Raw genomic sequence first — 120,000 nt, 5'->3', positions numbered from 1 at the left:
ATAATTATGCATCAAATGTAATGAATAAAACTATGGGAGAACTTAAGTCCATTTGAGGAAGATATAAACAATAGCATAAAGAAATTTTTTTAAAAAATCAACTATTAAAAAGCAAGTATATACAAATATATACAGGCATGTAGTATCATTTGTGACAGCCAGAAAAAATATTTTACACTTAATTGATAAAATGTTCACCCTAATCCCCATTATACTCCCTGTCTATTTTTTTGATTGGAATTATGTTAGGTATCAAGTAGATTTCATTTTTTAGAACAATGTCTACACATTCACCTAACACATATTAATATATGAAGATGTATTGAAAGAGTTATAAAGAATTGATTTTTAAAAATATATTTTGACCAACATCACAAAATTTATATCACTGGCTCAAACTGGCAGATGATGAAATAAACAATTAAATGTTCTACTTTTCTATTTGTTACCATTATGTGTCCAGTGGCAAGGAGCCTGTTAGGATAGAATAAACCAGAAGTCTCTGTCGAGACTGAAGCTCTACTGGTTTGTACTTATAGCAAAGGAAGAGAAAAGTACTTAAGCAGTTGGGAATTGAAACTTTACAACAGCAATAAATAGAATAATGATCCTTGATAAAGTCTCTTTATGTTCTTAGTGTAGTCTACGTGTGTGCCAAGTTATATTGAGATCAGACCAAAACTGTAGGAGGAGTAGCATTTTGAAACAATTTTACAGGAATTTCTATTTTAAGTAACCACGACAACACCACATCGAAATCAAAAACCGATACACAGAATTATGTATCTTAGTGTAGTCTACTTGTGTGCCAAGTTATATTGAAATCAGATCAAAACTGTATGAGGAGTAGCATTTTGAAACAATTTTACAGAAAGTTTTATTTTAAGTAACCACGGCAACACCGTTCATCGAAATCAAAAACCGATACTCAGAATTATGTATCTTAGTGTAGTCTACTTGTGTGCCAAGTTATATTGAAATCAGACCAAAACTGTAGGAGGAGTAGCATTTTGAAACAATTTTACAGAAATTTCTATTTTTAGTAACCACGGCAACACCGTTCATCGAAATCAAAAACCGATTCACAGAATTATATGGAACGCCGTCACTGCCTTATAGCAGAACACAACATTGCATTGCGTCAACCTTCCACTACATTATGTCAACACTTTATGACATTTACTCACACTACTATTGCATTGTGTCAACCTTCCATTATATAAATGGTGCCTGTTTTGGAGGGTAACATTTGAAATTGACACCCCAAGGAAAACCATTGTCAACCGACGCGTCAGCGATAGGAAAACAGGCACCATTTATTTTATTATACTGAATGTCTTAATTGATTAAGGACGTCAGCAAAAAAAAAACAAAAAAAACCGTCGATCGTTTTACGTTCATGTATAGAAAGATTTCACACTCACCGGTTCACTAATCTCCTTATTGTTTGTTTGATACTCGAATTAGAATCATTTATCATATAAAGCTTCGTTATTTCTGGCTCGCAAGCATGTTTCCTACACTCGCAAGCATGTATCGTCTGTCGTTTGTTGTTTTCAAGTAAGCTATATCGGACGCAAGCTTTTATTTACGTCAAGTTAATTCCGGTTCTTTCAAACGCGCAACTGACGATTTGAGAATTCTACTGTGAACCGTACACGCATAATTTCCACGCATGTGGCATTACCGTTGTGTTACCCGTTGTCATGTGTGTTGCTAAGGCTCAGGGTAATCGAACGGATTGTTAACTGCGTCTAAACCAATCAGATTTTAGTATTTAACATGAAAGTATAATAATACATTATGTCAACACTTTATGATATTAACCCACACTACTATTGCATTATGTCAACCTTCCATTATATTATGTCAGCTCTTTATGACATTAACCCACACTACTATTGCATTGTGTCAACCTTCCTTTACATTATATCAACTCTTTATGACATTAACCCACACTACTATTGCATTATGTCAGCCTTTCATTACATTATGTCAACTCTTTATGACATTAACCCACACTACCCTTGCATCGTGTCAACTTTCCTTAACATTACGTCAACACTTTATGAGATTTACACATACTACAATTATATTTTGTCAACTTGCATTTCGTTATGTTTACTGTTTATGACATGTAATTAAACAGCAATTACATTGTGTCAACCTTTCATTACATTATGTCAAAATTCCATACCGTGATGTGGATATATTATAACGTTATGTCAACTCTTTCTTATGTGATCTAAAAATAGCTTTATATTGTGTTAAATCTTTATCATGTTGATTCCAAAAGTGCATTACCTGATGTAAAAATACATTTACATTATCTAAAAGCTGTATATCTAGTATATAATGAATGTTTTACAGATTGTTAAGAGGGGGGGTCCTGATTGATTAGTAAGTATAACACCCCCCCCCCCCCCTTTTCCCAGACATAACTTTACTAGAGAAAAAGTAATGTTCATTGAAAGTACAGCCCTACCCCCACTTTTTGTTGAAGTATAGTCCACTGAGGGCAATGTGGTATACAGTATCTGAAAAAAAAATATGGACTGATCGAAGTTTGACCCCTCACCCCTCCCCGAAATAGGATTTTCGGGCTTGGACAATTATTTTGGGCTTGTCAAGTTTTTTCGGGCAAATTAATATTTTTTTTTCTGGCTGACCTCCCCTTTCAAAAAAGATGCTTAGACATTTTTTCATCCATGCTACGTCACTGGAGTAAGTAATTTTTTAAAATCATTCCAGGGCCAGAATTCTATTACAAAAATCTACCAGTTCTTCATCTAAATCAATTGAATATGCCTTAGTAAGCATGCATGGGCACATATCAGTGGCGGATATGGGAATCTTGAACAAGGAAGGGGGACGGTATATGGTTGGCATAGGCGTCGGAACCGGGGGGGGGGGGGGGCTTAGCCCCCATCCCCACTTTTTTTCCTCAGATAGACTTAGTATAGACATTGAACATCGCTGCGTAGGTTAAGCCCCCCTACCCCCACTTTCCACAGACACGTTGTAGTTTAGGTTAAAAATAATGTGGAAAGTGGTGTTGTTCGGAAAAAAAATTGCTGGTGAAGTTCGAACCTAACCCCCCCCCCCCTCTTCTTTTTGCTTGTCTGGTTTTTTATGACGGTCTATAAAAATAAATCCTTCCCCTTCGCCCCCCCCCCCCCCCAACACTTTCAATTAGCTTCCGATGCCAATGTTTGGAGACCAAGGAGGAAAGCAGAGAAGCTCTCAGGCTTTATATAATAGTTTTATAGAAAAAATGTTTTCAACTTAATTCAGCTAAACTTAATGTGAAATTAATGCAATGTGCTACAAAGTATAACCAATAAATTTATTAATTTTATGTATATTTTGGTCACTTAAGATGGTAGGGCGGGATTTCTGCCCCCCTCCCCCTACCCAACCCACCACTGCACTTTTAAAAATAAGGAAAGTTAAAGACTGATAAAAATCTTATGACAATGTTCTTAGTCAGATCAGAAGTTTAAGACTTTTATCAAAACAAAAACAAAAAATAAAAAGAAAAGGAAAAAAATTTCTGCACGACTATTTGTTTTCAGATTAAAGTAAACGCCATTGAATTTTGACGTGACTTTAATGCACAGTCGTAGTGTTAAGGCTTTGCACGTTTCAAGTTTGTCAATCATTTGTCGCTTAAAGTTTTTATTAAAGATGCCATTCCAAATTTGCTGAGAATTTCTTCTACGACAGTTTTCTCTCCCCAATTTTAGTTCTTTTCGGAAAATACGTTATGCTCATATAAAGGCCGAGGATACACGTGTTCGCATAATGAAATAGTGAATCGACATAATGTAGAAGAGTGCGCACAGTATGACATGAGCTTTTCACATAATATCATTAAGAATTGACGTAATATAATGAAAGGTTGACACAATGTAATTGTTGTTTAATTACATGTCATAAACAGTAAACCTAACGAAATGCAAGTTGACAAAATATAATTGTAGTATGTGTAAATCTCATAAAGTGTTGACGTAATGTAAAGGAAAGTTAACACGATGCAAGGGTAGTGTGGGTTAATGTCATAAAGAGTTGACATAATGTAATGATAGGCTGACATAATGCAATAGTAGTGTGGGTTAATGTCATAAAGAGTTGATATAATGTAAAGGAAGGTTGACACAATGCAATAGTAGTGTGAGTAATGTTGTGTTCTGCTATAAGGCAGTGACGGCGTTCCATACAAAACTGTAGGAGAAGTAACATTTTAAAAGTATTTCACAGAATTTCTATTTTTAGTAACCACGGCAACACCGTTCATCGAAATCAAAAACCGATATACAGAATTATGTATCTTAGTATAGTCTACTTGTGTACCAAGTTATATTGAAATCAGACCAAAACTGTTGGAGGAATAGCATTTTGAAAAAAATTGTTTACAGACAGACGGACAGACAGACAGACAGACGGACGGACGCCGGACGCATTACTATCGCATAAGCTCATCTGGTCTCTGACCAGTAGAGCTAAAAAGAAGCAAAAATGAATGTACAAATGTCAATAACTAATTTATCCCCCCAAAAATTGTTTTTCTTTTTATTTCCTCCTCCTATGCGACTTTTTCATTCTGATGTTCGTAAGTAAATCTATAAATAAAAAAAATAATTCTACTGGCCTTCTGCTGAAGAAAGGTACCTTTATCAAAATGGATAATTTCAAGGCCCCTGGGTCAGGGGTACCGGGGGGGGGGTTACTTTGTCTAAAAATAAATTCATGCTTTAAAATCTGCTCTTTGATAAGCAATGGTGCCTCTTTTAAAATTGTGAATTTCATGGTTTTTGGATTAAAACAAAAACCAAATTCAGTTGCTGGAAAGTTGTGTTGCATGATACTCAGGTGACCTATAAGGCCCGTAGGCCTCTTGTTTAACATGCATTTGTTTTTGTCACCTGCAGAGCAGAGCGGCACTTAGCTGCAATAATGTAGCCCCTCTCCGATTTTTTTAATCCGATGTTTTCTGGAGAGGGCTACAATTCCATCGCATCTCCGTACTGGTGCAAATATATTTTTTGAAATAAATTATTTTTACATTCAACTTACTTCTTATAAGACAGAAATTTTATTCACTGTCAGCAACATAGCCTGTTAAGCTCGAAAACCATGTAAAATAAATCTGCGTCTTGCAAGTCGCAATATTCAGCAGCCATGACGGTTCACGCGTGACGTACTGAGACTTTCGCTTGAAATTTAGAACAACTAAATAAAGCAAATGTCAATGTTTGTAAACGACTGTGCTGAAATTTATCACAAAAAACATCGATAAATAAAACCATTTCAAGAGTTAGTTTTACGCAAACAGCGATATGTATGCTTAAAATAAGGTAATTCCAAAGAAATCCGCTCCCTATAGATCCTTAATCTCATTCGCTGTGCCAAAATAAAATCTGTCAAGGTCAGTAAACATGGCGGATAAATTTAAGTTGTGAGGCTGACATACACGAAAAATACTGATATATGGATTGTTCTGTATATTTTTGGATCGATTCATGTCTGGGATAACTACATTTTTGAAGTCCAGGTAAGACATATAAATAAAATAGCCGTTTACTGACAATTTGAGCCGAAATCCGTGCGGGAGCGAATCGCTCCCGCTTTGCACAATTACGGAGATCCTAAGGAGTTGTAGCCCTCTCCCAAAAATAAAATAAAATAAAATAAAATCGGAGAGGACTACATTATTGCAGCTAAGCGGCACTTAGAGATCACTTTACTCGGCGTCTGTCTGTCAGTCTATTTCTCCTTATATCTCGAGATCTGTAAAAGATATGCTTTTGCATCAATATCTATACTGACCTGCATCAACTTTTTGTATTTTCCCCGGGTTGCCTACAATCTTACCTGAACTTTTGAAACCACCCCTGTGGTATCATACACTATGTGTATACCGCCTGTGTAATGAAGCGTTTCCTTATGAAGTTGGCAAAACTTGGACAGAGGAAAAGTGGGCGTTAATGAATAAAATGATTGAACGCAAGAAATCTGAATCTGGTAATTAAAAAATCAACAACAGTGTCAGATCTCCTTGTACAGTCTACTCTTAATCCTAAACTTTTGTGGGAAGTATTTTGACATCCTTCACTCAAGTGCCGAAAGTTTACGGGATGCTAAGGAAACGCAACCCTTGAGAAGTTCAAAGCAGAGAGAGTTCAAACCCAAATGCTGCAAGAAAGAGGAAAAGAGAAGAGTTAGCTGGCACTTCATAGCAGAAAGTATAGCAATCAGTCACTGCAAAGAAAGAGAAGTTTTCCTCTGACAAATTTAAAAATGCAAAGACTGGCCTAATCAGGTAGGCTGTCGGATCCTTTTTTACCACAGGGAGTAGATGAAAATTACATCCGACGATTAGGTTTGAAAAATACGATTAGGTAAAAATTAATTGCGTAAAATTGTCCACGAGCATTTTAAAATCGCTAAAATTACTTCTCGGACTTATAAGCTTATATTCTTAAAACACCCTCCAGAGACAGGAGTAAAAATCACAAATGTACACAATGTTACAAAAAATCAATGTATTTTAGATATAGAAAGTTTATTAGAAAAACATACCATAGAGTCTGTCCCCAGGCACAGGCATCGTCTCAAGCCACGGTCCGGAGTCCGCATGTAGCTCTCTCCTACCCGTGGCTGCTTGATCATAAAAAGCGTCGTAATCTTGAATATTTACGCCTCTCTATTGTGACGTCATCTTCAGTCAGTGGCAAGTTTTGTTTCCATCGCAACGATTGACATCAATAGTATACAAGAAATATTTCGTATACTGCGATTGGATATTGAAAGGTCGCGGTAAAGTTCATCATCCGACCATGCTTTACTCGCATTGGTCAATATTTTAATGAGCTACGAAGAATTCTCTCCTCGTTCAACCACGGCCAGAATGGGAGAGGGTCGTACATTTTGGCCGTGGTTTGCGACGATGAGGCACAGGAAGATCAAGGGTTTTACAGCACCTTTTCAGTAGTTCCAAAACGAAACAGAGAGTATCGTCTAATTCTCAGTTTAAAACCGTTAAATGTTAAACTTCAGAATCAGCATTTCAGGAGGGTTTTCTTAAGTCTTTGAATATAAGGAGATACGTTTACATATATAGACCTAAAGATTGCATATCTACATGTTTCGATTTATCCGAAGACAAAAAATACCTCATATTTTGCATAGAGAACAACCATGATCAATTCAGGTCAATGCCGTTCGGTCTAGCAACAGCTCTAAGAGTGTTCAGAAAACTAATGGAAGCTGTAGGAGCGCATCTGAAAAGTCAACAGATTTTCATTTATATGTACTTGGACGATTGGCTGCTGAAAAAATGCAGATCAAATGACATTAATGCACCAACTAAAGAGAACGTTGTTGCTGCTAATGAATTTGGGTCTGGTGATAAATCAATCAAATCAATAGTACAACCAACTCAACAGATTACTTACCTGGGAGCTCTATTTCACCTACACTGTGGTAGGGTCTACCAAAGTTTGGACCGTTTCCACAGCCTTTATGGAGTAATTTCAACCATTGTTACAGCTACCTTTATCCCAGCAATACCTTTTGCAGAGCCCTTGGGCTAATGGCAGACTGCGTAGACTTGGTTCCTTTTACCAGACTACAGATGCGCCCAATTCAATTCTGCCTATAGTCCCAGTGGCGCCCACATATGGACAACCTGGATCAAATGATTCAAATCAACGACCTCATCATTCCACGTCTACTTGGCGGACAGAGCAAGGGAACGCCCTTGCGGGGACATCTGTCATGAGTTTCAGGGTAGACCTACCATTGTGGACAGATGCCCCATCTTACGGTTGGGGAGCCCACATAGAAGATCAGAAAGTGTCAGACAAATGATCAGTAGAGGAACAACTATCACACATAAATCTTTCGGAACTCGGTGCAATGGATCATCACTTCAAAAAAAATGTCAAACACTAACAGATCCTATTGAGGATAAACAACTCAAAAGTGATGTCTTACATCAATCGCTAGGGAGGAACAAAATATCCAGTCCTGTGTATGATGACATGGAGGATTCTGTATTGGTGTCGCCTTCGGGGTGTACAACTTCGTGCAGCGTACATTCCTGGGAAAAAGAATGTGATAGCCGACCAGTTGTCCAGAGGACGACAAATTCCGAAAAATGACAGAATGGAGCCTCTATCAGGAAGTGGTTAAACATATTTTTTCACATATTGTCCACTCCAAATATAGATCTGTTTGCGACAAGGGAAAATCGGAAACTAACAGTCTTTTGTTCTCCCTTCCCGGATCCTCTAGCGTGGGGAAGCGATGCTCTAACTGTAGATTGGATAGGAATGTTTGCATATGCATTCCCATCACCAATACTAGATCCAAAAGTACTCAAAAAGTAAAACAGAAGTCTTGTGTTTTCCCTCTCATGGCCCCATATTTAGCAAGACAGTTGTGGTTTCCAGACGTGCTAAATCTACTAGTGGACTTTCCAAGGGAACCAACCACAATTAGAAACTTGTTACCGCAAAAGAGGGAACAGTTCATTCATCCATGTCCAGAAAGTCTTTATTTGGCCGTTTGGAAAATTTCAAAAGATAAAGTCTTGCGAATCAATTAGCATCTATTCACAAGGTTGGAGTAACAGTTCCGTCAGTTACAATACTGATATATCGAAATTAATTAAAGGAATCTATAATTCTGAACCAAATATACGACCATTACTTCCAAGTTTGGATCTACCATCAGTTCTATGGAAATTGTGTGATTACCCTTTTGAACTGATGAATTTCCAATATATAAAATTTCTTACTGGAAAAAAGCTTTGTCTACTTCTAGAGTGAGTGAAATTCATGCTCTAACTATCGGAGAGGCACATTTGCTTTTTAGAAAGGAACGGAATTTGGCTTTTACCAAACATACAGTTTTTGGTCAAAACTCAAAGATTAGGAAACCCATGGAAACCTATGTTCATTCCAGAGTTTAACACTTTTGCAACAGTCAAAAAAGTCTTGTTTTATGTCCTTTCAGAGCATTAAGAATATATATGGAAAGAACAAAGTCTTCTCGAGGTGATGAAAAGTGTTTGTTTTCAACTTACAAATCAAGTTTACAAAAACCAGCATCCAAACATTTATATCAAGACGGATTGTATCTCATAAATTTGTTTATGAACAGAACAGTGAAACCTTATGTAGCTTACACGCGCATGACATGAAACGACTGGGAACCTCATGGGCCCTTTTTAATGGAGTAAGTAGAAGAAATTTTACAGACTGGACACCAGAAACCACTTTACCGCATTCTACATGAGGGACGTTCCTCAAGATGATGCTTGGTTTGCCAAGTCTTTAGACCTTGATACTTCAAGATGGGCAAAGGCAAACAGAACAAGAGTACATCTGTCATGGTGAAAGCAATCTTTATTTTTTACTATTATGCAGATAGTAAATGTCATTATCCCTCCCTAATTCTGCTAAATATTCTGCAAAATGTTGATGTAGGAAAGTATAGATATTGATGTAAACTGCAGGTTTTTAAGGGTAAGACCTCTGTTTAACAATATATCTATACATACCTGCACTAAGCTCTTGTAAGTTATTTCTTTGGGTCCTAGTTCTCTAGGTCCCCACAAAAACTGAAGCGGAAATGCTTGCGCTTTATGGGTAAACACATAGTGTATAATACCTGAGGGGTGGTCTCAAAAGTTCATGCAAGATCGTAGGCGACCCGGGGAAAATGCAAAAAGTTGATGCAGGTATGTACATGTATAGATATATCGTTAACAGAGGTTTACCCTTAAAAACCTCCAATTTGATATTTTGCACAAATATAGCTTGCTACTATGTCTTTTGTATTTCTCCTTTGACCTCTGACTAGGACAGCATGGCGTTGCAGATAATACAAAACATCTCAATCCAATTTTAAATGTACATTGTATTTGCTATTAAATACAGTCATTTGGCATTTGCAATTAAAGAATAGAAATAAAAGACATATTTAAGAGAGCAAGAACCCTAAAATTATCATCCATTGATAAAAAGTACGACATTTCTGGGGAATGCGTATTGTATTGAGGTGTTCCATACGATAAATAGAAACATACGATCAACAAATTTGGATTGTGACAAACTGATCTTTAGTTTTGGGATACAAACGAGTACATGTTATTACAATATCAATCGAAGAAACGTGTATTACGTAGGTATTCTACACTACTTTCACATTTTCTTCCGTAACGAATCTTTGCAAGACATTATAAACCGTAAAAATTCCTTTCTAACTGCATGCTCTATATAAAACCATAACGCTAGAGTTCTGCAGCTATACAACTAGCAACCTTCCATTAGCAGATGGAGGCGTTATCAAAATTGAAAAAAAAATTGATGAGACGTTTAAAACAAAGAAGTCTAAACAATAAAATATGTTCAGGGGATGCTCACTCCTCTATGGCACCTGATCCCACCTCTGATGTTTTGGAGGTCTGTATTTGCTCTGCTCCTATTTTGTATTGTTTTATGGACTTTGATATTGAATACTGTTCGTTATCTCCATATCCTTCGTTTAAGTCTTTTTATCAATTTTAACCTTATGTTAGAAAACGATGGAATTAGTTTTTAACTAGCATGTTTCAAGGAACTGTTTTAGCTAATCCAGCTATTGGAATACCGATCCCGATGCATTTTCATAGGACTTTAAAATTTTCAGTTTTTCTGATTACTGTATGTCATACAGTTAAAAAGTACATTTTTATAAGCTCATTAACGTTTATAAATGCTAAATATTTAATCTCTGTCTCTCAAAATTCAAAAGACATGAGGTGAATTTTAACTGCTGCAGTATATTTGCAAAAGTCAAGTGGACTGTAACGCTGGTATATTTCAAAATGTTTTATGACAAACAGAGCACATGCTAAGTAGCCTAAGTTTACATCTTTAAATGTCAAAAAGAAGTACTGTTATAGATCGGCACTGTCAACTGTTTTTTTTTCAAAATTAGACAAAAGGTCAAGTGTAAGCATAACTAGGTCGGTAAATTTGGAAAATACAAAAATCAGACTGCCAAGCTCTATAAGTGCAAAATAATCAAATATATACCTCTTACAGTTCTCGAGATGTAAGGTGTGACAGACGAACGGACAGACGCCAGACAGAGTGATCCCTAAGTGCCGACCTGCTCTGCAGGCGACATAAAAACAAATGACTCTTTCCGAATTTTTTTCTTTCGAAACATAAGTATTTCAATGATTGACATTGTACAACATTGTAATGTTTGCTTCCTTTCTGAATTGGGTGAAACATTAGACAAGGTTAAATGTGGATAGGTGGGCAAAATTGACAACTCAAACTATCCTTTACAGGACGACCATTTGATTCTGATTGGGAAAGAGGGCAGATTTTGGAAATAATCTGTCCTCGAAGATGTTGTTAATTATTTAATTATCAATAATCTTTCCTTAACTGTACAAGAAAATAAGTAATCCGTCCATGACCAGTACTTTTTTACATCCCACCCCATGGCAAACTCCCGAAATTAGAGTTATTGACTGAAGTTTTTTCATTTTTGTCATACTTGTTTCAGTACAGATTGCAAATGAATAATCTATTCTTCACTGAATCAGGCTCGGGCAAATTTACCAGACCCCCTCCCTTTGAATCAAATGTTCGTCCTAATTAACTCTGTTACGGAATAAAATATTATTTGGTCCTCTTGTACGATATTTATATCTATAATATAATATTTGATTTTGTATGTCCCCTGAGTCACTAAGTTGACTGCTCGGTTAGCCCTCATGATACAATGTATAGAATAGGAATGAGGAAGGATCCGTCCTCAAGCATCCGCGTCAGTATAAGTAAACAATGTCTTCAATGCTTGAACAATCGTTTAGATACCGAATAATTGTTTTATCGATTGCACACAGCTAGCTTAATACCAGTCACGTTTGTCTGAGCACGCAGCTTATGACAAAGACAAATCGGAAAGCTAAGATCGTAGACACATGTATTTAGCCTGTTTATAAAATTTCAGTTTCTTTTTCCCTTTGAGAAATCTGAAAAAAAAAGTTTGCCTCGTAACATGCATGTTAGGGGAATATCTAGGACTAACGAAAAATGTACCTTTCCTTGAACATGAATTAATAATTAGTAATAACTGTTAAAAGTAGAAAAAATGTTGTATAGAGGTACTGATCGGCTTATGTATGATAAGCTCAATTTGTTTAAAGGAAAGACTAACTTATGTTAGTGTACTGATGACAATGGGTAATATCATCAATAACAGGAAGACTCAAACAGGGTTCCTTCTGTTTTGTGATTCTTAATCCAAAACTATTTGAGCCTTAGCATAAAAACCTTTTTCTAAACAACGGGTTTTCATCACTCTTTTTGTAATTTATGTTTGTAAACATCAGGAATTCATGACACTCAAGACGATTCGGCAGCAGCAATTACATACACTGCAAATAATTAAATTATCACAAAAACATTACTCCTCTTCGACTTTTTTATCAGCTGAATCACGGGTCCTGAATGAGGCCACTTTATATACTTTTCTACATCTGCTGGATTTGGATCTTCTTAGCGTTTGGAACATAGTCCAAACACAGATTGATTAACAAGACTAATTTTACATTGATTATCTAATTTGCATATAATTAACTTTATCAACAAAAAAAGCATACATGTACATCGATTGCAGCTCACTTTTCCGCGAATGGGCCTAGCATTTCCTCGACAAGTTATTATAATACTGATATTCTAAGATTATTAATTTTTATGCCCCTGTAATCGAAGATTCGGGGGTATATAGTTTATGTCCTGTTCTGTCCGCAAAAACTTTAATCTTGGCTTTAAATCTTGCCACAGAGACTAAACGTCAACCTTTATTGCAATGTTTTCCTCTTATCTTTCCAAGTTACATATACAAACCAGTCTCGACAGAGACCTCTGGTTGTTTTTGTTATGTATACAGTTTGCTATCTTCATATTTAATTATCGATATTTACACGCAGAATTGTCCACAACGTTTTCCCCGATCATGACAAGGAGCACACGGCAGGTGTGGCCGGTCGGCAGGAGATGCCCACTCCTCCATAACACCTGATCCCACCTCTGACTTTTTTCTGAGGTCCGTGTTTGCTCTGCTTCAATTTTGCATTGTTTGATGGACTTTTAATTTGAGCTTGAATATTTTTCGTTAACTCCATATATTTCATTATAATTCCATTATATGTTTGTGTTCTTTGTGTTTCAGTTAAAAAAAAAAGAAAAGCTAAAAATGCATCTGGATTGAGAAAAAGAGAAAGATTTTAATAATAAACTTTCAATTATAAAGTACTCGATTATTCAAATAGATCTTTATTGATCAAAGAATACTTATAAGTACAAGTCATTTCATCTTTGAACTTCCTATGATCTTTAAAGATATGTGTTATAAACCATCACGTTTGTATTACTTATATATACGACTTGAAGAAAGGCAGGAATTTACCCAATTTAGAAAGACATGTGCTGTGTCATAGAAATATACCCCACTTAGTGCAGATTGATATATTGTCTTGGTTTTAATAATTTTTTTTATTTATCCGTATTTTTATTCCCCCGTAAACGAAGTTTCGGGGATATATAGTTTTTGTCGTGTCCGTTTGTCTGTCTGTCTCTCTGTCTGTTTGTCCGCTAAAACTTTAACCTGCCCATAACTTTTGATTTAGTGGAGCTATGACTTTCATATTTCACATGTGTATTCCTTGTGACAAGACCTTTCTTTGGGTACCACCATATTTGGCCTTTTGACCCCGACCTTGGAGTTTGACCAACTTTTACACAAAAATTCAAAACTTTTACTTTTGCCATATCCTTTGAACAGTAGATACCAGGACATTTATACTTCACATATGTATTCTTTGTGTAAAGACCTTTCATTGGATACCAACAACCTTGACCTTTTGACTTTGACCTTGGAGATTTTCGTACTTTTAAGAAAACTTTAACCTTGGCCATAACTTTTAAACGGTAAGGGATAGGGCTTTCATACTTCACATATGTAATCCTTCATTCGATACCAAGAGCTTTGAACTTGACCTTTTAGTTTGACTTACTTTTAAAAAGCAAACCTTGACCATAACTTTTAAAGGCTCAGGGCTAGTGGTTTCATACTTTACATATTTAATTCTTGTGACAAGACCTTTCATTTGATAGCAAGACCTTTGACCTTTCGACCTTGACCTTGGAGTTTGATCTACTTTTGAATTTTTCTAACTTGGCTATAACTTCTGAATGGCTAGGCTAGGGCTTCCATACTTTAGATATGTATTTTATGTGGCAAGACCTTTCATTGGATATCAATTAACTTGACCTTTTGATCTTGACCTTGGAGATTTTTTGTACTTATGAAAAAACGTTAACCTTGGCCATCATTTTTGAACGCTAAGGGCTAGTGATCTCATACTTCACTTATGTAATCCTTGTGAGAAAACCCTTCATTGGATACCATGAACTTTGACCCTTTGACCTTGTAGTTTGACCTACATTTAAAAAGCAAATTTTAACAATTACTTTTAATGGGTTAGGGCTAGTGCTTTCATACTTTACGTATTTAATCCTTGTGACAAGACCTTTTATTTGATAGCAGGACCTTTGACCTTGACATTGGAGTTTGACCTACTATTTTTTTTAACCTTGGCCATAACTTCTGAACGGTTAGGGCTAGGGCTAGGGCTTCCATACTTTACATATTTATTTTTATGGCAAGACCTTTCATTGGATACCAATGACCTTGAAGATTTCCGTACTTATGAAAAAACTTTAACCTTGGCCTACTTTTATATTTTACAATTGTATTTTCAGTGAGAATACCCTATTTTTGGTACCAACTACCAATATATTAAATTTGCATTTAAGAAAAGTTTAATCTTTGCTATGCTGCCATAGGGGGCATCAGTGTCTCACAAACACATCTTGTTTATGGTGTTATACAACTTTGACCTCTTTCAGGCCATTTTAAAAAGAATGTTTATGTCCTTCTTATTAAAAATAAACTGAAGGATTGTTCTAATCACATATCAATTCGTCCACAGACGTCACTATCGATATTCCCATGACCATTAAATCCTACAAACCATGTCAATTATTAAGAAAAGTTCAGAGGGACAAGACTTTTTTACACGTCGAAACCAAGTTGTTTAATTAGCTTAATTACCTTAATAAACCGGAACAACCGTGCCCTTAATTAAACAGGCACCTGATATATGGACAACTCCTTGCTCACTCCCTCTCCTTTTGTAAATAGTAGAAAGTACAATCTCTTATTCAGTAGAAAGTAAAACAAAAATACTTTGAACAAAGTAAACGTTATTTTTTTGACTTTTTTGTTATATGATAGTTTCAAGAGATGGTATGAAAAATAAACTGCTCTGGTCCTTCACTTCGGAGTCAAGTCATACATGTAAAACGTAATTCGATGCAACATTATGTACATGTAGTTAAATCTAGTATATGTTAACTAATACGCCAGGGTACACTGTCGTACATGACTATACGTCATGATGGTGCTACAGTACTTCCAGTAGCAGTGTCAGCACTGGCATCATCAGAATCAAGAGAATTAGGGTCAAAGCAGCAAGCAAAGAAGATTAAAAAAACAGCATAGATTCTGTAACAAAATTAGTTGCATATTTTCTATATCGGGTTTTCATTTTCGATAAACGGTGTTGTCAATGTTTTTAATCTGAAGCCTCTCTCGAGACTCTAGCTCTACTGGTTTGTACTTATAACAAATGAAAAGTAGCATTTGTATTGGAAACAGCAATGATCCTTGGTTTCGTCTTCTGTGGTGGGACTAAAGCTTTAGGAGGAGTGGTCTTTTAAAAGAATGTTACAGAAATTTCTAAATATATAAACATGACAACACCATTCATCGAAATGAAACACCGATTCATATAAACATGTATCTTAATGTAGTCTACTTGTGTGCCAAGTTAAAATGAAATCAAACCAAGACTGAGGCAGGAGTACTCCAGCATTTTGAAAGTTTTCCTCAGAAACAAAACCATGTCAACACCATGTAACGAAATCAAAAGCCGACACACAGAAATATGTATTAATAGTGTAGTCTACGTTTCAAGTTAAATGGAATGAAAATATATTGAGATAACGAACAGTATTCAAGTTTTTTGAAATCATGTCAACACCATTCAACAAAATCAAAAGCCGACGCACAGAAATATGTATTTTACAACATAGTTTACGTTTCAAGTTAAATTGTATGAAAATATATGGAGATAACGAACAGTATTCAAGCTCTAAAGTCCATTAAATAATACAAAATTGAGCATATCAAACATGTGCACGGACCTCCAAAAATCAGGGGTGGGATCAGGTGCCATGGAGGAGTGAGCATCTACTGCCGACGGGTCACACCCGCCGTATGCTCCTTGTCATGACCGAAAAAAAAACCCAGAAAATCCTTCGACAACTCAGTGTGTAAATAATGGTCTGACAATCAGTATAAAAAAAGTCGGTCATCATTTGACTTAATTATAGATTGAAATCAAATAAAACAGTAGGAGGAATGGCGTTTTAAAATAAATTTGTAATATCTGTGCATTCTTTAAGGATTTGTACATTATTACAGGTGGCTAAAATTAAAGAGCCCCGTAAATTAAAACAAAGTTTAAGATATAAGGATATAAAATTGTACTTTCTTTTCTTTTACTTAGCTTCCACCCAAAAAGTAGGAAACGCATACTCATACATATACTGCTGATTCTGTAAACATTTTAAAGTCGTCAATATTGACGTGATATATGCAAAGAAGAGAAGATGTTTGACAATGATGTATTGCAATAGATATCAAAGTGCAAGCAGCAGAGACTATACTTATAACAAAAGAGGGTTGTATTGGATGACTATCTATTGATCAACTGTGATCAACTCTGACAAATTCCATTATTGTTGTCCACAATCAAAAATCCCCGATGACCGCGCTTCTAGGCGGCAAAACATCAGATATCGCTATATCTAAAGCAAATCGGGTCCGTGAAGAACTATTTACGTGCAAAACACCATCGGTTAAAAATGGGAAGACATATTTGATTGATGGATAAGAGATATCTATAGCGGGTTATACCTCGACTTTTACTGTCGACTGCTTGCTGGTCGTTTCCGTTTTCGTCTTTCACTGATTCAATACTTCCATCATTGGTACTGTAGTTAATTAAGATAAAATCGAGCTCAACGTGCACAAAACCTTACGATTCCTCTAATTATTGTCTTGGGGCACACAGGATAAATAGCACACCCATTTATTGAATTATACAGAAATAAGCGCCTTTGTGCTTCACTGATAAAGGGGAAATCGAGAAAAATCATTGTGAAAAAACATGCTCTTTTTCAGTCTTTGTACCAACGTGAGAGTTGGTTATTTTTTTTTCTTATGTAAATAGTCAATGAAGAAGACAGAGACATTGATTCCCTGCCGTGAATTGTGGGCACGATATGATGCCGTTGTTATCAAATGCTCATTCGTGTTGGATACATTATGCAGTCCGAATGTTCTTTGCCGTTTTAGTAACTCTTAGGAATAATGAAGTAGATGATATATTATGAAGAACGTCAAATGAACCAGAAAATTTTATTCAATTTTTAGGCACAGTGGAAATTTTTGTTGGAAGCAGAAGTCGAGAATTGAGTCCTTCTCATCTGTATAAACTCTGAACAGGTATGTTGAATTTCTACATAAACTATATATCGAGAAGTCAATACATTATGACTATTTGAATTATAGTATATATGAATTTATTATTATATATTAATATTTCTATACGAGTAACATTTATAAAATTGGTTTGTAACATATTTCTGAGCTATATTTAAAAGAATTGACAAATTCAAGCAGAAAAAAAGATTTTTATAGATTTTTTTTCCCTATTGAAAATTGTTACAGTAGGACTGGAAGCTTTGTACTGTTAAGCACAAGTCGTGCAGAATACATCATTTTGTTATATCGTCTCCATCAACAAGAAAAAGATTAGTTTGTTAACGTTTTGGGGCTTTCATATTTATTGGACCCCCCTTTCACTGAATTTTGGTTTAATGTCCGTCTGTTCTTCTGTAACACTTTCGTTTCCACGCGATGTCTCGAGAATTCTTTCAGCGTTTTCATTGAAATTTTACATAACTTCCCATGGCCTAAGGAAGACCCCTAGATGATTTTGAGGTCAAACGTCAAGGTAAAAAGTGCGAAAATTTCTGTCTGAGTTAACATTTTCGTTTTGGCGCGATAATTAGAGAAGCCTTTGAACATTTGCTGTGACATTTTATAGAATTAATCCCTTTTGCATAAGAAAAACCCCTATTAATTTTGAAATCAATAATAAGGTGAAATGTAAAGCTTGTAAATTCATACATACTGTCTGTGTGTAAAACTGTATTTCTGGTCAATATTTCAAGAAGCTTTTGTATTGAATATTTATTTAATATTTCCCTATGGGGACCCGCCCTTCTTTTAAGAAGTCTTCCCCTTTGACCCCCTATAGTTCTCTTCGCATGTTCTTTTTTCCTTAAAGGTTCGCCAAAGGTCAACTTGTCCAAAAATTTATTTGTACAATAGCTCCAAAACTATGTGGTTTATGAAGTTAAAACTTTTACATACCGGTATATAAATATATTATTGATTAAAAGATAGAAAGTATCACTTGATAATAAATACTTTTAAAAAATGCATCTATTTTTTTTTTTAGAATAATTCTAATTAATTCTGTACTTTTAGTGAAAGACATTACTGTAGAAACAATATATGTTTATCAACGAAGGGCAAGTTGGACTTCTATAGCCTCTGGAGAGTTGTTTTCCTTGTTTATTTTGATGTTAAGATATGAAACCGAAAGTACATTGCAAAATGGCGGATTTCACAGGGGTCTTGTCTTTTAAATTTCGTGCTTTCAATAACAGCCTTTTAGAGACCATTTATGTCCAACTTGCCCTTCATTGATAAACATAATTATGTTATTTCTGCCATGATAGTTTTCACTAAAAGTACAGAATTAAGCAGGTGCATTTAAAAAAAAAGTACAACATTTTTTAATATAAAAAAAAATATTTATTTAAATATTTAATTTTAAGTGATACTTTCTATCAATGATACAGTTATAAACTGTAAAAATTTTAACTTTATAAACCACATAATTCTGGAACTATTGTAAAAATAAATAACGAATAAGTTGACCTTTAGTGAAACCTTAAGCGGAGGAGACAGATTCTGTGAGATAGATTGTTGCTGTATATGTTTTCACACTGTCACCCCTCATACAAAAGATTACAAGTACCTACCCACAAATTATCATTTAGTTGTATTCTCCAAGGTAACCGGTGTCACTATTATAAATGGGGAATAAACAGGAATCGATACGATATCAAGTGAACGACTTTGAAATGGCACGATATTCACAGAAATAGTGACGTATTCAAAGATTATACAAGGCATGTAGGTTTTGAAACGAAAAGGAGTATGTCTAAATTCTTAAACATCACATCAAATTTTGGTTGCAAGGGCTATACATGTAACTACTGTAAGTTTCGATTATGTTATACTGCTACATGATTTTATTTCGTCTCTATCCTCTTATAAATGGGTTGTATTTCTTTGTTTGAGGAGAAACACATTGGAGAGTTTAATAACTTTATAGTCAGCTTCCTCATACCGTTATTGTTTCAAGGCGATTATTGATTCTGAAAGGGGAAACGATGGGGGTGGGATGGAAATAAATTATCTAATAATATTTGCAGGTATTAGAAATGTGTACACTGGTACTTACTGTACAAAGAAGAATATAAAATTCATATTTATTAAACAATTTAAAATAGCATTAAAAGTTAACCCTGTACATCTTTAAGCATTATAATTACCATCCGCCAGATAATTAACTGGATTGTGAGAACATCAACATTGTGTGCATGTAACAATGGATTATTCATGAACATTAAAGTTATTATAAGGCAATTTTTTTTCACTTATTTACGTAAACCTGACTGATACTTCTACAGGTGTAAACAAGGTTAAGTTCTCAACAGTGAATAAATAATTGCTAAAATCACCGTCCTACACTGGAGCATGCTAACTAACTTAATGCTTTTATGACCGGGATAAGGCCACTGAACTCTCAGACAGAACTCTGTTTGTCTCTCTGTACTATCATACCTTTAAGTCATTACCTTAATTTATCACCTTTATCACTAGCATGGCTAAACTGTGAGTGACAATGAATTAAAGTTAAGTGACGATTATTTATGCTTAAAACAATCGGAAACATTGGATTTTTGACTAGAAAAAATTAAAATGCTAGAATTTAAAGATAAAGTATATATTAATAAACTCAGAACTTCACCTTAACTCAAATTGAAGCCTTCCTCCAATGGGTTATTGATACTCGTATTACGACTTAATTGAAAAGAATTATAACATAGTATTCACTCGGGTAGTTTATGGTATCATAACCCCGTAATCGAAGATGCGGGGTATATACTTTTTGTCGTGTCCGTCCGTTTGTCTATCTGTCTGTCTATTTGTCCGCAAAAACTTTAATCTTGCCCATTACTTTTGATTTAGTGGAGCTATGACTTTCATATATACATGTGCATTTCTTGTGAGAAGAACTTTCTTTGGGTACCACCAAATTTGACCTTATGACTTTGACTTTAAAGTTTGACACATTTTTACACAAAAATTCCAAACTTTAAAGGTTGGCCATAACCTCTAAACGGTAGAGACTAAGACTCCCATACTTCATATATGTATTCTCTGTGACAAGACCTTCCATTGGATACCAACAACTTTGACCTTTTGACCTTGAAGATATACGTTCTTTTAAAAAAAAACTTAAACCTCTACCATAACTTTTGAACGGTAAGGTTGGGGCTTTCGTACTTCACACATGTAATCCTTATGAGAAGACCAGACCTTTCATTGGATACCAATAACTTTGACCCTGACCTAGCTGCAAAACTGTAACTCTCCGGAAAAAAATATATTGATAGCCGGAGAGCTACAGTGCCACCCATTGAAAAACTGTATATTTATTGTGCACAAAAAAGTGTGCTGTTTCTCGATTTATTTCCCCATGTTTTCAAACTGTCATCTCAAAATATTACTAACCGTGTGTTCCTTACGTATTCTCTCATTGTTTCCATTCTTTCACTGTTTCCAGGTCCTTCGGATGAGACCGTATAAACCGAGGCCCCGTGTCACAGCAGGTGGGGCACGATAAAGATCCCTCCCTGCTCAATGTCCCTGAGTGCCGAGCATAGACCTAAATTTGCAGCCCTTCACCGGCAATGGTGACGTCTCCATATCAGTGAAATATTCTGGAGAGGGACGTTAAACAGTATATAATCAATCAATCAATCACTGTTTCCACAACAAAACATTCCTTATAATTGTTGTTAATAACCTTCCTGGTCCCGAAATTGACTTAATTGAGATCATCAAAAATATCTTCTATTTACCGGCATACTACCGTTTTGGTTTGCAAGATAATTCGGTCCAACGCACTTCATGCAGGTGTCAACTACGAGAGGACTTCCTAGTGGAGTAAGGATTTTGTTTAAATCAATCTTTTTCGCGATTGAGGTAAGAATTTGGAATTAATCCAGGAGAAAGCGCAACTTTTTGTGCGCATTAAATATACAGTTTTTTCTATGGGTGGCATTGTGCTCTTTGGTCTGTCAAAAATTTTTTTTGGAGAGCTACAGTTTTGCAGCTAACCCTGACCCTTGAAGTTTGACCCACTTTTTAAAAACAAACCTTGACTATAACTTTTGAATGGTCAGGGCGAGGGCTTTCATACCTCATAATCGATCCTTGTGACAAGACCCTTCATTAGATACTAACAACTTAGACCCATTGACCTTGACCCTGGAGGTTGACCTACTTTTTAAAAATTTATCCTTGTCTTTAACTTTTGAACAGATGGTGCTAGAGCTTTCATATTTCTCAATCGTATTTCTTGTGAGAAGACCCTACTTTTGGTACCAACATACATATACTGAATATTTTAACAGTGAACCTTGCGCGCATAAATTCTGCACAGTCACTATTTTTTTGGAATGTTGACTGTTATGTTGCTACGCTGGAAGGCGTGACTTCATTATTCAGTGGGTAATAGTATACACTTATCCACTGGCTGTGAGTGGGATAGCTCTTTTATCAAATCCGCGACAGGGACTATTCCCCGAGGGCTTGCCCGAGGGGAATAGTTCCTGTCAAGAGTTTGATGAAAGAGCTATCCCACTCACTGCCAATGGATAAGCGTTTTATTATACTGATGTACTTTGTTTTGTACGGTTGAAACTCTTCAATGTTGGAGGTTTCGCCGACCAATCAAATGACACGAAATGAAAATTGGCGCTAAAATTTGCATGAAAATTTTCCGGGGGTGGATAGTATACACTTATCCACTGGTTGTGAGTGGGATAGCTCTTTTATCAAACCCGCGACAGAGAACTATTCCCCGATGGCTTGCCCGAGGGGAATAGTTCCTGTCAAGGGTTTGATAAAAGAGCTATCCCACTCACAACCAGTGGATAAGCGTTTTATTATACTGGTGTATAATATAATTTCTGAGGTTTGATTTTTTTTTTGGAGTAAGATAATTCTGCAAGAATAATCTGAAACCTGATGACGTCACAATGCTACTGAAGTCATTATGACATTATCTGTTTAAAGATTTATCGCTGGAAATCAAAATTGGCGACAACAATTGCATAAAAATATTCCGAGGGTGGATAGCAAAAACTATACCCCGGGGTATAGCTTTGCTATGCGTGGAGTATAAAGGATAGTTATTTTACCTTCTGAACTTTATATAGGAAACATTTTAACAGAAGTATAATAACAAAAACTATACCCCGGGGTATAGCTTTGTTATGCGTGGAAATTTTAGACTATAGAAAAATAGTTATTTTACCTTCTTTACTTCATATAGGAAATATTTTAACAGAACTTAAGTATAATGTTTTTTTAACAAATGTTTCTCGACGAATCAGATTCAACTAATTTACACGAAAGTATACTATACATTTGTCTTCATTATTTTTTGATTTTGATGAATGTTTTGCCACGGTAACTAAACTTTAAATTTCTGTAAAATTCTTTTATCGAACCAAAGTGTTTCTTTTTGCTCTTTATTTGAATCAAACATTCCCATCGGCGTTAAGCAACATCTCGTTTCACTGGCTGACCTGTTTAAAGCTGATTGTCCGGGAGCGGGTTCAAAGGAAAGACACATAGCACGTGCAAGTATCCTGTAAATTTTAATTTGTACTACAACACTAAAAGCTAACCCGATTCAATCATATTGGCTCCGCCTGCTACGACTTAATTGGCCGGCGATTGTTTATTCCTTTGCGTGATACATAGTAACCCGTTGTCTTGTATGTTATTTTGGATTTTAACTATTCAGCAATCAGGAAGATAGACAATGAACAATTTTTTTAAAGAATTGAGCAAAGAAGAGCTCAGATTCTCACGTTATGCGAAAAGAAATACTTTGGTGCAATGCATCATAAAAGCTACTCCTACAGTTGTAGTCTTATTGCATTCTTGCTACAAAAAGAGACTAAATCAAGGATCATTGTTCTATTTATTGCTGCTACAAATTTCAAGTTCAGTGCTACTTCTCTATTCTTTTGTTATAAGTACAAACCAGTCGAGCTACATCAAAGACTTGTGGTTTTAACTAAGGTTTAGAAATCACATTGTGTCCGTCCTTGAAATCATGGTGGGCAATGTCTTTGCAAAAATACATGGAAAGCTCAATGTTTATTATGACCGGTATTTACAACCTTGACCAAAGGTCATTTATGCATTTCATTTTGCCAAAATTTCATTGGCTAAAAAGTGTTCATGTGTGACTGTGTCTTGTCCGAAACTCGGCTAACTTAAGCAAAAATAGGCGGAAACTTCATTAAAATTGTGAATGATTTAAGGATTGTCGTGATACTAGTATTGACTTTAGGTGGTTTGGTTAAATTCAAGGTCAAAAGAAGAGAAAGTAAAAAAAAAATCACAGGTTGAACAATTTTTAAACAAAGAAATATTTGGAAGTTTATATTTCTCAGAAATATTACTTTTGCTCAGATGTTTTGACAAATTTGTAACTAGTCAAGATCACGGGCGGGAAAAATACAGATATTGGTCTTCCTTAACTAAAAAGTACATTAAATACATTTCACTATAATTATAGCCCCGCTCCGAAGTAGAGGGGGCATACTGTTTTACCCTTGTGTGTCCGTCCGTCTGTCTGTCCGTAACAAAATTTTGGTCGCAGTCTTCTAAGCAACTAATCATCGCAGATGCTTGAAATTTTACCACAATCTTCTCTGAGGCATGTCAACTTCCTGTTTATCCGTGTGTCTGTCCGTTTCATACATAACAAATTTGTCGTCCCAGTTTTCTCATCAATTACTCATCGCAGATGCTTGAAATTTTAGTACACTCCTTGTTTAGGCATACCATATAGTGGGATTCATTTTTGGTTACTTCTGATGTCAACTGCCTGAGTGTTTATCCGTGCGTCTATCCATACCATACATAACAATAATTTTTGTAGCACATACTTTGTTAAGGTTTGCCATATGGTGGGATTTACTTTCTATATGAATCTGATGTCCACTTCCTATTAACGGAACATCTTCCCGTCGCTGAAATTGTGTATATTAACATGATAGTGTATGTTCACACCAGAGCGAGGGTATTACTAGTGAGCACTGGCTCACGGACTTCTTGTTTTTTTTAGATGAACCTATTGAAAAAGGTACATTGTAATGTGTTCAGTTCTGTAGGTTAAGTCACCCGCGTGGCGCAGTGGTTAGAGCTTCACAGGATTTGATCTCGTGACCAACCAAGTTCATTTCCAGAGAACTTCTTAACTGTTTATTTCTTAATAAACATTTGAAAAAGTTCTAGAGTAAAGTTTCAAAATAAATCTAAGTACTACAGTGTTTTCCATAGTTAACCCATAGGCACTTGTTTCGATAATAAGAACTTATTACTGAAACGAGTGCCCTTGAGTTAACCATAGTAAACTATATCCAAATATTTGTTAGGGTTAATTGCAATTGCAACATTCTCATGGAAGAATTATTCAAAATTGACACTCCAAAGGATAATTGTGACCAGAGGGTATTTTTGTGTCGCCTGCAGGGCAGAGCGGCACTCAGGGATCACTTTATCCGGCATCTGCATGTCCGTCCGCCCGTCAAACCTTACATCTCGAGAACTGTAAAAGTTATGGAAATATAGGGCTTGTCACTATGGCTTCTGTATTTTACCATGGTTACCGACCTAGTTATCCTTGAACCTGAAATTTGACCTGATTTTTGAATAGTTGACAGTGTCAATATGCGACTTCTTTTTTACATTTCAGAGGTAAGTCTATGCTATTTAGCATGTGCACTGTTTGTCAAAAACAATTTTAGAATAGAAGCATTACAGTCCACTTGACCTTTGACATACTTTGCAAAATTTACTGCTGAGTGTAATATGTTTTTTGTCTCATTAATTTTGTAGTTAAGGCGCATTTCGATGGTTCGTAGCATTAGCTCTTTATATCATATACAGTAACACTCATTTTTGATGTTCTTTTCTGAATATTTAAGATAACCTTTTAACTTACCTTTCAAAAACTTACCTTTGGCTATAACTTTTGTATTTCACAATCGTATCTCTTGTGAGAAGACCTTATCTGGGTACCAATATATTTAATTTGCATTTAAGAAAAAATCAATCTTCCCTATGTTGCCATACCGGGTCATCAGTGTTTCACAAACACATCTTGCTCCTTTTAACTTTTGATTGAGAAGAGATAGGGCTTTCATATTTGACATGTGCATTACCTGTGACAAGATATTTCCGAGCATGCTATGATTTCTGACTCCTTGACCTTGACCTTTCACGAATCACCTTATTTTTTTAAAAATTCAACTTCGGTGATTATTTCTAAATGACCTATGATAGGACTTTCATGTTTGACACAATATGTCATTAAAAATGACATCTCACCCACAAAGACACCAAAAGCGAGGGACCACAATTCTTTGAATTTGCTTGTTTGATCTGATTTTTAATTAAGCAAAGTTTGTAGAAACTAAAAATATACTTGACAAAAAAAATTTAAGACTTTAAATATCAGGAGCCAACCTCGTTAAGAGACGTTAGTTACGTAGCGTCGAGAATGCCACGCCTTACTGAAAGTCCAAGGTTGGCAGAGAATTGTTATAATGGTCTAACAATCAGTATAAAAAAGTCGGTCAGCATTTGAGTTAATGGTAAATTGTATTTGGTGACAAAGTCATTGTATCGATACAATGACCTTGATGCATATACAATATATCATTTTGTCAATACACTGTAGTAATAGTTAGACCATTATTTACAAACTTTTTTTCGGTTTTTACCGATCATGCACGGAACATGCGGTTGTTTTTACCGGTCGGTAGGGTACTCTCACTTCTCCATGGCTCATGATCTCACCTCAAATGTTCAAGATGTGCAGGTCGCTCTTCTGCTGATTTTCATTGTTTGAATTGACTATGTCTATACTCATTTACTATATATAGTAACTTGAGTAATTTTTTAATTCATACATGAAAGATGAAAAGTTTCTTGTAACAATACAATGGAAAGGATGAACTTTTATCTTTTGAGGGGATCTAAACATATAGCACAACCAACAACCTATTTGTAAACCAGCCTTCGTTACGGAAAAGAATTAACTCAAACTACTGAAAATTGCCTTGGAATTAACGATGTCTTCAATCCAACTTGTCAGGATTCGTCATATAATTCAGGGTTTAACAACCAATAAAGCGAAACAAGCTCTCCTAAAGTCACCATTTCCCCTTAAACTGAAGTCATTTCTGATATGAAAAGGTTATTGCTTTGGACTTGATGGGTAATAGAACGATAGTGGCGTGTCCTTTGGATGTTTTTTCCCGATAGCTTGCATTCCCAGACCAGAAGATCGTCGTATCAAATTATTTCATGTTATAGTAAAATTTTGTTCGTTCGTACAGAGAATCAAACTAGTAAAACTTGCCTCTTGAGTAATTTTTCTTCGAAAAGACATGAATAAAAACAAACCACACCCCACTGTCCGTCCATTTGTAAGTCTGTTCGTAGGTCAAACGTCAAGGTCAAAATGAAGTGGTCAAAAATCATAGCTTGTATCTAGACAGGTCTTATCACAGGTAATATACATGTTTAATATAAACGTCCTATCTTTTCTCATCTAAAAGATATGACCAAGGTTAAGTTTTTGTGACGGACGGACAGACGAATGAGATTTAACGTCCCCTCGCTTTTGCGTGGCGCAGTGGTAAGAGCAGCAGCTCTTCAGTCGCGGAGTAAATAGTTGATCCTTAAGCTTACGTCGTGGGTTTGAACTGTTGAATCCCACTGTGGGATGGGACCGTAAGAGCTGAGGTCTCGTGTCGAGGCTGGTGCTGTAAAGAAAAAGGAGCCGAGCATAAGTAAAAATTTGCAAAATCTCAACCGGCAAATATCAGCATCTCTATGTGGGTAAAACATTCTCTAAAAGGATAATAAACAAAACATTTTTAACTTCTTCTAAAGAACCATTGGGCCCATTTTAACCAAACTTGGTACAAAGCATCACTGGCTAAAGGGGAGTTCAAATTAATAAAATGAGGGGCCAAGTCCCCTTTCAAGGGGAGATAATCAAGAAAAGAAAAAAAAATAGAGTGATGTCATTAAAATAAATCTTCTCAATAACTATAAGGCCAGAAAAGCTGAAATTTATATGGAAGCATCCCGGGATAATGTAGATTCTAAATTTTCAAATTTTGACCACGGGGGTACGGCGGGGCCACAATAGAGAACACTAGTTTTGCATTGAAATATATAAGGAAAATCTTCTACTCAAGAACTACCTAGTAAGAAAAGTTGAAACTTGAACTGAAGCATCTTGGGGTAGTGTAGATTCTAAATTATTAAATTTATGACCCAAGTTGTAGGATGTGATCACAATGCATGTAGGTATTACAAAGGGCAACATGGCCATACTCAGGTGAGCGTGTGGCCCATGTCCTCTTGTTTTTACTTAACGATTTTCTCAATATAATCTGTTTCAACATCTCTCATTTGTTCACCTGAGTCACTCAATGAACTATTGTTGCTATCCGTTTTTCATCTTCACCACTTGCACAGCTGAACCAGTTTCAACCAAATTTGACGTAAAACATGTATGAGTAAAGGGAAAAAAGAATTTTTTATTATCAAATTTAGAAAAATACAGAACTGTGCAGCTGTACCAGTCAAGGTTTAAAATGCAAATTAAATCATAACAATGCTTGTTCTAATAATTAATAATTTTAAATTAGCAAAATATTTTGCATTTTTAAGATATTTTTAATTCTTTAAATTTTGATATTTTTTATCATGATGGTCTTTTGAGCGCCGTGTTTCGTTATGTTTGCTATTGATCCGATAAACAAGAGTTCAGATAACATTGATTTCAGAATAATTATGCGCTCACAATAATAGGACGTGACATACTTATTAATAGATCTAAGGTTAAACAATATATTTTGAGCTCACCTGAGCCAAAGGCTCAAGTGAGCTTTTCTGATCAAAATTTGTCCGTTGTCTATCGTTGTCGTCGTTGTTGTTGTCGTTGGCCTCGTTGTCATTAACTTTTCACACTTTCATCTTCCTCTCAAGAACCACTTGGTCAATTTCAACCAAACTTGCCACAAAGTATCATTGGGTAAAGGGAATTCAAGTTTGTTCAAATGAAGGTCCATGTCCTCTTCGAAGGGGAGATGATTATGAATTAGTGAAATATTAATGGTATCTTTTAAAAAACTTTTTCTCAAGAATCACTGGACCAATAAAGATGAAACTCATGTGGATGCATCCTCCGGTAGTGTAGATTCAAGTTTGTTCAAGTCATGACCCCCAGGGGTAGGGCGGGGCACAATGGATAATCAAAATTTTACATAGGAATATATAGGGAAAATCTTCCCCAGAACTATTAAGCCAGGAAAGATGAAACACATGTGGAATCATCCTCAGATACTCAGGTGATGTAGATTCATTTTTTTTAAAATCGTGACCCCTGGGGGTAGGGTCGGGCCACGATGGACTTTAAAATTTTTACATAGGAATACATAGGGAATTTCTTTAAAACTCTTTTTCTCAAGACCAATAAAGTCATTTATTGTATTTATATGGAAGCATCCTTGGGTAGTGTAGATTCATGTTTGTACAACTCACGACCCTTGGGGTTGGGGTGGGGCCAAAATGGAGGTCCAAAGTTTTACATGGAAATTTATAGGAAAATATTGTTTAAAATACAGTGAAACTCGTTTAGTACGAATACGGATATTGCGAATTCAGGGATATAGCGAAGTTATCTTGGATCCCCACTTACACAATTAAAAAAAAAATCCTTATATATGGATATAACGAATTACGGATATAGCGAAGTTATTTCACAGGTCCCAGTGACTTCATTATAACCGAGTTTTACTCTATTCTTCCAAGAACGACAAAGCCATGATTGATCATATTTATATGGAAGCATCCTCAGTTGGTGTAGATTCAGGTTTGTTCACTTCATGACCCCTGGAGGTAGGGTGGGACCACAATGGACAATTAAAGTTTTACATAGGAATACATAGGGAAATTCTTTAAAAGTCTGATTTCTTAGAACAGCAAAGCTATGATTGGTCATATTTATTTGGAATCATGAGGAATCATCCTCAGGTGAAGTAAATTGACGTTTGTTCAAATCATGACAACTAGGAGTAGGGTAGGGTCACAATGGACGGTCAAAGTTTTACATAGGTAATATAGGAAAAATATTTTCAAAAATCTTCTCCAGATCAGCAAAACCATGATTGGTGATATTAATATAGAAACATCCTCGATTAGAGTTTAGTAAACTTTGTTCATATCATGACCCCTTGGGTAGGATGGGGCCATAATGGGCAATTTTACATAGAAATATATAGGAAAAATCTTTATAAATCTTCTTTTCAGGAACAGCAAAGTTACACATGTATGCTATATGGATATACATGTAGTGGCATTCTCAAGTAACAGGCACGTAGCAACAGGGGGGGGGGGCCCACTTTTTGTTCCAACATTACCTTTACTATTGTAAATGTTCATTGAAAGGTTGGTTGCCCCCCTCCCCCACTTCCTACCAGAGTAAGGTGATATCGAGGAAATGTAGTATACTCTATGCACAAAAATGTGAAGGGAAAGGAAGTTGGCATTGAAAAAAACTTGGCCACAACCAACAACCCCCCCCCACAACCCCCCCCCCCCCCCCCCCCCCCCCCCGAAACAGGTTTTTCGGGTCTGGGCATTTTCCCTTTTTTTTTTTTTTTTTTTTTTTTTTTTGCTTGTCAATTTTTACAGGTAAGTAAAAAAAATTTCTCTGTACCACCCCCCCCACTTTTAAAAACGATGCTACGTTCCTGAGTAAGAGAAAATTACCCACCCACGTAAACTTTTCAATACTGAGCTGATTTGTGATTTTACAAAGCCCATGTACTCAGGTGAGGGATGTGACCCATGGGCCTCTTGCTTGAAACCCACCTGCCATGTATTCTCTATCAAGTTAACAAAACTTATCGTGGAAACTTGTAGCTGCAGAACTGTAGCTCTCCGAAAAAAAAATATTGACAGACCGGAGAGCTCAGTGCCACCCATTGAATAAACTGTATGAAGCAAACATAATATGTACTGAAATCTGCACTTATTCGCTACATAAGTTCATGTGCATTGTATCTATTATTAAAGAACAAGCAGTGCTTCTTTATTTTACATTATATGATGAACAATGTATCACCAACATTACAGTAACTGTTGTATCTCAGTATTCTTTGTCCGATAATGTCCAACGAAACATTATTATTGACATAATTAATGTCCCAATAATGACAATGCAATATTCTGATTAACTCGCACTAGCAGGAGTCTGGGTTCACCATGGATTTTTATTAAATTGACATTAGAATTCTAAGGCAAATTCATAACGTTTTCTTCAAAGACCTACTAGAATTAAATGCAGCTTTATGGAATCGCTCAGAACATCAACAAAGAAAAGACAATTGTAGCAAAATGTCCATAGGCCACAAAGATAACCTTAGTCAATATGACCCTACTCCTGCTCTTCATTAGTAGACTTCTCTATAATTTCATAACCTGGTAGTCCGAATTTCTGTATTATATCTCGTGTATATTCCTTAAAGTTTGTAAAATTTTGGCCCTATCCTACTAAAGAATATGGTTATTTGAACGAACTTGAATCGACACTGTATCTGAAGTTTTTCCATATACATGTAAATATGACAAAGCTCGGCTTGGGAAATACTGAAAAGAAAATATTTAAAAATTACTCCTTGTATATTCTTAAGTGAAACTTTGTCCCCCGTTTTACACTACGCTACACCTGGGGGTCATAATTTGAGCAGACCTAAAATGAGGATGATCCCATGTCAATTCGACATTTCATGGTTTTGCTGTTCTTTATCAGAACTTTTTCAAAATGGTTTATTTTATTCAGTCACTTGTAAAATTTGAATTCCTCACTTGAATTCCACACGTATCCTATAGCTGGTCCTGAATCAGACTAACGCTATAAGACACGTAATATTACTAACATTGTATCATTTCCCGTGGTGTTTCACCTGATTAAATGCTTCCATTTCTCTCCAACACAAGCCCCGCCCTGAATCTACTTTGTTTTGATTACTTTTCTTGCATTCAGACAATACTTTATTAAACTGACAACCTAACATAACAAAACGTTTTCCCGTAAATATGGCTTTGTGATTTAGTTTCAATTTTCCATTGGATGACTGTAATTTAAGGAGCGTTATTATGATAATGAATTAGTACTGTAATTTAGCGTCATGTTTTTAAACGCAGGTTGTTTCCCGTACCTTATTTATTTGAAATTTGGATTGATAGAAAGCAATTTTTTTAAGTAATATAAATTAAATCATGTTATTGGTTGTTTTCGGGAAAAAGGATCAATTTTTTGTATGAAATCGACATTTTGTGACCCCCAGTCGAGCACACGTTGAAAATTGACAATTTAAATTGAAAATTCAAATCTCTATCATGTATCTACAGGACATTAATGTTCCATAAAATGAATTGACTACTGGGAAACATGTTCAAGAAGTTTAGAAAACCTGGGTTTTGTAGGAAAAAGACTTTTTGGACTCACAGTCGGTCGCTAAAAAATTTTGTTACTTTCCCATGCTTTTAAAAACTATAATGATGAACCGAATTTGCAAACATACAATCGAATACATAGTCGTCAATTTAAAAAAATAGACTTGATTATCGAGAACAATATCTTAAGAACCTTGCAAAGTTTTCCATTTCATATCATCATACAAATTGTAATAGCTTATTCAACTTCGTATAATGAAGAAGGTGAGGGTATCTTTAAATATATTCTTACACGCTGTCGTTTTCACTCATTTTTCAAAACATAGGATGACCATTGAGTACCAAGCTTTTTTACTGTTAAATGTTCCTTTAAAACAATGTGAACTATCCCCAAAAATAATGCCTATCAAATTTGCTATGTCTTTTAAAGTCAATCAAACATCATCAGTGATAATTTGTTGAATTTTGGCAAACAGTACATTGGTTGTTGCAAGTCCTTGTCGTCAAGAAGGGTATCCATTTTTGATGCACATTATATCATTTTTGTTCATTGAAATCCACCCGCTTATGTGTCTATAAAACAGACATTGATTGATGTAAATATCTCATTTTCCGTGAATATTTCTTTTGGATTCTTAAGTTTTACAATAGCTTAAATGAAGCGTATAATTTCACTCTACTGATTCTCTACCATTCATTTTTAATGCAGTATCTCGAATAGCCCTTTTTTCCATCTTCTCACAATGAAACTACGTGATGAAAAGTGGTCACATAAACCGTTAACGATTCATTAAAGAATCAGTGGTGAGAGAAAGTCAAGTTTAATGTCATATGATTTCTATGTAGTATGTCATAGAGTTAAGGACATTATTTATTGAACAGGCCTTATATATAAAACACATGGAGGTATACACATAATTATGTATATATTTTCTTAATTAACCCATACGAGTCATGCAATTACATAAAATATACATTTTAAGAATGGCTTTATAGTACAATGTTAAAACTTTTGACTGACATTGAACTTATTTTTTTGCATGAATAGCGGTAAAGATTAGGTGGTTAGCGTGTTCGTTTCAAAATAAATTCAGGATTTCTATTACTAAGGTTTGATTCTCAAGCACACCGTTTTTTAAATCATAGAATGATTTTTGCTGAAAGAATATTCCACAAGACAAGAGGCCCACGGGCCTTTTAGGTCACTTGAGTATTGTGTAACAACTTTCGAACAATCAACTTTAGTTCGTGTTTTAAACCAGAGGCCATGAAATTCACAATTCATAATTTTGACAGAGGCTCCATTGCTTATCATAATTATAAACTTAGCATGCTTACTCTATTTATTTAATACCGAGAGGTAGATCAGAGTAACAAAGAGAAAATGCACTTCCACTTTATAACCAGTTTTGCACCTCACCCAAAGGAACCACTGACCCTGGGGCCACATATTTCAAAATTTTGCAAATTTTATCATAAAATGGTTGATTAATACCAAAGAGCAGATTTCAAAGCATTAATTTATTTTCAGACCATGTACCACCCCCACCCCCCGACCCAGGGGGGGGGGGGCATAAACAATAACCATTTTGCTAGATGCATCTTTCTTCATCATAAATATATATACTTGGATCATTCGCATAAAATCCTGGAGAAAAGGAAAAGACTTTCAAAGAATTAATGTATTTTCACTATATAATCAATAGAGACCCGCCCTAATACCAGAACCCCAGACCCTGGGGCCATAAAATTCACAATTTTGGAATAGGCGCTCTTGCTCATCATAACTATGTCCTTAGTTTGTTTATTTAATACTCAGAAGCAGAGAAAAAGATTTTCAAAGAATAAATGCATTTTCACTATAAAATCAATAAAGCCCCGCCCTAACACCAGAACCCCTGACCCTGGGGCCATAAAATTCACAATTTTGGAAGAGGCACTCTTGCTCATCATAACTATATACTTAGTTTGTTTATTTAATACTCAGAAGCAGAGAAAAAGATTTTCAAAGAATAGATGCATTTTCACTATAAAATCAATAGAGCCCCGCCCTAACACCAGAACCCCTGACCCTGGGGCCATAAAATTCACAAGAATTTTAAAGCAATGTGAGCTGCAACTTTGATGTTGGAATTTTTTATTGCAAAATTGTAAATAACTATTACAATGACAGAAAAAAAGAATGTTTATAAACTTCCATTTTTCATATTTGTGATGTAAGAAGTATTTATAAGCTTTGATCGAATCAAAATTGCATTATTGTCGTCCTGTACAAAAATGGTTTCTTATATAATACTGTATATTCGATTGTATAGAAGTCTTTCTTCGAAAGCAATTAAATACTTTATCTTAGTCTCATTGATCATAAAGGTTTGAGTCACACACTAATTTATCACAATAACATATTTTAACAGCAAAATAAAATCTTCAAAAATGCAGCTCATATTGCTTTAAAGAAATAATGCATTTTCACTATATGATCAATATAGCCCCGCCCTACCACTAGAACCCCTGACCCTGGGGCTATGAATTTCACAATTTTGGTAGAGGACTCAATGCTCATTACATTCATGCCAACAGTTTGCCTGCTTGATGTCCAGTAGTAAAGAAGAAGATTATTAAAGATTGCAATAATTTTAGTGGTTTTGGCCCCACCTCTCAGGTCCCAGGGAGGGGGGGGGGCAGGGACCATGAAATTCACAATTTTTGTTCTCCTTCACCCATAGATGTTTTGTGCCAAATTTGGTTGAAATTGGTTGAGTGGTTGCAGAGAAGAAGCTGAAAATGTTCAAATGTTAACGCACGACGGACGACGACGGACGAAAACAGATAGCAATAGGTCATCTGAGTTTACTCAGGTGACCTAAAAAGCTTTTTGGGGTCATTTTTTCATACCTTTCACTGATATAATTTTTAAGTAGCCCTACTTAATCCAGAAATTGAATATTACTTATACATTTGAAGCAATAGGCATTTTGCAGGTCTTGTTTGCCCATCTCCTTTTCGGTAAATGCAATAGGCCTATCGATTTTTGGTGATGCAAAACTGCATAAAAACACACGGCAAGCCTCGTGTCTTTTGACAAATGAACTCTAGGGGGAGAGAAAAAACAGTAATCAATTCGCATAAATGGAACCTAGTTCTGAAGTAAAGTGATGGTTTTCGCCAAGCCATATGCCTTAGAGACCATGATGTTCACGAGTTTGGTACCTTAGAACGGTTACCAAAAGAAATAGCTTCAGAAAAAAACTAAAATTGTCCAGGCAGCATTACGCAACCCGAGTGTCTACCAAATTCGAGTTAATTGACTGTAGTTTTACGTGCCTCCTGCAAGATTATTTCTCTCATATATGAGACGTCATCAAATGCAGATCTTTACTCTGGCCTGCTGTCGTAACACGAGGGCTCGGATTTAGCTGTAACATAGCTGTAAATACCTAATCAAAAACTCTCAAAAGTTATGCCCGAGATGCTTTAAATAAATCGTTTATACTGTAAACCATTTTTTAGGCATGCGATAAATAACCGTGAGTTTCACAACTATCTCTAAATTGTGATTTTATTACTGTGAACCATTAATTTTGCTGTGTATTCCTTGGTTGTAAAATGTGTCATTGAAAAATCTTCTTCTCAATAACCAATAAGCCAGGAAAGATTAAACGCATGTGAAATTATTTCAGATAGTTTAGATTTAAGTTTGTTCCAATTATGACCCGAAGGGGTAAGGTGGGGCCACAATGGACGATCAAAATTTACATAGGACTACTTAGGAAATTTTTTCAAAAGAAAGCAAAGCAATGTTTGGTCATATTTATGGGAAAGCATCCACAAATGTAGATTCAAGTTTGTTTAAATCATGACTCCCGGGAGTAGAATGGGGCCATAATGGACGATCAAAGTTTAACATCGGAGTACATGTATATAGAAACATCTTCAAAAAATTTTCATCTCAAGAACAGCAAAGCTATGATTGATCATATTTATATGTAAGCATCCTCAGATGGTGTAGATTCTATTTTGCTAAAAACTTGACCCACGGTTTGTAACTTAATGTAGTCTACTTATGTGCCAAGTTATATTGAAATCAGACCAAAACTGTAGGAGGAGTAGCATTTTGAAACAATTTCACAGAAATTTCTATTTTTGTAACCACGGCAACACCGTTCATCAAAATCAAAAACCGATAAACAGCATTATGTATCTTAGCGTAGTCTACTTGAGTGCTAAGTTAAATTGAAATCAGACCAAAACTGTAGGAGGAGTAGCATTTTGAAACAATTTCACAGAAAATTTCTATTTTTAGTAACCACGGCAACACCGTTCATCAAAATCAAAAAAACGATACACAGAATATTATGTATCTTAGTGTAGTCTACTTGTGTGCCAAAACTGTAGGAGAAATAGCATTTTGAAACAATTTCACAGAAATTTCTATTTTTAGTGACCACGGCAACACCGTTCATCGAAATCAAAAACCGATATAAAAAATTATGCATCTTAGTGAAGTATATTTATGTGCCAAGTTATATTGAAATCAGACCAAAACTGTAGGAGGAATAGCATTTTGAAAAATTGTTGTAAACAGACAGACGGACGGACGCCGGACGCATTACCATCGCATAAGGTTTTCTGGTATCTGACTAGTAGAGCTAAAATTCAATAAGAGCCGGCAACCGGCAAAATTAACCGCCTGTACGAGAAATTTTGCCGGCTATGAAATTTCCGTCATTGGGATTTTACCGGGGCTGTTGCGTGGACCTTAGTTTATACCGTCTCATCCGGAGGACCTAAAAAAAACTAGAAGGTGTATATTCATTTGATTTTATTTAAATACTTGCTGATGGTAAATATCAAAAAGAGCAATTGAAGACTTTAAAACCAGCTTCAGGCAGAATAAAACATAAAATATTATCCCACCAATGACCATTCTGAACGCACATGACAACTAACTCGGGAAAGTGTCGGCTCAAGATAAGCTCACAGTACATCACGGTCAAAGAGTTGTAAGGGACAAATATAATATTCGATGATCTGATGATTATTGTCTGTAGAAGAAGTTTTTTTTGTAATTAACAAGAACTATAACCGAAATTCTTAAAATCAGTTTGAAATACAAAATAACTAATTTGGCAGATGTCTCAGCACAAAGAACCTTGAGCAGGCCATCTGATTAAGAAAATTCAAGAATCATACAACCAAATTTACATTTAATAATAACGAAAGGAACATTTGGGGAAAAATTCAGGTAAAAAAAAAAACCTTCCACATTCTTGAAAAATTTGAACTTATATGCTGTCTCTTCAATTATCATGTCTAAATCACATAATTTCCTTTGCGAGAATATTGTCATAATTTCCATTAAGGTTGAAACAGACTTGCTTGTCTTCTGCTTCCACATTTAGGACTATAATTATATCTTCAGTATCGCCCACATTCCCCTGTACATCTATATTCTCTTAACCTCCGACCTCTTATCATTTTCTTGGGGCACGTTTAATTTCCCTCACTAATTGCAGTTACTTTATGATGAATTATAAAATAGTTTATATTGATTTAACTTCGTTCATTTCAGCTCCCCAGCACAGAATAGTTCGTAAAGTCTGCTACTCTAGTACAATTCTATGACAACAGAGGAAGTTATTTGCCGGTGTAAGCGTCTGCGCTTTTAAATTCGGATTAAATAAGGTACGTAGAATATGTCATATATATATATACTTGTACACAGTGAAATGTTTTCATGCGAGTGCGGAACAATAAATTGATTATTTTTATTATAGTTTATTTCGCATTTTTATTATTCTGTCACCAGACTTATGTAAATATTACTCATAATATCAGCAACATGCTATATAACCTTTTTTGCTTGGAACGATATAGCATGTATCTCTTTTTCCCCAGAAAATCGATAATAGTAAATACCCTGAAAACAAATAATTATACAACAACTTGACTTGAATGAGTTACCTTTCTCTGTTTACAATAATACGGCCATTATGTGAAATTAGTTTTTATTCCTTAATTTAATGTTTTTAATAAAAAATTCATTTTACTTTGTAATTTGTACTTTTTTAAACACATACTTGTCCAAAAATGAAAAGAAATAGAACAGTGTCCAGTAATTAATATCAGAATTGTTTTGGAATGTAAAACGTCTGAAGAAATAATCAAAGCGCTTACGTTTTACTAACATTTTTGCCTTGTCATTTTTATTCTGATATAACAGTTACAGATCGATTTCGGTTTTGTTTTCTAAGATAAGGAAAGTCCCATGCACCCATTCTGTCTGAGTCAAGGTCCTTTTCTGACAAAATTCGATTTAAAATAGTTTTCAGGAGGTTACATGATTGTGAAATTTAAGAATGCAACACAAGGTTGTAAATTTCGTTATAATAGTTTTCCTTGAATTTCAATTTTACTTGGCGTAGCTTTCACTTATAGATACATGTATATATACATGTATGTTGCCATTGTTTCAAATAATAAACCTTCTAGTAAAATTCTTCCAAAAAAGTTCTATCACAAATTTTGTCGAATGCAATAAATCAAACTTGTCTATAAAGAGTCTAAACAGGGTCCTTTTTTATTCTTGTCGCCAAAGGATCACTTCATTATAAATAGGGATCTGACCTATAGGACCGGGCTTGGTTTTTTTCTCTACAAAAAGCTTGTCGATTTCCGTTCTGATTAATGACATTAGGCTGAATACATATAACAATTTGTTATTCCTAAATCTTTATTTCAGTGAGTAGAGATAGGAGGAACCCTTTTTATTGATTTTCTGAGTTTGTTGCCTCCAAATGTAATAATTGATAATATCTTTACTTCTCATTGTGCATAAAGGTAATTTCTACTGTCTCTGAAATTCTATTCTTTATGTCTAGGCTATTTATCCGTGGATAAAATAAAAACCTGTCATTAATGTGTGCAAATTATAAAGGCCTAAATGAAATCCAAGGGAGTGCATTCACTGAAATATGTAGCCAAAATCAATGTGATTAAATTCTAAGGAATGTATACAATTGAAACTTATCGCAGCTCAATGCTGCCAAGAATACCCGTATTGAGTAACACACAGTGAGTTATTCTTGTCCTCGGAGAAAGTGTGCTTATACTGAGGTTCGTTCCACCTGACTGACAACTGTACATTGGATTGTTACGATTTGATATCTCTTTACTCTTTAGTGTTTCTTTTATCATTAGTGTTTCTTTTATCAAGAATGGGCATGCATCAGGGACAGAAAATTGAAGGAAAAATACACAAGTCTATAAAAAAAAAAATAATTAAAATTGTCTTTGAAAAGGCGAAATTTAAAACTTTTTAAGTGTTGTACCAGGGGCAGGGGTGCCCCTAAAAAAATCTTATCTTAAATTATTCCTTACATCCTAACCTATCAAAATATCACAATTTTATTTAGGGGCAGGCCTGCCCTGATGGACTTCAAGGCCAAAATTCATGCAAAAATTAACGCTTTAAAGGACAAAATGGTGTTTCGATCAACTTTGGAGGTTTATTGTAAAGTTGTAAATAATAAATTTTAGGTAGAAAATACAAAGGATCACTTCATTATAAATAGGGACTTGACCTAAAGAACCGGGCTTGGTTTTTTCTCTACAAAAACCTTGTCGTTTTCCGTTCTGATTAATGGCATTAGGCTGAATACATATAACAATTTGTTTTTCCTAAATCTTTTTTTCTGCGAGTAGAGGTATGAGGAACCCTTCATTGATTTCCTGAGTTTGTTATCTCAAAATGTAATAATTGATATTTGTCATAACTTCTCAATAAGTATAATGGAAATGTTTACTGCCTCTGAAATTCTATTCTTTATGTTAGGCAATTTTATCCGTGAATGTAGTAAAAATTCCATTAATGTATGCAAATTATATAGGCCTAAATCAAATCCTAGGAGTACAGTTACTGATATGTATATAGCCAAAATCAATGTTATTAAATATACAATTGACATTCATCGCAGCTCAATGCTGTCAAATGTACCTGTATTAAGTAACACAGAGTGAGTTATTCTTGTCCTCGGAGAAAGTGTGCTTATACTTAGGTTTGTTCCGCCTGACTGACAACTGTACATTGGATTTTCACGATTTGATATCTCTTTCGTGTTTCTTATATCAAGAGTGGGCGTGCATAAAGGATATATAATTGAAGGAAAATACACAAGGCTATAAAAAAAATATAAAATTGGCTTTGAAAAGTCAAAAATTTAAAAGTGTGGTACCAGGTGGATTCGAACCCCCGACTTTAAAATGTTTATGTGCACACTGTAATAATCAGCGTATATATCAACTGAGCTAGTCTAATTATACCATTTATCGGTATAAATTTGAAGCAGATTATCAAAATCAGGTTTCCTTATTTTTTGTAGGTTTTTTGTGAATTTCGACCCTAGGGCAGGGGTGCCCCTAAAAAAATCCTATCTTAAATTAATCCTTACATCCAAACCTATCAAAATATCACAATTTTATTTAGGGGCAGGCCTGCCCTGAAGGACTTCTAGGCCAAAATTCATGCAAAAATCAACACTTTTTCGGACAAAATGGTGTTTAGGCCAACTTTGGAGGTGTATTGTAAAGTTATTAATAATAAATTTAAGGTATAAAATACAAATTTGAAAAATTTAGTCATATATACGGTAAAAAACAACAAATAAAGATTGATTTTTAAATGTCACTTTTTGCGGGAAATTGTTCTCTCCTATAGGTCAATTCTTTTGTAAAAGCGAATACATCCTTTTGAGTCAAAGTGCCCCATTTCTCTAACTCTATGAAGTAAAGAGCTATTCAGCTACAGTCTCGTTGAAGACATTTGGTTTATTGATACAATATTTAAAAATGCCCAGTAATGGACTTTAACAGTCGAACCATGACAACATACGGAGCCTCCTGTGTGATGTTAATATTTACATGTAACTTAAAACTTTAAAAGACATCAATGAGTCACAGCAACCACTCTACTCAACTCAATCTCTTCCCACTTTGACCAACTTTTGCAAAATTTCCCTCTGGAATGTTTTGTCTTCCTTATTTGATTTCTTCAAAGATTGAAAGAAGATTCTGTCCCTCGTATAATTTATAATTTATATAAGGTATAATTTTAATTACTGTTTCCAATTTCTCTCTTACATTATCTTTTGCATTGATTTTATACCGATAAAATCATATTTGAGATCTTAAGACCATACCTATAACTACTATTAATGTTTTCTTAACTATTATCAATGCCATACTCCATTCATCATGCAGGTTTAAATGTCATAGTAAGCCATCATCTAGCTGTAAAAGTCAGCGCTTCTCACAAAAATCCAATTTTCTGTAGAATTCACATGTATAACTTAAAGTGTATGCAGGACCTTTCAATGTTTGATTTCTCTGGAATCTCAAAATATTTATGTACATCTTTTAGTTGTTGAAAATGAATTTTAGTGCATTTGAGCAGTGCATTATTTCTAAACTTATGAAAAACTGTATATGTTGTAAAGCGGAACACTTTTTATACTGAGATCAGAAATGGTTAAATTTCCTTCCTAATGACGATGTAAGAGGATTTTTATATGGCAGGAACTTTAATACGCTTAATTAAAAAAAAATAAGTAGTTATAAAAAAAAAACCTCATATTCAAATGAGTTAAAATAGTTTTTAGGTAACCTGAGTCACTCAGGTGACCTATTGCTATCCATTTTTGTCCGTCGTCGTGCGTGAACATTTGAACATTTTGAGATTCTTCTCTGAAACCTTACCGCTTCACCAAATTCATGTTGGCATATATAGCATCTTTTGGTGACGAGGAACAAAAAGGTTGTAAATTTTAGGGTTCCTGTCCCGTTGGGCCTGAGTGGTAGGGCAAAAACCACCAAAATTGATGCAATCCTTCAAATTCGTCTTCTCCACTCCTGGACATGAGGCAGTCAAACTGCATGATTGTAATAAACAGTGAGCCCTCTACCAAATTTGTGAAATTCATGGCCCCAGGATCTGGGGTTCAGTGGTTAGGTCGGGGCTGCATTTAGTGAAAGTGCATTATTTCTTTGAAAATCTGTTCGGCTCCAGTGTGTTAAACAAACAAATTACGTACATAGTTACATGTGTATGATAGCCAATTTAGAATGTCTCTTCCAAAATTGTGAATTTGATATCCCCATGTCAGTGGTTCTGGTGTTAGGATAGGGTTGTATTAATTATGCATTAATTCTTTGAAAATCTTGTCCTCTGCTCCTGGATATACATGTACTAACTAAATAAATAGTTATAATAATGAAACTAATTAAATGCATAGTTATAATGAGCAAAAGTGCCTTTTCAAAACTTTTGAATATCTTGGCCCCTGGGTCATTGTTCTGGTGTATGGTTTTTTGTTTTTGTTTTTTTTTTTGAGAAAATACACTAATTCTTTGAAAATCTTCTTTGATCTTGGGTATTAAGCAAACTAAGTATTTGTAATGTTTTGCAATAGTGTCTCTTCCAAAATTGTGAATTTCAAGGTCCCTGGGTCAGGGGTTCTGATTTAGGGCGGGGTTCTATAAATTATGTAGTTAAAATGCATTTTTTCTGTTAAATAATCCTGTTTAATCCTTTGTCTCGAGCACATAAACCAAGTGCATAGTTATGATGAATAAGGGTACAGTGTACTTCTTACAATTTTTTAAAAACTTTTGTCCCCAGGATAAGGGGCTTTTGTTTCTCGCTTGGGGGTGGGGTCTATTTATAATATAATGAAAATGTTTTACTCAGCAATTCTCTGAAAATCTTCAACTATATATAAGTGCAGAGTTATTATGATGAGGGTGAAAATTTTTACCCTGGGTCATGGGTTTTGGTGATAGGGCAAGTTTGTGTTTAGGAGTATTTTACCCTATCTTTGGACTTTCAATAGGGCGTGACTTTCTCGGCGCTACGTAATGGAGAATACAAGTAGATTCTCATTGGTTACGAAATTAATAACATAGGAACTTAAAATTGTTGTTGATAACGATCAGACGACTTATGCCCCACCTCTGTGCCATGAGAGAACTTTTAATTGGCTATTTACTACACCAGTTGACATTCGGCCGCATTTCTATCATATGTATATTTCAACAGTGAAGGGAAGCTGTGTAAATTTCAGAAGCTAATTAGGTAACGTCGAGAATGCCACGCCTTACTGAAAGTCCAAACTAAGAGTGTAATTCTTCTAATCTGTAGTGAAAATGCATTATTTCTTTGAAAATCTTCTTTGCTCCTTGGTATATCAAAAGCAAACAAAGTGAATGTTCTAAGAAGCAAGGAGATTTTTACCAGAGTTTTAAACATCTGGACCATTTGGTCAGGTGGCCAGGGCTCTATAAATTTGTATTCTAATGAGAGAAGTTATTCGCCTTTACAATTCACTTTTGATAATTAATCACTAGCTGAAAATAATGTATTTGAAAAGTTAATAGAATAAGAGAATTATGCAAGAAATTTTATTGTATTACACAGAAACTACTTTCATAGTTTAAATGATCAGATAGGTAATATAAATAAAAATGATTCAAAAATAAACTGATTAAAATGTTCTTTAAAGACCAAGAGAGTTCATTGTGAGAGATTACATATACCTGTATTACAAAAGCATAACAGTTCTTTAATTGTCAGAATAGATATAGTGTGAAATGGGGGACAGATTAGAACTTGATTTATGATTTGTTACTTAATATTAGACTTTTTTTTTTAGTGTTGGCAAATCGGACGATTTTTAGTAACCGGTTACTCGCTCAATCTTCCGATCGAGTACCCGGTTACTCGGATGATTTATTCATATGTATCATTTATCTCATCTTTTCGGTTCTAATAAAACACAAAGGTATTGTGAATTAACTTTATTTATAAACTTAAAAAGAACACGCACGAAATATCTTGAATTTTAAATATAATTATAATCAAAAAATTAATTAAAATAGAAGAAAAATAAATATTCAATGTTTCACGCTATTTTACAGTGGCGTTCATCAGTTTTACTTTTCAACCCCTGATATATGTCACGCTCAAGGGTAATAATAATTTAGAAATTTGAAGTCACGATAACTCCAAATCATATTAATTACATTTTACAGGTATGGAATCAACTGTTCTTTTAAAATACTTCCAAGCTATACATGTCTTTGGCGGCATCTTGTTAAATTATTTAATGAGGTTATTACATGTATAACACGGGTCTTCAAATCTTGTATAACCTGATGACAATCAAAGCTATCAATTAAGTGTGAAAACCAATCAATCGTATTAGTGAAACCAGAGATCATTAAGTCTAACGGAAAGAAAATTAGAGAAAAGTTTATTTGTACGTTTATAAACAAATTAATATTTTTTAGTTATGTACCACATGAGATGCATTTTATCCGAGTAACCGAATAACAGTTTTAATAACCGATACTCGCATCGTTCGACGGTTAACCGGTTAACCGGGTACTCGTTGCCAACACTATTTTTTTTCATTGATCCTGAAGATTTTTCTCTAGCTTTTAGGTTCGGATCCACTGTTTGATTTGGAGAACGGTACCTTATAAACTGAGGCTGGATATGTCGGGGCGGGGGTAAGATCGAAATTCTTTCAGTACCAAATTTTTCTTTCAAACACTAGCACTTACCCTTGGCTTCTTCGACTACACTGCACTGTCTGTTGAAAGGGGTGGGGCAAACCTACGCCCCAATGTTTGATACCTATATGTGATGTCTATCTTTGCCTATGTGATGCAAAAATTATTATGCTTTTCCTCACCTTAACAAGACGTTTTAGTAAACACAATTTATATTATCAAAATAACTTCGCATTATGAATCGTGCCCAGCATGGCCAGAGTTTAGTTATAACATAAGGTAAACTCTTTTCTTCACAGATAATTCTAGTTATTCAGGGTACTAACACGTAAAGCTCGCATTAAAAAAATGAACAGAAGCTTTAATACACACAAATTGTGCAAAATCGTGATCCCAATACTGTTATTAAGCATTGTACAATTATGTATTCAAAAACTGTTACGTGTAATTCTTATATCCGATCGCTCGGTAGTCAGTGTCGTGTACAATAACCTTTCTATAAAGTTTTAGAACACTGTGTCTTCACGCCAGTTGATTTCAGATTCCATCGCAATAACTTGATTATCTTTTTTTTTCTTTCCACAATCGACAATAAAACCACAATATAGTGGCACGTTTATCTAATTTTCCCGGTCGACATAGACCTAGTTTTGTCGAGGAGCCTCGTTTTGTAACATTATCAACAAATTACATTCTGTGGGGTTTTCATTGCTAATTGTTGATTATTCATAGCTTTCTTCGCCTGTCTCACATAATCAATACGTATTCTAGTTATGTTACTTGCAGGTTGTTTAAAAAAGAAGATACACATCCGGGGTGTTCTATATAGTCATTACATGTGTATATATATGAATGTACTCAGTACATGTTTATTAAGTAAACGTTTATTCTTCAGAGTTACTTGAATCACTACTGTGACATGTTAACTGACCTACTGCTATTTATATATGTAGTATATTTACCTATAAAGAAGAAATTTAAAAGATGTTTTACTTTCATTGATTAAATTGGTGGGGGTGTTGTGATATGTTATGAAAACAGCAAATACAAATGAAAGAAAAGGTGAACAAGCGAACATATCCCACGCTCCCCCAAAATTTGACAATTCAACACACAGTGAATGACACGGTGCAACTGTAATTATGTACACAGTATAATACTGATAATTATGTACATGTATCTCAGTGTAGTCTACTTGCATACCAAATTATACTAAAATCAGACTAAACTATATTTGGAGTAGCATTTTGAACGTATTTCACAGAAATTTCTATTTTTAGTAACCAGGGCAACAACGTTCACCGAAATCAAAATCTGATATACAGAATTATGTATCTTAGTGTAGTCTACTTGTGTGCCAAGTTATATTGAAATCAAAACAAAACTGTAGGAGGAATAGCATTTCAAAAGTATTTCACAAAAATTACCATTTTTAGTAACCACGGCAACACCTTTCATCAAAATCAAAAACCGATACACAGAATTATGTATCGTAGTGTAGTCTACTTGCGTGCCAAGTTATATTGAAATCAGACCAAATCTGTAGGAGGAGAAGCATTTCAAAAGTATTTCACAGAAATTTCTATTTTTTGTAACCACGGCAACGTCGTTCATCGAAATCAAAAACCGATATATAGAATTATGTATCTTAGTGCAGTCTACTTGTGTGCCAAGTTATATTGAAATCAGACCAAATCTGTAGGAGGAGTAGCATTTTAAAAGTATTTCAGAAAAAATTCTATTTGTAGTAACCACGGCAACATCGTTCATCGAAATCAAAAACCGATACACAGAATTATATATCTTAGTGTAGTCTACTTGTGTGCCAAGTTATATTGAAATCAGACCAAAACGGTAGGAGGAGTAGAATTTTGAAAAATTGTGTACAGACAGACGGACAGGCAGACAAACGGACGGACGGACGCATTACTATCGCATAAGCTCTTCTGGTCTCTGACCAGTAGAGCTAAAAAGGGGCATCACTTGTAAAACATCATCACATCAAAACTTCTTCCATAAAAGAACATTCAAATCTTTGTCCTTTACAAATTTGTTTGGGCTGATATATCAATTTTTTTTGCTAAATAAGGAATAAGAATTTCTTGGTAATATACAAATCGACAAATTATATCTGGTATGCCTACAAAGTTTCAGGAAATTCGGTCCAGGAGTTATATATGCTGACAAACTGTTATGAAAATTCCTCAGTAATTTCGGAATGTACGGGGGCTGTTCAATAAATAATGTCCTGAACTGTAATACATACAATACAGATATCATATGACATTAAGCTTGACTTTCTCGCATTTTTGAATCTTTAATACATTTATAACAGTTTATGAGACCACTTTTCATCACATAGTTTCATTGTGAGAAGCTGGAAAACAAGGGCTATTCGAGACACTGCATTATAAATGAATGGTAAAGAATCGGTAAACTAGAGTGAAATTATCAGCTTCATTTAAGCTTTCTGTAAAACTTGTCAAAAAATCCCAAGAAACATTCACTGAAATATATGACATTTACAGCAACCAATGCCTGTTATATAGACAAATGAGCAGGTGGATTTAATGATAAAAAATCATATAATGGGCGTCAAAAATGGGTACCCTCCTTGCCAACAAAAAATTATAACAACTTATGTACTGTTTGCCAAATTTCAACAAATAATATTTGATGATGTATGATTGACTTTAAGACACATGGCAAATTTGATAGACATCATTTCGGGAGTATTTTACACTGTTTTTAAGAAACGTTTTACGGTAAAAAGTTTAGTACTCAAAGGTCACCCTATACTTTGAAAAATGAGTGAAAAAGACAGCAAGTACGAATGAGATTTAACAATTATTTTAAAATTTCAGTAATTGTAGTTCTACACGTTTGCTTGATATTCAAACAGATAATGGAACTTGAATCTATTGCTTAAAACCCTCAAAACAAAATTTACCATAAGATGTACTTGATAAAAACAGTGTAGGTCTTACCAAAGCAAAGAACTGCAAGAGCACAAAGACCGATTTATATGCAATTTTCTTAAATATTAGTGGTATTGTTGTTCAAATTGGTGTTCGGGGAGACGGTTTAATTTCTGGAGGAGTTTAGAAAGCAATTTTTTTGCAATAAAATCGAAAGGTTTATTAGAGGAAGAACCCAGAATCAGAAATCCACTACATTAAATTTCTTCATGACAGCGTCCAAACTCGCACGCCTTGAAGAGTAAAGGGGTTTTCGGGATAAACAAGAAGTTAATGTTTGTTCCCATTAAAAGTATTCTCCAGATCTTTGACCTTTTGACTTGTTTCTATTTCCAAACTTGAACAATACACCTTTCAGAAGGAAGAAACAAGTCCAGGAAATCATTGGATCTGCCATTCTCGTATGCTAAGGGTCATGCTCTTCTCATTCAAAAGATATGAACAAGTTTAAAGTTATTGTGACAAACGGACAGAACTACAGACTGACAGACGGAATGCGGGGGACAAAAACTGATTCCCATGAAACTAGCTGGGAAGTTTCTTGAATAATAGCCAAAACTCTAAGGGCAAAAATAATGGAATGGAATAGAATATGCGCACATACGTAATATTATGCGCCCCAAACATCTGCAAAGTTTGACGAAATTCTGTGCAGCGGTTTAAAACAGACTACTATATTCAAGCTATGGCCAAAAATCTAAGTTGAAAAGTGTTAACGTTTCTAGGAAAAAATGGACTCGAACTTTAAACGAAATTTTGAGCTGATTTTAAGAGGAGTAGCGCTAAGAACAGGGCTAACGGACTGATTGACGTTATGAACAATATAGTTACATAATTATACCTCACACAACTATTGCGTGGGGGGTATAACAAAGCAGCAAGCAGCATAAGGTTTGGATAATCAAGTTCAAGTTCAAGTTCAAGTTCAATTTATTCACTCAGACCATATCAATGGTACATGAGGTTCAACAATATGTACAATATATACAAAGAATAATATACAAGATACACGTGAAATGGCGGAAATATTCATATAAAGTAACAAAGATAACTATGGAGGACAGACTTTTTCATATACTCTATTTATGTAACAGCATAGTTTAATCAATAGTTTGGAGTCAGCAGATGACAACAATTCTGATAATTTGAAAAAATTTGGTCTATTACAATATTTACTGGGAAGATATTTTTTTCTACATTCGGAAAAATATTTGCATTCTAAAATGTAGTGATACTCATCAGCTATTTGTCCATTATTACAAAGATTATATTGTCTATCATTTTTGGGAATCCCAAACCATCTCCCAGTCTCAACTGGAAGACGATGATTTGTTGTTCTTAGTTTAATTAATATTGTTCTAAATTTTTTTGGTAGTAAGGCTAAATATTTTTCAAATCCAAATTCTGTTTTGAAGATACTATAAAAGAGACCTTTAGATGAATCGCGCATATTACTTTGCCACTTCTGTATGTACTGATCTTTAAGACGTTGATCAACTATAGCCTTTAGCCATTTAATATTTATAAAGGTCTGTTCATTCCACACATTTGAGAAGCCACAACTATCAAGTATATTCTTAATACATAAAATCCAAGGATTCTTATGACTTCCTGTACTGAACTGTTCAAATAAATGTCTATATGTAACATAAACAATCTTGTTTTCAGGGCTTACCAATAATTTTGCCCAATAGGATATCATTCTCGAATACACTGTTATATACAAAGGGAAGCGACCCGTTTCGCCATAAACCATATAACTAGGAGTACTACTTTTTAGATTAAAAATATGTTTCAAAAATTTAAGATGAACACGTTCAATTATATCAATGTTCTCAAAACCCCATATCTCACATCCATACAAAAGTACTGGAGTGACAACTTTATCGAACAAATCAAGCTGGCAATCTACTGGTAAATTAAATTGTCGAATTTTTCGTATAATTCCATACATGGCTTTTTGAGCTTGCTCACATAAATGTTTTTTAGTTTTACAGAATGAACCTGATCGAGAGAACAGTATACCTAGGTATTTAAATTCGTTCACAATTTCAATAACAGAATTATTGTAATAAAATACATTCTTAACAGATGGACCTTTCGAAAAAATCATAATTTTTGTTTTGTCTACATTGACAGTCAGTTTCCATTGTACACAATATGAATGAAACTCATTTAGAGCATGTTGTAAACCCTCTGCAGACTCAGACATTATAACTGTATCGTCAGCATAGAACAAAATAAATAATTTAAAATACATCAAAATTTCATTTTCTACAGAGTTTGAACTGATCACAATGGGTATTGCCCTTTAGCATTTAATATTTTGACAGTTTTCGCCAATCATCAGAATTTGGTCTCACTTATGGAGTTACGTAAACTTATATTAAAATTTCTGAATTTATGAATGAGAATTAAGTTGTCCAAATAAAAACATGCAGGAGAAATATTTTTCTAAAAGCTTTTTTTTATATTTATTTGTGTATTTATTTAAGCATTATTAAATTTTCTAACAGGTCGCCCGCGTGGCTCAGTGGTTAGGGCAGTCTGCTCTTTAGTCGCGAATTGAGGAGCTGATCCTACCTTTGCGGCTTCGATTTCACAGCGCGACGTTGAGACCTGTCGTCGGGACTGTATAAACAGAGGTACTGGGTCGTAGTATGTGTTAGCACGAAAAATATCCCCCTTTACTCAGTGGCCTTGAGTGTTGAGTATACATGTAGGTATGAATTTGAACGCTCCATTGTCAACTGGTAGCCTCTACATGAGAAAAAAAATATCGAAAAGTGCGTTAAACAGTGAACAAACAAAAATTTACAGTCTCTAACTTTTTCTTCACTTGACTGAACACCCTCAGTCTGTCTTTAATCCCACAATCTCATACTCTTTGATGCCTTTCTTAACCACTATCTTTCTTCTTCATGCATGCCTCTCACCCTCAACTTTTGTTCTCCCTCTTTTGCGCAAGCGAGGGAACTGTTGTAAATTTTGAATTTACCAGGTGACCTTTTCATGTTGTAAATTTTGTATTTACTGCCACCTCGCCAAGGCTCTGGGATGAAAATCACCCAACTCGTTGGATAAAAGTCATATCCAACTACAAATCATGGAAGATCCTATATTTATCAGTTTTTGATTTCACTCAACGGTGTTGCGGTGGTTACTAAAATTAGAAATTTCTAAGAAATATTTTGAAAATGCCACTCTTTCTACAGCTTTGGTCTGATTTCAAAATAAATCTGCACACAAGTGGACTACGCCAAGATACATAATATCGGTTTTTGATTTTGATGAACGGTGTTGCCGTGATTACTAAAAATAGAACTTTCTAAGAAATCTTTCAAAATGCTACTCCTCCTACAGTTTTGGCCCGATCTTAATATAACTTGACACACAAGTAGACAACCTACACTAACATACATAATTCTGAGGATAATTTTTTGTTTATTTCTATGAACGGTATTGCGGTGGTTACTTAAAATGAAAATTTCTAAGAAATACTTTCGATATGCTACTCCTCCTACAGTTTTTGGTCTGATTTCAGTATAACTTGGCACACATGTAGACTACACTAAGATGAATAATTTTGTTCATCAGTTTTTGATTTCGATGAACGGTGTTGCCAAAATGCTACTCCTCCTCCTACAATTTTTGTCTGTTTTCAATATAACTTGGCACACAAGTAGCCTTCCCTAAGATACAAATAATGTAATTCTGTATACCGGTTTTTCATTTCGATGAATGGTGTTCCAGTGGTTACTAAAAATAAAAAATGCTTTGAAATACATTTAAAATGCTTTTTTTCCTGCAGTTGTAATCTGATTTTAATATATTGCTGCTTGGAAGTAGACTACACTTAGATACATAATTGTCTTAAATTATTATGCTTTGATTTTGATGAATGATGTGCCTTGGTACATGTAACTGAAATTGATATTTCTGTAAAATTCTTTTAAAAAGGCTACTCCTACAGTTATACTCTTATTGCAATCTTTCTCTTCCTTTGTTATAAGCACAAACCAGTAGAGCTACAGTCTAGATAGAGACCTGGTTATATTTTCATATCTTAAGCCTTATTCGCGGATCAAGAGTTTCTGATCAGTCACTCTCCTGGCAAATATACTATGTGGTAAGGTTCGAGATAATAAGATTGGTAGCTCTGTATGCTAACCAAGAGTTCTTAAGGATAGGAGCGGATCAAAATTTCTTAGTTGACAAAGATGTTTTAACGCATAATACAACGTTGTAGATTTTGATTTAACAATCAAATGGAATGAGTATTGAACACATGTAATCGAAAAATAAAATTTACTGAGGGGTGTCAAAAATATTTACAAGTACAAGGGTCTTTTGTTGGGATTTATGTTTAATAAACTCTATGTAGGGAATTTTAAACCAATTTTTGCACACTTCCTATACGTCGAGTATATAGTAAGCAAGACTCGCGAGGTTGTAGATTTTCCCTCTGTAAAAGTGTCCGTCACTTTTTCTTCTCCTTTATCATGAAAAAGCAATTTTCTGAAGCCATATCTTTAATGATCTAGAATATGAAATTGCTTCTACAACCAAATGGATGAAAGTATTTGACAGAAGGGTCCATGGTCAATGATTCCTGGGTTCTCCATCTTCTACTTACGTTCACATTGATTCCTCTCGAGTGGGATAAGTGCTTTAAGCAATCTTAGAAATACACAGCCATTATACCTCACTGTCTCCCCATCTCCCTGACAATTCCACACTAATCATCCACAAAATCAAATTGAAAAGCAACTTGACCACATTCTGAGACTGAGCAATTAGAGGTTGAAGAGGTAAATGATCCTCTAAAGAAAATATATGTATCCATGCATCTGTGACAGAAATATGCCAAGTTTAAGATCTTTGGTGTTAAATCGAATATGCATGAAATATTTAAAAATTTTTCATAATAGAATTTTCTGTTCAATCGTAAATATCAAATTAACAACATGTCGCATAGCAGTTGTTTATTGTAACAGGGAATATATTATCAGATATTTTCTCTTAAACTAAATTTTAAACTGAAGAATTAAAGTTATGGCTGCATTTTTTTCTGTTGACTCTTTCCCCTATTTATGACCCATTATATAATGAACACTTGTATGTAGAGCTCACATCTTCAAATCAATTTAAAATACACGGGCATATTCTACCTTATAGCAATTTAAATTTGAGGTATGCCACTGACAAATAAGTTCGTGATACAAGAGTGTCAATAAAATGCAAAGATAACGACAAGTTTTAGGTCTTAAATTCCATTGAAGCAATACAAACTGGGAGCGGTCCCGTGTCGCACAGTAGTAAGAGCGTAGTTAGAGTCCTGGAGTAAGGAGCAGAATCATAAGTTCCGGGTTCGAATCCACTGTGGGACGTAAAGACCGACGAGATTTTGTACTCCGAGCGATTTTCAACAAATTTTCCTATTGAAAATTACATCCATTTATATATTTTCAGTACAAACGACAGTGTATATTATGGAGCAATTGCTTTGTCAACATTGTGATCAATTATATTTCCCAATCTTGCGCGGGGTTTCATCTAGTTTCAAGTAGTTCAAAGTATTTTGGAGTTAATACATACATTTGAATTTATCAAAATGTATCTTTTTTCTTTTAAGAAATATATCGACAGATCCTTAAAATATGATATACAATTTCAAAGCAAATACATTTTACTTTTCAGTAGATACATGAACATGTATTTTTCAGTATTCATATTGAAGACTTTTTGTTAGTCGCGGCAACCTTGTTTCTCAGTTGAAATTAAATCCAGTAGAAATCAATACTAAATCAAAGACGATAACTCTTTGACTTATAAAACTTATTATTTAAATTAAAAATCTCAAAATAAAGCTTGAAATTAAATCGTTTTATTATTTTATTTTATATTTACTATTTCTTTCTTGTTTTTCGGCAATTTTCATTACATGTACAAAACAAATAAATACATTTATAAAGTAATATATTTTCCTTCAATCTAGTCTTACTTATCAATGCTTGTCTTGCAATGAGGCAACCATTTATAACATGTATTAATGCAACAATTATAGTAAATGGAACTAAAAATAACGTATCAGAACAAAATTGTATTTTTCTCACATGCATAAATGTACCTGTAATTCATTTTGTATGTAAAAATAAATTTGTTGCTTACAAGTATCTCCAATTATAAAATATACAGGAGATGCTTTTATTCGTGTTTTGTAATTTTTATGCCCCCTTTAACGAAGTTTCGGGGGTATATAGTTTTTGTCATGTCCGTCTGTCTGTCTGTCGGTCTGTTTGTCCGCAAAAACTTTAACCTTGCTAACTTTTGATTTAGTAGAGATATGACTTTTATATTTCACGTGTGTATTTCATGTGACAAGACCTTTCTCTGGGTACCACCTAATTTGTCCTTTTGACCTTGACCTTGGAGTTTGATCCACTTTTACACAAAAATTTCAAACTTTTAATTTTGCTTTATCTTTTGAGCAGTAGATACCAGGACTTTTATACTTCATATATGTATTGTTTGTGGCAAGAACATTCATCGGTTACCAACAACTTTCACCTTTTAACCTTGCATTGGGGATTTCCGTATTTATATAAAAAAAACTTTAGCAAACCTTGACCTACTTTTAAAGGGTTAAGGATAGTGCATTTAAACTTTTTATATTTAATCCTTGTGACAAGATCTTGCATTTGATATCAAGGATTTTGACCCGTTGACCTTGACCTTGGATTTTTAACTACTTTTAAAATTTTTTAACCTAGACCATGACGTTTGAAGGGTTAGGGCTAGGACTTTCATACTTTACATATGTATTTTTTGTGGCAAGAACTTTCATTTGATACCAACTACCTTGACCTTTTGACCTTGAAGATTTCCGTACTTATGAAAAAACTTTAATCTAGGCCATAACTTTTGAACGGTAAGAGCTAGTTCATTCATACTTCACATATGTAATCTTTCTAAAAAGACCCTCCATTGGATACCAAAAACGTTTACCCTTAGTCCTTAACCTTTGAGTTTGTTTACTCTTAAAAACAAACCTTGGCCATAACTTTTGAATGGTAAGGGATAGTGCTTTCATACTTTTCATATTTAATCCTTGTGACAAGACCTTGCATTTGATACAAGACTTCAGACCATTTGACTTTGACCTTGGAGTTTGACTTACTTTTAAATTTTTAACCTTGGCTATAACTTATGAAGGGTTAGGGCCAGGGCTTCCTTACTTCACATATGTATTCTTTGTAGCAAGACCTTTAATTGGATATCAATTACATTGATCTATTGACCTTGACCTTGGAGATTTCAGTTCTTATGAAAAAAGTTTAGCCTTGGCCTACTATTAAATTTACATTTAAGAAAAGTTTAATCTTCGCTGTGTTGCCATAGGGGGGCATGCGTGTTTCACAAACGCGTCTTGTTATGCCCCCGTGAACGAAGTTTCGTGGGTATATAGTTTTTGTCGTGTCCGTCCGTCTGTCTGTCTGTCTGTCTGTCCGCAAAAACTTTAAACTTGCCCATAACTTTTGATTTAGTAGAGCTATGACATTCATATTTCATATGTATATTCCTTGTGACAAGACCTTTTTTTGGGTACCACCAAATTTGACCTTTTGATCTTGACCATTGGAGTTTGATCCACTTTTACACAAAAATTTTGAACTTTTACTTTGGCCATATCTTTTGAACAGTAGATACCAGGACATTTAAACTTAAGATATATATTGTTTGGGGCAAGACCTTTCATTGGATAACCTTGGCTATAACTTTTGAACGGTAAATGCTAGGGCTTTCATACTTCACATATGTAATCCTTATGAGAAGACACTTTATTGGATATCAAGAACCTTGACCCTTTGACCTTGGAGTTTGACCTACTTTAAAAATACAACCTTGACCATAATTTTTGAAGGGTTAGGACTGGGGCGTTCATAATTCACATATTTAATCCCTGTGACAAGACCTTTTATCTGATATCAAAGACCTTGACCCTTTCACCTTGACCTTGGAGTTTGACCCACTTTTACGCAAAAATTCTTAACTTTTACTTTGACCCTAATTTTTAAACGGTAGATACTAGGAATTTCATTTTTCAAATATCAATTCTTTTTGGTAAGACCTTTCATTTGAAACCAACAATTTTGACCTTTTGACCTTGGAGATTTCAGTTCTTACGAAAAAAACTTTAACCTTGGCCATAACTTTTGAACAGTAAGAGCTAGGGCTTTCATACATCAAATATGAAATCCTTGTGGGAAGACCTTTCATTGGATATCAACAAAGTTAACCCTTTGACCTTCATCTTGGAGTTTGACCTACTTTTTTTACAAACTTTAACCTTGGCCAAAACGTTTGAACAGTAGGGGCTAGAGCTTTCATATTTCACATATTTAATCCCTGTGACAAGACCTTTCATTGGATATCAATTGCAAGAACCTTGACCCTATGACCTTGACCTTGGCGTTTGACATACTTTTTACAAATTTTAACCTTGTCCATAACTTTTGAACAGTAAGGGCCAGCGCTTTCATACTTCCCATACGTAATTTTTGAGACAGGCCTTTCTTTAGAAACCAGTAACCTTGACCCTTTGACCGTGACCCAGGAGTTTGTCCTACCTTTGAAATTGTTAACTTTGGTCATAACCCTTGAACAGGTGGTGCTAGGGGTTTCTATATTTCACATTTGTATTTCTTGTGAAAAGGGCTTACTTTAGGTACCAACATATTTGATCTGCATTTGAGAAAGCTTAACGTTCGCTATGTTGCCATACGAGGGCAGCAGTGTTTCACAAACACATCTTGTTTTTTTAAAGCTTTAATAAGAAATACGCACGCTAACTCTCGATTCCCGCCTACATTTTGGAACCATTTAATTCAATATAAATAGCAATTTGGCCATGAAATAGTCTTGGATATGATTAAATGTTCCTTATATCTTTTCTTATGTTTTAGGCAAATAAATAAAACATAAATTTATCAATAAAATATAATGTTTCAGTTGTAAATCGCTTTGAAATTGGTGGAAAATAAGCATTTTTATCGTTCTTTGTCAATAAACATATGCCCCCCCCCCCCCGTGTCAAACAAAAAGCTTTGGTATGAATTTGTGAAATAACATTCGATATTACCTGTAAAAAGGAATTTTTGAGACACGGGGGAAAGATGTTTTAAAAATATTTTCCGTTTATTTCTTTAGTAACAAGAGGCCCAGGGGCCATATTGCTTACCTGAGCTCTGGCTATGTAAAACTAAAAGCAAAAATGTTTAGTATTGAAAAATTTAGATATTAAAGTGGGTTCAAGTGGGCTCATGATTCGAACAAACTTGAATCTACACCACATGAGGATGCTTCCATACAACTATGACCAATCATGGCTTTGCTGTTCTTGAGAAGAAGATTTTTAAAGATTTTCCTTATGTATTCCTATGTACTTTGAACCCTGACCCCCATCATATCCCCTTCCTACCCCTGGCGTCATGACTTGAACAAACTTGAATCTGCACTACCTGAGGATGCTACCACATGAGTTTCATCTTTCCTGGCCAAGTGGTTCTTGAGAAGAAGATTTTTAAAATATTTTCCCTATGTATTCCTATGCTAAACTTTGACCCCCTCCCCCATCATGGCCCCACCATACCCCTGGGGGTCATGATTTGAACAAACTTGAATCTACACTACCTGAGAATGCTTCCACATGAGTTTCATCTTTCTTGGCCCAGTGGTTCTGGAGAAGATTTTAAAAGATATTCCCTATGTATTCTTATGTTAAACTTTGACCCCCCATTGTGGCCCCATCCTAACCCCAGGGGTCGTGATTTGAACAAACTTGAGTCTACATTACCAGAGGATGCTTCCACATGAGTTTCATCTTTCCTGGCCAAGTGGTTCTTGAGAAGAAGATTTTTAAAATATTTTCCCTATGTATTCCTATGTTAAACTTTGACCCCCCCCCATTGTGGCCCCACCCTACCCCTGGGGGTCATGATTTGAACAAATTTGAATCTGCACTAATTGAGGATGCTTCCACAGGAGTTTTATCTTTCCTGGCCCAGTGGTTCTTGAGAAGAAGATTTTTAAAACAAGCCATTACTTTTTCACTAATTCATAATTATCTCCCCTTGGAAGAGGGCATGGCCCTTCATTTGAACAAACTTGAACCCCCTTCACCCAAGGATACTTTGTGGAAAGTTTGGTTGAAATTGGCCCTCGGCTCAGGTGAGCTAAAAATCACACGTTTTACCAAAATTTTAGAGTTATCTCTCTTTGTTTTCCCACATAAGTAATGTTTTATGAAAATCCATATTATTATTTATACAAAATATTAGAAATTCATCGAATATGTCAACTTTTGAAAATTGACTTGGAGGTAGGCGGGAGAACAATACTATCGTTCGCAGTTCTTTAAAATTTTTTCATATGAAAAATTATAATGATGAACTTTGAAGAAATACCATGGGTAACACTTAATATTTTAGATACATTTTGTGTTTTTGTGAGCATTTTCGATTACGCAAATCCTAATTTTCATAACTTAGAGATCGGACTACCTTAATTTTAGAATGTTTATTAAAGTTTTGTTCGATTCTCGACTGCTTTAAATATTCTCTACCAAGGATGGATTGAGGGTTTACAGGTTCTCGACTTTATTATTATATTGCATTTGTTAATAAATATTTTACAGTATTTCATGCCAAATCTGACATTAACCGCCGTTCTGTAGTTTCATAAATCATATTAATGTAAGGATCTGCATCAGATATTGACAAGCTGATCTAATGAAACCTTCTAGGCTGTAAAACACTAAGTGGAAGTTGCTTATAATAACAATTATAAAAATCAATAATAGATTTATTTATGTGTTTCCCACACATCATCAGTACTATTCAGAAAAACGATGTATCCTGGATCATAATAAGACTGTACGGAAATGTGTCCAATGGTGCATTTTATTCTAAATGGATTATATAACACTTGGCTGAAATACTAGATGGATTTGTGTATCTTTCCTGTGTTACTAAATATGTGTCCGCAGAAAAAATATTTTATAATGTAAGTATTAAACGAGTTTAACTTGGCTGCCGAACATATATTCACCTTGTGTGCCTTTTCCATGTCTCGTAAGTGTTCTTTTACTACATGACTTTAGACATTGTGTTGTATGTATCAATTTTTCTTCCACACTTATAGAGTTGTTTAATACAAGACTAAATATTTTAATTATTCCTTATCAAACAGTCATTTAAGCTTCGTCTGTACTAAATTTACCCAACCCTTCGGTTTTTGAAACATATTGTGCGTATATGTTTTAACTGTAAACCGTCGACTGGTGTCTATGGAAAATTAATTAGATCAAACAAGAGGGCCAAGAAGTCACTCGAAAATCACAGCATGCTCGGAAACATCTTGTCACAGGTAATGCATGTATCAAATATGAACATCGTACAGGTACATTGTATCTTTTTCAATCAATTTAAGCCAAACGTTATGGTCAAGTCACATAATCAAAATCATAGCAAGGTCTTGTCACAGGTAATATAGATGAATGAAAACATATGGAGATAACGAACAGTATTCAAGATCAACAGTCCATAAAACAATACAAAATAGGAGCAGAGCAAACACGGACCTCCAAAACATCAGAGGTAGGATCAGAAGCCATGGAGGAGTGAGTATCCCCTGTCGACCGGTCACTCCCGCCTTGTGCTCCTCGTCCATTCAGTGTATAAATAATGGACTAACAATAAGTATGAAAAAAAGTCAGTTAACATTTGACTCAATGATAAATTATACTTGCTGACTAGGTCATTGTATCGACCATAGAACTTCAGAAACGAGACTCTGAAATTCTTGTTTAACAACTTGTATGTCAATAATTTACCTCGTTTTAGAAATTGTTCATACGTATACGTAGAACATGCTCTTGCGTATCGAATCAACTGAGGTATATAAACGGCGGAGAGCTATAAATTTTGTCCTTTACTCGGTACTCGGAGCCATTCAGCAGTGAGGGATCTTTTTCGTGCCAGCACATACTGCGACACAGGACCTCGGTCTCATCCGAAGGACCGGTCTCTTCGTCCCACAGTGGAATTCGAACCCGATATAAGAATGGAAATTACCATTGTTAATGGACAATACGTCGTCTATTTACCTAAATGTCGAGTTGAAGGCTACAGCATGTGTTTTCTTCTTTTCACGATTAAGATTTTGCACAAATTCTTCTTCATATGAATACAAAAATAGATCTGCTAATAACAGGGCGCAATTGGAACCTCTGGGAATTCCAATAGATTGTTGGAAGACTTGGTCTCTGAAAACAACATACATGTAGATATTGTCAATCAGAAACTCAAGCATCTTTTTGATGTCAACTTCAGAGTACTTGTGTGTACTATCAGAATGTTTTTAACAAAATGATTTTGCAAATGACCATTGACAAGATAAGTAAATTTACGAGTCCATTTTTATTGAAAAAGCAGCTGTCAATGATATCGAAAAAGTCTAATTTTTTTCCTTTTAAACGTTATATCCAATTTAAAGAGATGTTTAAATTTTTGTAAAGTAGGTCTAGGACAAGGGGTTAAAAATCATAGCAATACATGTATATTAAAGTCGAAATAAGTATTTAGAATATCCACATCACTTTCCAGTAAGGCATTGGCTTCTTTCCTGGACTCAATGTTATAGAGAAAGACATTGGGTATAAACGTGCTTCCAAAGAAATACCGCGCGTGTAATTGTGGAACTATTTCAGCCCTACTTCGCAGAGACCAATACGGTCAAAAATACGGTTCAAAACAATAAAAATAGAACGCCGAAATCCATGCTGCGGTTAAGGTCGTAAAAATGGTAAGTATAGTACAAGGATTAGTAAAAACCTATAGTTAATAAACGGATATGCTATAATCCTTTTTTTCTAACATTAGTCAAGCTAATTCGGAGAATATGTGTCCCCCGCTGAAGGGAAAGAGAAGAGTACGCGGATCTAAAGGGGGCGTTCGGATGGTTGGTGATGGGACACTTAAAGAGGGGAGGACTCATAAAAGTTATGATAAAATTTTATTGCAAAAGCTCAAAAGCTTCTTCCGATGTCGATCGGAAATGAAATTTTTACACATAAAAACTTATAAATTTATTACCTTGAACTTAGACATTTGACCTAAAAAATAGGCCACAGGAAGTTTTGTATAAAATTTCATTGCAAAAATCTCAAGGGCTTCTCGAGATATCGCGCGGAAACGAAAGACCTTTGTGTTAACAAAAAGACGGAATGTTTGAATTCATGACCTTGACTTTTGAGCTCATATGAGTGGAACAAAAACATATTCGCACTTTAATTTGATATTTCATCTAGAAAAATGAACAGAATAATTATGGGATAGATGTGCAGTGTAACAAAGTGTATGAATAAAATATGAAACATGTACAGTTGTATGGTCAGTTTCGAATTTGATCAGTTCCGAATAATTACTAATTCAAGAACTGATAATTAATAACTGAATTCAAAAATGTAGACATTAATATTGATACCTATGGTATGAAGGCTTATTCATGATTGTTTGAGTTATGTGAAGTTTTGATTTTTTTGCTGTCAGTTTGAGTTCGCTATCGTACTTGAAACAGTTGACATATTTATACTTTTAAAGGCAATCACCGTGACGCGTGGGTCTGCAGAAAAAACCGTAAATATGTCAATTTTTTTTCACACGGAACAACTACATGTATTCAGGTATCAAAAGTAATAATTGGAACAGTGGAAGATATTGGAATATTTACGTGTTTTCATTTTACTAGTTCCGAATACTCATTATAAACACTATAATTTGTTCGTTTTCTGTTCTTATATCTTTGCTTGAAAACAAGGGGTTATATATTAATTGGGGTGTCCGTCCGTCCGTGTATTACGCTTTGGGGTACCCATCTCTTATCCTCTTATACCACTGAATGAAATTTAATGAGACTATCAAAGAAACTTTGTGCCATTGTGACCTCCTATTTTACTTTTTGTTTTACACATATTTTGGATTTTAGTGAGCTCAGTGCTCAAAGTAAATCTAGTTTTCTTCACTCTAAACGTGACTGTTATTTATTCTAAAGAAGGATAAATCCTTTGGAAATACATGTAACTTTTTTAAAAACACCACTCCTCCAGTTTTGGTCCAATTTCAATACAACTTTGCACTCAAGTAGAGTACACTAAGATATGTAAATTAGTGCATCAGTTTTGATTTTGATGAATAGTCATGGCTATTTAAAAAGAAATTTCTGTGAAAATTAATAAAAGTTACTCTTCCAACAGTTTAGTCTGATTTCAATATAAGTTGGCAAACAAGTACACTGAACTACATTGTCTAATATCTAGTGCAGCGGTTTTTGATCCCCATGAACTGTTTTGCCAAGGTAACAAAAATTAGAAAAGGTTGTGAAATTCCTTTAAAATTCTATTTCTTCTACAGTTCAGGTCTGATTACAATATGACTTGACTCACAAATAGACCACATTAAAACATTTAAGTGCATCGATTTTTGATCTCGATGAACTATGTTGCCATTGTTACTAAAAATAAACATTTCTGTGAAATTCGTTTGAAACGCTACTCCTTCAATATTTTTAGCTTGATATCAATATTCAATATAATTTTGCATAAAAGTAGACTATACATGTACCAAGGTACATAATTCTGATAGATTTGTGATTTTGACGAATGATGGTGTCTTGGTTACTTAAAATAGAAATTCCTCTAAACTGCTAAACTGCAGCATTTTTGGTCTGATTTCAATATAAAATGGCTTACAAGTAGATTACACTAACATACATAATTTACTTTATTAATCGATTCTTGATTTCGAGGAACGGTGTTACCATGGTTACTAAAAATAGAATATTTTGGTAAAATTTCTTGAAAATGCAATTCCTACTATATTTTTTTGTCTGAGTTTAATATAACTTGACACACGAGTAGACTACACTAAGGTACACAATTTGTTGAATTGGTTTTTGATATTTGTGAATAGTAAAAATAATTTTTTTCATTAGATAATTTCTTTACAACGTTATTCCTGATGCAGTTTTGATTTGAATTCAATCTAATTTGGCGCACAATTAGACTACAATACATGCAATTTACAATAGGATATACATGTATTAGCTTTTGATTACGCTAAATGTTGTTGACATTGTTACTAAAAGTAGAAATGTCTTTAAAGTACATTCAATCACTACTCCTCCTGCAGTCAGTATAACTTAGCAGACAGGTAGACTGCATTAAGATATATAATTTTATTCATTGCTACATGGTGCAAAGTTTCAAATCCATCAAATTCAAGTGCTACCTTTTCTTTTGTTATACGTACATATCAATAGAGCTACAGTCTCATTGGCAATTTCTGGTTATATCTCGTAAAATTTTTTAACGTACTTGGAGAACGTAAAATGGCAAGGAAGCTGTTCCAAAATAATTCAGGAAATGTTAAAAAATTATTGTCGGAAATAAAAATTAGAAATGAAGAAAAAAAGACGTGTTTGTGAAACATTGTGCCCCGGATGGAAACACAATTCTGGAGTGGGACGTAGACTGAAGTGGTGTACACCTACCCTTGACAGTGCAACAATAATTGGCAATGTAAAAGTTGACCGGAGACAGACAAACAGACAGACAGGACAAAAACAATTTACCCCCCGGGATCTTTCGATCCAGGGGCATAAAAATACAAGAAATGCCATGCAAAATTCTCAAAATGAAATACAGCGAAATTTTTGGGGTATATAGTTTTTGTCCTCGAAAACTTTAACCTTGCCTAAAAGTTTTGAGTAGATGGAGCTGTGGCTTTCATATTTCACAGGTGTTTTTCTTGTGACAAGACCTTTCTCTGGGACAGGGTACTTTTAAAATAAAAATAACGCTCTTTAAACTTGGTCAAAACTTTTGAACAGTTGGAGCCACAGGCACCTGACGTTACTTATTTTTCTTTTAATAAAAAAAAATATACACATACCGAATGATAAACAAGCGTTTATTATTCGGTATATGTATATTTTTTTTATTAAAAGAAAAATAAGTAACGTCAGGTGCCTGTGGTTGGAGCTGGGGCTTTCATACTTCACATGTGTATTCACTGTGACGTCATAAGAGCTTTTAGAGGGTATGAATATTTTTTTACCTTGACCTTAGAGTTTGACCCACAAAACGTTAACCTTGGCAATAACTTTTGAACATTTAGAACTAGGGTTTTCACTGCTTACAGGTGAATTCCTTGTAAATGTAACAAAACCTTCCTTTGGCTACTAACACTTTTGGCCTTTGGAGTTTGACATGCATTTGAGAAGATTCAACCCTCGCCATAAGCTGTCATACGGGGGCATCAGTGTTTCACAAACACATCCTGTTTTTTTTTTTTTTTTGGGGGGGGGGGGGGGGTAGGCATTACAATTGCTGTAGATTTAAAGAGTATTATGCACGACTAAATAAGAACACAAGTATTTCTACAACCGAAAATACATGTAATTTTAAATGTAAATTTTGAGGAGAAATTTCCTCATCTTGTAAAACAAGCTATATGTTGTATTGTATTTTTGTTTACAGACTGTCCCTGTGCACAGTGGTTGAGTAATTTGCCGTCTTGGTGTCCTATCTGGTACAGACACTTCTAATTTACATTTATATTACAAAACACTGTCTCATGGATTCTACCCTCATGAATTAATAATCACAAGCAGACATCATCCTAGGCGGACGGCCAACACAGGAAGCGACACCACAAAGTAGGTTAGTAGCTTTTATTCAACAGTACATGTACTTTTTATGTATCCTTTATAAAATCAATGGCGCATTATGTCATGATCGGCTCAAAATACTTTTTTATGTTTCAGTTATGAAATCGATTGCAAATTATTTCTAACTTTACTATATACACAGAATCAATTTATTTTCAAGATTACATGTATTTACTGGTCCACAGACTAAAGCTGAATCATGCTTGAAAATCAATGCTCATATTTTGATACAATAAGGTTCTTGTTAATTGTATCTCATGGGTTTTTCTGACAAGTAGAAAATTCAACTCGTAATGTGTTACGTAACCCATCCTTTTATAAAGTTTGAAGTGAAGATCCTCGAATGTCCTTTAGTTACCTTTTTAGAATTTGGAGCTTTATTGAATACATTGACGTAACTTTATATCAACTAGTACCTAGATATCGAGCGTTTGAATCATACTCATGTTTTATAAATCCTACAACGTGTTCGTGTATACTTCATCCTACAACTACAGTCGTGTATACTTCATCCTACAACTACAGTTCAGTTCGATACGTCATTACTGGTAATGTAAATAAAGAAAATAATAATCACGTATTATAAAACTGCCAAATCTAGAAAACTCAGTTTTCAAATTTCATAAATATTTCCTAATGAATCCTGTGGAAGATTACCCCCAAGCGATGGACCAACATAAAAAAGAACTTGACACTTTGTTAAGATGGATTGCAAATGTAAAAGTATCAAATGGATTATACAATTGAAGGCAATATAAAACTATTTCCCCTGTCTGTATTCAATAAAAGTGAAAAAAGAGATAGATTATACATTCAATATGTACTGGTCCCAGCTGACAAAGCAGGTCACACAAATGAGTGTCTCATTTAATTATACTTCTAATAGAGGAATTTGTGATAATCCAACTTTTACCCATGGCCCCTTTCTAAACTAGAGGGTTCCAAGAAACGCATGTATCGCCTGCTACATGTATTAGAGTCTCTCAATGATTCTGCTATAAATGACTAATCATTATATCAAATAATTTTTTATCATTTTACATGTGTTAATACGTGTTTCAAAGTCTTTACACCATCTGTCACTCTACACGATCCGTTGAGGAATCCCGATGTATTTTCATAATATTTAAATATCAGATTGTGTGGTTACTAAATATCATACAATTTCAAAGAAAAAGTATTATGAGCTCATTAACATGTATAAATATTAATTATCAACACCCGCCAATCAAAATTCAAAAGTCTTAAATTAAATTGTCCGGGGCATTCTTTGTAAAGTAGGTCAAAGGTCAAGGTCAAATGAAGAGTAACGCTGGTATCTTTATACCCTACGCAACAAGTTGCGGGAGGTATCATGTTTTTAACCCATCCCTCAGTGGGTTAGTCAGTCAGTCCGTCCGTCAGTCCTGTTTTTTGTCAGCGCAACTCCTCATAAACCTCTGCACAGAATTTCGTCAAACTTTGCAGATATTTAGGACATAATGCTTAGATGTGTATATTAGCAGCAAATTCCGATTCCATTAATTTTTGCAGAATTTTCGGCATTTTTTTCAACTTAGTTTTTTTCCTCAGAACTACTTTGCCAATTTTACCCAAACTTGGCACAGAGTATCCTTGGGTAAAGGGGATTCAAGTTTGTTCAAATGAAGGGCCACGACCTCATTCAAGGGGAGTTATTATAATAAATTAGTGAAAAAATAATGGCATCATTTAAAAATCTTCTCAAGAACCACCGGGCCTGAAAAGATGAAACTCATGTGGAGTCATCCTCAGGTAGTGTAGATTCAAGTTTCTTTACATTTTGATCCCTGGGGGTAGGGCGGGGTCACAAGAGACGATCAAAATTTTACATGAGGGTATAATATAGGGAAAATCTTTAAAAAATTAATCTTCCTCTTAAGAACAGCAAAGTCATGATTGGTCATTTTTATATTATTATGTTTTTATATCTTTAAAAATTTTCTCAAGAACAGCAAAAGCAGGATTGGTCATACATGTATTTACACAGAAGCATCCTCTCGTAGAGTAAATTCAATTTTGTTAAAATCATGCCCCCTGGTCAATGGACAATCAAATTTAACACAGGAGCATATATTCCATTGACCAAAAAAATACATAACTTTTATCTTGGTCTAATACAATGTTTTGATATTTAAAATTTGGTCAAAACCCATGTCCCCCGGTTTCCAGACCATAGGGCAAATCAAACTGTTGAAATCTGAACTATAGTGAACAAGAAAGACAACAATTATGAACTCTAAGATTGCAAAGTTTTATTTCTTCAAATTAAATTTTCAGCAAAATATTGCACCTTCTTGAAGGCAACATTTATCTAAAGTATTTTCTTTGGATAGTAGTATATTCTGTTCGAAACATGCTTTTAATTAAATAAAAACAAGCTCAATGTATTTTTTATTTTTCAATGTATTTTTTTATTCTGATCAAAATTTGTCCGTTGTCTGTCGTTGTTGTCGTCGTAGTCGTTGTTGTCGTTGTTGTCGTTGTAAACTTTTCACATTTTCATCTTCTTCTCATGACCACTGGGCCAATTTCAACCAAACTTGCTACAAAGTATCCTTGGGTAAAGGGAATTCAAGTTTGTTCAAATGAAGGGCCACGCCCTTTTCCAAGGGGAGATAATTATGAATTAGAGGAAATTTAATGGCATTTTTAAAAAATCTTCTTCTCAAGAACCACTGGGCCAGGAAAGATGAAACTCATGTGGAATAATCCTCAGGTAGAGTACATTTAAGTTTGTTCAAATCATGACCCCCGGTGGTAGGGTGAGGCCTAAATGGCCGATCAAAGTTTTACATTGGAATATATAGGAAAAATCTTTAAAAATCTTCTTCTCAAGAACCATTGAGACAGGAAAGATGAAACTCATGTGGAATCATCCTCAGGTAGTGTAGATTCAAATTTGTTCAAACCATGACCTTCAGGGTAGGGTAGGGCCATAATGGCTGATAAAAGTTTTACATTGGAATGTATAGGAAAAATCTTTAAAAAATCTTCTTATCAAGACTCACTTGGTCAGGAAAGATGAAACTCATGTGAAATCATCTTCAGGTAGTGTAGGTACAAATTTGTTCATATCATGACTCTCGGGGCTAGGGTGGGGCCAAAATGGCTGATCAAAGTTTTACATAGGAATATTTAGGAATTTTTTTTAAAAAATCTTATTCTCAAGAATCACTGGGCCAGGAAAGATGAAACTCCTGTAGAATCATCCCCAGGTAATGTAGATTCAAGTTTGTTCAAATCATGACCCCCGGGGGTAGGGTTGGGCCAAATGGCTGATAAAAGTTTTATATAGGAATATATAGGGAAACCTTTTAAAATCTTCTTTTCAAGTACTTCAAAGGTATGCTTAGTGATATTTAGAGGGAATCATCTTCAGGTAGTGTAGACTCTAGTTTGTTCAAATCATAACCCTGGGTGGGGGGGGGTTAAAATTCAAGCCCCCCTCCCCCCCCCCAACCTCAGTAAACTTTCAGTTCTGATCTGATATGTGCTTTTTCCTAGCCAATTGCTCAGGTGAGCGATGTGGCCCCTGGGCCTCTTGTTAAAGAAAATGCTTTTTCAGTTGATATCAAGAATTTTTATTTACTCTTGAATTCTGGCATTTTTGTAGAATAAGAAAATTCCTGTGTTTTAGGAAACAATAGTTATTTTCTTTTCTTTGATATTAGTACACTACTAATAATACACTAATTATAAATAATGATACAATGCAATGTCTATTTAATATTTCATTTAGTTTTCGAATATTGTGGAAATGTAAAAAAAAAAATACAATGAGGAAGTTATAGTTTTCCAAACAATTATAAATAAATGCTTCACAGAGAGCCAGCATTAAAGTTAAGCTTCTAGTCGTAAACCGAAGCTGTAATAATTCCGATCTCCCGTGACACAGGTGATACAGATGGGGGTTTTATTCAGATTTCATATTTATATGTGTCCCTGAACTTTATTGATCCAACGGGTCGCCTTAATATACGTATAAAATAACATAGTTCATGCCTGGATGTAGATATTGCTAGCAGTCAATAACATGGTTTAATCTTGGTCAATATTACGTGCTCAACAGGAAGGAAGAAGCACAACAGACAAGGAAGGAATACAATTCAAAGTTAGGAATAAAGATTTGTTTTAGATTCTGGATATTACCTTTATTTTCTATAAATGTTTAGATTCATGATTGCCTCAATGTTACTTAAAGTCCCACGCTGTCCACAGTGGCATGGATAAATTAATAAATGCAACAAGGAATGCAAGTGCTTTTATGACATCAAAGTGTTATCTTTCCTTTCCAGATACATGTGAGCACAAACAATTGGTATCTATTCCATTTACAATTAATTAAAAGTCCTACTTTGACCAAAATTGCATAAAGGTTCCATCTAGGGATGTGGACTACCAGGAAATTTGTTTGAAATGAGGATCCGCTTTATATGGTGTCCGGATAGGGTAATTTGCAAAAGGTCAACAGCGCGTTCCGAAAAAAAAAGTTGGAAAAGCGCGACGGCGTGTTCTGTAAAGTTGTGTTAGCCCGACAGCGTGTTGTGTGACAGCGCGACGGCGTGTTGTGTAAAGTTGTGTTAGCGCGACAGCGTGTTGTATAAAGTTGTGTAAGCGCGACGGCGTGTTGTGACAAGTTGTTTTAGCGCGATGTTGTCCAGCGTGTTGTGTAAAGTTGAACGCACTGTTAAGCTTTTTCAAATGGCCCTTTCCGGACACCATAGCCTTTGGATGCTTTGTGAGACCTTTGTAATCTTTGATAACCGATGTTTGAAGGTTAAATCACACACCTCATGCCTTAGAGAGAGATATTTCAAGGGATTAATAATTTTTCTTTCCAATGAAAAAGGTGTAGGAAATGAACAATGGGGGATAAAAAATCTAAAAATAGAACAAGGACCCCCCCCCCCCCGTCGGAAATTTCAGAGGTAGGATCAGGTGTCTACTATAATAGTATCAGTCCCCTTTGGAACACGGAGTATTAAGTTTTTAAACAAAGGTCTTTTAACTGGTTTGAATATCAAAGGCCATATTTACTAGGTCTGTATAGCGAGCACAGCATATTTATGAGAATGCCGATTTTAAAAGAGGTTTCTATGCCAAAATTAGTTGAAATTGGTTTAGCCGTTAAAAAGAATAAACTGTTAATATTAAAGAGTGTGATTTTTTTTTTACACTGACGTTTGATATATTTACCTTAACATTCCTCTTTTTACGTGAAAGGGGGTAAGATATGTATGATGTAACATTTTGTTGAAAAAAGATTAATGTTTGGAGATATCATATTTTTGCCTTGTTCTTCTACAAGCATTTTAAGTTATTGATACCTTTTCCTGAAATATACCAGTAGCAATCACCAAAATAAACCACTTTATACATAAATAGCATCATGTACTCAACAGTAGAAACCACCAAAATAAACCACTTCATACAAAAATAGCATCATGTATTCAACAGTAGAAATCACCAAAATAAACCACTTCATAAAAAAAAAAATAATGTACTCAACAGTAGAAATCACCAAAATAAACCACTTCATACAAAAATAGCATCATGTACTAAACAATAGAAATCACCAAAATAAACCACTTCATACAAAAATAGCATCATGTACTAAACAATAGAAATCACCAAAGTAAACCACTTCATACAAAAATAGCATCATGTACTCAACAGTAGAAATCACCAAAATAAACCACTTCATACAAAAATAGCATCACGTACTCATCGCTGTGATTTCACTCGCAGTAAGATTGGTATTTGCCATTCGATTAAGAAGCATCCATTTATCACCCATATATCTGTGACGTGTTGAATTTGTTTAAAAGAGAACAAAACAAATCAATTCTTTTTAGTTTTGACATATATAAATGGTACTTGTCTGGTGGCTGTCAATTTAACATTGATCAAACCGTTAGACTGTTTTGTATCAATTGAAAACGTTAATGTTGACACGTCTTCAATTCTTTGGTGTTGGATAACAGTAAAGTGGTCTACGCAAGATATACCAAAACGTCACAATAACGTTTTGAAATGAGGTAAAATATACTAAAGGTTTGAATTCGCCTTAAATTATGATTAAAAGATTTTAACGAAACTAAACAGTTAATTAAATAATATTTACATCGAATGTCAATAATTGCACTTGCTGCTTTATGAAGTCTGAACTCCATTGTCCCATTGCATTAGTCAAAATAAATAAATCTGTTATATCAACAGCAGAGTGTCATTTGAGAGAAGTAGGCAACGCGTCGGGCGCTGTTTTAAGGTACTCTGTCTCTTTGGCGAGTTTACATGATCGATGATTGCGTGACTACTCTTTATGCAAATCACAGTTCTCTGGTTCGTTTTGTTTTCTTAATTCTGCAAAAATCCGTTGGATGTTTAAATTACATCACAAAAAATCATATCGAAAAGCAAATTGCATGTACAGAGCGTGTTCGGTACCCCGACAATCATCGGAAAATTAATCCATTTTAGCAAATAGTAAGACAGAAAGAGAGATAATCATATCCCTGAGACGAATTGTAATAATATTGTGTAAAGTAAATAGTGTTTACCAAATTTCAATTTGGCGCCATTAGTTGGCAGGTCACGTGACTTCCACTCTAAGGGTATATAAACGTCACAACGCTAGCGTCAGTACATTCAGTGTTGGTTTGGCGACAGAAGCAGAAGGTTGTGTAATACAGGTTAATAGGTAAGCCGACAGTTTCCCATAAGAGAACGTGGATCATGCATCCTTACTCTCGCGGGAATAGTTCGACAAGTCGTCAGTGGACATAGATAAATAATAAATTTTCTTTAAGCGTTGAATAGCCGGGTACTCATTTGTTGAGCACTCGTGAGAGCGGAAGGTTTTACTCATTAGTTGAGTAGTATTTTGATTACTGTAATTTTGTATTTAGGTATTTTTTTATCTTACTTAGTACTTGTTATAGTGATTTTTAACGGTGATTTGTTTTGTTAGGTAATTAAGGGTAATCATTTTTATTTTCTACGAGAGGAACTCGTATCGCCTTATTTGTATATTTTGCAGGCGATTATTTTTTTATATACGTTTGCCGTATTTGTATATTTTGGCAAGCGATTATTTTTAAGTATTATATTTGAGTCTCGGTCTCAGTTTAGTAACTGAGGGATCCAGTGTCAGAAGAGAACACGTTACAATTGGCTATGGACTAGGTGAGAGAGAAGATGTATTTTTTATGCACAATAAGTTTAATTTCATACTACAACATCGGATCCAGTATGAATACCGGTCTTTTTTTTCTCCTTGTTATTTTAGAAGTTTGTTCTAATAGACAATTTAATGTAACTGTTAAATAAAATTATATGACTAATATATTATTGCTTGCATTTTTTCTGCAACATTCCACATACTTATTCAATGCTCTTTTGGAATGGATTCACATGTAAACATTTTCTAGAGTATGTTATAAACCTAAAGTAAATTTCCTGTGCATTTTTAAAATCAAAAACTTGAGTATGAAACCCTCTAAAGTGCATACATGCAAATACTTCTTTGTAAAGTGTCCAGTATACATGTGGAAATAGCTTGATAAGCGTTTCATGGCTAGTGTTGAAATGTTCAATGTCCAGTGTAGATCTACATTACAAAGGAACGTAAGGTGAGTGTCGTCAGTTCCTTTCTCTTCTCCAGGAGGAAAAACATCAAATATTCATGACACGGTATCAGGATAAGTACCTACATAGACCCCCGGGGACTACTGATCACCGGAGAATGGCCATTATTTCGTGTTATGGAATATCAATCTAAAGCAACTTCATTAAGTCTCTCTTCCTCCTCAAAAAATTGTAATTTTATGAAAAAAATTATGTACGACCTTATTAAAATTTTATAAGACAATTAACATGAATGTAAGCATCCTAAAAAAAATACCATTATAGTAAACTATAGTTAACTATAGTAAATCAAAGTTCCAAAGTTTTCACTATAGTAAATCAAATTTCCAAAGTTATCACCATAGTAAATCAAAGTTCCAAAGTTTTTACTTTGGTAATATAGTTAACTATAGTAAACTATAGTTAACTATAGTTTACTTTAGTATTTTTTTTTTGTTAGGGATGTTTTAATGAAATTTAAAGATGAAATTCTAAACAGAGAGACATCTGTACAATATAATATACAAATCATTCAAAACAAGAAACATACTGACGCAAGCGTCAAAAGTCGCCAAACCAATTAATTGTTCCTTTCATGAAGCAACTAAAAACTGAAATGCGTGATCTGTTTTTAAAATATCTTACATTTATCTGTTAATATATCCTCGTGACATTAAAGGCTTACGTACATGTACGACATTTCATGATTTTCTTCATATAAAACACATGCTCAGTTTTACATGTATAATTAAGCAAACTACCCCTGATCCTCTGCGTCTCCACACTCAGTTTGGTACAATGGATGAAGTTTGATGTATAGGAAGTATTTACATTAAAAGTTTAAAACTAAAGTTTAATTTTATCTATAACTAGAGATGCGTTTACTTTTTAATAAAAACGCAACAAATATTTGGGGCTCCTTGCTCTCTCAGAGGAAAAAACTAAACTCCCTCTAGATCCGCCGCTATATTTCTTCTCTTTCAAGTTTCTTTGAAGATGAAGCGGGAAAATTCTTGGCACTTTGTAAAACGTGCGTTATCCTCGTCCGTTAGAACAAAAACTCGTAATATTCTGTCTTTAATAAATTAACATTTAGCCATATTTTTGAAAATTCTCCGTAGAAAATGTTTATGTATTTACATGTGTACACGTCATTTTAAAATAAATAGGTACACCAAATCCTGTTTAAATAGAGAAAGTAAAATTGTTTATATAATACGGTCTTTGCTTTAGACTATGCCCAACACGTACGTGTCCTAATTTTCTCCGCACCTCTGTCATGTCCAAGTTTGTCAATCAGGATTGGATGAAATATTTACCCTATTGTTTACAAAATTTTTAATTTGATGGTTATTGTGCGTTTTTGTTAAAAATTTAGACGCTCTTTTTAATATACTATTATATGAATGTTAAATATTTTCTATTTAAATTGTTTTAGATCCGCAGAAACGCTTTGAAGTTTTGAAGTCACCGTGACTTCAAAACTTTCATATCAAATAACCGACCGCCTCCTGGCGGCCGGTCATAAATCACTTAGTGCATGTATCCCTGTATGTAGATTGTAGTTACTCTTTTAAAGAATTTAGAGCAGGTTGTATACTTGCCAAGGAAGGAAATTTTGGTGAGTTGTGTAACTTTTGTCAATACTTACTGTCTTCATGATCAGACTCTTGAATGTTATAGATTTTGTATAATTAAAAGAAAGGAAGAAAATATCAAATAAAACGGTTCTTAACGAATAGCTCAATAAAACCAGTTTCCAGTAGATGTTATGAAGGAGCAATTAGGAATATATAAAGATGAAATTACTCCTTTGAGTACAACAAATGTTTCCTGGCCTGTTCGCATTTTCCTCTTATTCTGAGTAAATGACTGGAGATAAACATCTTGTTATTATTGTGAGAGAAGGTTTGTGTACATTTTCGTAATGAAGAGTTCATGCGGCTATGCTATCTTTGCCTGATGTTTAAGATCTATTGATTGTGCGGGATTATGGTAATTAGAGGGCTGGCACATTTTTTTTTTCTACAGCTGGTGACACGGGGTTACTGTCCTGATGCAGTAAGTCCCCTTACTTATAGATAATATGTGTAAATTGGCTTTAGGAAATATTATTAAATATATCATCGATAAATTGTCACATATTGATCTAATGAGAGGCTCTTATGCGTGAAAGGGTTTTTCATAAATGTCTGAGGGGAACAATTAAAGGAGTAAATAATTCATGACTAATGTCTTTGTTATATCCACTAATAGGCTGCTCATGCTTCAGTCTCGAATGTGTTGTACATGTTCTGGCACGGAGATGGACTGGTGTGATCGAACAATATTGGTGTTATCCTATAATACTGGTGTTATCGGACAATACTGGTGTTAATGGACAGTATTCGTCTTATCCTACAATACTGGTATTATCAAATGGTTTTGATTATCTTGTTATTCTAGGTCTTTAATCTGTCGCTACTTAAGGCAGCAAAAATCAACAATCAATATAAACATATACATGATTGTAAGAAAAGTCTTGGATGTTTCACCTAGATGTATGCAAAATATATGTATGAATTGTGATAAATTAAGTCTTATGTTATTGAGTTGCTCACATTTGTGTTATTATGGCACATTTCCTGCTCTTATATGTTGTGTTTACATTCTTCTTTTTTTTTTAGATCAAAATACTCAAATTTGATAATCTATTACGTAGCTTTTGTGTTTTTCTGCAATGGCTACAACATTAACTTCCATTCTATGTAATAAAAAGGGCGTTTTATTGGTTATGGTACTCATTGATATCTAGCAATAAAACTGCATGACAGTAATGAATACATGTGAGTATTTTTTTCAATCAAAATTCATGTTACCCAGATAATGAGCATACATGTACATGTAGTCCAAAAATTAACTAAATGGGATATTTTCTATAGCTGTCATTGGTTTCTTCTGTGCAATACTTCGTACATCAAAGTAAAATTCATTGTATTTACTATTTGAAAGCAATCATTTTCACAAAATTAATAAAATTTAACAAAATTCAGAAATTAATGGATAAGAATCTAATAATAAATTTATATAACTTAATCTTAAAACGATAGGCGATAAGTAGATTTATTTGACATATTACGTAGTAGTAGTATTTGTGACATAAGTTCTTCCATAAGGATAATGAAAATGTTTTTGAAAAATCCTTTGTATCTGTTATATTTTGTTGTTCTCCATAAAAACAGGAAGATTTCGTTTATTTTGACAATTTCATATGCTCCATCTGCAAATCATATGGTAGAATATTGCGTTTCTTAATAAAATAAAGCATATAGTATTACTTATCACAAATTTTATTTTAGAAAAAAGTCTATTGCAGTAGTTGTATAATTTGCTTTGAATAAAAAAAAAAAACAGCTCTTTTCCGAACATTAAATTTACCTGAGTGTTTCGAGACGTCCCTGAAAATACCAAGACACTAGATTTTTCCCTAAAACTGGCATGTACACTGAAGTCAATTAAATATAATTCATGGAGATAACGAAAAGTATACAAGTTCAAAAGTCCATTAAACTATACAAAATTGGAGCAGAGCAAATAAGGGACCTCCAAAACATCAGAGGTGGGATCAGGTGCCATGGAAAAGTCAGCATCTCCAGCCGACAGGTCAAACCCACCGTGTGCTCCTTGTCATTATCAAGAAATAATGGAAAAATCTATGGACAAATCAGTATATGTAAATAGAGGCCTAACAATAGTATGATAAACGTCAGACAGCATTTGACTCAATGATGGATTGTATTCACTGAAAAGGTCATTATATCGACCATAGAACTTAAGAAATTAAACGGGACTGACTGCTGATATTCCTGTTTCAACAACTTGTTTGTCAATAATTTACCTCGTTTAAAAAAAATTGTACAAACGTAGAGCATGCTCTTGGGTATCGAATCAACTGAGAGATATAAACCCCGAATGCAGGTGATGAAGATACCTACATGTACATGTATACTGTAAATGTATTATATTTAGCGTGTATGATATTTGGCAGAAATTGAATTTTGAATAAGTTAGCGTAGATTTGATTTAGCGCATTTCTTCATATTCTTATTTATGTGTACTGTTGCGAGACATTTAGCGTTGTACTTGATTTAGCGGTTGATGCGTTCCGCCTAAGCCGCTAAAAAGAATACACCGCCAAATGTAATACTGTAGATTCCTTATTTTCCGCGAGTGCTTATTATCGCGATATGGCTCTTTAGTGTCAAATAGCAAGAATATCTTCGCGAAAGGGCGGATGATAAAGAGAATTTACGTGGATTTCAGCTCCATAAAAATAAAAGCGAGACAATTTTTTTCGCGAGTGATGCTTCTCGCTGAATTACGCAATAATAAATTCCTCGCGTTTTATTTGGAATTTACAGTACGTTTACAGTATATTGCTGCATAAGTTGGGGAAGCTGATGATTAAAAGGTTAAAGTCATCACTTTTATCATAAATCATGGTTGCTTGATTTCCAATAACGTATTTTTCAAGTAAAATATCCAAATATGAAACAGATTTGTCAGACTTTGTGGAATCTTTTATTTCAAGCTCAGAGGGATATATCTTATCGACTGAAGAATGGAAATAAACATTGCTGATTAACAATACGTCGTCGATTTATCTGAATGCCGGTTTGAAGGCCACAGCAAGTGTTTTCTTTTCTTTACCTATAAGATTTTAAACAAATTCTGCTTCATATGAAAACAAAATAGGTCTGCTTATAACGGGGCGCAATTGGTACCCATGGGAATCTCAATAGATTGTTGGAACACCTGGTCTCCAGAAAAGCACATAGATATTGTCAATAAGAAACTCAAGCATCTTTTTCATATAATCTTCAGAGTACTTGTGTGTACAATCAAAGCGTTCTTTAACAAAATAATGTTGCAAATGACCAATGACAACGTAAATTAAGTATTCGCTGGGATCTTGTGTGAAATTAAGCCGCTATCAATACAAAAACAAAGAATATACAACTGTAGTCATGACAGAAATAAGAAAAAAATGTTTACACTGCATTAAAAAATCAGCTGTCAACAATATCAATAACCCTAGACTTTCATTTGTTGCGGGGAATGCTTGTGTATAAAGCTGAAAAGTCGTACGTTTTTAAGCTGTCTATTTTGGTAAAATCTTGAAAGTATCACATGGTTTGAAATTAAAAGCTTCGAGAATTTTACTTTATTCATTTATGTTTATAATTAGCAACCAAACTCCATTTGTATGATCATGAAATGTTACATCTGCTTCTGGTTCAAACCCAAGAGTGGAGTTAATACGGGCACACCCTACAAATCTGTAATAAAAATATTTTTACTTATAAATTTGAAGCAGCCAAACTGCATAAGTCCTATATATTTATAAAATTTTGTGAAATTTATGACAACGTAGTGTGTATTTAGGGCTCAAAATAGACTAAAAAGGTTATTGAAAAATCCATGGTATATACTACACATGTATAGTAACTCTGAAAAAAAAAGGTTTAATCATGAACATACTGCAAAGCATACGATCCATTGTCCACATCGCTCACAACAGCACTTTGATTAGAGAAAAACATGCATCATTTCATTATTAAGTTGTAATATACAAGTTGTGTCAGTTCTCATCTTCCCGGCCCATCTAAAGGGCTATTGGTAAGAAGAAACTTGAATGCACTTTATAAGGACTTTTAAATTAGCTCCTATGAGCCAAAGGCCTAAAGAGCTAGTGCATAGTTCCTTTTAGAGAAAAGGTTAAACTTTGTCCAATTTGTCGCAGAATATCATTGACCCAGGACTGTCATTTATACTAAAAATAGGACTGTGATCCATTAAACAGGCGATGATTACAAAAAAATTACAAATTTAGTGCTTGCTTATAAATCTGGGCAGATTACCACCAGATTTAAAATAGGAATATGTCGTAGATTAAAAAATGTTCAAAACACGATCCTTACCCTTGGACTTTCACACATTTAGCTAAATATTTAGGAGAATAAGAGGCCTAAAATTAAAAAAACTTTCAGTTGATGCGATGTAGCTTCTTTTAACAGACTGTGTCAACTAATAGCAGGTCACAGAGACCTATCTTTAAAATTTTATAATTGCATCTCTATATTTAGGAAACAAAGATGCCTGAAATCATCAAACTATGAGTTAAGTTACTTGAGTCCTTAAATTGTGTAAACTAAATATGATGTCACAGTGACATCATGAATTTGATTGAAATTGGCCAGTGGTTCTTAAAAAGTCGAATTGTTTGTTAAAGGTTTACAGATGCCAGACCAGGGGCGGATCCAGGAATTTTTGAAAGGGGGGTCCATGGTTGTGTCCCTCTAACCCCCCCCCCCTTTACACGCTCTCAGGCAAAGATTCACACACATGTATGGAAAAACATAAGATTGTGGAAAATATCTTTGTTCTACGTCCTTTTTTCTTTGAAAAGGTACCCCCAGTCCGTATAAAAAAAATTAACACCTTTAAAAAACTACTGAAGCCTTAAAACTGAATGGATTTGCAGCATTTCCAAAGAGTAGAATGGATTTTCTTAAAGAATTTGAAAATCCTCTTTGGGTTGGGTATAAAAATTTTAGTTCCTTCATAAGATTTAATTTTAAAAAACGGCACCATCTTGTATATAGCAACACAGCCAAATTAAGATCGCGGGAATCTAATATCAAATTCAACCTCGCATGTTACATATCATATGTAAGATATATGAAAATAAGTAGAATATTTTGTACCATTCACTCATAAAAATTAATAGTGAAGGTGAATGGAAAAACTAAATGTGTGAGAATCTATCTATTCAATACATATTTAAGTTAGACGTACAAATACTTATTCTCGGGAAATGTTTTATCCCCCTTCTTCCTCTCTCTTTCTCAACTTGGCAAAAAATAAAGGGGGGGGGTCCAACCCCCGAACCCCCCCCCCCCTCTGGATCCGCCAATGCAGACATCCTTTGATTAATAGACCTCACAGAAGCCTTCGGCTGAGGTAATCCAAAAACATAATTGCAAAATGAATGCATGGTCCTGGGTTGAGGCCAACGAGAGGGACTCAATTTTGTGCAATATTAAAACACTTTGGTCCAAATATGAAGCTTTATAACATGGATATACAATACACAATATAAAAATTTCTTATGCACCGTATACATGAAAACGAGGGAATATTAACTCCCATTCGTCCGTCAGTCCGTCAGTCTGCGCGTCTGTCACAATAACTTTAACCTTGGTAATAATTTTTGAATAAGAAGAGGTAGGGTTTGCATTTTTTTACATGTTCATTACCTGAGGTAAGACCTTTCCTAATATGCTATGACTTTTGACCCCGTGACCTTGACCTTGAAATTTGATCTATTTTGAAAAACTTTAACATTACTTTAAATTGGTCATAACTTTTGATTTTATATATGACTTTAAACTTTATTTCGGTTTATAACTAGTTCACGACGATTAATTTTTGAAAGAGAACATAGACTATAATGACCGCTTTTATATATGACATAAAAGTTGGTTTACAGTAATAGATAGGGCTTTTATATATCACACGTAGTCGCCCGCGTGGCGCAGTGGTTAGAGCGTCTGCTCTAGAGTCTCGAAGTAAGGAGTCGATCCTTACGTCGCTGGTTCGAATCCCACCGTGGGACATGGAGACTGGTCCTTCGGATGAGACCGCATAAATCGAGGTCCCGTGTCGCAGTAGGTGTTGGCACGAAAAAGATCCCTCCCTGCTCAATGGCCTGAGTGCCAAAATTTGCAGCTCTCCGTCGGCAAGTGGTGGCGTCTCCAAATGATTGAAAAATTATCGAGAGGGACGTTAAACAATATACAATCAATCAATCAAATGTATATTACCTGTGCCAAAACTCTTTTGAAAATATACTTTGATTTTTACTGTGACCTTGACCTTTAAGTTTGACCTTTTCAAAAAAAAAATTTTCGTATAACTTTTTGATTGAGATAAGATAGGGTTTTCATATTTATAAGTGACAAGATGTCTCCGAGCATGCTATGAATTTTGACACCTTGACTTTCATGTGTGACCTTTTTTTTTTTAAGTTAACTTTAGTGATTATTTTTGAATGACATGTGATAGGGCGTTCATATTTGAAACAGTATACCACATATGATGGCAACTCACCCACCAAGACACCGAGAGCGAGGGACCACAATTCTCTAAATTTCCTTATTCAAACTGTATGCATAATGTCATTAAAAAAATTATAGCAGGATCTTAGTTGATCAGAAATTCAAAATGTGCTTCAACTATTTTTTAAAAAGCTTTTAATTGTATAAAAAACAAAGTTATGGGTGAGGCAAAATATTGAGCATAGTATAAGATACTTATGGTACTAGGCCCATGGGTTTCATTTAGATGTACTGGATTTGGAAGAAAGTGATACGGAATTTGTTTCATATCTTAAGTCTCATTGTTTTACTGATATATAGGTTGAATCAATTTTTTATTCCAAAGTTATTGTTGTCCGTCTATTCCTGTTGATAATTTGTCCCATGTAACATTTTACTAATGTTGAATGAGTTTCATATCTGAGACAAAGTTAGCTTAATTAAGATTTAATTGAAGTTGAGAGACATCCATTATAACAATCCAACAATCAGGGCCCTTCTACATTATTAAAAGGTGTAATCTATAAATATCTGCACTTTAACAATATTTCATGAATTCATTGACCTTTTACAAAAGAAATCTCAGCTATCAGCTCCTGATTTTGTAACGTATACCACTAGTCAATTACACGCATGCGATCAAAAGCCCAACAGTTTATCAGAGCTTAGAGATAGCGTGTTGTCCTTAGAGCTCTTCGTCATCTTGGTAGGGCTATTGATGTGCCGAGTCTGTTAAATGCATGTTCTGTAGAGATAAGCAGTGATGTAGTGTTAAAAGAATAAATGAAAATAAAACGCAAAGAAAGGAATTATTGTAATTAAAAACAATGACACTGCAAAACGGAGAATCCCTTTGCAAAAGAAGACTATTGTAAGAGATCCCCGTTCATGGTAACTCAGTCGGTAGCGCTCACTCCCTAATCGGAAGGTCGTGTGTTCAAATCTCGGCCGCGACTGATAAGTCGATAAATAAATGGGTTGCAACTGTTCCTTCGCAATGCTTTCGGTACTTTGAAGTGAAAGTTGCGGATGTTCAGATAAGACCTTAAAAACCGAGGCCCCATATCACGGCTGGTTTAACAAGGAAAACCCTTCCAGACCGAAAAAAGATTTACAATTACGGAAACTTTTTAAAGTATGTTTTTTTTCCTAAGAAAACGGTCCTATTTTTTTATTAGTAATTTCAGTTAAGTGTGAAGTTTTGCATTACGTCACAACCTATGATGACAGCTGCGCTCAAGGTAATTAGTACACGCCTCATGACCGCAAGCTTTACGACTGGAAGTTTCTTCTGATCCCTGATTGGTTGCTCGTGCAAAAGAATATTTCCGTGTCAATGTTGATAATATGAGTTGACCAATCACACGGCGGGGCGTGAATTGTTTACGCTGGATGCCTCTGTCCAAAAAGATCGTGACGTAATGCAAAACTTCACACGTAACTGAAATTACTTATAAATACAAATTAAAATGTCTTGGCAAAGATAGAAACTTTTGTATAAAATGTAACTAGTATTTTTTCTTTAATTAAGAATGTGCATCATTTTGCTCTGATAGTTTTTTTTCCTTTAATTGAGGTATAACAGTTTGTATTGTCGGTGTAACTCACTCTCGTCCGCTCCCCTTCTCTCTCTCCCTCTCTCTCTCGCGCTCTCTTCCTCTCTCGTCCGCTACCCCTCTCTTCCTCCCTCTCTCTCGCTCCCTCGTCCGTTACCGCTCTCTCTCAGATTGAGGGAAAACATTCTCCCTCAATATGACACTCTCACATCTCGTCCTCTCTACCTCTCTTTATTTTTTTTCTGTCTGACTGACTCATTCACAATACTCTTCTGAAATTAAATTTATAAATATGCTTAACACATAAATGTTTCAAAGTTTTTAACCTTTAAATCTACGGGAAAAATACTGATTTTAAAACAAAGAGAATCTTTTATCGTTTATTTACAAAAGTATATAAAACATCTATTCTTGATCATTTGTCTTCACAGTAAATTAAACAGGATTATTTACTTATGCTTAAAATTAATATAGCTTAAAATTATAAGGGCGATAACTTCCAACTACAAAAAATACTATTTTCCAGTTCATAATTAGATTGTTGGATGATGAACCGTTTTAATCTGAGTAAGTGTTCACCTTATTACAGGCCCTAGTCATGCTTCTGGGAAAATAACAGTTATTAACTTCTCTTCATTCCAATGCCTGAAAACAGAAAAAAACAAGCATAACACATTTCAATTCAAGTAAAAAATTTGTAAGAGGATTTTTTTTTTCATTTTGAACTACAGATGATAAATAAGACGGAGGTATACATGTAGTACTGTTATTTACATTTTATATGTTTGATTACGAGGTCAATTTTGACACTCGATCGAAAAGTCATAAAAGTTAAGGCATTAACTTTTTTAAAAAGCCTTTTGATTATTTCAGGTGATAACTCTAAGTGATAATTATTTTCTTTTTTTAATGTATAAGCAAAAATTTTAACGAGAATTTAATTTTGGCATTTTATCGATGGTGTTGAGATCGCAAAAAATTAATTTTTGCGAAAATTCATTCGTGCTTTTGAGATAACTGTTATCTTGCAAATTCGCTGTAATTGCGTTTCGCTATTAATTAAATATTAACTTTAAAGAAGAATCGCCAAATTTGCTTCTCGCTAAAAATTCTGCTTGTATAGTACATGTATATTACATTTTAGTATGATTTGTGAATGAAAAGAAAATAGGACAATATGCAGGTATTCACATTGGACAGTTAAACAAAACAAAATGAGAGTTACATGTAAACCTTGGCATGTGTTCAAGAGGGAATCAAATACATAAAATACATAAAATACGATTTAATTAGTACATGTAAATAACAAAAGGAATGCAGAGCTTTAAGTTAATCCAGAACACAATGCACAGAATCTGTTCGATTTCATGAATAATGCAAATTATTTCAATGCTCAAACTTAATTTTCACAAAAATTGAATTTAAATGACACAATTTCACATTTGATATAAATTTCATTTACATCATTCCTTCGAGAAAAATCCATTTTTAGATCGAAGTACAGCAAAAATTAAATCTACCAACACACCCCCCTTAAAAAACAGTTTGTGCAAACATGTATGCCTTTACAACACAGAAGATAGAAAAATATATAAATTTTGTAAGAAAAAATTAAAAATCGATATTTAAAAAATCAAGTATTGATGTCAGCGAGGTATATTCATATCATTTAGTTGAATGATGACTAGCTTTTTCAAACTACATGTACGTGAGTAATTGTTTGACCATTATTTACACACTGAATTATTTACGAACTTTTCCGTTATCCCAGTCACTATGATTGTGATTGGTCTTACTCTTCCATGGAACCCTATCCCACTACTAATGTTTTTAGAAGTCCGTGTCCGTAACCATTGTGACCTTCAGTGCATGCTGGAATGTATTCATTATTCCCATGTGACAGTCTAGACCTATCATTTCATTTTTAATAGAAAAGAAGAAATTAATCTTTTCATTTCACTTTTGTTTCAGGTCTTTTAATAGGTCACCTGAGTCACTCAGGTGACCTATTGCTATCCGTTTTTGTCCGTCGTCGTCCGTCGTGGGCCTTGCGTTATCATTTGAACATTTACAGCTTCTTCTCTGAAACCACTCAACCAATTTCAATCAATTTTGGCATATAGCATCTATGGGTGAAGGGAAACAAAAATTATGAATTTCATGGTCCCTGCCCCCCCTCCCCCTGGAGCCTGAGGGGTGGGGCCAAAACCACTCAAATCAATGCAATCTTTAAAAATCTTCATCTTTACTCCTGGACATCAAGCAGTCATACTGTTGGCATGATTGTAATCAGCATTGGGTCTTCTACCATAATGTGAATTTCATGGCCCCAGGGTCAGGGGCTCTAGTGCTAGGGTGGGGCTATATAGATTATATAGTGAAAATGCATTATTTCTTTGAAAATCTTCTCCTCTGCTCCTGGGTATTAAACAAACTAACTACATACATAGTTATGATAAGCAAGGTCCATTCTCCCAAAGGAGTATATATGATAAGAGCCAATTTTGGCCCCCTAAAAATCAACATTTTAGAATTACATTCGGATATGTTTTATCTAAATTTATTTTGTAGAAGAGAATATATTAGAAATATTTCCAATATATTTTTCACATTTATATGCACTCACTAGCTGTGAATGACATGAGAAATAATGCTATTTTTGCTATCGAACAAAAAAGCCAAAAATATGCCTTTTTCTTGATGTTTTTTCTTATGGGAAACATAGAGCGCAGTGTAGAACATACATAATTTTTCTGTCACTAATTAGTATTGAATAGATACATCTTTGGTAAAAATATAAATCTTGTTCTAGGCTGCGCTCTATATTTTCTGAAAGAAAAACTGCTTGAAAATAAGCAGTTTTATACAAAATATGCTAAAATGGCGGGAAAACGTGATTTTTATGATGTCATACTTCTAAAATAACGGCATTTTGATCAAAATGAAAATGACCAATAAAAGTGGCATATATAGCTGTACAAATTAAAGCTATATATAAAGTAAAATTAAGATATCCATTTAAAGGGGCCTATTGAGACAATTACCATATATCACTCTTTGTGAAATTTCATGACCCCAGGATCAGGGGTTCTGGTGCTACGGCGGGGCTATATAGACTATGTAGTGAAAATGCATTATTTCTTTGAAAATCTTCTCCTCTCCTCCTGAGTATTAAACAAACTAACTACATTTATGATGAGCAAGGTCCATTCTCCCAAAATTGTGAATTTCATGACCCCAGGGTCAGGGGTTCTTGTGTTAGATCGGGGCTCTATGATTATATAGTGAAAATGCATTATTATAGATTGCAGTTACGTGTGAAGTTTTACGTTACGTCGCGATCTAGTTTGACAGCTGCGCTCAAGGTAAATAGTACACGCCTCCTAACCGCAAACTTTACGACTGGAACTTTCTTCTAATCCCTGATTGGTTGCTCGTGCAACAGACTATTTCCGTGTCAATGTTGATAATATGAGTTGACCAATCATGTGAATTGTTTACGCTGGATGTATCTGTCTAAAAAGATTGTTACTTAATGCAAAACTTCACACTTAACTGAAATTAATAATAATTCTTTGAAAATCATATCCTCTGGTCTTGGGTATTGAACAAACTTACTTAGGATAGTTATGATGAGGAAGAGTGTCTCCTGCAAAATCATGAATTTCATGGCAACAGAGTTAAGGGTTCTGGTGTTAGGGCGGGGCCCTATAGATTATATAGTGAAAGTGCATTAACTCTTTGAAAATCTTCTTTGCTCCTGGGTATTAAACAAACTAATTACATACATATATAGTTATGATGACCAAGAGTGCCTCTTCCAAAAATGTAAATTTCATGGCCCCAGGGTCAGGGGTTCTGGTTTTAGGGCGGGGCTCTATTGATTATATACATGTAATAGTGGAAATGTATTAATTCTATGAAAAATCTTCTCTGCTTTTAGGTATTAAGCAGATGAACTACCTACATAGTTATGATGAGGAAGGGTATCTCCTCCAAAATTTAAAAGTCCCTCGGTTATGGATACCGTAGACGGGGAGGGGGGTCGGGGGGCTCTAATAATTTTATACTGAAAATGAATTTATGCTTCGAAATCTGCTCCTGTGGTGAGCAAGGGTGCCTTTTTCAAAATTGTGAAATTTGTGACCCCAGGGTCAGGGGGTACTGTAGGGTAGGGGCACAAGTGTTGATTGCTTATTACTACTGATTAATTGAAATGAATTTTTTGTTCCCCTACATTCACAATTTTGAAAGAGGCACCATAGCTCATTATAAGTATACTATGCACGCGTAATTTGGTTACTTAATGATCTTATGATGAGCAATGGTGCCTCTTTCAAAATTGTGAATGTCATGGTTTAAAACACGAACCAAAATCAATGCTTGGAAAGGTATTGCATGATGCTTAGGTGACCTATAAGGCCCATGGGCCTCTTGTTTTATTAGCTCACCTGAACCGAAGGCTCAAGTGAGCTTTTCTGATCAAAATTTGTCCGTTGTCGTTGTCGTAAATTTTTTACATTTTCATCTTCTTCTCAAGAACCACCAAGAAGTATCCTTGGGTGAAGGGGTGAAGGGGATCTAAATTTGATCAAATGAAGGGCCATGCCCTCTTCCAAGGGGAGATAATTATGAATAAGTGATAAATTTGATAATTATGAATAAGTGATAAATTTATGGTATCTTAAAAATCTTCTCAAGAACCAGTGAGTCAGGAAAGAGAAATCATGACCCCTCGGGGGTAGGGTGGGGCCACAAAGGGGTATCAAATTTTAACATAGGAATACATAGGAAAAATCTTTAAAAATCTCTTTCTCAAAGATAGCAAAGCCGTCATTGGTCATAGTTATATGGAGGATCAAGTTTGTTCAAATCATGAACCTCCGGGGTAGGGGGGCAAAAAGGGGGATCAAAGTATAACATTGGAATGCATAGAAAAAATCGATAAAAATCTTCTTCTCAAGAACAGCAAAGCCATGATTGGTCATAGTTATATGGAAGCTTCTTCTGGTAGAGTGAAAATTCAAGTTTGTTCAATCATGACACCTGGGGCAAGGGTGGGGCCATTATGGGTGACATTGAAAAAAATCTTTAAAATTCTTCTTCTTGAGAACAGCAAAGTTGTGATTGGTCACAGTTATATGGAAGCATCCTCGAGTAGTGTAGATTCAAGTTTGTTCAAATCATGACCTCCAGGGGGTAGAATGGGGCCAAAATGGAGTATCAGAGTTTTACATAGGAATACATTGAAAAAATTGTAAAAATTCTTCACAAAGCCATGATTGATCATCAATTTCAAAGCATAATGAAAGTGTATCATAAGAATAAACAATAAAGCCATTATGTGTCTAATTAATTCAAAAGCATTCTAAGGAAGTATAAATTTAAGTTTGTTCAACCCCTCCACTCCCACCCTTCCTTTCTCGAACCCCATTTTGTATAATTATATTTTAACTTTTCAATATTGAACTGACTCCAAGATCATAAACTGAGAATAGCCTTAAGTCAAAATTTACATTTTTAATGCTTCAGTTAGTTTAAAACAAATATGCCTAAAAACTTTCAAGTTGTTAGATATTTCAATACAAATGTATCTTGAAAATTTTGCTTCATTTTGAAATTTATTTTAAAAGTTACACTAATTTGAAATTTTGACTTAAGTCTATTCTCAGTTTATGGTCTTGGGACCTGATTTTTGCTTTTACCTAGCTAATTGCTCAGGTGAGCGATGTGGCCCCTGGGCCTTTGTTACATGTGCAATGTAAGTGAAAGTAGTTGATTTCTTCCTATACACACGATAATATTTGGATTAAGGAGAAAAGGATTTTACTTATCTTAATATGATAGTATTAATTGGAATTTTGTCTAGCCTTGGCATTTATATTTTACATTAAATACCACAACCTCTGTGTAAGTTTTGGATGGCATTACTCGGTCAAGAGGTAAACCCTTTAGTCTAATAATAGATTAAACAGTTATTATGTATAAAAAGTAGTATTCAGCACTTTTATCTCAATCTGTTTACTTATGGGGGAAATTATGTCTAAGCTTATCACAGGGTGATAATTTTTATGAATAAAGTTTGACTAAAGTAAAACACGCTTACTATGAAGAGCCAGGAACAAACGATTTTGCTCTGTTATAAGCCTTATTTGTTTAATCCGCTAGGATAACCATGATGTTACAACCACGGGGAATGAAAATCATTTCGCTGTAGGTTTCAATTGTGAAAACTAAAATCGTGTTTATCTGTATTTTAAAAAATCTTAGCTTTATAAATTATTTTAGCGTGTTATTTCGCGCATCTAAAGGCAGATTGTTTCAAGAGCCGTCTGAAAAAATAGGTGGGGTTATAGGATAGGATCTGCGAGAGGGGCCCACTACTATGAGCAAGAACATTGTTTAAAAATTGGTACATTTCGCTGGGTTCTGAAGTATTCCTGAACTAATTTTTCATATTTTAATAAAATAATTAAGCAGCATTGCTCTTACTTGTAACACAAGAATGAATTTTGCTGAAGAAATATTTCTACTGTTCTTAACAGCCTTGTCGGTTACACTGAACCTATGCATGCTTTAATTTGATATGCTGATGCTAAAATATCTTAATTATGTTTCAGTCTTTTGATTCTTTTTATTTCAAGTCTTTGCAAATAGACTCCGAAATACTTGTATTTAAGTTCCGGGTCCGTGGCGGGATCTTAGTCTTGATGGAAATTTGTAGAACGTCATATGGCATCGATTTCGATCTATAAAAAAGTTTTTTTGTAATTGGCCATTCACAGATATAATACTAACAGTAGACTTAAATGATTCATCTATCTTATTGTCACCCGCTTTTGCGAAAGCGAGGGGACATTAAATCTCACTCGTCTGTCCATCTGTCAGTGTGTCAGTCAGTCAGTCTGCCTGTCTGTCTGTCTGTCTGTCTGTCTGTCCGTCTTTAACCTTGCTCATAACCTTTGATTTAGTGGAGCTATGACTTTCATATTTCACATGTGTGTTCCTTGTGACAAGACCTTTCTTTGGGTACCACCAAATTTGACCTTTTGACCTTGACCTTGGAGTTTGACACACTTTTATACAAAAATTCCAAACTTTTACTTTGGCCATAACTTTTACTAGGACTTTCACATTTCACATATGTGTTTTTTGTGGCAAGACCTTTCATTGGATACCAATAATTTTGACCTTTTTACCTTGACCTTGGAGATTTCCATTCTTATAAAAAACTTTAACCTTGGCCAGAACTTTTGAATGGTAAAGGCTAGGGCTTTCATACTTCACATATGCAATCCATGTGATAAGACCTTTTATTGGATACCAACAACATTGACCTTTTGACCTTGGAGTGTGACCTCCCACTTTAAAAACTTTAATTTTGGTCATAACTTTTGAAAAGTTCGGACAAGGTCTTTCATACTTCACGTATGTAATACCTGTGACAAGACCTTTCATTTGATAGCATTGCTGCAAGACCTTTGACCTTGACCTTTGAGTATGACCTACTTTTTAAAAACTTTAACCTTGGCCATAACTTTGGAACGATTCGGGCAAGTGCTTTCATACTTCACCTTTGTATTACTTGTAAGATCTTGCATTAAATTTGACCTTTTGACCTTGACCTTGGAGTTTGACCCACTTTTACACAAACATTCGAAACTTTTACTTTGGCCATAACGTTTGAACGGTAGGTACTAGGACTTTCATATTTAACATATACATTTTTTGTTGCAAGACCTTTCATAAGATATCAACAACTTTGACCTTTTAAACTTGACCTTGGAGATTCCCGTACTTTTGAAAAGACTTTAACCTTGACCATAACTTTTGAACGGTTAAAGGTAGGGCTTTCACATTTCACATATGTATTTTTTGTGGCAAGACCTTTCATTGGATAACAATAACTTTGACCTTTTAACTTTGACGATTTCCGTACTTTTGAAAAAACTTGAACCTTGGCCATAACTTTTGAACGGTTAAAGCTAGGGCTTTCATCCTTCACGTATGTAATCTTTGTGAGACCTTTCATTGAATATAAAGAACTTTGAGTTTGGAGTTTGACCTACTTTTTAAAAACGTTAACCTTGGCCGTAACTTTTGAACGGTTTGGACAAGAGCTTTCATACTTTACGTATGTAATACTTTTGGCAAGACCTTTCTTAAGAAACGAACAACTTTGACCCTTTAACCTTGGAGTTTGACCTACCTTTCAAAAACTTATCCTAGACCATAACTTTTGAACAGGTGGTGCTAGAGTTTTCATATTTCACAAGCTTATTTCATGTGAGAAGGCCTACTTTGTGTACCAATATATTTAATTTGCATTTAAGTTTAATCTTCGCTATTTTGCCATACTGGGTCATCAGTGTTTCACTTCCTTATAACTTTTGATTGAGAAGAGAAAGGGCTTTCATATTTGACATGTGCATTACCTGTGACAAGATTTGACACAATATGTCATAAAAAATGACATCTCACCCTCAAAGACAACGAAAGCGGGGGCGCAATTCTTTGAATTTGCTTGTTAATCATTTATTTTCTTCAATACATTGTATAGAAAATTACAGCCATTTAGAAATCAACAGGGATGTCCATCCATTCACTATTGATATTATCATAATCATCTCTTCTCTGGCTTCTTTCACTTAAGCCATTAAACAGGTTTATTAGAGAACTCCAATAAGCTTTTTAATCATAGAAATCGTAGTCAAAATATTATCCACTGCCAATTAGAAAGTTAAATGCTGATTTACAGAAAGATTTTATAAGTGAAAGTTCCAAATGTGAAATCTGTGGTTTACATACTGAAAATACATTTCATTTTTCCTAGAGTGTCGATGTTATGTCGAGCAAAGAAAAATCCTTTTAATTGTATGTCTACGGCGTTGTCCGATAAAATCGTGAACAAAGCGTTTTCTTGAAAAAGAATGGGCGCACTAAGCTGAAATTTTTTAGAAATTTTTATTTATCATTTTATGTGCATCTTTTTTTTTTTTGTAATAAAATATAGACAAAAATAAGGTTTTATTGTGCTGGAATGTGCACAGGATACGGTCCTATGGTGCACGATAAAACAACCAGGGTTTCATTAGAGAATACTAGAACACCAGTATTACTTCGATTTAAAAGTATTAAATATACAAGATTGGGGTAATATTATTCTATCTTTAATCCACTATCTATTGTGTCGTCTTTTGGAAAATTTCAAGACATTTGCTTAATTATTGGCAGTTTCCCGATCATTCGATATGGGAACGTGGTTTACACAACACACGAAAAATGGCGATGTTTGATGACGTTACAGCAGTTTGACTTACAACAATCGTCAAAAAAATTAATCTGCTAGAGTTTTCAAATCCATACTAGCGATTTAAGGTTTTCATTGCTGTATTATTTTATGAGTGACAACAAATGTCCAATGAATTCGTAGACAAAAGACACCAATGTATTACTTTTAAAAAGTTGCTTTATTGTTAAATCATCATGTAAGAAAATCATTTCAAAAGAAAAGCGACATATAGGAGTTTTGTAATAAATGTTATAAAAATTAAAACCGGATCCGTTAAACTATGGACCTTTCTTTGAGATTTAAAAGTTTATAGGAGTTAGAGAGGTACTATTTACTGTAATGCCCACTGTTTATAGATAGGGATGTGTTTTATATGTCTATGCATAATGCACATTTCTTCGATTGATCCCAAATTAAAGATAGGTTTATTATTATAATCAAGTCGCAATCCAATGGAAGAAACATAACATTAGTTTTTAAACGGGGTCATCAAAATAAAAACATGATACTATAGCGTCTTCTGATGGTTACAAACGCTAACGTGATTCTTTACCAGACTCTCTGCTGGTCGTAGTCCGAAATACCTGACGTATTCCTGGCACGTAAATCAAAATGCAAAATCGTGGGAAAGCCTGGAAAACGTCAGATATTTCGGACATGCTGGACGGAGATACTCGAGCGTCTGGTTGAACGAGATTTGTAAGTGTAGATTTTTAAAATGTTGTTTATTAGATTTAAATTACACGAAATTTCCCATGTCCATTTCATGGTCCCCGCTCACTGACATCAGACACAAAGACAGTCGTACGAGATTTAAGTATCAGTCACATTATCCAGCGATAGGGTATACAATGAGAAACCGATGTGGTTTTTTATGAAAATGGCGTGGTTTGCCGGCCGGACGCCTGTAGTAATCGGACGGTGACTGAGGCCATTTGGCGAATCGGTGGGGGTCATCGGTAGAAAATAAGTTGTAGTTAAAAATCGGCTATGTCTCCACCGATGCCCACATCGCTCTTCATCGGCAATCCATCATTAACACATTTTTCAAGGATTGGCCGATGTATGGCCGAGCATCGTCAAGTGTCCGTTGAATCTGAGGTCATCGGAGGATTGAGTGGTGGGCAAAAGACATCGGTCGATGTTCGACCAACCATTGGCCAATAGTCGATCGACGTACGAACGATGTTCACACATGTATGAGTGATGTAATATACATCGGCCGATTACCCTGGAACATCTTTTTATGATTAGGAATGCATCGCTGGGCCTTTTTAAGTCCGGCCGGCAACCACGCCCATTTTATCCAAAAAAAAAACGCATTGGTTGCCCATCGTATACCTCATTGCTGGATAATGTGACTGATACTTTAAAGACTACTAGGCCGATGTGGACCGATGTTGGAGCATCGCTTATACCACGGATACCACCGATTACCACCGGTCTACGGCCACCGGCCGGGAAATGTGACTAAGGCATAACATGCACATTTGACCTCCTTAAGTATCAGTCACATTATCCAGCGATGGGGTAAACGATGAGAAACCGATGCGTTTTTTGATGAAAATGGCGTGGTTGCTGGCCAGACACCACTAGTAATCGGACGGTGACTGAGGCTATTTTGCGAATCGGTGGGGGTCATCGGTAGAAAATAATTCGTAGTTAAAAATCAGCGATGTCTCCAACGATGCCTCACATTGCTCTTCATCGACAACCCATCATTAACACATTTTTCAAGGATCGGCCGATGTATGGCCGAGTATCGTCCAGTGTCCGTTGAATCTGAGGTCATCGGGGGGTTGATTGGTGGGCAGCAGACATTGGCCGATCATCAATCGATGTTCGACCAAACATTGGCCCATAGTCAACCGATATACGAATGATGTTCACCAATGTATGAGCGATGTGATATACATCGGCCGATTACCCTTGAACATCCTTTTATGATTAGCAATGCATCGCTGGGCCTTTGTAAGTCCAGCCAGCAACCACGAAATTTTTATAAAAAAAAACGCATTGGTTGCCCATCGTATACCCCATCGCTGGATAATGTGAATGATACTTGGCCGATGTGGACCGATGTTGGGGCATCGCTCACACCACCGATTACCACTGCTCTACGGCCACCGGCCGAAAAATGTGACTAAGGCATTAGCTCCTGACCTTTCACTTCGTGAACTTTACATTCAGGTTGAATTATCAAGAAATCAACTCACTTAACTTTCAAAGCATTATCACAGAGAATACATATATTTGAATAGCGGAAATGAACAATTACGAAGAATTCCAAATAATCACCTACCCTTTGAGCGGTCTGTTTCGAATGGTTAGTATAATATGGAATCGGACGTTTGGTTAAAAATCTTTTTGTAATATCAGTGTGATGCCATTATAAATATAAAAAGCTAATATCCTGTACGGAAATAAGATCCATCCTACCTTTTTAACGTTGGTTTTCATCGTTTCATGATGAAACTTGATGTGTATGAGACAGGCAAGAAGGTATAATGATTTTTTTAATCCATAATATTTTTCCTTATTCTGAGGTCTGTGACAATTAAATGACACTGAAAGTAAAAGAAGGTGTGTTTGTGAAACCGCCGTATGGTAACAAATTTAATATATTGGTACCAAAAGTGGGGTATTCTCACTGAATACAATTGTGAAATATGAAAGTTGGCCAAGGTGATAGGTTTTTTTCATAATTAGTACGAAAACCTCCAAGATCAAGGTCAAAGGGTCAAGATAATTGGTATCCAATAAAAGGTCTTGCCACAAAAAAACATATGTGAAGTATGGAAGTCCTAGTCTTAACCCTTCAAAAGTTATGGCCAAGGTTAAAAATTTTTGAAAAGTTAAACTCCAAGGTCAAGGTCAAAGGGTCAAAATTCTTGATATCAAATGTCACAAGGATTAAATATGAAAAGTATGAAAGATCTAGCTCTAACCCTTTAAAAGTTATGATCAAGGTCTGCTTTTTAAAAGTAGGTCAAACTCCAGGATCAAGGTCAAAGGGTCTGCTTTTTAAAAGTAGGTCAAACTCCAGGATCAAGGTCAAAGGGTCAAAGTTCTTGGTATCCAGTGAAGGGTCTTCTCACACGGATTACATATATCAAGTATGAAAGCACTAGCCCTTAGCGTTCAAAAGGTATGACCAAGGTTTAAGTTTTTTCATAAGTACGGAAATCGCCAAGGTCAAAAGGTCAAGGTAATTGGTATCCAATGAAAGGTCTTGTAACAAAAAATACATATGTGAAGTATGGAAGCCCTAGCCCTAACCCTTCAAAAATTATGACCAAGGTTAAAAATTTTAGAAAGTAGGTCAAACTCCAAGGTCAAAGGGTCAAAATTCTTGATATCAAATGAAAGGTCTTGCCACGAGGATTACATATCTGAAGTATGAAAGCACTAGCCCTTAGCGTCCAAAAGTTATCGCCAAAGTTAACGTTTATTCATAAGTACGGAAATCTCCAAGGTCAAAAGGTGAAAGTTGTTGGTATCCAATGAAAGGCCTTTCTTTGTTAAGGTTTCTCTACACAAACCCTTGACAAAAGTCGCTGTTTAAATGTTGGGCTAAAGGCAGCTATTTCATATCTTCCCAGTCTAGGACTTCAACCAATATGAAAACAGATTTTATGGTAGGCAAGTTTTGTAAAATATTTAATAGGAATAGGAATCGTCCTTAAAAGGAAAGGGCTAATATTGAAGAATTTGTGTCTAGATACCTCAAGTAAGATATCAAAGATTGATTTTGTAAACACCTCCGAAAAGTTTCTAAATATGTGCTCTGGCTTTCAGCCAATTAAAAAGATTCCAAGAAGGGCCCAAGAACAACAATACACACGTGTATTGTATAAGAAAAATCCTTAAGAAAAACGTTTAATGATTTTACTATCTCAGAATTGCACATTTTCTAGGTTTTTATGTTAATTATAATTCTGACCAGCTCAATTCGACAATCTGTCACGCAATGACCGTTTTGTATAATCTGTTCCTCTATAGCAGTTTTGATTTCACATTTCTAAAACTAATAACTGTGATTGAGTTTGTTTTATATCGTTCCTTTTGAGAATTTTCCCCTCTTATTGAGACGACATCAACTTTCATGAGTGGACTGCAAATTTAAAACTCTGAGGTGTCTTTTTTTGCCAGTACAGGTTTATATGTCTATTATACTTATATTAATATAAAATATCGAGGAAAACAAAATGCTAGAAATTGTAATTTTCTTAGGTCATCAATATCACGCGCACGGGGACATCTTTATGTGCAGGCTACACTGTATGTTACTAATGTGAATAAAAATTCTTAAAATACATAACATGTATTATGAAAGTCGGGGGAGGGTGGTGGCAGCAGCCAGTGTGTGTTGGTTAGGGTGTGTATATGATGATTGGCTAGATGTGACAGACACAGTCGCTGCTGAATTCCCATCTTTAATTTTACCCTGCATGCATTTACTCTACATTTCATGTGCTTGCATTTTTCCCGAGCCTGTGCCAAGTTAATTTTCTAACCCGTTAGTTCTGAACCCTGACGACCGCTGTTCTTCTGCCGTATTGTTACGAAGTGATGCATCTTTTTTCTGACAAACAATATGATGAAAGAGACGCTTACTTCGTCCGCTGTGATTGATTTTAAGGATGGCAATCTGTTTGTTTAGGTGTAGGTTTTTACTGCTATTTGAGAATGAACGAAAGGCATTACTTTCTTGAACAAATAAAGATAACACACAAAATAATCCAGCTACAATATACTATAGAATACATGTACAATCTTTAAGATAGAAAAATCTGTAATATCTTTTTTTCAGAACGACTGAGAGGTTTTTTCCAGATATTCATGTTTTTGCTATAGTTAAGTTTAAATCTTAAAGTTTAACTTGGTTATTACCATTTCAGTAATTTTAAAACTTGACTTTTCTTTATTTTGAAGAGAATGTACTACATTCAAATTATTTTCTTTCAAAAACGTTTTCCCGATCCCCGAAAATCTTTTATGTTTTTTTATGAATAATTTTTGACCCCCTCTCTGTGTTATGGTGTTTTGAATGCAATAGATTTCCACACATTAATTTATGCAAAATTGCATGTGTAATGTAAATATATATATATATATATATATATATATATATATATATATATATATATATATATATATATATATATATATATATATATATATATATATATGCTTTTTTTGCAAATTGAAGAAAATTTAACACGAAAGATAATACGCAAGCTATAGTGTTCAGCAATTCATGGATTATTAACCGCTCAATTGTTTCATGAACTGTTAATTTCTAACAACTTTTTTTTTCGCCACAAGCTGCTCATGGGTTGGCATTAATTAAGTTCATTGCAAGTGAGATTAATTTTCTCTCTACCATGCAAGTCCACAGTTCCACTTTACCGATTTGACACGTCTTCCCACGTAAAAAAAAAAATCCCTACTTTTCCGCGAAAAAAGTCTATAAATCTGCTTTTTTCCGCGATAATTTTTTATTATTATAATTTTTTTTTTTTTTTTTTTTTTTTTTTTTTTTTTTTTTTTTTTTTTTTTTTTTTTTTGCCTTTCCACGATTTATTTAACCAGGGCTCTTTTGTAGGATAAGCATTGAAAACATAAGAACATTGATTTAAAACCATTGACAAGGGATGAAGCAAAAATAAAAATCAAGCATTGGTCTTAATTATAATATTAAAAGATCCACAATAAATGAATTTACGCATGCTTTCACATTTGATAATTAAAACCAGACAGGTTGCGAAAAAATCGCAGAAAAGCAGGACGTCACCAATCTGCAACGTCTCAAGCCACGGTCCGGAGTCTGCATTTTGCTTTCTCTCCTACATATGTACATGGATGGGAGATGATCGTACATTTTGGCCGTGGTCTGCGACGAAGGTACATGTACTCAACACTGTCTTTCCGTGATTGCTTTTTATCTCATTATTATGCTACTTCCTTAAGAGCAAAGCAGTATGACTTATCGTGGAAAATCATTATCGAATCGCGGAAATGTAGAACAACGCTAACAAAATCTAACTGCACCACAGATTGGTTATCGTCGCAAACCACGGCCAAAATGTACTATCCTCTCCCATTGTGGCCGTGGTTGAATGAGAAGAGAATTTTTAGTAGCTCATTAAAAATACTGATCAGTGTGAGTAAAGCATAGCCGGATAATGAACATGTCGCGACCTTTCAATATCCAATCGCAGTATACGAAATATTTCATGTATACTGTTGATGTCATTTCCGATGGAAACAAATTTTGTCATTGGTAGAACATGACGTCACAATATAGAGGCGTAAATATTCAAGATAACGACATTTTTTGTGCGCAAGCAGCCACGAGTAGGAGGACTCCGGACCGTGGCTTGAGACGATAGAGAAGTACATGTAGTCGCGAAAAGCAGATACTAAGGGGCTGAAATAAAATCGCGGAAAAACAGGAATAGCGGTCTATTTCCCTGAAATTTGAAGATTCAAAAATAACTTATGTAAATTAGCTTCATCACGAATTTTTAACAGTTTGTTTTTCCGATATTTATAAACACTGAGTACCTCTTCCGAGGAAGAAACCTTGGTTATTGAATAGAGCCTAATTTTTATAGTAAATGTAAGTTTCCAGAGTTGTACGCTGTTGATAAAAGGTCAAAGAGTGCTGACTGTCATTCTCTCTCTCTCTCTCTCTCTCTCTCTCTCTCTCTCTCTCTCTCTCTCTCTCTCTCTCTGTGACTCTCTATCTTGCTTGTGTGAATTTGTAAGGGTGTGCGTTTGTGAAGATTGGGTATGGGATCCAGATAGGACCACACAGTTCAATTCACTATCGCACTATCGAACATCGCGATCGACTGTTTATCTTTGAAGTACAGTTGTTATTAAAAATTGCTTTAATAAAAAATCACAAAATGTATTTCTTAATTTCATAATTTTTAATTATTCCATTATGTATTCAAGCCTAAATCTAAATGGGCTGTAGATGGATAAAAAAAATAAGAGGATCTGACACATATAGACTGAAAGAACAATTTATTGCAGATCTATCTAATTAAAAAGGGTTTGCTAAAAGCTTTACATCTACCAACATCCATTTTTCTTTTTTTCTGGGTTAAGTAAAAATACAGCGGTAAAGTTATCAAACATATCAATTAATAGAGCATGTTATGAATCAAAAGCAATATATACATTCTGCTAAAACGTGTTTTGTAAATGCGAGGGAAAGAACATATTGAAGTTGCTTTTAGAGGGTATTTATCTATAATGAATATTGATTAAACATTCCTGTAAACATTTGGCCTATCAAGAAGGTTTCAGCTAACTTATCGCTATTTCGGTCGCAGTTTTTCAAGCCAAACTTATATTTTCCTTTAAATTTATGAAAGCTGTCTTTCTTGACTACATGTTGAAAATACCACTGGGAAGACAGCCTTCATGGAAAAGAGACAATTTTCTGGGGACGGAGAAATGTCACCTTTGTGTCACATTCTATTACAATAGCCATCAAAATAGAATACTGAGGGGAAATCTATTTCTCTCTACTCAGGATGATGAACTGGTACTATTACACAAAGTTCAAGGTCGGAGATTTCTGGGTTCCCTGTTCGATGACAATGTTTTAAAAAGTGATAATCAATCTTTTCTACATTTTAACAAATGAATTTCACTTGTTAATTACATGTTCGTGTTAAGCAGGGACTTGAAGTGGTTATATAAAAGTATTTCATTTAGATTCTAAATAGTATAACTATTGACTGGTATTGCAATTAAAATTGATAGCAATTATTAATAATATAAGGGTGAATTAAATATATTATTTCACATGAATTTCTTATATAAAAACATCTTCAGCCAATATAATACTACATGAAAAAGTTACAAGTAAATGTATGGAAGCGTTTCCCTCAATAAAATTGCCCTTCGAAAATTGAGAAGCACGCGCACTTTGTCGCTACAGTAAGGAAAATTGATAGGAAAAAAGTCCTATGAAAATCAAATACACATTCAACACCGGACAAACTTGTTTTTCTTGTTACTTGAGCGATTTTACAAAATTCTTGGGTTTTTTTAATATATCATAAAGCGATTATTTTTGCTAACGCGGGGATATATACGTAAAATGAATTTTATCAGTTCAGGGTATACATACAAAAATTTGAATTTTCCCATAAAAATGTGTACTCATTGGCAATTGAAAATTGTTAAAATGAAAGACACATAGGTACGTCATGTTAAATTGATCTCTCTCTCTCTCTCTCTCTGTTAGGGTGTGTGTGGGTGGTCAAAGAAGATTAACTCATATCCGTAATCTTTATTCTTAATGTACGAACATTTGCTAAAGCGACTTCAGCATCCAACGTTGTTTTTCTTTCTTTGGAAACTCTTTTGACGTCATTATTTATATACTTCTAAATTGACATTTTAATTATGATTTTAATTTATATTTATACAAGCAGAGTGAAGCATCTTTTTAAAAAGTCCTAGTGAATATAAATCCGTATAATGTTGTTGGTGCTGTTGGAAAACAGAAAGATCTATAAAGCTGGAATGGTGTGATTTCAGTGCTTATAATTGAGAACGGATATTGTTTATTAGACAGAACCGCTTTACTCATATTACCGCACACCATGTACACAGGAGACTTAACCGTACATCAGACCTATCCTACAGAATTTACAGATATTCATAAATATTTGTTAAGTGTGAAAGGATTTCATTGATTGGTGGTATTTTGTAGGATTTTGGACTCCTCAGCTGGTAAGATTGTTATAAAGTAGATAGGAATGTATAACATTTTTTTCTGCCAATAGGAGTATTATCTGAATACAGCTGCATACTAGTAACAAAATCATGCGGGCAAAACGTTCATAATGATCTTAAAATTGATTGAAACTTTATGCTAGAATGTTTAACAGATAATGAGAGGTACTTTTGATAGATAGATTCTAAGGCAGGAACGGTTATGAAATTCTACTTGAAAGTGTAATACATTTCTTCAATTCCAAAGTTATTTCACTTTATGCTTTCGTCGTTCAGACCCCATTATTGAATAAATAAATGTTATTGCACTTATTTATTTCTGTGGGTAAAATATTAAATAATATTTTAAACTCACTTAAACTCGGTAATTTGGTGGTCTTCAACCTTTTCTGTTTGTAAGTTCTAATTTCGACCTCTCAAAATATACGCATTTCTTAGTGTGACTAAACTGAACTAATGTAAAATATTACAAAAATGTCTAGAATTAAAATTCAAAAAAATTAGCTGTAAAAGAAGTTTCAAATATTTTAAAAGTGAGCAATTTGTATCGATTTGGCCTTTTTTTTTAAATTAGATATATTTATGTTTGTTTATTTTTGATTTGATTTTTGTTCTTATCTACTTTTTTTGGGAGGGGATGATAACTGAAGAATAGATTGAATAAGAGGTACTGCGAGTACTAAGCTTACAACATAATACCCCCGCTTCAATGTCAGTATAATGTCAAATTCCATGTTGTACTATGAAAAGCCAAATTTTCTGTCCTATCAAAACTTAAAAGAAGAGGTGCACCATATCAAATAGAGATTGTATGAATGTATCACTAACTTCTTTCAGTGGTGTTGTGGATAAGAGTTGGTACCCAGGCGCGTAACAAACAGCTCCATCCCTATATACAAACTCTCTATCACCGCTATTCAGCCAGGTGGTAAAATTTGTTTTCTTTTCAACATTTAATACAAGCAAACATAATATATACGTTAATGAAAGTCAGTATCACGCCTGATTAATGATATTGTCTCAAATAAATATACATGTAGTTATAAGAATTACATTAAAAAGGGATCAGTTAGTCCTACATAGAAAGACTCAGGACTACAATTGATACTGCAGTAGAGCTATTTATGTACGTTGGTGCTTGATTAAAATTTACAATTTGGACGAGCTAACGTGGAAAATGGAGACTTGTTGATGTCTGGAAAACCTGGGGAATGATTAAGTTTGTTTCTAACATTTGTACATGCTGTTGTAATCGGTATGGGGCGGTGGTTTATCATTTATTTTCAAGTAGTAATAACACTCATCCAAGAACTTGATTTTCTCAGCAGACGCTGTGCTCAACTATCCAGAAATACCAATCAGTTGGCTTATTATAGTAACAAGTTATTGGCGCTATTGTGCTCTTGTCCTGTAATATATTTTTTTCACGTAGTATGGACGCAGAACACAGATCGCACTCTCATGATGCTCATTATTAAAAAAAAAAAGAAAGATACAGGACAAATGACAACTTTTTTTCTTTTCTTTAGTGAACTTTCCGTCTAATGATGGGAAGCCCACGTTAAATAAAGTTGGAAGAAGATTTTTTTTTAAACACAAGCTATATTTGGTTATTATCATTTATTAAACAGAATGCACTTGGTAAATTTCTGCTTAATAGAATTTAATGATTCCATTAAGATCTTTCATGCCATTATAATTTGGCGATCTCAACAAAGCTGTTTCACGTAATTCCTCGCTTCTTTCATCACACATCGCTGGTCTTTAGATCATCAAACTGAATTGTAACACATTTTCGAAATGGATGCTAGCAATTCGCCAGATTTAAGTCGTATAATACAACCAGCTGCCATCCACGGCCATATTTATCTCATAATATCTCTCAATAATCTTTTGCATGATTTATTTTAACGCTTCATCTTAAGAGCATTTATTTAATTTGCTTAAATGAAAAGTGTTTCCGGGCCCACATTTATTTAACTTCATTCAACGACGAAGGTTTCCGGTATATGAAATTTCTGTTTTTACTTTTTTCTTCTTGAGTACAGAACGTTGACCGATCAAGCAGACTTATCACATCTGAATAAACTTAGGAGTTACATATTTGTAAATAAGCTTGTTATGCTGGCTATTGGGTTGGGGTTCTCTACATAAATACTACAGTGTGTACAATGTATTACTTGATTATTTATATAGTAATTTGCCATTTCCAATCAAAATTATTACTGTTGGTCAGATCTTGTGACTTTTGTCAAAGATAAATTTTCAGTGTTCTTAACTTTTTTAAAAGGGCTGGGAGAATTGGGGATGGGGGTGGGAGTGTCATGATGTAAATTTTGAATTTACCGGGTGGCAGTAAATACAAAATTTACAACATGACGACTTGTAAATTTTGTAATTACTGCCACCCGGTAAATTCAAAATTTACAACATGACAGGATCGAGGTCCACAATGTGTTGTCCGTTTTAAATCGCACAAAGCTTTGCCTGTCTTTATATTGAACAATACGTACATGTATATTCATTGGAAAACCACAGGAGGATAGGATGTGGTTTAATATGACTGACAGATGTAAGGTTATAAAACTTGATACATTTTTTGCCATTTACTATCTAACATAATTTTGTTTATATTTACAGGGTTTGAAAAGTGCTAATATAGAGAAAGTCATCCAGTGAAGTATCAGTAAGAGGAGGATATCTTATCGACTAATCCATATAATTCACATGTTTGATCCTGTATTCAATTTCTGCTATGTCCGAAGTGCCATCTTTGTTTAAGCAACAAACACCAATTTTATTCCCAATTGGGAGCCGTTTGGCATTAAATTGCGAGCACAGTGTGTCTTCTGTGATGTGTTATGATAAGTGAGCCGAGGATGTCACACCTCTACCATCAGTGGTGAGGAGACAGTTTATAAGACAGCCAGTCATAAACAGTCAGAGGATCGTGTGCTCACTTATTTTTTTGTTTAAAAAGCTTCAGTTCAAAACTACGCTTACTTAGATATTCAAAACAATCCTTATATTATAAGGAGACTTAAATAACAGTTTTGACGACAGCTTTCTACATGATTCTATTGGATAGCGAAGACAACGAGAAATAACAAATATACTTACGAAATGAGATTACATAATACTGAATATAAAATCAAGTAGGTACTGTGCGATTTTTAATTTGTGCTGGAAGGATTGATTTTCACACTATCGCTTTATCGTTGTCACTTGTGATGGAGAAAGAAATATAATGAACACGCTGTCATGTAGCCCAAACAATACTGGACGGGGAAAGACAATATTACCGTGCTGACATGTTTTTAACAAACATTGGCTGCTTCCAATTTCATTCCTTGTCTGCAAATTGTCTGTCTTCAAGGTCAAATAGACAACACTTTAAAAATCTGATGTTTGCTCATTATCCCGCGTTTCGCCAATGAGTGTGTTTTTATGATAAGAAATTCATTTAAGTTGTATCAACAATTAAGTCAATCTTTGGTATTGATTCGGGAATAATTCCGATGTGAAGCTGGTCCTTTTTATGCGAACAATTAAAGGTTGACTCTCCGAGGACTGCAACAAAATCAGAGTGGGTTTGAATTGGTATTCGCTGCACAGGAAGACAGTGGAAGTCAAAGCAGAACAGGCACATTACTGGCATTTGTCATAAATTAGTGGATGTTGAGTACCAGCAATTTAATTACCGCAAGATACTATGGAGTTAAAGATCTGATTCACAGATATCCAATTTCTTGTGGAGGACGTTCAAACACTTCTTAAGCAAAAATATTATGAAGTATTTTTCAGTGACTAATTTTATTCAAAAACATTGTATCCATGTTTTCCCGTGGGAGCTAAATAACGCATCCTGACACCTAGACTAATGATTAATTTATGGCTGCTGTTATGGAATTTAATGATCTGCGATCGGATTTCGGAATTGTGTAACACGGAGACTCAACGCATTGGATTCACAAGATTTTATCTTCATGTAGCAACTTTGTTTATTTGATACTTCTATAGAAAAACAGAAAACTAGAACCCCAAAGGGTTTGGTAAGTAAAGAGTTTAGACTCGTTCTGGCTATATGAGTTTTCAAACATTATGGAGACAAGCATTTCAGCAACTTTCTCTGTGTTAGGACAGCACAATGAGACAAAGGAATCCCTCATCTATGAAGAAGAGGCTATCACCTACTCTCCCGTGTTCGGGCCGCAAGTAAAGAGTTTGGATTTAGTTATTCCAATAACAATCTTCCTAGGCCTGATGGTTTTAGCGACAATCATAGGTAATGTGTTCGTTATAGCGGCCATTGTTTTGGAGAAGAACTTGCAAAACGTAGCCAACTATTTAATTTTATCCTTAGCCGTTGCAGATTTAATGGTAGCTACATTAGTTATGCCAATAAGCATTTTAAACGAGGTCACCAAAGCCTGGTTTCTGCAGAACGAGGTCTGTGATATGTGGATCACCTTTGATATGCTGTGCTGCACGGCTTCTATTTTACATTTGGTGGCTATTTCCGTGGATCGCTATTGGGCAGTAACAAATATAGACTATGTACGTAACAGAAGTGCCAAAACGATCCTCATTATGATCGCCATTGCGTGGTTTGTGGGACTGTGTATTGCTATGCCTCGACTGTTAGGATGGCGCAATCCTGATAATGTGCCCAGTAAATCCGGCATATGTATGATAGACCAAGACATTTTCCAAACCCTTTTCTCAACAGGAGGTGCCTTTTATGTGCCGACAATTATAATGTTGATTATATACGCTAAAATATATCAGGTGGCACGATCCCGAATACGGAAAAAGAACTTCATTAAGAAACACAGTAAGAAACAAAAATTCATAATTTCTTCACCGTCTCCGACAAATGGTGTGACGGGATTGACTCCCAACGGAATGGCCGAGACTTCCATTATGTTGGAGGAGGCTTCCTGTGTGAATGGCATGAACGGATGTAGTGATAAAAACGACAATTCCAAAATGACTTCAAACACTTCTTCTGAAGAGGTTAAATTGGCCTTGCTTCCTAATGCTTGTGCAAATGCAGCTAAGGCTAAAAAACAGAAAGAAAAACTTGAAATGAAAAGAGAGCGAAAGGCTGCTAGAACACTGGGTATAATAACAGGCGCTTATATAGTGTGTTGGCTTCCATTTTTTATCATTGCACTTTTAAATCCTTTCTTAAAGAATATCCCAAATAGTGTCAGTAGCATTGTTTTGTGGTTAGGATACTTCAATAGCCTGCTTAATCCTATTATATATACTATTTTTAATCCTGAATTTCGCAATGCCTTCCAGAAAATTTTATTTGGGAAATATTCAAGGAGAAGATAAAAGTAAATAATTTTGTGGTAAGAATATCATATTATAAATTTCTTAAGATTGACATTTCGAGATATTTTCTTCATATTTTCAATATTAATCCATTGATGGACGTTTTTGTGTACTGAAAACATACACACAGAATATATACATATAATATTCCAACTCATATAAACTCATCTCGATTGTCGGTTGATAGTTAACTGTTATCTAGACATTTTAGTTTATTAGGTTTGTTATATGCAGTTACAATCATTTTTGTATTGCACATTCTGAAATTTATCTGAAAAAAGGTTTTTGATGTAAATAAGGCACGATACATATATTTTAATCTGCTGTCATTACATCAATTTGACAGTGGCGCTTTTCTGATAGTTCACAAAGAAAATCTTTTTGACAATTAAATAACCCATTTAACATATTTCGTATTAAAAATGTTAATAAATCATCTTGTTACATGTGAATCTGAGGTTACATATACAAGTAATATAATTATCTTCTCGATAAGAATGCGAAAATAGCCCATCCTAATTACTTCTAAAGTTTATTTGTAACGTGCCACAGCAGTGACAATAAATTCCTGTGAAAATGTAATTTTTATGAACAAAGGATTTTCCTTTCACCTTTATTAATTGTTTCTCTGTGTCGACTAACCCTCAAAAGTTGTTTTATGTTTGCTGTACATTTTCATTATATTTGTTGACTTTCTGAATACCAGTGTTGTAGCATAAACTTTTGTTAGGCCTTGTGCGTGAGGGGAAAAGGGAATATGCCGAGGAGCAATATACGGGTAGAAAGTATATGTTAGAACAATGGTCTTTCTGGATTAATTTTACTTAATGATATCATTAAATGTGTATTTAAAACCTTTTTTCCTATAGGCTAGACTGTCTCAGATACCCTTACCTCCATATATCAGTGACATAATGTTATATGACATAGAACTATTTTTATACAAAATGAATATAATTATTTATTGTGACCAAGTATTTTTACTGCAAACTACGGATATTTCTTGTAACATTTCATCACGTTTATATTTGAAATTCTGAAAGCAATAGAACGAGTTTTCTTGTAAGACATGCTATGAATTCTCAAGTACGAGGACCCACATTGAGCACAATAAATGGGTTAAATTGTATTTGTAGGGAGTTTCTTGATTAATACAAAAACCTTCATCCTACACACATCCTACATAGAGATATGACAATATTGAATTCTATGCATTGTTCTGCAGATTCCTTGCCTTGGATCTGGGAAGTAAACTGGCGCTGATAGAGATCCGAAAGTTCTATAATATGATCGGAAAACTTCCACACGAATGTTTCATAACCAGTTCAATTATACAAACTAGAAAAAAATTAAAAAGTGAAATACTTCAGAATTGTACAAAGCGCTTAATTTATTCATCCTACATGTATAAAATTTAACATATTTCCGATAAGAATTTAACATATTTCCCATGAACCCGGAACAGTTTATGGTCATGGATACGATAGGGACAGCTTCTCTTCATCTCAAATTTTTTTCTTAAATACAGTGGCAAATGGTGGTTAACAAATTTTGCATTATAATGAGAAAATAGCGAGAGATTTTTTTTTAGTCTGTCGGTAAATTGAATTTGATAAACTGTACTTGATATTCAAAGTGAAATGATTGGTATTCGTACTAGTGTAAGTATAAAGAAGAAACTTTTTAAAAACCAAATTCACACAAGTGCCTTTCTGATAAAAGATTGTTCTTCGTCTGTCTGTGTGTTAATATCAGACAACATATTTTGCTTAAATATACAACCATTAAATAAATGTATAGGTCTGAGAACAGAAAGTGTTAATTAGACACCTCTTATTAGTATGTAGGCATAAAAATGTACTGCGAATACTGTTTTGTCGACATCTTGAAACCTGAGTAGTGCGAAACTATGGAAAAAAATTAATTAATTGTGAATGCACTGAAAATTTCAGAGAAATATTGAGATAATAGAATGATTTCAGTTATTTGAAGCATTTCTAGATATTGCAGAATAACTTTTTTCAGTTGTGGTATGCTAAGTTTAATAGAGGATTAAACGTTGTGTATAGAAATACATAGAAATCACTTTAAAAAACCAAAAGAAACATAATTACTACATTTTTTACATTGAGTCAAAGGATATGACGAGGAATAATCATACTCTTCAGGAATAAGTGGGCCATGGACACTGTAGTAATATACTAGACAGTATATATTTTTGTTTCTTTGAAAAAAGAAAGGCTATTATAATCAAGAGGCCCTTTACCCTTTTATTTAGGAAATCAGATATCAAAATTGGAAATATTGATGATATGTTATTTTAAATTGTAGATTTAAGAGTTAAATTGTAGGCTTCATCGTTATAATCTCAAAATTCTATTTTTGTTTTATATAAAAGCACCAAAAATTCAATTTGCCTGCAATCTGGTATTTCTCAACTGGAATATCTAGATTTATTTTACTTGGCCTGGATGCAATGGGGGTTAAGGCCTGAAAATTATGTATACAATCATAATATATATTAAGAGTGACATAAAGGGCTTGTTAATTACATGAAATAAGTCAGATAGGCACCCACTCAGGTAAGAAATTTGGGCCATATTGAAATTTGATTATTTTGTTCTTTTGTCTCTAATACAAAAGTAAGAGATTCATCGCAAATATAAATAATGTCAAAAACAGTCAACATTAAAATATGAAAAAGTGTTTGAAACTGCTCTTTGGTTTGATAATTCTTAGGTTTTAGAATCTGATGTCATATTTTATTTATTGGCTTACTCAATTACCAGATTCTAGCCAAGATAATAGCATATCATCAGATAGGATAGACGCTGTATATAATTTGCAGGATTATGTTGATTACCGGTTACAAGAAATCATACCAAACACGCCTCAATGGGGATGTGATGCAGGTCAAAAATTGATTTAAGATGATTGTTTATTCCTTAAAATATAATTTCTTTTAACATTTAATTTGGCAATTTGAATACAGTAAAAAAGTTAAAAATAGTTATTTTAATCTGTGCGAGTTTTTATCCTTCCTTTCTGAAAAGAAAAATATTCTGCTTTTTGTGGGATTGTACAAAACACTAAATCGTTCTTTTTCTCTATGTATATCTAAACTTAGTTTTAGACTTTAAAGGTTTGGAAATAGACAGTTACAAGTAAAACCTTCTTTAAGCACGATCGTCCTTTAAGATACAAGTATGTCACGAATTGCCTGTTTCTTTCAGTGGCGCTCTATTAGAGCTTGAATGTTTGAACAGTAATATACAGTACATTCCATTAGTCACCAAACATTTATATTGTTTCCCTAAAGTAGACACCTCAGCCTATCCGTCAGAAGGCTTAATTACAGTGGTTCAGCTTGCTATCCAATTCTTTTTTCAGCTGATTTTATTTCATTTTTTTCTAATGTACAACTATTAAGTCAAAAATGATCCAATGTTGTTAGGCCTTCATGTAATCAACAGTTTGTGTTCCTTGATTTTTTTCCTTTTTTTAGAAACAAACATTAACGACATAATTTCTGTTTTAGTTTAATGCTGTTTACTATATTTAAATCAGAAGTAGATACCTTTACTTCTTTAAATTATACTTTCATTGTTTCTATTTTACTATAATCAAATTATTCATACATATATTTTCTTTTTCTTGAGAAATATATGGATCTATATGCATTGTTACAGTATAGTAACATTTGTTAAGGATTGATCTCTCTGTTAGGGATCCTGCTTTTGTTATTAAACTTTACTTCCATACTCTGTTATTGTATTTATTAATTACGTGAAAGGTTGATATCAGAATTTTGTGTTATATCCATCTGCAAACGAAGGGGAGAATATATTGAAATCACCTTGTTCATCTATTTATTTGTCTAATAGTTCGTCTGTCTAGCAGGGAGACATCTTTTATGCATGTACATATACACCTGTTCATCTGTAAGAAGTCTCTGTTTCTTCAAAATAAAAAAGTGTTCTGGCTCCGTCAGATTTAATTTTACGTATATCACAGCTAAGACAGGGGTAAGAGTCATAGGGGTGGTCACTCCTCCAGGGCACCTAATCTCGCCTTTGATGTTTCGAGATCTTTGTTTGCTCCGCTCCTATTTTGTAATGTTTAATGGAATTTTGAGCTTGTAACAAGACATATGCCTTTATTGCCCTTTAGTCAAATTTGTTTTGGAAAAAGTACAGGGCACATGTGGAGAATCATTGAATTATTGTTTTTAATGAAGATAATTATAGTGGCTTACATTTGGGAAAAAAATTGTGATTGGTTGTTGTCTTAACCCTAACCAGAGACATGTAAAAACCATCTCTGCCCTAAGTACATGAAATTTAAATGATGCATTTTTCAATATGTTACTCCGAAGTCTCTATCCCACGCACATCAGTTTACTAAAACTTTGGTCATTTGAATGTATCATTAGAGAATTGATGTATTTGTCGACTTAAACATTTTAGGGTAAACTAAGCATTAAAAATTCAGCATATTCAAACACAGTTCGAAATCCGTATTAAATATTCTATTGCATATTTAAAGAACGTCTGCCCCATATAAATTGTCTGACTACATTAACTAAATTGTAGTATATTTACAAATACGACTCCTTCCGGAATCAATTTTAACTTTGTTTTAAGAGAGCTTTATAAAATGTACAATAAGATCTCAAAAATTTTAAAAAAACGTTTGTTTCACGTCCTTATGAAAATTTTCCACTCAAATTGAAACTCCACACACAAGTTCAAGGTTACCCTGTTTAACGGCTGTATGCCCAAAATAATTTTTAATTTTAAAATGACTTCAGGCGCGGATCTAGATTTTTTTAAAAAGGGGGGGTTGACGAGGAAAATTGTTGCGTTTACATATAGTTAAACAACTTAATAGGCTACAGGGATGTAGGTATCGTTTTTAAAAGTGGGGTGGTCATTAGCCTGGAAAAAAATTATGGAAAACCTGAAAGTTTTTGACAAAGAAAGGAACCCTAAAATTCTATTTTGTAAGGATGGTGGGGGGGGGGGGGGTTAAAACCTAATTCTTTCATATATTGCTAATTTTTTAAGTAAAAACACAAGGATTTGTGACTCTTCTTTCTCTCTCTTTTGAGCAAATCCAAAGGGGAAGGGGGTGCAATCCCCGTAACCCCGCCCCATCCCCTCTGGATCCACTACTGGACTTAAGATATCCTACAATGGCCTGAGATCTTATTATGATCAAAGTAGGACGACCGAAAGCAATAAAAGGTCATTAGACAAGGTTTTTATCATAAGGAGGTCATACTTGGCACATACATCGCTGTGACCAAGAGGTCACAATTGTTTGGAAAATTTTTATGTCTCATGGATCAGTAGTTCGGTGTTTTTGTGATTCCAGCATGAAAAAATGACGTAATGACTAATTACGTTAGGAATTCATAGCAAAAGTTTGGATCGAGATGCAAGAAAGCCCTCAAATAATTACATTTAAAAAAAGATGAAGGGACTTCATTTAAAACTGTAGGGGAGATGGCAGCTCTTCTTACTTACCCTTTGAGGGTAAGCAGACTTATTTCGACAATTTTAGTTTTCTCAGTAAACGAATACTAGACTAATAAGATTCTCTTTAGAATACAAATAATCAGTTCAATTTAGGAGGGATTGGGCACTATGGGTAGATAATTAGTGTATCTTCAGAGGCAATCATAAAGACTTTATCGATATATTCTAGCTGTATATGTTTTGTTTCTTTGTTTTCTTATTTTTCTAGATTTCAGAGAATAAAGTATTTTTAGTTCTATGTTGGTAGAATGATTCAAGTAAACTAAAATTAAATTGTATCATTTGACCGATATTTTTACTTCAGCGACAGTAATGATAGCAAATTAAAACATTAAAACAAATGAATAAAAAAATTTGTGGTTCCCCGCTTTTGGTAGCTTTGTGGATGAGTTTCATTATTTATGGTATATTTATGGCATGTGAAACTGATGCAACAGTTATCATCAAAGTTGGGTTTTGTTAATTAGGTCAAACATGAAGGTAAAGGTTAAGGGGTCAGACATTCCGAGATACTTCTTAATTCTTTTAAGCGAACGTTTGATTCGATATTTGAAGGGTGACCAGGAGATGACTCTGAATGGAGTTTCTTCAGATCCTTGTGTAGCGATCTATGTGAGCGGATCATAAGATCTGATTTTAATCAGATTGTACGACATCATGAATATTCTTCAAACGGCCGTGAATATTTCCCTTATAAGTAAAACAGAATATTTCATAGCTTGGTTTGTGTAGGTGGCATCTGTTTTACATGTACAGCAATATAAAATCACGTGCAAGAGTAATCCCCGACTTTTACTGTAATATTCCTTGACGATCAATGGTACGAAAAGTATGTCATCTTAAAAGGGCATTCATTCTAAAACCATCTTTGAAAAGTCTGTTAAAATTTAATTTTCAAATAATTATTTCCATCTGTATAAGAAGCAGTGGTATTAAAAATTATTTTTTACGATGTCTTTGAAAGAAATAATATAAACTTAAAATTAGAACGAATAATTTTAAGAATTTTATAAACGAGTTAGCAAGTGCTGAACGTATTCAATCTCACGATTTTAACAAAGATAAGCTATTGTAGTTTTGAGCTTACAAGTATACACTTAATATACTATAAATATTTAGAGGATGTGAAAATATTCTTGCACTTAATCTTTTATTGGATTTTTGCTATTCTCTACCCAGATTTATCGTTCCACTTATACCTCTGTCAACGTATAAAATACGGAAGGCGAGGGAACGTGAATTTTTTCAAGTGTTGTTTAAAATGACCCACAAGAAGATTAAAACCTTTACATATTTACATGTAGTTATGTGTCAATGCTGCAAGTTGTCTATAAAAACTAAATCATGAATTTTATCAGCAATGCGTTTTAAATTTTCCACGTTCATAATATCCTGCCGAGAAATAATCCCTTGTAAGATATGGTGAAAAGCGATACCAGTACCTGTTTCTAATTCTCATAAATAAACTTTCAGTTAAGATTTAAAGCAACAATATAGAAGTTTTACATTTATAATTTAAGGTGCAATAGGTAAGAATAAGTTTTGCCACGAATCTCTAGTTAGCATTTTAACGTTGATAGAGGTGTTGTACAGCGAAACGTAATACGCCCTCTGGTGAGAGATTCGACTGCTTTCTTTTACACTAGGACAATGTACGGAAGCGCTCTTACGGTATAAATATTTAGCTCAACATTTAATAAAACGAAAATTAAGGGCTATTTCAAAGCACAAATACGTTGTTCTTGAAGAAAACGACAACCACCTTATTCACAACTCCCGGCTTTCACAAGTGAGTGCCTCTAGCAACATACCTATAACCACTGGAAAGGTTATCTTATCTACTATCAATTCTGTTTCTCCATACACAGGCGGATTCAAGGGGGGAGCACCTGGCGCGCGCCCCCTAAAATTATCAAAGTTAGCGTAAATCACAGTTTCGTCTAGAAACTAGTACCTAGTCTACTTGGTAGACCTCTGTGTTACCCTACAAAATCTCTAGAATCCAGAAGCTTCCGGGGGCTTCGCCCCCTGGGCCCCCACCAGGGCTTTGCCCTGGACCCTCTGGGGGATAAGGGGAATAATTCCGTTTAAAAAGGAACTGTGCCAAACCTGTTAAACACAAAACTGTTAGCATCCTGGCACCAACTTTCAAAAGTGTGGTCAAGGTTAATGTTTTTGAAAGTGGGACAAAGGTCAGAAAGCAAGGTCATAATTGTTAATATACTAAGGAGGGTGAGGGTCTTGTGTAACGTATTTTCATAAAAACACCCGAATCGTACCTGGTCAATAGTTGTATCCAAGCTTTTCAAAAGTTCTCCTTGGCCGCCATCTTAGGGGAAACCCCCATAGAATCCTCACTAGCCTTTGTAGTTTTCAGGTTTGTAACTTTGTCATTTGCGTGGAGAAAAGCTAAATGCATTTTGTGAACTGATTGCCCTAAGATGGGGCTACCCACAAATTAAAACAAAAAAATTAAACACAGTTACTGTAGTTCAAACAGAGCACACCCAAATGTTTGGTAACATTAAGAGAAAAAAATATTTCTTTCCCTTTTGACCTTTTGATTGACACCGCAAATGGAAAACAACTTTTGTATCTCAGGGTTGGGGTGTTCAATACATTAACTGGTTGGAAATGATAGAATTCTGGTGGACTGCCGAAATATACAAATATGTCCTAACCTTAACTAGGAAAAAATAAAATAATAAATCACTATAAACAGTGCGACATCTACCTCCGGACACGACATAGTCCAGACTTTTTACTACCATTTCTATTTGCGATGTCCAGAAATTTTTTTTTTGCACTTGGTGGGTTTTTTAGCAGCATCACATGATCTTAATTATGTTAAATTAAATAACATCTCTATATTTAAGATATGAAATTCCAAGATTCCCAGATTCCGAGATTCCCAATTGGAGAAAATATCCAATCTAACATTTTTTCCCATGAGAAAAAGTAGTATAGTTGTAACTAAAAATCCCACCATTCTCCCATGGGACTGTCTGAAGTACTAGATTTACTGCTTTCACCAACAAGGTATGGACGCTCAAGTGACGCACTGGTTAGAGTGACACGTCTGCTCTAGAGTCACGAAGTAAGGAGTTGATCCTTACTTCGCGGGTTCGAATCCCACTGGAGAGCGGTCCTTCGGATGAGACGTATAAACCGAGTTCCCGTTTCGCAGTAAGGTGCTGGCACGAAAAAGAACCCTCCCTGCTCAATGGCACTGAATGCCGAGTAAAGGACAAAATTTGCAGATCTCCACTGACAAGTGGTGACGTCTCCACATTAGTGCAAAATTCTCGAGAAGGGCGTAAAACAACATACAAACCGACTGTGTATTATCGTTACTTATATGCGATTGCATAATACTTGTTCCTTACTCGAGATTAAGGCTATTAATGAAAACGAAACCAGATATGCCTCGTGACCTTTATACTTGCAACTGGGGCACATATGCCCCAGTTTAAGATAAATTTAACCTTATATACATTTTTACATAAAATACATTTTAATATTCTAAATATTCTAAACATCAGAACAAACAAAACACCCAAAAGAATACTTAAAATTCAAAGGTATTCAGGTGCGAAAGAAAAACTATTCTTTAAATTTCGTTCCTAAAAATGACATTGCGTATCAGTTAGAGTACATAGTGCATGCTACTAAGCTTTCTGAAAAAATCGATTTTATTAGGAAAGAGATCAATAAAATAAATAAGACGTTAATATAAGACATTATGAATTGAAACCATGAAAATAAAAGTTAATGTTGCACTTAAGAAGCATTGGTATCTTAAGCAAATAAATCCTGGTTCACATTTACGTAGATCACAATTCTACAAGTTCTCATATCCTGAAATGATTGTCTTAATGTGGATTTTAACTCCCAATTTTCAGATAACAAATAGGAATTGTTGTTAATGCAAATCTTAACGGCTCCAATCTGAGATGATTTACTTTCAAAAGAATGCTCTACTTTTATTTCTAGAAAATAAGAAACCAAATAGGAAAAATATTTTATATCAATTTGATACAGTATCTTCCAATTTTCTCTCATAAAGATAAACACGTCATCATATGGCGGAGAAGACGTCAAATTTTGAACCTATACTAGAAAGGGTTCTTATCATAACAATATCTGTCGTTTTTCATCTATTTATTCATTTGAAAGACCTGTGACTTTTATATACTTCTAGTGCCGGGCGTTTTGGAATGGACAGTCATTATATAAAAATGACGACTTAGGTTTGACAAGGCGCGCGCGAACGCGAATCCAATCTGGGTCCCTTAATCTTGAAGCGGTATGAGTTTTCAACGAAGAATGCTCTGCTCCAATTTTGTATTGTTTAATGGACTTTGAGCTTGAATACTGTTCGTTATCTCTATGTACTAGTATGTAATTTTTGCAAGAAATTATGAAACACATATGACACTTAGTACCTATTAGCGATGGGCATTGGGCATTATCGTTAAGGAAGCTCTGAACACTGCACATTAAAGAGCTCTTCTTAGAGGGTAGTTTTATGCAGTTAGAGTGATCTGCCCTTAGAATAAGATTATTAAAATTGTTATTTACAGTTAATTACTCATTTTGTAAAAGATAAAAATATTTTTAGCATTATATAAGACCAAGAATAAGTAATTGAATTACTTATTTTAATTAATCTTCCAAATGTAAGTGAACAGCAGCGATTTCTGCTCATAAATAGTCCATTGTCTTTGAATATTTTTCCTGCAGAAATAAGGCAGGTACCCTATGTTATAAATGAGTGAAAAAGTCTCAATATGCACACCTTTATATGATATATTTTTCTCTAAGTCCAAAAACAAGTTTCTGTTAGTGTTTAAAGGGACATGGACACGGTTCCAACCGAATTTTTTAAACCAATTTTAATGCTTACAATTCTTAACTAAGGCATCATCTAATGATCAACAAAAACTTGAACATCATTTATTGATTAACAAACGAGATACAGAACTTAAAGTTTTTTTCAAAATGTAAACAAGACTCAGTCTAATCGTCGGAGATTAACAGAGACAGCCGAGTTTCACTAATCACGCCCGATCATAATATCTCGATCGTTGTTTTAACATAGCGAGTCATGGTTGTAGTTTATATCAATATGTGCACTAAAACAATGCAAATCCTTGACAGTTCTTCAACTGGCTGAAAAAGATTGTTTCGAAATTCAGCATGAACATGTTTGACAGTGTCTATAGTAAATTCATATCCTGCTCTATTCGGACCATGGCATAATGCCCATAATTTGACATTTTATTGAAAATTTAAAAAAAAAATATTAATCATTTATTTGACATACTGCTTTCTCCAAATTAAAAAAAGAAATTGTTTGTCATATTCGATATGGCATTGAAGCCTTTCAGACTTTTGATTGATCCTCTACTCTGAATATGGGTATTAGTTAACCAAACTAAGCATGATGAGTGTAAAACTGTGACGAGCAAAGGTGCCTCTTTCAAAATTGTGAATGTCATGGCCTCTGGTTTAAAGCAGCTGCATGATCCAAATTCAATGGTTGGAAAGTTGTTACATAATGCTAAGGTGGCCTACAAGGCCCATGGGGCTTTTGTTCCTTTTGGTATCACTCCCCCTTGAAGTCCACTGAAATAAAATGTGTCTCTCCAGTTTTTTCTCTGGTCAATATCGCTTAAAATATCATTTTCTTAAGACAGCTATAAAATTCTATCATATCCATATTTTTCTGTCCGACTCGCCTCTGCTTTGTCTGAGCGCTTGATTTTCCTTATATCCTTGTTTACGGCTGCCATATTTTTTTTCCCACTGATGACATCCAGTTTTTAGCTCACCTGAGCCGAAGGCTCAAGTGAGCTTTTCTGATCAAAATTTGTCCGTTGTCTGTCGTTGTTGATGTTGTAGTCGTTGTTGGCGTCGTTGTAAACTTTTCACATTTTAATCTTCTTCTCAAGAACCACTGGAAATTCCACCTAACTTGCTACAAAGTATCCTTGGGTAAAGGGGATTCAAGTTTGTCCAAATGAAGGGTCACGTCCTCTTCCAAGGGGAGATAATTATGAATTAGTGAAAAATTAATGGCATTTTTTAAAAAAGTCTTCGTCTCAAGAACCACTGGGCCAGGAATGATGAAACTCATGTGGAATAATCCTCAGGTAATGTTCATTCAACACATAAATTTGATCACTTTATTCAAAAACGGTAAAGAAAAAAAAACATCCCGATTCTGAAGAAATTAGCGGAGGGAGGGGAGAAAGGGGGGGTATCTGCAATGTTCTTTCTATATTAGTCGCAAGCTAGTACCTATACATATGTACAATGTGTTAAATATACCTTTAAAACCTCGAAACCTAGGCTTTTCCCTGAGGGAAAGTCTTAATGATTCATCCAAAGGACAGTAGATATTACTCTAATTTCTGTATTACATACATTCAGTTCTCTTCGTAAATGTGTAACTAATCTTTAAAGGTGCATAAGTCAAATCATGACCCCTGGGGGTAGGGTGGGACCACAATGGACGATCAAAATTTTACAGAGGAATGTATAGGAAAAATCTTTTAAATTCTTCTTCTCCAGATCCATAGGGACAGGAAAGATTAAAACTCATGTTAATTGAATCATCCTCAGGTAGTGTACATTCAAGTTTGTTCAAATCATGACCCCCGGGAGTAGGGTGGGGCCACAATGAGCGATCAAAGTTTTACATAGGAATATATAGGAAAAATCTTTAAAAATCTTCTTCTCCAGATCCATAGGGACAGGAAAGATTAAAACTCATGTTAATTGAATCATCCTCAGGTAGTGTACATGCAAGTTTGTTCAAATCATGACCCCCCGGGGATAGGGTGGGGCCATAATGGGCGATCAAAGTTTTACATAGGTATATATAAGGAAATCTTTAAAAAATTTCTTCCCAAGTACTGCAAAGCCATGATTAGTGATATGTTTATGGAAGCATCCTAGTGTAGATTCTACTTTGTTCAAATCATAACCCCCAGGGATGGGGCGGGGCCACAGTGGGGGATCCAAGTTTTACATTAAAATATATTTTAAAAAATCTTCTTCTAAAGAATAGCAAAGCCATGATTAGTGATATTTATATGGAAGCATCCTCAGGTAGTGTAAAATTAAATTTGTTTAAATCATAACCTCCAAGGGTAGGGAAGGGTCTCAATGGTGGATCAAAGTTTTACACAGGAAAATAAAGGGAAAAATCCCAATAACAGAAAAGCTATGTTTAGTCATATTGACATGTAAACATCCTCATGTATTGAAGATTTAAATTTTTTCAAATCATGAGTACCCTTTGGGGTAGGGAGAGAAACAATTGGGAGTCAAATTCAAATTATTACGAAGTAATTAATGTATACAAACAAAATGTTTAAAAAAAATCTTTTTCTCAAGGATTTTCTCAAGAAGTTATATGCAGTATTGATATGGAGGCATTCTCAAGTAGTATTAGAATTCAATCCCCCTCCCCCACCCCCACAGTAAACTTTTCAATTCTGATCTGATTTGTGCTTTTTCCTAGCCGATGTGGTCAGGTGCGCGATGTGGCCCCTGGGTCTCTTGTTCATTTCCATTTTGAAAGTCACGTCACGTGGGTACCTCTTATCTCAACTGATTTTGATAACCTTTGTACGCCCTCTTGTCTTCTGCTCTTAGATATGCCTCTTGTACTACTGCATAGTTTTAATGGCATCATTAAGATTTTTGGGGCGCATATGCTTAATCCTTATTCGCATGTCCGAGTCAGGTAAGCCATCTAGAAATTGTTCCCTGGTCATGGTTTTCCTTAGTTCAGATGGTGCTGTTGGGTAGGCCAAATTTGCCAATCTTCTGACAGCCTGTTCAAATTCATGTATGGTCTCTGTGGCTTTTTACGCCTCTCCTTTAGCAGTTTGATTGGGAGGTCTAAAGCGCTCTCTGAAGGCCTGTGAATGTCTATAGTTAAAAGAGTTCAATGAGCATGTGAGTTTTTCACAGTGGCGGATTTAAGGGGGGGAGGGCGCACCCGGCGCCCCCCCCCCCCCCCCCGAAAATTGTCAAAGTTAACGTAAATCACAGTTTTGTCTAGAAAATGTAAAATATGTCTACTTGGTAGACCTCATTTTTACCCTACAAAATCTCTAGGACCCAGGAGCTTCTGGGGGCTACGCCCCCTGGGCCCCCACCAGGGCTTTGCCCTGGACCCTCTGGGGGCCTCAAGGCGGCCCCCAGACCCCTTGCCTACTTTTGGCGCCCCCTCTAACTTCAATTCCTGGATCCGTGCCTGTTTCATCACATTTAATGTTCACTAAATTAAATGTCAGTGACTGCACCGAACTTATGTCCAAGACCTTTGATATATTTAACAGTATACATACATCACATATAATATATCATTCTTCTGTAAAAGTATATAATACATTCTTTAAATTTTCCATAAGTGAATTCTTCAATCCTGATTTCATCGCCGAAAAGCACTACCTGAAATATGTCGGAGATGAAAACTTTACAATGTCGGAAAAGAAAACTAAAAAATGTTGGAAATGAAAAGTTGAAAATTTCAAAAAATTTCGGAAATGAATTGCAGCCACATATATGTACATATTTATACTCATACCTGAAAACAGACTATACCCTGTAAACCACTCAAAATTTTGGTTACTAGTAGTATGTGGGAATAGGATTTTTCAAAATGTTGGCTAAGTGAGAGTAATGATAATCAGTGTTGTCACCTGGCAAGTATCCAAGAATCCCTTCAGCCACCTCGAGAACGACTTTACTTTACCGATCCCCCCAAAAAAGGCGCTAAAACTGAGTGTCGCCGAATGTGACTTCAGTATACATGTATATGAGATCGGGTGCGCGATGGAAAAAAAAAATTAAATACGAGGTTTAGTTTAAAGGGGCTGGGGGTTGTGACCATTTTCAGACTATTTTGACGTCCTGTAAGAGAAGAGATCCATAGTACGATATACAAAAATGATCAAATTTTAAAACTAAACTGTATGAATTTTTCTTTGCCAAATGATAGTTGACAGCTTAAGATATCATATCTAAAAAATTAAGTTAAATCTGGTGGTTAATTTGTTGACCCCCTAGCCTCCTTAAAACTTCCTCATGAAACTCAACCCTTTGACGACAGCCTGCTTTGATGAGATGTGGCGGGAAAATGCTCTGTACATTGTAAAACGCGTTTTA

General features: G+C 34.6%; 1 protein-coding gene across 2 annotated transcripts; it reads left to right on the top strand.

The window, feature by feature from the left end:
* The first annotated feature begins 73,776 nt into the window (after positions 1-73,776).
* LOC134234271 (5-hydroxytryptamine receptor-like) lies at positions 73,777-109,038 on the top strand. Of its 2 annotated transcripts, none has more exons than XM_062716320.1 (2): positions 73,777-73,800; positions 102,572-109,038. In XM_062716320.1, exon 2 carries the CDS (start codon positions 104,033-104,035, stop codon positions 105,272-105,274), a length of 1,242 nt encoding a protein of 413 aa, XP_062572304.1. In that variant the 5' UTR covers positions 73,777-73,800; positions 102,572-104,032; the 3' UTR covers positions 105,275-109,038. The 2 variants fall into 2 exon arrangements, with proteins under 2 accessions (XP_062572304.1, XP_062572303.1); XM_062716319.1 differs by lacking the exon at positions 73,777-73,800 and adding an exon at positions 99,900-99,928.
* The last annotated feature ends 10,962 nt before the right edge of the window (positions 109,039-120,000 follow it).

Source organism: Saccostrea cucullata, unplaced genomic scaffold (assembly GCF_032062105.1).
Source record: "Saccostrea cucullata isolate Sc308-1 unplaced genomic scaffold, CSIRO_AGI_Scuc_v1 ctg165, whole genome shotgun sequence".
NCBI lineage: Eukaryota > Metazoa > Mollusca > Bivalvia > Ostreida > Ostreidae > Saccostrea > Saccostrea cuccullata.
This window is presented reverse-complemented; position numbering and strand designations above follow the sequence as displayed.

Excerpts from the sequence above, each read along its gene's own strand:
- LOC134234271 (XM_062716320.1), top strand. The coding sequence starts at position 104,033 with ATGGAGACAAGCATTTCAGCAACTTTCTCTGTGTTAGGACAGCACAAT.